Source organism: Aotus nancymaae, unplaced genomic scaffold (genome assembly GCF_030222135.1).
Source record: "Aotus nancymaae isolate 86718 unplaced genomic scaffold, 86718_ANA_hifiasm-v0.15.2.pri h1tg000029l, whole genome shotgun sequence".
In the NCBI taxonomy this organism is placed as follows: Eukaryota; Metazoa; Chordata; class Mammalia; order Primates; family Aotidae; genus Aotus; species Aotus nancymaae.
This window is the reverse complement of record NW_026988442.1, coordinates 17,907,246-18,024,973: the sequence shown is the minus strand read 5'-3', so window position 1 is coordinate 18,024,973 and position 117,728 is coordinate 17,907,246. Positions and strand designations below refer to the sequence as shown.

The 117,728-nt window shown below is 49.1% G+C and overlaps 1 protein-coding gene across 2 annotated transcripts; it reads left to right on the top strand.

Annotated features, from left to right (window-relative positions):
- The first annotated feature begins 25,361 nt into the window (after window positions 1-25,361).
- Window positions 25,362-80,575, top strand: KIAA1755 (KIAA1755 ortholog). 2 transcript variants are annotated; one of them, XM_064382427.1, is made up of 14 exons: window positions 25,362-25,520; window positions 37,402-37,599; window positions 41,762-43,109; window positions 44,005-44,202; window positions 53,058-53,181; window positions 56,413-56,506; window positions 57,412-57,498; window positions 58,858-58,974; window positions 61,158-61,256; window positions 62,503-62,651; window positions 65,677-65,815; window positions 67,092-67,214; window positions 68,284-68,505; window positions 74,054-80,575. In XM_064382427.1, exons 1-14 carry the CDS (start codon window positions 25,518-25,520, stop codon window positions 74,150-74,152), a joined length of 3,000 nt encoding a protein of 999 aa, XP_064238497.1. In that variant the 5' UTR covers window positions 25,362-25,517; the 3' UTR covers window positions 74,153-80,575. The 2 variants fall into 2 exon arrangements, with proteins under 2 accessions (XP_064238497.1, XP_012310458.2); XM_012455035.3 differs by lacking the exon at window positions 74,054-80,575 and adding an exon at window positions 72,619-73,674.
- The last annotated feature ends 37,153 nt before the right edge of the window (window positions 80,576-117,728 follow it).

The window sequence follows — 117,728 nt, the reverse complement described above, 5'->3', positions numbered from 1 at the left end:
GCTTCCCTCCAGCCACCACACTGGACTCCCTGCTCAGCCAAAGCTCCCCAAAGCTTCACGTGTCTCCCGGTGACTCTCCACGCCTCTATCGACCTCTTCTGCTCCCACCCACTTTCTACTCACAGGCCACCCTTACGCGTGTCCATCCGGGACCTTCCCCTGGGCTGCTTTCTTCCTCTCCAGCTCCCTGGCCTCCTGAGGTGTTATAGACCCCTTTGCTTATCATCTCCCTTACATCACTCGATGTAAGGCCAATGTTACGAGTCAAATTGTGTCCCCCCTCTGAAAATTCCTATGTTGGATTCCCGACCCCCTCAATACCACAGAATGTGACCTTATTTGAAGAAATGGTCTTTACAAAGGTACCCATATTAAAATGAGGTCATTACGGTAGGCCCTAATTCAGCAGACTGGCGTCCTTGGAAAAAGGGGAAATTTGGCTACTCGTACATATGGCAAGGATGCCACATGAACATGAAGACACATGAACAAGAAGCCAGGCTGCAACAGAGCCTCCCCTTCCAGCCCTCAAAGGAACCAACCCAGTTGACACCTTGATCTCAAACTTCTGGCCCCCAGAATGGCGAGACAATACATTTCTCTTGCTGACGTGACTCCATCTGTGGCATTTTGTCATGGCCGCCCTAGGAAATGAACCCAGCCCGTGAGGGCGGTGAAGCTCTGCTCCCTTCATCATTTCCAGTGCCAGGAACAAAGCTGGGTGCGCAGCAGAAGCTTCACAAATATTTGTGGTTTGGAAACATTAAAAAACTTCTTTTCAAACTCAGTGGACACTCCTTTTGATTATCTGATAATCATTTTAAAAATATATATTTATTAGAGGAGAAGAAAAATGTGAGATTCAAAAGGTAGACAGTAAAAAGTACATCCTTCCAGAGATGGTCTATGAAAGTATAAGCAATAGATTTTGTATTAGTCCATTCTTGCACTGCTATAAAGGAATACCTGAGACTGCGTAATTTATTAAGAAAAGAGATTTGGCCCACGATTCCGCAGGGTGTACAGGAAGCAGGATGCTAGCATCTGCCTGGCTTCTGGGGAGGCCTCAGGAAACTTACAATCATGGCAGAAGATGAAGGGGAAGCCAGCACTTTGCATGGCCAGAGCAAGAGGAAGAGAGAGTGGGGAGGTGCCGCACATGTGAACAACCAGGTCTTGTGAGTATCGTACCAAGAAGGGATGGTGCTAAATCATTTATGAAGACTCTGCCCCCATGATCCAATCATCTCCCCAGACCCCACCTCCACCCCTGGGGATTACAATTTGACATGAGATTTGCTGGGAACACACATCCAAACCATATCAGCTATCATGTGTTATATAGATGGGGGGCCTTTCAAAACCTTCCGTAAATCATTGTGAATGAAATACTGCTGGGCACTTCATGTTCATACTTTTCTTGTCTTGGGGATGCCAGCCTCAGATGGCCCACAGGAATTCCTGCCTCTGTGAATATCCCCTCCCACACTGGATAGGGCTGACCGCGGTAGGACATCGTGGAAGTAATAACAGTGTGTGACTTCTGAGGTTAGCTCATGAGACACGGTGGCCCATGGTGCTTCTTCTGGGATCACTCACTCTGGGGGAGGCCAGTCGCCATGCTGTGAGGACACTCGGGCAGCCCTGTGGAGAGGTCTACAGGATGAGGAACTGAGGCCTCCTGCCAGCACCAGCACCAGCTCTTCAGCCGTGTGAGTGAGCCACCTTGGAAGAAGATCTGTCAGCCCTGGTTGAGCCTTCTTCACATGACTGCAGCCCTGGCCAGCAGCATTTTAACTGCAACCTCATGAGAGGCTGGGGGCCAGAGCCACCCAGCTAAGCCACTCCTGAATTCCAGGACCACAGAAACTGTTCATTGCCACTTTAAGCTACTTGCCTTCAGAGTCATTTTGTACCTAGCAATAGGAAGCAAATATAACCTTTCTTTTAATTTAATTTTATTTTTTGAGACAGTGTCTTGTTCTGTCACCCAGGCTGGAGTGCAGTGGTATGATCCTGGTGCCCTGCAGCCTCGACCTCCCAGGCTCAGGTGATCTTCCCACCTCAGCCTCCCCAGTAGCTGGGACTACAGGCATGCACCACCACGCCTGGTTAATTTTTGTATTTTTTGTAGAGATAGGGTTTTGTCATGTTGTGCAGGCTGGTCTTGAATGCCTGGGCTCAAGTGATCTGCCTGCCTTGGCCTCCCAAAGTGTTGGGATTACAGGTATGAGCCACTGCACCTGGCCTTTTAAAATTTTTACTTTCAGAGATGGGAGTCTCATTCTGTCACTCAGGCTGGAGTGCAGTGGTGCGATCACAGCTTCCTGTAACATCAAACCCCTGGGCTTAAGCGATCCTCCCACCTCAGCCTCCCTAGTAGCTGGGACTGCAGACACATGCCAACCTTGCAGATAGATCCACATCAGTCTGTTGAGAGCAGTGTCATTCTGTTTACTGCCTGCCAACATTCCAGAAACATATTTCCATCCTTGATTTAGTAAGTCTCGAGACAACCTTAACATCGCCTGTCTCTCCCACTGAAGCATCCTTTGGCACTCTCCCCTCATTCTCCTTGGGGCCTAGACAACTCCTTGGTTTCCTTGTGACTTTGGTTCCACCCTTTAAACCCTGGGGGTTTCCCGGGTTCTGGGGTTCTGTCCTGGGCCCCCTTATCTCCCAGTTCAATAGTCACTGATGAGTGAGTCTCATGACATCTGATGGTTTTGTAAGGGGCCTTACCCTTCTCTTGGCACTCACTTCGTCCTGTCACCCCGTAAAGAGGGTGCCTGCTTCTCCTTTGCCTTCTGCCATGATTGTAAGTTTCCTGAGTCCTCCCCAGCAATGTGAAACTGAGTTAATTAAACTTCTTTCTTGTATAAATTACCAGTCTCAGGTTTTGTTTTTTTTTAGATGGAGTCTTGCTCTGTCACCCAGGATGGAGTGCAGTGGCATGATCTCAGCTTACTGCAACCTCTGTCTCCTGGGTTCAAGTGATTCTTCTGCTGCAGCTTCCCAAGTAGCTGGGATTACAGGCTTGTGACATGACACCTGGATAATTTTTGTATTTTTAGTAGAGACAGGGTTTCACCACGTTGGCCAGGCTGGTCTCGATCTCCTGACCTCAGGTGATCTGCCCGCCTTGGCCTCCCAAAGTGCTGGGATTACAGGCGTGAGTCACTGGGCCCAGCTGGGGATTTCTTTACGGCAGTGTGAGGATAGACTAACACAAAGCCCCAACACTGCCTTCTTATACTTTACAAAAAGAAGAAAAAAGAGAATTCTTAGCATGTCACATAAGGTCCTCCTTTGAACCCGCCAACCTGTCTCCAGACTCACCTTGCTCAGGCCTCAGCACCTTCATGCTCACTGCTCCCTCCTCCTTGAACGTGCTTTACCCAGATGCTTCGCCACTCACTGCCTTGCCTCCTTCAGGTCTCCACTAAGGCTGTCTTCTCCAAGAGGCCGTCCCTGGCTACCTGTCATGAAATACGAGCCCCTTACTCTGCGTTATTTCCCCCTCAGCACTTACCTCCTCATGAATGTTATGCCTTGGTTTGCTTAGTGGTTTAGTTTTCTTCTCCTCTTTCCCCTAGAATGGAAGAGCCATGAGGGCAGAGGCTTTGTGTGCATTTGCTCATGGTGCCTAAACCCAGTGCCTGAATAGGGTCCTGCATACAGTAAGCATTCAGCAGGTGCAATAACCTTCTTGTCTCTACCCACTGCATAAATCTGGGCTCCTGCAACACTGAACTGCTCTTTGCTGCCCATCCACGCCACTCTTACTCACCTCCAAGCCTCTGCTCATGCTGATCCTCCTGCCTGGAGGGTCCTTCCTCCTTTGTTTTTCAAATTTTCATTTAATTAAAAAAATTATTTGTATATATTTTTTCAAGAGATGTGTCTCACTCTGTTGCCCAGGCTGAGGTGCAGTGGCACAATCATAGCTCACTGCGGCCTCAACCACCTGGAGTCAAGCCATCCTCCCGCCTCAGCCTCCCAAGTAGCTAGGTGTGCACCATCATGCCAGCTAATTTTTTTATTTTCTGTAGAGATGAGGTCTTGCTCATCTGGTCTCAAACAAATGAAATTCAACCAACTCCTTGCTCAGACTGGTTTCAAACTTCTGGCTTCTCAAACAACCTTCAGCCTCATCCTCCCAAAGTACTGAGATTATAGGCATAAGCCACAGTGCCTGGCCATTGGCATAGATATATTCTATGGCTCCTTGAGGATTCTGCTTGAGTTATCACCTCCCCCAGGCATCCCTCCCTGACCACTGCCCCTCTGCCTGGTCAAGTACCCTTCCTGGGCTCCTGTGGCATTTCAGATGTCTCAGTTGCAGTACTCATCATTGTGCTTTTGAAGGATCTGTTTGTTGTTTACATGCTTGCTTACTGTGAGCATCTTGTGCGCAAACTCCTGCTTTGGTAAACCCTTGGCAAAGGGCCTGAAGTACTCAATGCTGAGTGAATGCTTTTATGAATGAATGAATAAATGAATGAAGGAGTGTCTGAATAAAATGAATGAATGAGCTGTGCACCGTGGCTTATGCCTGTAGTCTCAGCATTTTGGGAGGCCGAGGTGGGCAGATCACCAGGTCATGAGTTTGAGACCAGCCTGGCCAACATGGTGAAACCCTATCTCTATTAAAAATACAAAAATCAGCCGGGTATGGTGGCGGGCGCCTGTAATCCCAGCTGCTGGAGAGGCTGAGGCGGGAGAATTGCTTGAGCCCGGGAGGTGGAGGTTACAGTGAGCTAATGTCGCGCCATTGCACTCCAGCCTGGGAGACAGAGCAAGACTGTCTCAAAAATAAATAAATAAAAATAAAATAAAATGAATGAATGAATGAATGAATGGAGTTAGCTTGGGTCCAACCATAGGTCTCACTGAATGACCCTGAGCAGTCCCTGTCTCTCTCTGGGCCCCAGCTTTTCTCAATCTGTATAGTCAAGCTGGGTCTAACTAACCAGCTGTGTTTATTAAAACTGCAATTCTGGTCCTAAGCCCTGGGGTTCTAATCCTATTGAGGGAGGCAGATGTCTGCCTGGATTACACCCCCATGGGTCATTCTGATGTGCCAACAGCTGGATTCATGGCTTCTAAGGCCCCTTCCCACTCTGTGGTCCTGAGACTCTGGTTTATAAGAAACCAGGTGAAAGCAGCACGTGTGGGCTCCTGGAGGACAGTCTCGGAGGACTCGCTGGGATGTGGGAACGCAGGCAGGAGGAAAAGTGACCGCCTCCTGCTTACCCCTCCCCTATCAGGCTTCAGACTGAAAGGGGGAAGAAAAACAAGCACAGCTTCACGGGACAGTTTAGCCCTTTCACCATGAGCTAAGTTCCCAGCCACCTGCTGGGTGAGGCCAGAGTGTGATCCCCTCCCCGGAGCCACCACCATAGCATCTGCCCAATTTTTTGTCCTTGGGTGGCCCCTGAGTTCTGAAGTGGGGCCACAGAGGGAAAAGGGCCATCCCCACGGAAAAGGAGCGAGGGGAAGCGAGAGTGTTGGGGAGGGAGACATCTCAGTTCTGAGAATCCAGGGAGGGCAGGAAGCTGAGCTAAGCTGTGGCTGTTTGATGTGTGTGTGTGGCTTGGGGAGCCTCTCTACTTTTTTTTTTTTTTGCAACTGTACCACTCTAAGGGGCTGTGGGCAAATTGCACAAGCCTTCAGGGTCCCCCTTACCTTCTCAGTGAAATAGGCATGGCAACTCTGATGATGCTGTGAAGAGGCCAGTCAGGTGTTTGCCACTCCCAGCATGCTGTGTGGCCTTGGAGAAGACAGTTACCCTCTCTGGACATCTTTGCACAGCAGGCGGGGGCAGAACAGAAATGTCTAAGGCAGCCTGTATCTCAAGCGCCCCATCCTTACACAGCATATCAAGAGTACACAGTATTAACACGATTTCTTACTGTTGACGTTGGCCTTGATCGCCTGGCTGAGGTCGCGTTTGTCAGGTTTCTCCACGGTAATGTTGCTCTTTCTCCTCTTTCCCATACTGTACGCTTTGGAAGGAAGTCACCATGTGCAGTCCACACTTTACGACTGGAAGTTATTTATTTATGCTCTATCTCCTTGGGGGTGAAGTATCTGCATAAACTATTTGGAATTCTTCTGCATGGGAAATTTGCCTAATGTCTCCCACTTACAGTCATGTGCTGCATAATAACTCTTCGGTCAACAATGATGGTGGTCCTGTAAGATTATAATGGAGCTGAGAAATTCCCATTGCCTAGACCTTCCAGTAGGACAAGACGTAGAAGTGAAAGACAGTGATACTGATGATCCTGATTCAGTGTAGGCCTAGGCTAATATGTATGTTTGCATTTTTTTTTTTTTTTTTTTTTTTTTGCGGGGAGGTGGACAGAGTCTTGCTCTTGTCGCCCAGGCTGGAGTGTAGTGTCAATCTTGGCTCACTGCAACCTCCGCCTCCCAGGTTCAAGCGATTCTCCTGCCTCAGTCTCCCAAGTAGCTGTGATTACAGGTGTGCATCATCATGCCTGGCTAAATTTTGTATTTTTAGTAGAGACGGGGTTTCATCATGTTGGCCAGGCTGGTCTCAAACTCCTGACCTCAGGTGATCCACCTGCCTCAGCCTCCCAAAGTGCTGGGATTACAGGCATGAGCCACTGCTCCTGACCAGTGTTTGCATTTTAGTTATTGTTACTTTTTGTTTTATTTTTTAGCAACAAGATTCATTCTGTGGCCCAGGCTGGAGGGCAGTGGAGGAATCCTAGCTCACTGCAGTCTTGACTTCCTGGGTTGAAGCCATCCTCCTTATCAGCCTCCCAAGTAGCTGAGACTACAGGCATGCATCACCATGCCCAGCTAATTTTTTTTAATAGAGTCTTTCTATGTTGCCCAGGCTGGTCTTGAACTCCTGACCTCAAATTATCTTCCTGCCTCTGCCTCCCAAAGTGCTGGGATTACAGGCACAAGCCACTGTGTCTGGCCTTGCATTTTAGTTTTTAATAAAAAAAAGTTTAAAAATTAAGACAAATTTAAAAGTAGAAAAAAGCTAATGGAATAAAGATATAAAGAAAGAAAAGTTTGTTACAGTTGTTTAATATGTTTGTGTTTTAAGCTGTTATCACAAAAGAGTCAAAAGTTTTAAAAATTAAAAAGTTTAGAAAGTAAAAAAATTACAGCTCAGGTTAATTTATTATTGAAGAAAGAAAAATATTTTGACAAATTCAATGTAGTCTAAGTGTACAATGTTTATAGTGTCTACAGTAGGGTACAGTCATGTCCTAGCTTCGCAATCACTCACGACTCACTCAGTGATTCACCCAAAGCAACTTCCCGTCTTGCAAGCTCCATTCCTGGTAAGTGTATTTTTATGAGTCCTTTTCTATGTTCAGATACATAAATACTTACCATTATGTTACAATTACATTATGTTACAGTGTGTATTCAGTACAGTAACACACTGTGCAGGATTGCAGCCTAGGAGCAGTAGGCTGTGCCATATAGCCTAGATGTGTAGCTGGATATTCCACCTAGGTTTGTGTAAGGAGACCAGTGTTGACACAATGACAAAACTGCCTAATAGTGCATTTATCGGAACAGATCCCTGTAACAGCGCATTTCTCGGAAGAGATCCCTGTAACTGTGCATTTCTCGGAACAGATCCCTGTAACAGTGCATTTATCGGAACAGATCCCTGTAACAGTGCATTTCTCGGAACAGATCCCTGTAACAGTGCATTTCTCGGAACAGACCCCTGTAACAGTGCATTTATCGGAACAGATCCCTGTAACAGTGCATTTCTCGGAACAGACCCCTGTAACAGTGCATTTCTCGGAACAGATCCCTGTAACAGTGCATTTCTCGGAACAGACCCCTGTAACAGTGCATTTATCGGAACAGATCCCTGTAACAGTGCATTTATCCGAGCAGATCCCTGTAACAGTGCATTTCTCGGAACAGACCCCTGTAACAGTGCATTTCTCGGAACAGATCCCTGTAACAGTGCATTTATCGGAGCAGACCCCTGTAACAGTGCATTTATCAGAACAGACCCCTGTAACAGTGCATTTATCCGAGCAGATCCCTGTAACAGTGCATTTATCGGAGCAGACCCCTGTAACAGTGCATTTATCGGAACAGATCCCTGTAACAGTGCATTTCTCGGAACAGACCCCTGTAACAGTGCATTTATCGGAACAGACCCCTGTAACAGTGCATTTATCCGAGCAGATCCCTGTAACAGTGCATTTCTCGGAACAGACCCCTGTAACAGTGCATTTCTCGGAACAGACCCCTGTAACAGTGCATTTCTCGGAACAGACCCCTGTAACAGTGCATTTATCGGAACAGATCCCTGTAACAGTGCATTTCTCGGAACAGACCCCTGTAACAGTGCATTTATCGGAACAGATCCCTGTAACAGTGCATTTATCCGAGCAGATCCCTGTAACAGTGCATTTCTCGGAACAGACCCCTGTAACAGTGCATTTCTCGGAACAGATCCCTGTAACAGTGCATTTATCGGAGCAGACCCCTGTAACAGTGCATTTATCAGAACAGACCCCTGTAACAGTGCATTTATCCGAGCAGATCCCTGTAACAGTGCATTTATCGGAGCAGACCCCTGTAACAGTGCATTTATCGGAACAGACCCCTGTAACAGTGCATTTATCCGAGCAGATCCCTGTAACAGTGCAATTATCGGAGCAGACCCCTGTAACAGTGCATTTCTCAGAACAGATCCCTGTAACAGTGCATTTCTCGGAACAGACCCCTGTAACAGTGCATTTATCAGAACAGACCCCTGTAACAGTGCATTTATCGGAACAGATCCCTGTAACAGTGCATTTATCCGAGCAGATCCCTGTAACAGTGCATTTCTCGGAACAGACCCCTGTAACAGTGCATTTCTCGGAACAGACCCCTGTAACAGTGCATTTATCGGAGCAGACCCCTGTAACAGTGCATTTCTCGGAACAGACCCCTGTAACAGTGCATTTATCGGAACAGATCCCTGTAACAGTGCATTTATCCGAGCAGATCCCTGTAACAGTGCATTTCTCGGAACAGACCCCTGTAACAGTGCATTTCTCGGAACAGACCCCTGTAACAGTGCATTTATCGGAGCAGACCCCTGTAACAGTGCATTTCTCGGAACAGACCCCTGTAACAGTGCATTTCTCGGAACAGACCCCTGTAACAGTGCATTTATCGGAACAGACCCCTGTAACAGTGCATTTATCGGAACAGACCCCTGTAACAGTGCATTTATCGGAACAGATCCCTGTAACAGTGCATTTATCCGAGCAGATCCCTGTAACAGTGCATTTCTCGGAACAGACCCCTGTAACAGTGCATTTATCGGAACAGACCCCTGTAACAGTGCATTTATCGGAACAGACCCCTGTAACAGTGCATTTATCGGAACAGACCCCTGTAACAGTGCATTTATCGGAACAGACCCCTGTAACAGTGCATTTATCCGAGCAGATCCCTGTAACAGTGCATTTCTCGGAACAGACCCCTGTAACAGTGCATTTCTCGGAACAGACCACTGTAACAGTGCATTTATCAGAGCAGACCCCTGTAACAGTGCATTTCTCGGAACAGACCCCTGTAACAGTGCATTTATCGGAACAGATCCCTGTAACAGTGCATTTATCCGAGCAGATCCCTGTAACAGTGCATTTCTCGGAACAGACCCCTGTAACAGTGCATTTCTCGGAACAGACCACTGTAACAGTGCATTTATCGGAGCAGACCCCTGTAACAGTGCACTTCTCGGAACAGATCCCTGTAACAGTGCATTTATCGAAACAGACCCCTGTAACAGTGCATTTATCGGAACAGACCCCTGTAACAGTGCATTTATCCGAGCAGATCCCTGTAACAGTGCATTTATCGGAGCAGACCCCTGTAACAGTGCATTTATCGAAACAGACCCCTGTAACAGTGCATTTATCCGAGCAGATCCCTGTAACAGTGCATTTATCGGAACAGACCCCTGTAACAGTGCATTTATCGGAACAGATCCCTGTAACAGTGCATTTATCCGAGCAGATCCCTGTAACAGTGCATTTATCGGAACAGACCCCTGTAACAGTGCATTTCTCGGAACAGATCCCTGTAACAGTGCATTTATCGGAACAGATCCCTGTAACAGTGCATTTCTCGGAACAGACCACTGTAACAGTGCATTTATCGGAACAGACCCCTGTAACAGTGCATTTATCGGAACAGATCCCTGTAACAGTGCATTTCTCGGAACAGACCACTGTAACAGTGCTTTTATCGGAACAGATCCCTGTAGCAGTGCATTTATCCGAGCAGATCCCTGTAACAGTGCATTTATCAGAGCAGACCCCTGTAACAGTGCATTTATCGGAACAGACCACTGTAACAGTGCATTTATCCGAGCAGACCCCTGTAACAGTGCATTTATCCAAGCAGATCCCTGTAACAGTGCATTTATCGGAGCAGACCCCTGTAACAGTGCATTTATCGGAACAGATCCCTATAACAGTGCATTTATCCGAGCAGACCCCTGTCATTAAGTGACATGTGACTATTTATGTGCTCATTTGTCTATATCAGTGTGTGCTTTATCTTCTTGTTCAAGTTGTTCCATCCAGCTTTGGTTATTGGAAGTTCTTTCAGTTGTTTTCTGTGTCCCTTTTACATCCTTCCATCTTGTGGGTTTCTTTTTTTTTTTTTTTTTTTTTAAGGCACTTTCTTACCTTCTATCATTGTACGGTGCTGCAGGCTCATCTTGTACATTGTATATTTTCTACCCCAGTCCTTGCTTGCATCAGCCCTCTCTCTCTCTCTCTCTCTCTCTCTCTCTCTCTCTCTCTCTCTCGACAGAATCTTGCTCTGTTGTCCAGGCTGGAGTGCAGTGGTGTGATATCAGCTCACTTGTCAAGTCATCCTCCCACCTCATCCTCCTGAGTAGCTGGGACTACAGGCACATGCCACCATGCCCAGCTAATTTTTGTATTTTTTGTAGAGACAGGGTTTCACCATGTTGGCCCAGCTGGCCTGAACTCCTGGGCTCAAGCAATCTGCCTCCCTCAGACTCCCAAAGGGCTGTGATTACAGGCGTGAGCCACCATGTCCAGCCTGAATCAGCCATTTCTCCAGGGATCCCTGTTTTCTTTTACTGGAGAATGGAATTAGACACCAAAATCTGGATGTTAAATGTGCTTGTTGCTGCTGCAATGCTGGTGCTTCTAAGTGCTCTCAGCTGGTAGAACAAGGATATGTATGAACTTCTGTATATACACATACCTATAAACATTTCTGTATGCAGCTATCTATCAACTTATCTGTCTGCATCTGAATCTTTGTGAAGCTGCTGTCTCCAACTCAAATCCATTGTCACATGGATCATTCTAGTCCCTTGCTTGTTTGTAGTCTCTCACCTCAACAGTAAGAAACCTCATCGTTGCCTGGACTTTGGCTAGTGGGAGCCCCTTTAAGTTGGCTTCTTTAGACTTGGCCTCATCATTGAGTGTTTCCTTGCATTTTGACAAGAGATGCTTCAGGTTCACCTTGCACTTTCCCTGCCCAATCCTGGAATCAGCCATTTCTCTAAGGGCACTAGTTTTGTTTAGTGGGGAATGGCATTTAGGAGCCAAGATCTGGGCACTGAGTGTGCTAATTGCTATGGATATGTTGCTGTTCCCTGGTCTGCTCACATCAATGTCTCCGATTAACATTCATAGCCATAGCCACAGCCACAAATCCTTCCTCTACTCCGTATTTTTGACTTCCTTTTCCCATAGTGAGAACCCTGAGTCCCAAAACATCAGCACATTTACTCATTTCTTCTATCATAAAACACAGAGATAGTAGTTGTAGGATTGTAACACTAAATACCTAGACTCCTGTGGTTAAACTTACTTAATTTATTTTTCTTTGTGTGGCTATATTATTATTTGACATCCAGCTAAGCTCATCTCTTTTTTCTTTGTTTACAAGTTTCGAGTTTACATTCTTACCTTTTTATTTAATTTTATTTTTGAGAATGTAAAATATCTGCATGGTTAAAAAGTCAAAAACCCTCTAAAAATATATTCAGAGAAATCTCACTCCCACCTCTTTCTTCTCCATTGGAGATTCCCACTAAGTCCTTATGAGTAACCATATGCAGTAAATTTCTGATATATCCTTCCTGAATTTCTTTTGCATAATTATTTAAATATGTATGTAAATAGATAGATGTTTTCTTTTTAATTTTCTTAAAAGTTTGCATAGTATAGCTAGTTCTTTATTTTGCTTTTATCTTATTTTGTTGTTTAGCAATATATGCTGGAAATCTCTCCACGTAGGTTTATGGAGATCTTCCCTCTTGCTTTCATGGCTGCATTAACATTCTCTGGCGTGGTACCATAGTTAATTCATCCAGTTCTCTACAGATGGGTGTTTGGGCATTTTCAACATTTTGTATTATAAATAATTCCTCAATAAATAACTTTGCATACACGTTTTTCATATTTGTAGAATTACATCTTTAGGATAAATCCTAGAAGTAAATATCCTGGGTCAAAGGGTAAATGCATATGCTGTTTTGTTCGATACTACAAATTCCTTCCTAGAAGGTTTCTTACCAACTGGCTTTACCGCCAATTTATAAGAATTGCTATTTGCTCAAAGCCTCACTAACATGCATTGTCAAGCTTTTGAAATTTTACCAATGTAATAGATAAAAAATGGCATTTCAGTGCAGTTTTGATTTACTTAAAAAATCCTCATATGTGCCGGGTCCATTGTACATATGTTTCCCCAGGACATGTGCCGGGTCATTTCAAACAACCCCAGTACACTGGATCTTAGGACTGACCTAATCCTATGGATGTTTGGTGGCTGTGGCTCTCCACCATGCCTTTGGGGCCAGCAGGGTCTCCACAGAGCATCCCAGCTTCTCAATACTCTCCTCTGGTTCCTGAAGGCTACTGACCCTGCCTTGAACCCCCAACAGCTGAGAAACTGCTTCCTCCACACAAAGAAGACTCTGAGTGAGAAGGATGACTTGGCTTCTGAAAAATGCTGAAGTCTTGACCTCCTCCGCAATTCTGAGGGCCAGCTGGGGCCGAGGAATGATGGAGCCAGGACCTCAGGGTAGGAAGGACTAGGGTGGACTGGTGCTCAAGGAAGCTGGATTGGGAGACACAGGACAGCCTGTCTCCTCAGGATGAGTGGTCCAGCCTCTGTTGACCTCTTGGCTTCAAGACTCACCAACTCTCTCCTCTTCTGGCTGCCTAAGTAACCTGCCTAAAGCTTAGAGATGACCAGGGATTACAAACTTCTTCTGGCTCTCCAGGCTCTGACCCTCACTTTCCCAATGGGACTTCCTCAATTACCTAATTCACTCTATATAATTCCATCCAGGCATCCAGCCATCCACTCATATTAGTTTTCTATTGCTGCATAACAACAAATTAAATCACAACTCAGCATCTGAGACAACAATAAACATTTATTGTTTCACACGGTTTCTGTGGATCAGGTGTTTGAAAGCAGCCTCACTGGGTAAGGCAAGAAGCCTCAGTTCCTTGCCACCTGGGTGTTTCCACAGGGCTGTTTGAGTATCCTAACAACATGGCAGCTGGCTGTCCCCATAGCAAGCGATCCAAGAAACAGCCAGGCAGAAGCCACAGTGTCTTTTGCGACCTGGTCCCTGAAATCACAAGCTATTATTTCTGCATTCAGTTCTTTACAGGACGTCTCTAAGTTCAGCCCACACTGAAGGGGACTCCAGAGTGTTAAGAAATTGGGGACATATTTTAAGATAATCACACCATCCATCCACTTAGTCAACAAGGATTTATTGAGGTGTGCCTGGCCCTGTGAATAGCTCATAGTCCAGAACGCTGAACAGTGTGACGCCTAGATAGGGTGCAAACTCAAATGTCCCCGGGGCCCAGGAAGTAGCATGAATGAGCAGAATGAGCCAGGTGGGGACTCTGGTGAACTGGATAGCACACGCCTGGATAAAGGCAGAGGCTGCTGCCCAGTTCTAGGAGTTTCTGTGAAGCCTCCCAGTTTTTAGATGTTGACAATGAATTCCATTTTTGTGGTTTTTTTTAACCTCTTTGCCTGATTTGGCCTATCCACTGGCAGTTTGCAAGCTCTGATGCAGCCACACCAAATTTCTCAATGTTCCCCCAAACATTCATTCATTCGACAAACATTTACATGCACTGGGCCCCTTTCACACATTACAGAAATAACTTGCAATCACCTCCTGCACACATAGTTTCTGTGTCTTGGAATGCCTTTTTCTTTTTCTCCCCATGATGAACTTCTATTCCTCCTTTGAAACCCAGGTGTAAATGCCCCTTCCTCTGGGAAACCTCCTCTGACCCAATCTCTAGGGGTGTTATTGGTTCTCTCCTCTAGGTTCCTAGCATATTTGTGTCCACAGTTCCATCAATGCACCCCCGCCTCACTCACCATAAGGTGATCTCCTGGGGGGTGAGGAAAAAGACAGGTGCCACTGAGCAGGGTGGAGAAGACTGTCTCAGGCCACCTGGCAGGGCTTCCCAGAGGAGGTGGTCCTGGAAGGAGGAGCAGGACTTGCAGAAAAGGGGTCCCTGGTGGGGGAAAGAGGATGAGCAAAACCAGAGGCAGGAAATCGTGGGTGGGGCCTGAAGCCAGGAGGGTCCCAGCTCCTTCCTCCTTAGAGTTCACCCAGCCAACAAGGTTCTTGGCTTCCTCCCCAGATGATGAGGGGGGAGGCCTGCAGGCCCAGAGGAGCCCAAAGTAATCAGGGAAGGGAGACTGCTGTAACAAGAAACCCAAGTCCTGAATGAGTCATCGATGGAGTCTGTCCCACAATAACAAGAAAGGGCTGGACTGGGAGGAAAGAGAAACTCCAGAGGTGCAGGACTCTCCAGAGGCTCAGGGATGTGCTGGGGAGAGGGGGCCAACAGCCCTCAGTGCCCCCTGCCTTGGGGTCTCCAGCCCCAAGCCCCACTAGAGCCCTGGCTTTTGGTTTCCACTGCCCTGGGAGCCCAACTCTTCTCCAGCCCCCCATTTCAACCCCCCTGCTGGTGGGTCTCTCTGCAGCTCCTGCCCCCTCCCACTGTCTCCTCCACGCAGCTACTGCAGAAAACTTTTGAAGGGAAAAGAAAAATCCCTAATCTGATCATGTTACTCCCTCCTTAATTCCTTCCTGTGGGTTTTCATGGCTCTAAGAAGAAAATTCAAACTCTCAGGTCTACAGAGCCTTGCCCACTCCTCCCAACTCCTCTTGTGTCCCTGTCCCCATCATTCTGCCTCTTTTGTGCCTCCAACCTGTTCTCCTGCTATGTTCTCCTGCTACAGGGCTATTGCATGTGCTGTACACTCTGACTGTAATGCTTTTCCCTGACTTCTTATGTTTTCTCTTTGAATATCAACTTAAGCCCTCTGGACCTCCATTGGATTCCACTGATTTGTGCTCTTTTTCTCCCCTTTAAGACCTTATCACCATTTGTATGAGGCATTCATTATTAAAATCTGACTCTTTTGTAGACTGTGAGCTTCATGAAGGCAGGGGCTGTCTGTCACGTTCACCCGGATATGCCTGGTATCCAGCACACTGTCTCTGGCACAGAGTGGACACTCAATAAATGCATCTCAGGACCTCCATCCCTAGTGAGATGTGACAAAGGCTTGGGTTGTTGCCTCACAGCAGGCAGGGGAAAGAGGCAAAGCAGAGGTTATGGGTTCCATTGTACAGGTTGGAAAACTGAGGTTCTGAGAATTCAGGCAAACACCCAAGAATCCTCAGGGAGTTAGTGGGCAGAGAGGGACCTGAACTCAAGGTCTCTACTGATATATCACAGGCTCCTCCATTAGGAGGACGTTTTAGGAGCAGATGAAGTATAACAGATTGTTCTCCTGATTCAGCAGAAAGTTCCATAATGGGTTAGTGATGTTTGTCATGGGTATGGGAGGGGTGAGTATATGCACTCATGCCAAGTATTTAGCATCTTCATAGTAGGAGTAAATAAATATTTATTAAATGATTGAATGAATGCATTCTGAATCCCATGACATCCAGCTTAAATTAGGCAACTCCCTTCCCCCAAGTGACAGTGTGACATTGTGAGTCACTCCTTCCTAGGTGATGCTCCCTGGCATTAATTAGGACAGTTGAACAAGGTAAGTTTTCAGTCTTTTTTAGGAGCTCTAAGAAGTTTTATTCCCATAGATTATTTCCATTTCATCCCTCCCACCTAGATTGTGGGCATCCTAGGAAAGGGTGAGACACTGTCTGAGGTCGCTATGTACCCACAGGTCCCTCCCCAAAGCCCATCCTAGGACCTGATCAGGAAAAATTTACACATCAGATTTTCCCTTGTGGAAAGAGGAGGTCCTTGAGAGAAGAAACTCTCTCTTTTTTTTTTTTTTTTTTTTTGGTCTTTTTCCTTTGCAGTGTTTCTGAAGTGGGTAATGATCACCAAAGCTTCTGTTTTTACCTTGTGTTCCCATTCCCCTCCTTCTGTTTGAAGAGCTTCTCCCTCCATGCAGCCCTGGTGGAGCTATCGTCATGTGCTTCTATCCAGGGATGGACATAGAATCTATTCCAGCCAATTGAATATCTTTATTACCTTGGTCACAGTGATTGGTTCAAGAATGGACATGTGACCCAAGCAAGGCCAATCAGGGTCTTCCCTGGGATTACTATTTTGATGATGTATTTGTACTAGGATTGCCAACTTGAGAACTTATAGGCCTGGAAGCCAACTTCTCTAGTCATAGGGAAGAAGCCATTAGAATGATGACAGAGCTCTGGCACCACTTCTTTGTTATAAGGCACTTAAAGTCCCTTTTGACTTTGAGATTCAGTTGAGTTTCTGTCACTTGCAATCAAGAGTCCTCAGCCAGGCAGGGAGGCTCACACCTGTCATCCCAGCACTTTGGGACACTGAGGCGGGTGGATCACCTGAGATCAGGAGTTTGAGACCAGCCTGGCCAACATGGTGAAACATTGTCTCTACTAAATATACAAAAATTAGCTGGGAGTGGTGTTGGGCTCCTGTAATCCCAGCTACTCGGAAGGCTAAGGCAGAAGAATCACTTAAACCTGGGAGGCGGAGGTTGCAGTGAGCCGAGATTGCACCATTGCACTCCAGCCTGGGCAACAAGAGCAAAAACTGCATTTCAAAAAAAAAAAGAATCCTTAATGGGAAATGCCAATTTCATGCTGAGGGAGGTACCCTTCAGCCTCCCTGTCCTGGGTCACTCTTTGCCCCTAGCACTCACAATAATCTCCATGCCACCCCTATTCTCTCCATTAAAGAAGACAAGGATCATTCCTTTCCAGCTCAGTCTTCTGCAGTTCAGTGCTGATGTCACCTGTGTCCTCTGAGAAACAGATGCCAAAGACAGAGTTAAGAATGCCAAGGGATGCATGGGGGTAATGCTTGCAAAGGATTATGAGGAGAAGGAGCAGCAGAAAAAAGGGGAGCCTTTGGACATTGATGCAGGTCTGACATCTATGAAAGCAGAGGGGGAAGAAAGAAGGATTGGGTAGAAAGAGCTTCAAACTGTGGTGTAGCTCTTAGAAGGTCTTGGCCAGCCCAACAGGGGACTCTGGCACAAAGATTATTCATAGAGAAATCCTACATTCGGCAGAAATAATGAACCCTCATTCACAGTTGCTTAGCTGCAGGCTGCCCAGGAAGCAGGCAGCCTCAGCTCAAAAGCTGAAGCAGATTCTGAAGGCATCTGCAGCTCACAGACTTTCTCTTGAAGGGAGATATGAGTGGCACAGTCCATGGTTGATATGCTCCCTTAGTGCCTACACATTATCATAAAGGCCTGTGGCAAAATGCAAACCCAAGCCTTCTGCCTCTGGACCCCATTGCCTTACACATTGTGAACTTCAGATGGTGAATAAGCATCGGCTTCATGTCAACATGTATTGATTGGTAGCAGCTGCCTGCACTTTCTGTTGAGGAGGACTCTGGGATGGTTTCTAGGTTCAGCAGAAAGTTCCATGATGGATTAGTGATGTCTGTCATGGGTACGGGAGGAATGAATATCTGCACACATGCCAAGTACTTAGCATCCTCATAGTAGGAGCAAATAAATATTTATGAAATAATTGAATGAATGCATTCTGAATTCCGTGACATTTTGCTTAAATTAGGCAACTCCCTTCCCCCAAGTAAGCCTGTCCCCTGGTGAGGTTTCCTGGCACTTGGCCCTGGGAATCTCAAAATCACTGGCAGAGCTTCGCTGAGAACCTGTTATATGCCAGGCACTGTGTTAAAACCTTTCAATGCATTATTTCACTGGATTCTTACAAGAGCCTCACAAAGAGAGATTATAACCTCCACTTTATGCTGAGGAAACTGTGGCCCTATGTGGACAGCTGTGCAGCAAACCAGTAGCCGAACCCATTTCCACACCCCTTCCCCCATTCTCTCACTCCACCATATATGTAAGACCAGTGATGGATTTTGTTATTTCTCAAAACGTAGTGTAGAATTGGAGCACGATTCAGTTATTCATTTGCCAGAGGGAGAGAGGGAGGTAGTGAATACTTCAAGTCCTTGGAAGATCCACTGGAAAGTCCCTGAGAGACGATCCAAGTCCAGTTCAACAGTTAAGCCTGTGAATTTGGAGGGTAAATTCACAACCACTGGCCCCTAACATAACACTATTTTATTTTAATTTTTGTGGGTACATAGTAGGTATATATATTTATGAGGCACATCAGATGTTTTGAGACAGGCATGCAATCTATAATAATCACATCATGGAGAATGAGGTATCCATCCCCTCAAGCATTTATCCTTTGTGTTATAAACAATTCAATTATACTGTTAGTAATTTTTAAATGCACAATTAAATTATTATTGACTATAGTTACCCTGTTGTGCTACCAAATACTAGGTCTTATTTATTCTTTCTAACTATTTGTTTTTGTACCTATTAACCAACCCCACCCATCCCCACCCCCCACCACTACCCTTCCCAGCCTTTGGCAACCATCCTTCTACTCTCTGTCTCCATTAGCTCAATTGTTTTGATTTTTAGATCCCACAAATAAGTGAGAGCATGTGATGTTTGTCTTTCTGTGTCTGGCTTATTTCCTTTTGCATTCTGACCTCCAGTTCCATCCATGTTGTTGCAAATAACAACATCTCATGCTTTTTTATGACTGAGCAGTTCCCCATTGCGTATGAGTACTACATTTTTTTTAATCCACTTATCTGTTGATGGACACTTAGGCTGCTTCCAAACTTTGGCTATTGCAAACAGTGCTGCAACAAACATGGGAGTGCAGATGATTTCCTCCATGTACTGATTTCTTTTCTTTTGGGAATAGACCTAGTAGTGGGATTGCTGGGTCATATGGTAAATCTATATTTAGTTTTTGAGGAACCTCCCAACTGTTCTCCATAGCGGTTGTACTAATTTACATTCCCACCAACAGTGTAAGAGGATTCCTTTTTCTCCACATAGTCACTGGCATTTGTTATTGCCTGTCTTTTGGATAAAACTATGCTCACCTCATTGTAGTTTTGATTCACATTTCTCTGATGATTGATGATGTTGAGCACCTTTTCATATACCTGTTTGCCATTTGTATGCTGTCTTCTTTTGAGAAATGTCTAGTCAAATCTTTTTGCATGTTTTAAAACCAAATTATTAGATTTTTCCTATATAGTTGTCTTAACTTCTTATATATTCTGGTTATTAATCCCTTGTCAGATGGATAGTTTGCAAAAATTTTCTCCCATTCTGTGGGTTGTCTTTTCACTTTATTATTGTTTCCTTTGCAGCACAGGAGCTTTTTAACTTGATGTGATCCCATTTGTCCATCTTTATTTTGGTTGCCTGTGCTTGTCAGGTATTACTCAAGAAATTTTTGCCCAGCTTAAAGTCCTGGAGAGTTTCTCCAATGTTTTGTGGTTTCATAGTTTAAAGTCTTAGATTCAAGTCTTTAATTCATTTTGATTTGATTTTTGTATATGGCAAGAGATAGGAGTCAGGTTTCATTCTTCTGCAAATGGATATCCAGTTTTTTCAGCACCATTTTTTGAATCATCTTTTCCTCTGTGTATGTTCTTGGCACCTTTGTCAAAAATGAGTTTATTGTAGGTGTGCAGATGTGTTTCTGGGTTCTCTATTCTGTTCCATTGTTCTATGTATTTGTTTTCATGTCAGTACCATGCTGTTTTGGTTACTATAGCTCTGTAGTATAATTTGAAGTCAGGTAATGTGATTACTTCATTTTTTAAATTGTTTGTTTGTTTAGGATAGTTTTGACTATTCTGGGTCTTTTGTGGTTCCACGTAAATTTTAGAATTGTTTTTTCTATTTCTGTGAAGAATGCCAATGATATTTTGATGGGAATTGATTTCACTGAATCTGTATATTGCTTTGGGAGTGTCTTTCCATTTTTTTGGTGTCCTTTTCAATTTCTTTCATTAGTGTTTTATAGTTTTCATGATAGAGATCTTTTATGTCTTTGGTTAAATTAATTCCTAGGTGTTTAATCTTATTTATGGCTATTTTAAGCGGTATTACTTTTAAAATTTCTTTTTCAGATTGTTCACTTTTGGCATATAGAAATGCTACCAATTTTCATATGTTGATTTTGTATCCTGCAATCTTATTGAATTTGTTTATCAGTTCTAATAGTTTCATGGTGTAGTCTTTAGGTTTTCCCAAATACAAGATGATATCATCTTCAAACAAGGATAATTTGACTTCTTCCTTTCCAGTTTGGATGCTCTTTATTTATTTCTGTAGTCTGATTGCTCTAGCTAGGACTTTCAGTACTAACAGTGGCAAAAGTGGGCATCCTTGTTGTGTTCCAGATCCTACAGGAAAGACTTTCAGTTTTTCCCCATTCCATATGATACTAGCTGTGGGTCTGTCGTATATAGCTTTTGTTATGTTAAGGTATGTTGCTTCTATATCTGTTTTTTTTGAGGTTTTTAATCCTGAGTAGAAGTTGACTTTTATCAAATGCATTTTCACATCAATTGAAATGATCACATGGTTTTTGTCCTTCATTCTGTTGTTGTGATGTATGTGATGTGATGTATCACATCAACAGAATGGATTGATTTGCATGTGTTGAACCATCCTTGCATCCCAAAGATAAATCCCACTTAGTCATGATGAATGATCTTTTTAATGTATTGTTGAATTCAGTTTGCTGGCATTGTGTTGAGGATTTTTGCATCAATATTCATCAGAAATATTGGCCTGTAGTTTTCTTTTTTTGATGTGTCTTTGTCTGGTTTTGATATTGGAGTAATACTGGCTTCATAGAATGAGTTTGGAAGCATTCCCTCCCCTCTATTTTTTGGAATAACAGCACTGTTTTATATGACGCATGTTAATTCTATGTAGCAGACACAGGGCAAAGCACTTTACATTCATTAATTTATTTAATCTCCACAACAGTTGCATGAGGAAGTATGATTCTCTCTCTTTGACAAAGGATGAATCTGAAGCTCAGAAAAGTAAACCTCCTGAGGTCATATGTAGTATGATTACAAACCACAGAGGTGTGTGTGTGTGTGTGTGTGTGCGCGTGCGCACATTGTCAGTTGCATGTGGAATTGCTGTACCATGTCAGTAGAGAGGAGTTTTGGAAGAACATTGCTGTGAACAAGGATATAAAGTATGTTGAGAGACCCAAGAGGTAAACTGTAATTGTACCTTTGTGGTGGTGGTGGTTGTTGTTTTGAGATAGAGTCTGACTCTGTCACCCAGGCTGGAGTGTAGTGGCATTATCGCGACTCACTGCAACCTCCACCTCCCAGGTTCCAGTGATTCTTCTGCCTCAACCTCCTCAGTAGCTGGAATTACAGGCGTGTGCCACCATGCCTGGTTGATTTTTTGTATTTTTAGTAGAGACGAGGTTTTGCCATGTTGCCCAGGCTGGTCTCAAACTCCTGAGCTCAGGCAATCTGCCTGCCTCGGCCTCCCAAAGTGCTAGGATTACAGGGGTGAGCCACTGTGCCCAGCCTGTAACTGCACTGGTTTATGGACAATTTCATATTCATTCTTTCTCCTTCTTATGCAGTTTAATCTCCTTTTGGGTGACCAACTATTCCTCATATGTGTAGGTGCAGTCTTGGTGAGGCCCCAGGCACATGACCCAATTAGAATCTCTCTATGAAGCCTTTATTTTGCTTTTTTTTTTTTTTTTTTTTTTAGGTGGAGTTTCACTCTTGTTGCCCAGGCTGGAGTGCAATGGCGTGATCTTGGCTCACCGCAACCTCCACCTCCCAGGTTCAAGCAATTCTCCTGCCTCAGCCTCCCAAGTAGCTGAGACTACAGGTGCGCACCACCATGCCCAGCTAATTTTTGCATTTTCAGTAGAGACGGGATTTCACCATGTTGATGGGGATGGTCTCAATCTCCTGACCTCATGATCTGCCTGCCTCGGCCTCCCAAAGTGCTGGGATTACAGGCGTGAGCTACCGTACCCGGCCGCTTGTTTGTTTTTTTAGAGATGGGGTCTCACTCTGTCTCCCAGGCTGGAATACAATGATGCAATCATAGCTCCCTGCAGCCTTGAACTTCTAGGCTCAAGCGATCCTCCCACCTTGGCCTCCTAAGTAGCTGGGATAACAGGAGCATGCCACCACATGGTGGCCACCTTTTAGGGTTCTGAGTCCAGCAAAGAGTGACAGAAGGGCAGAGAGAATGGTTGGGATTTATTCAGGTAGTGTAGCAAAGTGGTTAATAACATAACTTATGGAATTGGATAGCTGTGTTCAATTCTGACATTGGGCAGGTTACATACCCTCTCTGTGCCTCAGTTTTATCTGTAAAGTGAGGGCAATAATATAGTCTACTTCATAACTGTTACTACTTAGAAAAGTACCTGACATGAATATAGTTCTACTTTGTTGTGTTTGTTTGTCTTAACGTTATTCCATGTGTTCAAACGTTTCCAACTCTTTCCTGATAATGAGACCCCTGGAGCATCCTACTTATTCCTGTGCTTTCCAGAGGATAGGCCCCCAGCCGCCTCATTGATTCCGTGACTGTCAATCCATTCTTTTCTGCTTAATTAACTCAGAACCTGTTTCTGTTGCCTGCAACCCCAGAACACTGGCTGTCATGCCAATTCCGTCTCATGGGAACCTGGGACTCTAAAACCTTCAAGCTGTGATCCCCCAGCTCTCAGTGGAATTCTGTACTGGACATCAAGTCTGTTCAATCCTAAATTCACACCTGGATTCGTGATGCTAAAACCATCCAGACCGTCTCCTGCAGAGAGAGTTTACTCGCTTGCTGGGCTGTGTAGCATAATGGCACTATCGCGGGGGATTATTAGTTCCTAATTAGTGATGAGCAAGTGAAGGTCGGGGATATGAAGGAACTAATCAAAAGCTGGGATAGGATGGCCCCTAGTTCAGGTTTCCTCTGCTCAAAGACTGGTTACGCTACGTGGGGCAGGAGGTGGGCTCTGGATAAGGCTTAGGTTCTGAACTCAAACCCTTACAGTTACGTCTTTCTCAGTCCTTTACTTACTCCCCAGTTCCTGTAAGCTTAATATTGCCTCAGAGCCTTTGCACATGCTGTTCTCTCTGCTTAGAACTTGGTTTCCCGTCTCCGCTCTTATAATTCCTCTCCTTTCAGCCCTAGGCTTTTGCCTCCTTCCTAGACCACGTGCTAGAAGTTGATCCTTCTACAGTTCCCAGTGTCAGCATTCGTTTGTTTCCTTCTTAGCAGTTACTGTAGTCATTATTTTTCCTGTTTATCTGCTCCTTTCCTGTCTCCCCCACTAGACTGTACATTACTTGAGGGCAGGGACTCTCAGATAATGTACAGTCTAGTGGCAGAGACAGGCTGACTCAGTGCACAGTGTTTGATAAATAAATGGACAAATTCCTGAGTCATCTAACCAGAAATAATTTTAATCACTGTTTTAAGTCTGGGCTGCTATAACAACATACCTTAGACTGAGGGGCTTATAAACAAAAGAAATTCTCTTCTCACAGTTCTGGAGGCTGGGAAACCCTAGGTCAAGGCACAGGCAAGTTTGGCGTTTAAGAGCCTTCTTTCTGGACCTTATGTTTCTGAGCCTGTCTGGCTCATAGACAGCCCCTTCTCACTGCGTCCTCACATGGTGGAGGGGCAAGGCAGCTAGCTTTCTGGGGCCTCTTTTACAAAGGTACTAGGCCGGGCACAGTGGCTCACGCCTGTTATCCCAGCACTTTGGGAGGCTGAGGTGGGCAGATCACCTGAGGTCAGGAGTTCAAGACCAGCCTGGCCAACATGACAAAACCCCGTCTCTACTAAAAATACAAAAATTAGGTCCGCGGTGGTGGGCACTTGCAATCCCAGCTGCTCAGGAGGCTGAGGCAGTAGAATTGCTTGAACCCAGGAGGTGGAGGTTGCAGTGAGCTGAGATTGTGCCACTGCATTCCAGCCTGGCGACAGAGTGAGACTCCACCTCAAATATATATGTGTGTGTGTATATATGTATGCATATATGTGTGTATATGTGTGCGTATATATGCCTATATATATTAGTGCCTATATACATAGAGAGAGGCACTAATGCCATTCGTGTGGGCTCTGTTCTCCCAAAGACCCCACCTCCTAACACCATCATACTGAGGATTAGGTTTCGACATTAGAATTTGGGAGGGGACACACACATACAGACCCTAGCAGTCATCTAGTTTCTTAGTCTCACTCCAAAGCTGAGGCTCAGTAGGAAATACCGACTTGGCCAAGGTCATTATTGGAGTCAAGAACAGAACTCGCACACAGCCATCATCACCTCAAAGCCTTGAATTAGGCGTCAGTAATGTGGGCATAATGTGGGAGAATTCAAGGGCGCCAGGACAGATGCTTACTCCTCATCACCAACTCTAAGCAGCAGGCACTATCATCATCATCATCATCATCATCATCATCCCACCTCATTTTACAGTTGAAGAAACCGAAGCTTAAGAGAGTCTGCGACTTGCTGGGAAGTGGAGGAGGAGGAGACTCGAACTCAGGCCTGCCAGTGAGTTCCGCGGGCGCTTAACCCGGCTGCTGCGGCTCGAGGTCTCGCTCCTCCCGTCTGTACAATGGGGCCGTCCGGGCCGGGCGCGCAGTGGGAAGAGCGAAGAGCCGGGAGGAAAACTCGGCGCGGGGCAGGCCCGGGTTCCTCGGGTTCCAGCTGGCGGCCGAGGGGGTGGGCGGAGGGAAGTGGGGTGGTGGGAGCGGCGGGGCGGTGGGGGCGGGGCGCGGGCACAAAGGGGCTGCTGTCCCGCCGCGCCCCGCCCCGCCCCTGCGACCGCCCCGCCTGGCGGCCCGAGCCGCGCCGCCCGCTGCTGTCTTCTGTGTCCCGCCGTCTCCAGCCTCAGCCCCTCTCTGCCTCCGTCTGTCTCTCTGCCTGTCTCCCCGGACCGCTCCTCCGAGATGACGCCGGGCTCGGTGCCCCGGGCCTGCCCTCTCCGCTGGCTCCAGAGCTAGGTGGGGCCGGGGACTGCTCCAGACAGACGGACCCGCGGACCCACAGACCTCGCGCCCGGGAGAGGAGCCGCGCCGCCTGCCGCTTGCAGCCAGTCACCATGGTAACGCGCCAGGGCCTGGACCACCTTGCTCTGCCCCCTTTCAGCGGGCACAGCCCTCCACATTCCCTACAGAACAGCCCGGGTGGCCCGGCCTTTTACGCTGAGACGGCCCTCAGCGCCTCGGCAGGGCTATGCTTACCTGCCTGCATCCCCGCAGGGATGGGGGGTCAGGGGCGGGAGCCCATCTCTGGCCGCGTCCTCTCCGGGCTTCTCCGTGTGTGTACGGATGGAGTAAGATTGGACTTGGAAACTTTAATATTCCCCGACCTTTAGACCTGAGCCTAATCTCAGCCCTCAGGCTTGGACGAGACTTGGGGTGGTTTTGCATGTTAGTTTTGGAAATGACTGTGATATGCATATTGTCCTGGCAGGGAGTTTGGATCAGGGAGGGTGGCGGTGGGGGTTAAAGTCCCCTCCCAGGCCAGCCCCGCAGTGCAGGGCGAGGAGGGTTAAGGGTCCAGAGTGAAAAGGAGAGAACTGTTTACCAAAACTTGGGATGCTTTTGCTGTTTTAGACTCCGCTATGGAAGTCAGATACACACTTTGTCTGAGTACAGAGTGCGTCCATGGAAACTGGCTGGGGAGGTAGCCTGGGGAGAGGGAAGAGAGGGGTAGTACCCCATACCCGGACTTTTGGGGCTGGAAACTTGAAAAAAGTTGGGACATTCTGGGAGAATTTGTGTGTGTGTGTGTGTGTGTGTGTGTGTGTGTGTGTGTGTGTGTGTTGGCAGTGGGAGTGGGTTTGTGCCAGTCTCTGAGAACTGGGAATGAAAGAAAAGTCTGTTTTCAGGGGATCTTTGCCCAGCTCCAGACAGATACAAGAGCCCCAGGCAGATTCACAGGAGCTGTAAGGATTTGGAAAAAAGCTGTGAAGACAGGCCAAAGCTTCAACCCTGTGACTGTGGCCAACCATGTTGAATTGTGTGGGTTTTCACTCACACAGATGCATGTCCACAAACAGAAGAATTTCATATAGAGGTGTTCACACACACACGCACGCACACACACGCACACACAGAGCACACCTGAATGTTCCCACTGACTCAGACGGCTGAACACACGTTCACACCCTCTCATACACCCATGCCTTGTCCACCTGCTCCCCCATACTGGTAAAATGTGGGCATACACTGGCATACACACCACAGACATACTGCAAAACCAGGCACTTACATTCACGCACCGGCAGGACAGGGCTCTTGGAGCTGTGTGAAAATACTCTCGTAAGCCAATGGTTATACCCCCTCCCTACAGGCAAGGCCCTGTGCTAGGTGATTTCCATGCAGGAGTCAGTGTGACTCATACCAACTCGAAGATTAGACCTGCTGCTATCTCCAACAAGATGGGGACCTCAGGCTCTGGGAACTTAAGTAGCTGTCCAAGGTCACCCCACCAGAAAGTGCAAGTTAGGAGAGTCTGGATTCTGAGCCTTCACTCAGCGGTCACAGTTACCCCAGGCCACAGCCTGCACCTGGTGTTTGCCAAACCTCTCCTGATTTCACACGTAACCTAGTTATTAGTTTTAGAATCCAGAAACCCCTCACTGAACCCCAGATCCTCAGATCAAGGTCAGGCACTGGTCTGCCCCCCTTCGTCAAAGGGTGAGCAACTCTTTCCAGATTGGGAACACCGGGCAGATTTTCCTCCTTTGCCTGTCTTTAAATAGTAAGAGTCTACCTCCCTCGCCTTACTTCTGTGCTCCAGCCACTCCAGCCTCGATTCAGAGCCTCTTATGGTTCATGATCCCTGCTGCCCCAGGGCCTTTGCACATTGCTGTTCCTGCTTGGAGGACTACCTTCACCTAATGAATTCTTATTCACCCAGTATATCTCTACCCACATGTCACCTCTTCAGGAAAGCCTTCCCTGATTTCCCTGACTCTCACTCTACCATGTGATGTATCTTTCCTTTATGATAATCCATCATAGCTGTAATTTTTGTGGGACATTTGATTAATGGCTGTCTAGTATTTTGGGGCACCCCCATGTCAGAGAATGTCATGGCAAAAGGGGCTCAGGGTTGATCCTGTCCCACGTTGCCCAAATTTTAGTATGACTGAAACAACTTTTACACATCCACTTACTGGATAAAATATATAAGAAAATAATAAAATTTACCACTTTTTATTTGCTCAATATTTTTCTTTAACTCAACTTACTTTGTACACTGAAAAATATATTTAAATGGAAAATTTTGTATCACGACCATGAAAAAAATCAGTATCTATTGTCGTAAATAGAAACTATAAAATATGTACTCAATGAGCCTGGGCACGGTGGCTCATGCCTGTAATCTCAGCACTTTGGGAGGCTGAGGCAGGTGGATCACAAGGTCAGGAGACTGAGACCATCCTGGCTAACATGGTGAAACGCTGTCTCTACTAAAAAAATACAAAAAATTAGCCAGGCGTAGTGGCAGGTGCCTGTAATTCCAGCTACTTGGGAGGCTGAGGCAGGAAAATCTCTTGAACCCCAGAGCCAGAGGTTGCGGTGAGCCGAGATCGAGCCACTGCCCTCCAGCCTGGGTGGCAAAAAAAGAAGTACTCAATGAAGGCAAATCTGCGTTAGTAAATTCCGGCTGGATGAGATTGGTGGTGAACAATTTCAAGCCTGAGGACTGTTTTCTTTTTGTTAAAAGGAGTGATGAGTGTCTGAGAGGTGCTCGAGATGAAAGTGACCCCAGACTGAGGTGCTGTCCTTGGTGTCATCGGGAGATGTGAAGAGAACTGGAGTAACTTTCTTGCTTTGATTTCACTCTATCTATGTCCTCCCAAAACTGTTGTGTGGGCCACCTGTGAGAAAAACTGGTCAAGTTCAGGGTTGTTTTGTTTTGTTTTTAGGGTGGAGTCTCACTCTGTCGCCCAGGCTGGAGTGCAGTGGGACGATCTCAGCTCACTGCAACTTCCGCCTCCCAGGTTTAAGCAATTCTCATGCCTCAGCCTCCCGAGTAGCTGGGACTACAGGTGCGTGATGCTACGCCCAGCTAATTTTTGTACTTTTTAGTAGAGATGGGGTTTCAGCATGTTGGCCAGGCTGGTCTCAAACTCCTGACCTCAAGTGATCCTCCCACCACAACCTCCCAAAGTGCTGGGATTACAGACATAAGCCACCACACCCAGCCAAGTTCAATTCATTTAATTCATTCAACATTGCCCGAGTACCTGCTGCATGGCAGTCCTCCACCCTAGTTCCCTACTGTGGGCCAGGCCCTGTATAAAGACCTGGTTCCTGCCTTGGGGGCTGGCAGTCCATGGAGAAGGCAGGTTCATCCGCAGAGAATTCTAGGCTGTGTCTGATGGGTGGTGGGAGTCCATCCCTCTGCCTGGAAGCGCATGTGTCCTGAAGAGCAAAGAGAAGAGTCCAGGGAGGGGTGCAGTGGAAGGAGAAACATGGACATGTGTGTCCAGGTGGTACTTCCTGAAGTGGGCATCCATCAAGGGGTCCAGGAGGGGAGATTTTAGATGGCACTCAGATGAACATTTTTTAGTTTGCAGATTTTCATCTTAATGACTACTGGGAAGTGATTTAAACAGCACAAACACATAATAATAAATACAAATACTCTGTTTTGAGACAGGGTCTCGCTTCATCACCTGGGCTGGATGGAGTACAGTGGTATGATCATAGCTCGCTGTAGCCTCTATCTCCCAGGCTCAAGCAATCCTCCCACCTCAGCCTCCCAAGCAGCTAGGACTACAGGTGTGTGCCACCATACTCAGCTAATTTTTTATTTTTTGTAGAGATAGGGCCTCACTGTGTTGCCTAGGCTGGTCTTGAACTCCTGGGCTCAAGCAATTCTCCTGCCTCGGCCTCCCCAAAGTGCTGGGATTACAGGCATGAGTCACCACACCCAGCCAAAAAATAAATTTAAGTTGAAAAAGAATTGACAAAAAGTCAAACGTTAAGTAAATAATAATAAAAAAGATTAAGCCAGTAACAAATTAGAATATGTGAGCATGGCAAGAGAACCTCACGAATGAGGCCCATGATGATTGGAAACCCCTGGGCTAGAGCATAAAGCATACTTAGAAGGAGCAGGGAAGGTAAGCTGGGAGCTGACTGACAGGCCACAGCACCAGACCAGTGAGCTGCTAAGGCAATAGGGAGCCACCCAAGGTTGTGGAGCAGTGGAGGGTCACAATTGGATCTGTGTGTTAGGAAGCCCACTATGATGGTTAAGAGGAGCCTGGCGTAGCGGCAGGGAGCCCAGGGCAAGAGACAGGACAGCTGGTGATTATGTGCTCACGGTCACACCCCAGCTCTGCCATTTGCTAGCAGTAGAGCCTCGAACTCAGTTTCTTAACTTGTAAAATGGGAATAAAAATACCCAGCTTATGGAATGATTGGGATGAGAAAATAGTTAATGGAAAACGCTTAGCATGGGGCTAACGCACAAGACAGTAGGAAGCAGCTCTGGATACACTTGTGATCGTGATGTGATTTGGGTGGCCGATGGTGAGCCCAGGGCAGAGGAGAAGGGGAGAGGGAGAGAAAGGAACAAATACGAAACTGAGGCTCAGCAAGGGGAAGGGGTCGAACTCACGCAGATGAAACAGACAGAGCTGGTCTTGAACGTGGGTCTTCTGACACCCACTCGCTTCTCGGTTCACTGCAACAGGGCTGTTTTTCCAGTTTCTGAAAGTTTTTTTTTTATACGGAGCCAATTCTCACTCATACCTCCACCCACACAAAAATAAAAATAAAAAGGATTTAAAGCAGAAGTTTTAGTTGGAAGTGAGCAAGAACTTCCTGGCAGCCAGAGCCACAGAGTGCTGGTTCTAGAACCTCCAGCCTGGAGAAGTTCAGGAGGAGTGTCCCAGGTAGTTGAGACTGGAAGTCACAACCTGACACCCTCTGGGTCATATCTGGCTCACAGATGTGTTTGGCTTGGCCAACTTTTTCAAAATTGGGAGGTTTTACTGAAAAATCAGTAGATCTGGCGGTGCTGGGCTGAAGAAACACTCGGCTGATGCTGATGAGAAGGGGTGTGTGCCCCAAGCCCCTCTATTCCCTATTGCTTCTCTTGTGCTGAGGCTGACTATCTCCAAAGGGTGGAAGCGAGTGCTTTCTCACATTCAGTTAGCGTCTGTCTTCATGTCACCTGTCAGGCCCCTGGAAACATTTATTTATATTTGTGGCTGTTGGTTTAGACTCTCCCTAAGCCTGAGGCAGGAAGATGGATGAGACAGATTTTTTTTTTTTTTTTTTTGAGACAGATCTCACTCTGTTGCCCAGGAGGGAGGGCAGTGATCCGATCTCTGTTCACTGCAGTCTCTGCCTCCCGGTGTCAAGTGAATCTCCTGCTTCGGCGTTCTGAATAGCTGTGATTACAGGCGCCTGCCACCACACCCGGCTAATTTTTGTATTTTTAGTAGAGACAGGGTTTCACTATGTTGGCCAGGCTGGTCTCGAACTCCTGACCTGGGGCGATCCACCTACCTTAGCCTCTCAAAGTGCTGGGATTACATGAGTGAGCCACCACACCCAGCCGAGACAGATTGTTTTATACCTTCTCACCAACCGAAGACTAACTGATCCCACTTAGAAACCACATCCCAGCTCTAAACCTTCCGAACTAGATTATACTTTCTCTGTTTTGGAGCTGGGGACTCGCTCTACCCAGGCTGGAGTGCAGTAGTGTGATCATAGTTTACTGTAGTCTCTACCTCCTGGGCTCAAGTGATCCTTCTGTCTCAGCACCTCAAGTAACTGGGACTACCATGAGCTATCTACCATGCCTGGCTAAGTTTTTCTATTTTTATAGAGACAGGCTGTCACTATGTTGGCCAGGCTGGTCTCCAATTTCTGGCCTCAAAGGATCCTCCTGCCTCAGCCTCCCAAAGCACTGGGATTATAGGCATGAGTCACTGCACCCAGCCCCTGATTATACTTCGAATTCTAGAATGTCCCTACTGGAAGGGCCCTTGGAGCTTGATATACCCAGTGCCTCCCTTTTACGATGGGGAAACTGAGGCCAGGGTCACCCAGCGAGTCGGGCAGAATCTCACCTTCCCAAGGCATTTTCTTTCCAGGAACAGGGCAGAGATTGAAGGTAGCCATAGGATTCTGTCCATTTTGGCTCTTCTCAGGCCTCTCTTCCCAAGTGAGGAGGTGGCATATGCTAAGTGCTACTAGAATCTTTCCCTGTGGCAGTAAATGGATAAATCTGGACCTTTAAGAAAAGCTCAGTCCACATCTCAGAAGCTCCAGCTAACATCTGGTGAGACCATTTACAAAGGGAACCAGCCTTAAAAACACACACACTCACACTTTTATTTTTTTCCCTCCTGATTATAAAAGCTACACAAACTGGTTACAGAATGTTTGGAAAATTCAGCAAACTCTGAAGGAAATTAAAAGGCTGCCCCACGAGGCCCCTCCCCCACACAGCCCTCAGGGGTATCTGCAGTTCACACTTTACTTAATGTCTACTTGGGCTTTTTTCTAGGCTTACGTGGTTTTACTCATACTATGGATCATTCTGTATGACGCTGTTTTCTTTAAAAAAAATTCCCATAGTCAGGGGTGGGAGACTTGGCTGGCAAGGGGCCCCTTTCTGGAGTGGTAGACATCTTTTGTCTCTTGATCTGGGTTCGTGGTTACAGGAGCTCATACATGGGTAAAAAGGCATCATCCTGTGCCCCTTATATTTTTTTATTTTGCTTGATAAAAGTGATACTTAAGATTATAATAATAGTAGCTCATTGCAAAGGCATTGAAATAGAAGTATACACACGCCCCTACTCCCCTGCCTAGGTATAACCGCTGCCAACAGATGGTTTTCTAAGTCCCTCCGAACCTACAGGGTTCCCCAGGCCAGTCTGGAAGGCCGTGAGCATGGTACAGGGGCCAGGAGCTCGGGCCTCGTTCTGCGTGTCCCCTTGGAAGGCTCCTTCTCTGGCCTTGGGCTGCAGGAGAGGGGGCTGTGGCTCATCTTCTTCCTTTTCAGCCTCACACCCGCTGGCTCCTGCTTGGGAACAGTTAAAGGACCAGCCGGGCTGCAGACTGCGCTCACTGGGAAGGAATGGAAACACGTCTATTATGTTTCACGGAAATCACATTGAGCAGCCCACGTCTGGTGTTTGGGTTCCTGTGGTCCCAGGCTGGGCTGCCAGGTGGATTGAGAATAAGAATGGCTAGCGTTCCTTCCTGCAGCCGCCTGGGACGCCCCTTCCCGGTGTGCTTCCCCCAATACTTGGACGGCTTATGAGCTCCTGGGGTTCAGGCCTGTGGTGGGTAACGTGCTGGTGAAGAGCTCGGAGCCCTGTTAACTTGGAACATTCTTCCTTTTTACTGGCTGCTCCTTAAACGGTAACAGTGTGTGGCAAACCAAGCCAATTTGTGAAAGCCAAGGGCATCCCAGTCTGTGAGCCTTGCTCTGTGAGAGGTAAACAGTATCTTCAGGCTGCACTAGAAACTGGGAAGGACAGGTAGCTGGGATCGTCAGTCCCCACAGCTGGTGGTCCCCAGGCAGCGGGGGCGGTAGGAGACAGGGGCAGCTCTGGGCAGACTTGGCAGGCCCCAATCTGGGTTGGATCCCGGCTCTGTCTTTCTCTTCTCTGTGGTCTTGGGCAAGATCAGCCTCGGTTTCTTGACTTGCAAAATAGGTCCTTCCTACTTGGCTCCTGGCGTCGTTGTGTGGGCTAAGCAAGAGAATGCAAGGGGACCAGGGCACGGTAGCCGCCTGGAGATGGTTGTTATTACTGGGGTGACAGCAGTGGACACAGGGAGGGGCCAGGGGATGGGGGATGCTTCACACAGGGGTTGGGACCTGGCTTGGGCTGACAGGATGAGTAACAGTGACGGCAGCGGTGATGGCTTTGACTTTCCAACCAAGACCCTCTCTGTCCATTAGCTCCTGTGTCTCTAGAACAATCGTCTGAGAGAGGTAGGATAGGAATCAGAATCCCACATATGTGCAGAAGGGGAAACTGAGGCACAACAGGGAAATAGAGTTTACCTCACTCCCTAGGTTAGGATGCAGACCGCAGTTACGACATAGATACCTGGCAACCGGCCTCTTTCTAAGGGAGAAGACCCCCTTAGCCTCCAAGAGGTGACCAGATGTCCCTAGAGTTTAATACTCTTTCTGGATTATGAAGCTCTGTCTGGATTATGGAGCTCAACGAGTTAAGTCTCTTAATCTGGGCGAGTGGTTTCAGGGGCTCCTATATAAGTTTAAAAGGCATCAACCTGTGCCCTTTTTATTTGTTTGTTTTACTTGACAAAAATGATACTTAAGATTATAATGGGCCCAGCGCGATGGCTCATGCCTGTAATACCAGCACTTCGGGAGACCGAGGTGGGCATATCACCTGAGGTCAGGCGTTCAAGACCAGCTTGGCCAACATGGTGAAACCCTGTCTCTACTAAAACCACAAAAATTAGCCAGGCGTGGTGGCACATACCTGTAATCCCAGCTTCTCGGGAGGCTGAGGCAGGAGAATTGCTTGAACCCGGGAGGCAGAGGTTGCAGTGAACCAAGATTGTACCATGGCACTCCAGCCTGGGCAACGTGGGGTGGGAAATGTCAGGGTTTGACCATGATTGGTGGGGGTTGGGGGATTAGAAGAGGACACCAGGCCAGAAGAGACTTCCCCTGTTCTGTCAAGTTGAAGGCCTCTCCCCCACCTCAGTGTAAAACCTCCTGGGTACGTGTCATTTCAGCACCAATGCCTGTGGGTCCACATCCTCTCTGAGCTCACTGCCACAGCAGTGCCCAGACCCTGTAGCCCACACAGTACTGGGCGCAGGGGGCCACCATCCTGCCGTTGGAATCTTGCTGGCATTGAGAAATGTCACCCTCCTCCTCCTCAGAGTTTCTATTGTATTTCTCTATCCTCAGGGTCCTCATTTACTAAAATGATTTTTCCCTCCTAAGTCAGCTCCCTTTACATGGGGTCCTTATTTATTCTCATCTCCCTTTATGCCCCTGGGAAACAGGTGGACCTGGAGCTTGCAACCAGGCTGGGGCGACCAGAATGCTGGGTCATCCGTGAGGCTCATGACCAGTGGGTCCTAAGACCATACCTGAGTAGAAACCTGTGGCCTAGTCCAACTTGTCTATTTGACAGAAAAGTTGTGGTTCTGGCCAGGCGTGGTGGCTCACGCCTATAATCCCAGCCCTTTGGGAAGGCAAGGTGGGTAGATAGCTTGAGCTCAGGAGTTCGAGACCAGCCTCGGCAACATGGTGAAACCCCATCTCTACCAAAAATACAAAAATTAGCCAGGCATGGTGGCGGGTGCCTGTGGTTCACAGCTACTCGGGACGCTGAGGTGGAAGGACTGCTGGAACCCAGGAAGTCGAGGCTGCAGTGAGCCGAGATAGCACCACTGCACTCCAGCCTGGATGACAGAGACTCTCATGTCAATTTTTTAAAAAAGAAAAGAAAAAATGTGGTTCAGAGAGGGACATGTTCCTTCTTCCATAACATTGACAAAGCACCTGTTTGTGCCGGATCCTGTGCAGACACTGAGGCCCCAGAGAGGAAACGGAGCCAGTGCTCGCTGTGCGCGCCTCCTGGTGCCACTGCAGCAAATACTCACGCGCTTTCTACGCAAGTGTAGTATCTTGCAGGTAATGGAAGGTCAGAGGCCTGACATGCATCTCACTGGGCCGAAAACAAAGTCTTGGCAGGGCTGTTTCTCCTCTGGAGGCTCTAGGGGAGAAATTTGCTTGCCTTCTCCAGCTTCTCGGAGACGCCCGCATTCCTTGGCTCCCCCTCCATCTTCCGAGCCAGCGACATCACATCTCTCCGATCCTGCTTCTGTCATCATATTTCCGCTTATTTATTATTTTATTTTATTTTATTTATTATTGCTCTGTCACCCAAGCTGGAGTGCAGTGGCGCCATCTCAGCTCATTGAAATCTCCGTCTCCCAGGTTCAAGCAATTCTCATGCCTCAACCTTCAGAGTACCTGGAACTACAGACACGCATCACCACACCCGGCTGCTTTTTGTATTTTTAGCAAAGATGGGTTTTTGCCATGTTGGCCAGGCTGGCCTCGAACTCCTGACCTCAAGGGATCCACCCACCTTGGCCTCCCAAAGTGCTGGGATACAGGCATGAGCCACAACACCCAGCCTATTTATTATTTTTTAATGTAATAAGAGGTGGAGCTCACTATGTTGGCCAGGCTGGTCTCGAACTCCTAGCCTCAGGCAATCCTCCCACCTCAGCTTCCCAAAGTGCGGGGATTACAGGTGTGAGCCACCGCACCCAGCTCAGTCACATTTCCTCTGACTCTTCCCTCTTCTGCATCCTCTTCCACCTGGCAATTACACTGGGCCCATTTGTCTAATCCAGGATGGTCTCCTTCTTTTAAAGTCAGCTGATTGGCAAACTTAATTCCATCGGTAAGGTAACCTGTTCACAGGTTCCAGAGATTAGGTGTAATGGGCAGAATGATCACTGAAGGTCATTCTACCCATTACACCTGCCTGTAGAGGGCACTGCTGTAATATGGACACTATAGGATCCCAGAAAAGGGGACACCTGATTTCACTGAGGCAGTGAGGGGTGCTCAAGAAATCTCCTGGAGGAGGTGAGGGCTGACTTGAGTCTTGAATGAGGAGTTGGCCTGCTGAGGAGAGGTGGGAGTGAAGGGCTTTGCAGCAGGAAGGCACCACATGTGTGGAGGCCTGGAGGTGAGCGGGCAAAGGCATGTGCCACTGTGGCCGAAGCACGGAGAGGGCTGGCGAGGCTGGCGAGGCTGGCGGGGAGGTGGGCACGGAGGGCAGCTCCCCGATCTCGGGGGAGCTGGATGCCTGGAGGCTGATGCTTCCTGAAGACAGTGGGAGCCTTTAAAGGGTTTGGAGCAGAGACTGATGAGGTCAGGTTTGCATTTGAGAAAGGTCACTCTGGGGTCCTGGTGGAAAATGGCTGTGGTGAGGAAGACCAGAATTTGGCAGCCAAGGACGATTCAGGAGATCCTGGATCCTGGGCCCAGTGTTTCGTCTCCCGGACTCTGACTTCCAGGGGGATGTGTTGAACTGCCCTCTGGATTCCTCCCTGAAAGAGGCAGTGAAGCCTGGATCAGGGCAGGAGCAGGGGACGGAGTGGAGCACATGCCTGGTGAGCTGTTGGTGGAGAGGAGGTGGAGTGGGGGACACGCCGAGGGCTGTTTGTTTGTGGGTCGGGAGGCAGGAGGAGAAGCAGTGCTGTGAGCAGAGTTCTGGCCTGGGAGCCTGACTGGTGGTGGGGTCACCGCTGAAGCGGGACTGGGGAGGAGCAGGTTTGGGAAGTTGCCAGGTTGGGTCTGATATGTTGGTGATTGTACCACATCTAGGTGGTACATGGGAGGCAGCCGGCTCCGCGGTCTGCGGCCGTGGACTTGTATCAGTTATTGCTGTGTGACAAATGACCCCAAAGCTCAGCGGCAAAACAGCAATCATTTATTCTCACTCTCCCATCTGCACGTGGACTGGGGCTGTCTGATCTGGGCTGGGCTTCCCTCGTGACTCAGCTTCAAGCTGCAGGTCCGCAGGCCAGCCAGGCGGTCAGATTGAGACAATGTCAAAATCCTCTCTCTCTTTGCCCCTGACCTGAATGCACCCCGCCCCCAATTCTTCCATGTCTCCTTGGATCGGCACATGTCATTTGAGCAAAGACCTGCAAGAGGTACAGGAATGTGTCTGTCTTGACACATTCTAGGCAGAGGGAACAGCCAGTGCAAAGACCCTGAGGTGAGATTGTGGCTAGTGTGTTTGCGAAACAGGAAAGGCCAGTGTGGCTGGCGGTGGTGAGTGAGGGGGCTGGGGGAGGAGAGGAGGTCCAAGAGTCAGCAGAAGCCTTAGGCATAGGGGGCCTGGAAGGACACATGAAGTGTCCTGTGCCCTTATTATCGTTGTGATGACCACCCCCTCCTCCTGTCCCCTACAGGACCCTCCATCCCTGGACACAGCCATCCAGCATGCCCTGGCGGGCCTCTATCCTCCTTTTGAGGCCACAGCGCCCACCGTCCTGGGTCAGGTGTTTCGTCTCCTGGACTCCGACTTCCAGGGGGATGGGCTGAGCTTCCTTCTGGATTTCCTGATTCCTGCCAAGCGCCTGTGTGAGCAAGTGCGAGAAGCAGCTTGTGTAAGTTGAGAGGGAGACGAGGCCGGGGGACAAGCTGTCCCCGAAAGTCACAGGGCTGGAGGCGGGTAGGGAAGGAGGTGGGCTGGCATGTATCTTGTTTCATGGGAAGAACGGAGGGTGTGTAGTGGTTTTCCAAGTACCATTGCTTGCCCAAGGGGAGATGTGAGCCCCCCAGATGGCGGGGGCTTTACCCTGTGATATCTATGAGTCCATTACATTGTAGTGTCACCAGCAGAGAAGAAGGCCCGAATAAAGGTATTCTTGGGGGCTCCCTGGCCCTGGGGAGTTTGCCCTGCCCCTGACATTGTGGGCACTGCCAGGTGCCTTGGGTGAAGTGGGGAAGCTTCAGTGGAAACAGCAGAGAAGGTCCTAGAGCTCCCTGGAGCTCCTGAGTCGTCAGGACTCTCACTTTCTTCCCTAGTGACCCCTTCAAACTCAGATCTCAGGGAGGCCTCTGCCAAGGCAGAGTGGAGGGAAAATTGTTTCAAGCAGACTCATTGGCTGCAAATGAGAGTCCTCACTCAGACCAGGATATCGTGGATCAGGCCTCAGGCCCCAGCTGATCCACCGATCAAACCCGTTGGAGACCCTTTCTGTCCCAAGTCTCTGCTTCTCGCTGCTTGTTGGCATCATCCTTTCAGGCTAAGTGTTCCCACAAGGCTGGAGCCCAGGGAAGCTCTAGGATTTATCTTGTACCCTAGAGAGGAAAATAAACTCTTTCCCATCCGCTGCACATAGAAAAAAATCTCAAGAAAGGGTCCTGATTGGCCAGGCTTGGGTCATATGTCCACTCCTGAACCAATCACTGTGGCAAGAGAAGTGGGGTGCCAAGATTGACCAAGCTTGAGCCACGTGTCTACCTCTACGGTCAGAGGGAGGAGCTGTTTTAAGAAAAGGATGACAGAAGACTGAGGAGACCAAGCCCTCCAATGCCCGCTGCGGGAACTTGCCATTCCCTCCTCGGCTTTCCCGACTGTTCCCTGCTCTGTTGTTATTAACGCCCACCCTCTTGGTACCCCAGCCTCAAGAACCACAAAGAGGTCCCATCAGCCTGTCCTGAGTTGCTCACTTCCTGTCAGGGACACAGCTCATCAGAAGCAACAAGGAAGGGAGGGACTGTGTGCATCATTTCAGTGGTGGAAATAAACTGAATGTGGCAGCTACAAGTCCAGGGTTAGGAACCAGAAGGAAAGTGAGATAATCTATTTTACATGCTTAGCACAGAGCCTGGCTCATAGAATTACTTCAATACACAGGAACTGGTATTGAAGAAGAAGGGGGCTTCTCATGGAAACGTTTGCAGCCACTTCCACATGACACTGTTTCATGTAGATTCTCCCCCATCCTTATTTCTTCTCCCTGAAATAATTTTCTTTTCCTTTTGGAGACGGAGTTTTGCTCTTGTTGCCCAGGCTGGAGTGCAATGGTGTGATCTTGGCTCACTGCAACCTCCGCCTCCTGGGTTCAAGCGATTCTCCTGCCTCGGCCTCCCGAGTAGCTGGGATTACAGGCATGCACCACCATGTCTGGCTAATTTTGTATTTTTAGTAGAGACGGGGTTTCTTCATGTTGGTCAGTTAAGCTGGTCTCAAACTCCCGACCTCAGGTGATCTGCCCACCTCAGCCTCCCAAAGTGCTGGGATTATTGCCCACTTCCCTTATTTGGCCACTTAAACTTTGTTTGCACTGGCCCCTTCCTCAAGGTCACAACCTTTCACGTCATTATTGTTCCTTGTAGGTGGGTTTAATCCAATTGTAACGACAGGCAAATATGTGTCACCTTGGAGCAGGGGAAGTCATGTGGAATTAACAGTATGGCTTCTGGGGTCAGATGCCCCAAGTTCAAATCCAAGCTCATCACTGTAAACCTGGGAGATCCACGTCACCTCTCTGAGTTTCAGTTTCCTTAAGTGTCAAGCAGAAATGTTAACAACACAGCACCTAACACATGGAGTTGACACACTGTGGCTTAGGGCAGACTCTGGCATGCAGCAAGTGCCCAGTAGCTACTGGCTATCGCCATCCCACTTCCTTGTTTCTCCATCTGAAACAGGAGCATGACAGCCTCAAAGTCTGCCCCTCCAGCCGCCATCATCCAGAGGCAGCCACCTTCACATAAAGTCTGGTGGGGCTTGGGAACAAATACAGCTGACTTCAAATGTGAAGGCCTGATCCAAGTCCCTGCTGCTTATCAGCTGTGTGGCTATGAGCCAAATATTTCACCATGCTGAGCCTCAGTCGCATCATCTGTAAAATAAGAATAATAATGCCTGAACTGCCTACACCACTGAGTTACTGTGAAAGTCAAATGAAATGATCAAAGCCATCATCACTATGGTGCTTTGTTGTTTGCAAAAAATGTCTGGGCTGAATTTTTCTCCTTCAATGAGAAGGTGAGAAAGAAGGCATGCTACAAACCCAAGAGGGCTAAGTGAAAAGGGTGGAGAAACCTACAGACTCATGAAGGCTTATGGCTATTAAGCTTCTCTGAGTCAGCCCAATCTACAATATAACTGGTATAAATGGGTTTATCAACGTGAGATATAACTCTGGTCAGATCTCACTATTTCCCCAATCAATAATTCCAGGAAACACCTGCTTAATTAGCAGAAGTTCAGTGTCACTCTCTGCACATCTCCCACACACTCATCCAAATTATGTAAGATTGGCTGGGACTTAATCAATCCACGGAACTCAGACTTTTCCAAAAGCTGATTAAAGAAAGACCTGTTGTCAGCCCAGTGAAGCGGATGTTTCCATTGTTGCCACATGGTGTCACTGTTGAACACTGGTCCTGTGCAGCCCAGTAGAGAGGCTCAACTGAGAGAGATCACTTGGGTCACAGCCTGTTGCAGAATGACCAGCTGTGCCCACCTATATAGGGAATTGCTAGCAACTCCTGTTAAAAATATTTTTTTTTTGGCTGGGTGTGGTGGCTCATGCCAGTAATCCCAGCACTTTGGGAGGCTGAGGTGGGTGGATCACCTGAAGTCGGGAATTTGAGACCAGCCTAACTGACCAACATGAAGAAATCCCATCTTTACTAAAAATACCAAATTAGCCGGACATGGTGCTGCATGCCTGTAATCCCAGCTACTCAGGAGGCTGAGGCAGGAGAATCGCTTGAACCTTTCAGTGAGCCGAGATCACGCCATTGCACTCTGGCCTGGGCAACAAGAGCAAAACTCCATCTCCAAAAGGAAAAAAAGATTTTTTTAAGTTTTGCTTCACCTTCATGTTGTTATCCATTAATGAGAAATAAGTACACAAACAATAAATAAACAAATAAATAATAAACATTCAGGCCCAGAATAACCTTTGGGTCAGGAAAAAGTAGATGGTCATCTAGTAAGTTAGTGGCAGGATCAGATTCCCTGACTTCTCATTCAATACTGTTTCTACTTCACCCTCAGTACACTATCTGAATTACATAAGATATTCAACACTTTATTATAAAATAGGCATTGTGTTAGATGATTTTGGCTAACTGTAGGCTTGTGTAAGCATTCTGTGCACATTTAAGATAGGCTAGTCTAAATAAGCTATGATGTTCTGTAGATTAGGTACCTTAAATGCATTTTTGACCTATGATATCTTCAACTTATGATGGATTTACCAGGATGTAACTCCATCATAAATCAAGGCCCAGCTGTATAATCTCACTTAATCCTCATACCAACCCAGTACTACTGACATGTATTATTATCCTATTTGCAGGTAGGGAAATTGGGGTTCAAAGAAGTTAAGCAATTTGCACAAATTAGCGATGTAGCCCTTTGTCTAAACCGTGTCTCCCTGGCTTTAAAACCGTGGGCTAAAGCTTGAGCTGGGTTAGGGAATGTTCAGATACATGGGGAGAGGAAGGGAGCATGAACCAAGCAAGGGGACCACTTGGGAAAGCCAATTGCTAACTAGTGCATGGTACTCTGAGCTTTCTCACTTGCGTCGGTAGGCTAGCAAATATTTCCAAGGTCAGGGCCAGGATTAGGGTGGGGCAGGAGAGGCAACCTTTGCACAACCTTGACAGTGACTGCCTCTTAAATGCTGCCTCATCCTAGTCCCTGATCTGTTCCAGATTCCACATGGGAGAGGGAAAGGAGCAGATCCAAGGGTGGAGCCTTTCAGGGCCAGGTTCTCTGATGCCATCCTCTTCTTTCCACAGGCCCCCTACTCACACTGCCTCTTCTTACACGAGGGCTGGCCGCTCTGTTTGAGGGATGAAGTGGTGGTCCACTTGGCACCCCTCAACCCTCTCTTATTGCGCCAGGGTGACTTCTACCTCCAAGTGGAGCCCCAGGAGGAGCAGTCCGTCTGCATCATGATCAAATGCCTCTCCCTAGACCTCCGCGCGGTGGACAAGAAGCCTGTTCCTGAGCCAGCCTACCCTATACTTTTCACCCAAGAATGGCTGGAGGCCATCAACAGCGACTTTGAGGGAAATCCTCTACACAACTGCTTGGTAGCATCAGAAAATGGGATTGCACCTGTGCCTTGGACCAAAATAACCAGCCCAGAGTTTGTGGATGACAGACCCCAAGTAGTGAATGCCCTCTGCCCAGCCTGGGGGCCCCTTCCATTAGAGACACTGGATTTGAGCAGCCCTCATGAGCTGCACCAGGCCAGCTCCCTAGACAACCAGGTGTTTCTTGCCCAGAGTTTGGCCAAGGGTAAGGGCAGGATATGTGGAAGCAAGTATCCAGGACTCATCAAGGTGGAGCAAGCCAGGCCTGGGGAGGTGGCCTTCAGGATGGATGAGGTGGTCACCCAGAACTTAGAGGGAGACTATGTGGCTCTCCTAGGCTTTTCCCAAGAAAGCAGAGGAGAGTCTCCCAGTAGGGAGGTGGGCACATCCAGTGGGTGTGCTTCTGAGGCACTAGAGGAGATATCTGGAACTAAGGAAACTTCTTTATCTCAAAAGATACTGCCTGTCTCAGAGGCCAATGAAGGACCTTTCTTGGGAAAACGGGTTTGCGCAAAGCCAGAAAACTCAGAGGAGGAGCCCTGCATTTTGGGCTTGAAGAGAAAGGTCAATCATAAAGTACCCACCCACGACTCAGAAGGGCTGCCCCAAGGGTCCTACATGAATGTCCTTGAGGACCCACTGGACTTTGCCTCTGGCCTTCGGGCAGGTGTCTCACAAGAGCCAGATGCCTCCAAGATGCAGGGACCTCCAGGAAACCCAGAGAGTATGGTGCAGCTCAGGCCCGGACCAAGACAAGCTTCCTCTCCCCGCTTGTCCCCAGCTTCTCCTGCAGCTCCAGCCTCTGAAACAATGATGGAGGTGAAGACCAAACAGAGAAATGGGAGACTTCCAAAGCCCATGCCCTGTCCTAGCAGAAACACTTCCTCCCCTGAATCCCCCATGCCTGGGCTCAAATTCTCCTTCTTGAAAGGGCAGAGGCAACCCTCTGTGACCCCAGAGAAAGCCTCACTCCAGCATGATGGGCCCTGGAAAGTTCTGTGTTCCTTCTACTCCCCTAAACCCAACCGAGCCAAATCTTTGGGGAAAGGTAAGATGTCCACATGCTCAGCTATACAAAGGGGTTATTGTCTGGTTGAGATCACATTTCAGGTGGTTCTGGTTGTAAGTGACAGAGACCACCTGGGCTGTCTCAGCTTCAGGGGTTTAGTATACAGTGTGGCATGTTCATGGGCTTGAGGTCTCATATGTCTGGAATTGAGCAAGGTACTGTGACTGTGTTACAACTGCCTGAGTTCACACCCCACCTTTGCCACACACTGGCTATGTGACGTTGGCCAAGTACTGAACTTCCCTGAGTCCAGGTCTCCCTATCTCTGCAATGGGAATGTCACCTATTTCGCAGTGTTATTTTGAGGGTTCAAAGGGACACCAGAAGCCAGGTGTGGTGGCTTATTCTGTAATCCCAGCACTTTGGGTGGCTGAGGCGGGAGAATTTGAGTGGCTTGGGGCCAGGAATTTGAGACCAGCCTGGGCAACATAGGAACATTTAATCTCTACTATGAGAAAGAAGGAAAAGAAAGAAGGAAGGAAGGAAGGAAGAAAGGAAGGAATGGGGGAGGAGGGAAGGGAGAAGAGGGGAGAAAAAAAAAAGAAAAAGCTGGGTGTGGTGGTGCATGCCTGTAGTCCCAGTACTCGGGAGGCTGAGGTGGGAGGATCTTTTGAGTCCAGGAGTTCAAAGCTGCAGTGAGCTCTGTTCATGCCACTGCATTCCCGCCTGGGCAACAGAGTGAGACCCTGTCTCTAAAGAAAAAAAAGCGAGGTGTGGGGCGGTGTAGCACTGGAAGTGGGGGCTTGGTGCAATGCGTGGCCCGTGGGAGAGATCACTAGTTGTAAGCGTCTGTAAGCCGGAAGAAGAGGAGACATTTCCCCTTAGAAGCCGGTCTCCTGCTTGACATCGTTTCCTTGTCGTTGCTCTTTCCCAGCTGGAACAACTCAGACCAAAGCATCTGGTCCAGCCACTGCCTCCCGCCCACTGACTGAGGAAAAGGCTGCCTTCCCAGAAGCTCCTGCAGGTTCCCCGGAAAGAGGCCCCACCCCGGAGGAGGAGCCCCCAGGGCCTGAGCCCAGGATTGGGGCTCTGGGTGTCAAGGTTTTCCGCTCCAGGATAGCATGCCTGCCAGGTTCCAGGGGATTAAAGCAGAAGGTGGTGGGGAGGGAGCTGGGGCCGCAGAGCATCCTCAGGTGCTGGTGGGTGGAGGGAGGCAGGGAACGCTCTGGAGGCCCAGGTTCTAGCCAAGCCTCCCTGGGCCTCAGTTTCCTCATCTTTCCCATGGGACAGCTGGAATAGATGAAAGCAATTTGTTGGTATCCATCCACCCATCTATCTATCTGTCCATCCGTCTACTCGTCCATCCATCGCTGAGGCAGCCAAAGTGGATATTGGGGTCCCCAGAAGCAGAGCCTGAGACAGAGGTTTTTGGAAAAGTGACTTATTGGAGGGGGCTCTAAGGAGAAGGAGAGAGGGTCAGGGTTGGGAAGGAGCCAAGCAAGGCTGTGGGCTGACCCGCGGGAGAGCGCCGGGGCATGACCCGCCCCACAGAGTTGCCTCCAGCTTAAGGCGTAGGGGACTGGCCTTTTGTAAGCCTTGTCTGTCAGTCACTAACTGTGGGCTGATCCCAGGTCTGTCTGTCATTAATGAACTGCAGGAACTGCGAGCTGACCCTGGAATGGGTGGGGCAGGGGGAGCCAGTGGTCCAGTTCAGCCCAGGGCGCTTCTTCAGAGAGGGGGCATCTGTGAGCCATTGACGGCTGATGCCTCCAGACTCTGGGATGGGTTCTCTGCCTGCTGGGGGATCTGGGTTTGGGGTGCTAGCAGCACCCAATACAGAAGGTCTTACCACTCCTGTCTAATATTTCCTCATTGTTGTAACAGATATTTACTGGGTCCCGGGCTTAGCACTGGGGATTCATAAGGGAACGAGTCTGATGTGTTTTCTGCTCTCAGGAAACCTATACTCTAGTGCTAGGGAAAAGTCAACAGATTATCACAACAGATTATTGCAACCCAGTGTAAACAAAGTGTGTCCGTGGGGAAGGACTGGAGTCTGTGGGAGCGCAGATGAGTCCTCTGGCCCAGGCTTGTGGTAGGAGAGGTCAAGGTAGACTTCCTGGAGGAAGTAACAGAAAGTCCAGTCCTATGGTATGAATAGGAATTATCCAGGCAAAGGGCTGGGAACAGTGTTCCAGATGGAGGGAACAGCATATGCAAAGATCTGGAGGCAAGAGAACCACAGTGCTTTCAGGAGACTGACTGCCCTGAAATACATTTTATTTCACAGACTTCTACCTCTCTGCAGGACCTTGGGCATTGCCCTGTCTTTTTGCAGCTCCTGGGGGACCTTATCTATCCTTTTCCTGGTCATCTTTGCTGAAGCTCCTACTGTTTGTCCCCACACTAATTGTACACAAAGGATCTCACAATCCTCTTAAGGCCGCCATGGGCCAAGGGCTTAGATTTTGTCCATGGAAGGCTCTGCTGTGGGAGGAAGGAGACCTTCATTTTAGTTCTAACTCTCTCATCACTTCCCTGTGTGCCCTTGGATAAGTCACTTGCCCTCTCTGGACCTCCTCAAGAGGAGGAGGACAGACAGATAGGACCTGGTTAACTGTGACTCTTTCCGCAGTTACCCTTGTAATTCTCGGGGGTTGCAACATGCTCTGTTAGCTCCCACATGCCTGATGCGCAGTACATGTTAGTGCATGTGCAGAAATCATTTGCTGCTGAACAGGCAATGTCCGCACGCATGCTCCTTCTGCTCTGTTTTTGGTCCTCTTCTCTAATGATCTCATCCTCATTTGCCACATTACTCCTCCCATGACATCCTCCATAACCCACTGCTCCCTGCCTGGTTTTCACGTTAAGGCTCCCACTCCTTCATTACACTACTTCTCTTTCCAGCTCACCCAGTGCCCCAAGTTTAATCATCTTCAGGACTCCCAAGACTTTGAACCTATTGGCTCAACCACTTTTCACTCCCTTTCCCCATCATCATGTCTCCCACCCTCCACCACATCCCTTCCCCATCATCATGTCTCCCACCCCCCATCACATCCCTTCCCCATCATCATGTCTCCCACCCTCTATCACATCCCTTCCCCATCATCATGTCTCCCACCCTCCATCACATCCCTTCCCCATCATCATGTCTCCCACCCTCCATCACATCGCTTCCCCATCATCATGTCTCCCACCCTCCATCACATCCCTTCCCCATCATCATGTCTCCCACCCTCCATCACATCCCTTCCCCATCATCATGTCTCCCACCCTCCATCATATCCCTTCCTCATCATCATGTCTCCCACCCTCCACCACATCCCTTCCTCATCATGATGTCTCCCACCACCCATCCCCCACCACATCCCTTCCTCATCATGATGTCTCCCACCACCCATCATATCCCTTCCCCATCATCATGTCTCCCACCCCCCATCACATCCCTTCCCCATCATGTCTCCCCCATCACATCCCTTCCCATCATCATGTCTCCCCACTCTCCATCACATCCCTTCCCCATCATGTCTTCCCCCATCACATCCCTTCCTCATCATCATGTCTCCCACCCTCCATCACATCCCTTCCTCATCATCATGTCTCTCACCCCCCATCACATCCCTTCCCCATCATCATGTCTCCCACCCTCCACCACATCCCTTCCCATCATCGTCTCCCCTCATCACATCCCTTCCCCATCATCATGTCTCCCACCCTCCATCACATCCCTTCCTCATCATCATGTCTCTCACCCCCCATCACATCCCTTCCCATCATCATGTCTCTCACCCTCCATCACATCCCTTCCTCATCATCACGTCTCCCCACTCTCCATCACATTCCTTCCCCATCATGTCTCCCCCATCACATCCCTTCCAATCATCATGTCTCCCCACTCTCCATCACATCCCTTCCCCATCATGTCTCCCCCATCACATCCCTTCCCCATCATGTCTCCCCCATCACATCCCTTCCAATCATCATGTCTCCCCACTCTCCATCACATCCCTTCCCCATCATGTCTCCCCCATCACATCCCTTCCCCATCATGTCTCCCCCATCACATCCCTTCCCATCATCATGTCTCCCCACTCTCCATCACATCCCTTCCCCATCATGTCTCCCCCATCACATCCCTTCCGCATCATCATGTCTGCCCCCCATCATATTCCTTCCCATCATGTCTGCACCCGTCACATCCCTTCCCCATCATCATGTTTCCCCACCCTCCACCACATCCCTTCCCCATCATGTCTCCTCCACCCTCTGTCACATCCTCACATCCCTTCTTTGTAGCTTAGAGTCCAGAGTCACCATTGTAATCACTTCCTTTCAAACACTCTCACTCACTTGCTTTTCTCTTCGATCTTCACGCTTACCTGGAGAAATCCCAACTTCCATGAGATCCAACTCTCCACGCATACCCTCAAGCTGAACAAAACTGGAAAAGTTCACACAATTGTGCAAGCTAATTGTGTTCGATTCCTGACCATTGACCTCCAGGGGGTCTTTGGCTCTGGGCCATTCCCATCAGCATGAGAACATGCTGTAATATTGCCCAGTTTGAAATGAGCCATTCTAAGCCCCCATGTTACCAACCTCACCCTTTTACATCACAGAGGAGTTGTCTGTGTTCCCTGTCTCCACACCTTCTCTCTTCCACTCACTCTAATCAGAATCCCTTCCCCACTGTACCACTGAGACAGGTCTTGTCAAGGTCATCAGTGGCTTCCATGTTTCTAGCCCCAGGGGTCAATTCTCAGTCCCCATCACCCTTGACCCTTTCTCAGCATTTAGCATGGATGGCCACTTCCTCCTCTTGAAAGTCTTTCTTCATTTGCCATTGGATCTTCAGTCCCCCGGTCTCCTCCCACCTCGCTGGCTACACTTTTGCAGCCTCCTTTCCTGTCTTCTTATCTCCACAACCTGTAAATCCTGGAGGACCCCCAAAGCCCAGTCCTTGGTCCCCTTCTCCTCTCCATCTACACTCACTTCCTAAGCGATCTTGTTCAGGAGGTGGAATATTTGCTGTAAATGCTCTCTGCATGCTGACAACCCCCACACTGATTTTTCCAGCCTGGGCCCTGGCCATGAACTCCAGACTTACCCATCCAGCTGTTTACTACTTGGTGTCTCTGCGTGGAGGTCTCACAGGCGTCTCTCACTAGCATGTCCAAATATGAACTCCTGATTTCACATCCCCACACCTCACTCTTCCCAACCTTCCCGCCTTTCCACATGCCAGTCAAAGATGACGACTTCATCCTCAATTTGTTAACTGTCAACTGTATTCAGAATCTGTTGGCTTCACCCCACCCAAGTCCAAACCAATGTGGTCTCTTGCCTGCTGCAGTGGTCTCCTTGCGGGCGTCTCTGCATCCACCCCGGCCTCTGCTGGAGTTTCCTTGTAGCGCAAACAGTCCCCAGAGTCTGTGCTCCAAGATCAAGATCTGCCCCAGGCCAGCCCTGTTCTCCGTAAAATTCCCATAAAGATCTGTTCTCAGGAAAGAAACTGATCAACACGCAGGTGTGAATGTCTGCTCCCATGCTAGGGATGGGGTTTGTTTAACAGGCACTGTATTTGTTTCCCATTGTGGCCATAACAAGTTTATTGCATACTTAATGACATGAGACAACACAAATGTATTCTCTGATAGCTCTGTACCTTAGAAGCCCAACATGGATCTCGCTGGGCTGAATTCAGGTGTCTGCAGGGCTGGCTGAATTATTTGCCTTTTCCAGCTTCTGGAGACTACTGCTCTCCTTGGCTTGTGGCCCCTTCCTTCAGCCTCAAAGCCAGCAACGTTGCCTCTCCCTCACCCTCCATTTATCTTGGCACTTTGTTCCTACCAAAGCCAGGAAAAGTTCTCCGCTTTTAAGGATTCCTATGATTAGATTGAATGATCCAGGCTAATCTCGCCACATCAAGGTCCTGCCCTTCGTCACATCTGCAATGCCCCTTTTGCCATGTCAGGTAACATTGTCAAGGTTCTGGGCATTAGGGGCCACAGGCACGAAGCCTTAGGAGAAAGCTTCTCTGTCTTTTCACTGGAAAATCTCTAATGCGGAAGAGAATGAACAGAGCCCATGGGATTGAGGCCTCACCCTGAGCGCTCAGTTGCTCCATAGAGATCTTTGAAATCCTTTTTGTCTTTAAAATTTCTATACATTTTAAATATCCATAACTAGAATACATTCACATTTGTTTCAATATGAAAAATGCTTTTAATTGCTTTCAAATTCAATTATTTACCATTCCTTCCTCCCTCCCCAAACGCGGAGTGACTCATGCTGCTGGCAGGTGCAACACATTTTTCAGCAGCTTTGGTTAACCCTGACTTACCCACCACCCAACCTCCCACCCTTATGTTCACCTGAGGCTCATAATATCTGTGAACCGCACAGCTTCAAGCCAAGATTCTGAGATGCTAATGATGGTATTTCAGCGCCAGCCATTAGGCGAGGGATAATGTTTGGGGCAAAGGGGTCCCCTTGGCCCAGCTGAAGACAAATCAGGTGGACAACTGCCCCTTGCTGTAATAACACCACAGCTGGCACTGGGTGTGTGCAGGGCCCTGTTCCAGGCAGCGTGGGGAACCAGGCATGTGAACTAATCACATGGCCATTGTGTCCCGGTGTGGAATGTCCTGAGTGTGTGAACCCTTTGCTGCTCACAGTGTGGTCTGGCAACCGCCTACATCAGCCTGACTTTGGAGCCAGGAAGAGGAAGGATCTCAGGCCTGCTGAACCAGCATTTGCATTCCAGCAAGATCCCTAGGCCCATCAAGTTTGAGAGGTGTTGGTCCAACCCTCCGTTCCTTCATGCATCCATCAGACATTGATTATCCAGCCTTGCACTGAGCGTGGGGATGCAGCAATGAGTTTGAGCCAGTGCACACCCGTAAGGGGCTCTCAGACTTGCAGGATCTCACAGAGGCCTACATTTGCTTTGGGAACCTGGGGTTGGGAAGGGCTTCTAAAGAGGGAAGGCAGTAAGGAGGTCTTCATGGAGGAAGTGGCATCTTGGCTGGTCTTTGAAAGATGAGGGGATTTCACCAGATGGAGATAGGACAGAAGGGCATACCTAGCAAAAGGAATAGGGTGAACAAAGCTGTGTGGTGTCATCTGTCATTGGTGGAAGGGGAGATGTAGTGTATTAGTTTCCCAGGACTGCCAGAACATGGGTGGCTTAAGCAACAGAGATTCGTTTTCTCATAGACCTGGAGGCTGGAAGTCCAAGGTGTTGGTAGGGTTGGTTCCTTCTGTCTTCTCTCCTCGGCTTGCAAATGCCCGTCTTCTCCCTGTGTCTTCATGGGGTCTTCCCTCTGTGTCCAAATGTCTTCTTCTAAGGACACTGGTCATATTCTAGTAGGGCCCCCAGTAACCTCATTTTAACTGAATTACCTCTTTAAACACCCTATTTCCACATGCTGACATACTGGGGGTTAAGACTTCCACATATAAATTTGGAGGGGGACGGGACACAGCTCCGCCCCAACACCTAGTTTATGAAATGAGGGTGGAAGAGTGTGTAGAGCCCGGGACACTTCAGTGCCAGGTCCAGAAGCTTGCAGTTTCTCCTGAAGGCCATAAGGAGCCATAGAAGGTTATAGAGCAAGGCAGTGTAGCACCATCAGAACTACAGCTGAGCTCCAGGCCTCAGGTTTACAGCAGACAAAGGGTCACCATCACTCCTGATTCAAGGGGTGAATCAGACATGGTCTCTACCCTTGTGGAGAGTTTGGGGACCTGGGCCCATGGGGGACTGGGAAGCTGCTTCCCCACCCCAGTTTCCTCATCGGCAAAGTGGGCCCAGGTCCATGATGTAGCATTTCCTCACCCCAGGGACCCAATAGCTGCGATAGGATTGTGGAGGGACCCTCGCCATCTCCACCTTCACAAGTTGTGCAATTTTGTCATGGTTTAATGATTTCACCTTTTTTTTGTCTTTGTTTTTAGACAGTCTTGCTCTGTCGCCCAAGCTGGGCTGTAGTGGCACAATCTTGGCTCATTGCAACCTCTGCCTCCCAGGTTCAAGCAATCCTCCTGCCTCAGCCCCGCTAGTAGCTGGGATTACAAGCGTGCGCCACCAGGCCCAGCTAATTTTTGTATTTTTAGTAGAGACGAGGTTTCACCATCTTGGCCAGGCTGGTCTTGAACTCCCGACCTCAGGTGATCCACTGGCCTCAGCCTCCCAAACTGCTGAGATTACAGGCATGAGCCACCACACCCGGCCTCTTTTTGACTTTTATATTATGAAAAAGTTCAACCTATAGAAAAGTAGACAGAATAGTATCATGAATACCCATGTACCCATTGCCCAGATTTAATAAATCTTCACATTTTGTCATGCTTCATCTATTTTTTCTAAAGTATTTATAAAAATATTACAAATCTTCATATTCTATCCCCTAAACACTTCACATGTTCCCTAATAATCACAATACTATTAGTACACTTGATAAAAAAAAAATTTTTTTTTTTTAGAGACAAGCTCTCACTCTGTCACCCAGGCTGGAGTGCAGTGGCACAATTATGGCTCTTGCAGCCTGAACCTCCGCGGCTCAAGCCATTATCTCACCTCAGCCTCCTGAGCAGCTGGGACTACAGGCACACACCACCACTCCTGGCTAATAATTGTTTTATTTTTAGTAAAGACAAGGTCTTGCTATGTTGCCCAGGCTGGTCTCGAACTCCTGAGCTCAAGCCATCCTCCTACCTTGTTCTCCAAAAGTGCTGGGATTACAGGCATGAGCCACTGCCCCCGGCCCCTAACAAAATTAAATAGAATGTCCTCAGACTAATCAATTTCCAGTTTCTATTCAAGTCTCCCCCTCATCCCCAACAAAATGTCTTTTGAAATTTGTCAATGGGATTGGGAAAACGATCAAATCCATAATATTAACAGGATATAACATTGACATATATATATATATTTATATACCCAAAAATATATATTTTTAAAATTTTAAATATTATGTCAGATTCTAAGACATATGTGAAAGAATGTTCCAGGTGGTTGGACCCCTGTGAGGCACACTTGTGAAGGTGGTCAGGTTTGTGCAAGGCCTCGTGAGCTGTGAAGGGTTTTGCACACTGTAGAGGGTGGTACCCACGTGGAGCAGCTGGTGGCCATTGCAGGGCAGCCCGGAGTGAGGTGACTGAAGTGCAGGGCTCTGAGTCCAGGCTGCGGCACAGGCGTGGTTTCCCGAAGCCTGGGCCTCTTCCCCCTCTGCTGTCCTTCCCCTGCCCTTCCCTGCGCCCCTCCCCCCCCCGCCTGCCCTGTGAGGATGGACTGTGCTGGCTCCTGGAGCCTCAGCCTCATGACCCCTATGGGGAGAGTGAGGCACAGGCCCAGATTCCTGGAACAGGAAATAGCCTGTCGGGAACACAGGGTTGAAAGTCTGCAAGAAGAAATAGTGAGCTGGTGGCCACGGGACACTCACCACCCCGTGGACTGGAGACGAGAACAGAGACAGTGATCACTGTAACAACCAGTGATTGAGCAGCTCAGTCTGGGATCCCACCGACTTGAGCTCTTGCTGTGTGTGAAGTGCTGCTCAGGCGCTGTCTGATTCCATCCTCGAAATAACCTAATAAGCTCAGCATATTACTCCCCCCACTTAACAGATCGTCATCTGTTAAGCTCAGAGGTGCACCCACTTGCCCACAGACACACGGTGAGTCAGTGCAGAGTGGAGACCTGACCCCTTTCTGTGTGACCCCAGAGCTCGTGCCAGGAGCTTTGCCTGCCCGAGAGAGTACTCTGCACAGAAGACATTCCGGGAAGACTTCTCAGGAAGCGGCGTTTGAGCTAGGTCTCGAAGGATGCGTAGAAGTTCAGAGTTCACAGAAGGGAAAGGAGAAAGGGCGTTCCGGACAAAGGAACCATTACGGGCAAAGGTCTGAAGGCCACAGGAGAGGTTCCCTAGAGGGCCCCACCAACGTTCTCACTGCTCACGTGCACTCTGTCTCCTCCAGGTGGCCGGGACAGGGCCGGGCGGCCCCTGCTTTTGGTGTCAACTACAGAGGGAGCCTGGGATGCGCCATGGTGCACAGCTTCAGAGGTCACCAAGCTACTCTCCTACCTGTGCGCCATCCCCAGGTAAGGGTCTGGGCCACCCCGACGGCTCCATCCCCACCTCAGCCCTCTGGGCCCAGAGCCCTGGATTAGGCACTGAGTGAGTGGAGAGGCACCATGTCCTTCCATCCAGTCTCTGTTCACAGAGCCCATCCCCAGACAGACGCTGGGGAAAGCAAGACAGGCTCGGTCCCTGCCATCGGGTGGTTGCCAGGCTGGTGGGAGAGGCGGACAGGGTGCAAGAAACAAGCCATGGCCAAGAAACTTTCAGGAGTGTCAGTGTGATGAAGAGAAGAGGGATGTCTGTAGATCAGTGGTTTTCAACTTTTTTTTTTTTTTTTGATACAGAGTTTCGCTCTTGTTGCGCAGGCTGGAGTGCAATGGTACAATCTCAGCTCACTGCAACCTCTGCCTCCTGAGTTCAAGCGATTCTTCTGCCTCAGCCTCCCAAATAACTGGGATTATAGGCATGCGCCACCACGCCTAGCTAATTTTTTCAGTAGAGACGAGGTTTTTCCATGTTGGTCAGGCTGGTCTCGAACTCCTGACCTCAGGTGATCTGCCCACCTCGACCTCCCAAAGTGCTGGGATTACAGGCATAAGCCACCACGCCCAGCAGGTTTTCAAATTTGAGGATGCATTAGAATCACCCAGTGGACTGTTAAAACAGATTGCAGGGGCCCATCCCCCAGATTTTCTGATTCAGTAGATGAGGGGTGGGTAGGGCCTGAAAATCTGCATTTCTAACAAATTTCCTGGGGATACTGTTGTCACCAGGATAACAGTGCTGGGCCTGGGACCACACTTTTGAGAACCACTGTTGTAGAGTGAGAATAATAGGGGATGTTAATTTCAATTGGGAAATCAGGGAAGGCTTCCCAGAGGAAGTGATAATTGAGCTGTCAACTGAATTACAAATATTTGAATTAAAGGAAAGGGTGAATGAGTAAATGAATAAATGAGAGAGTGAAAGAATGAGTGGGTAAGTAAGTGAGTGAATGATGAGTGGACTCAGGCTGATTTTTCACGCTCCTCCTAACACACCTCCCCCCACCACCATTCAGACGTAATGGATTGGCTGGGGAAGAAGCACCCTCTTTTCTTCTGGGACTCAGCCTCCAGCCAGGGCAGTCTTAGAGTGGTTGCTGCTCAGGACTAACTAATAATCCCCAAAGGTCTCAACCTAAAGGTCTGCTTCTGAGGGTAAGTGGTGGAAGGTGATGGAACCCTCTGGAACCTTCTTCATGCATCCCATCCCACTGGAGCCATCACTGCCACCTGCTGGCCAGTGACATTTTTTTTTTCTTGTCCAAGGTGGAATGGCTTTTCTGGACTGAGTGGGAGATGGGACCCCCTTTTCTGTGCTATAAAGTGACTAGCAGCCAGGTGCAGTGGCTCACGCCTGTAATCCCAGCACTTTGGGAGGCCAAAGCAGGTGGATCACAAGGTCAGAGTTCAAGACCAGCCTGGCTGAAACCCCGTCTCTACTAAAAATACAAAAATTAGTTGGGCGTGGTGGTGCGTGTCTGTGATCCCAGCTAATCAGGAGGCTGAGGCAGGAGAACTGCATGAACCTAGGAGGCGAAGGTTGAAGTGAGCTGAGATCACGTCACTGCACTCCAGTCTGGGTGACAGAGCGAGACTCTGTCTCAAACAAAAAAAGTGACTAGTATGGTAAACAGAGCTCTGGGATCTCACCGACTTGCTATGCAACCATGGGGAAATAATGTCCCCACCCTAAGGCTCGCCTGAATAAAGGGCATGACCAAGAGGGCTCTAAGGACCAAACTGGGCACAAGTGGCAGGGATGCGGGGGTGTGGGGGTGTAAACTGTGGCGTGCAGTTTATACTGGGTGCTTGTGTGCTGAGCTGGTTTTCTCCACTTGTGCTCTGAATGCACATTGGCTGGGCCCCTGCTCTGGGCCTGGCTTCATGCCACATGGTGCTAGGGACAGAGGCTCCTCACATAGGGCCCTGACTTCTAAGGGCCTCCAGGTTGGTGGCAGTGACAGGTCTGGAAACAAATCACTGTCCAGCATGGGCATCGCCAGAGGGAGGCGAGGACATAAAGTCAGAGAGTTAAAATCACCTCCCAGAGTCCCCTCTCACTGTCTGCCACTAGGCCTTTCTGTGCCTCCATTTCCCCTTCTAGGATAATCATAGCTGATATTCATATCCCATTTACGCTGTGCAGACACTGAGTGCTTTACACTAATGAATTCATCAGTCCTCACCACAGCCCATAAGGCTGGTACTATCATGATTAAATTGACTCAGGGAGATGAAACAGCTTGCCCAGCCCACAAGGTACTAATGGCAGCACCACAGCTCCATCCTCCCACTGGGCCACCTCGGGTGTTATCTGTGCACTGACTGGGTTATAAGGCTTGAAGGCAGTTGGGGGCTATTTTTCAATCCTGCCTGATCATCAGACTGGCCAAGGGTGCTTGGAACCACACAGATTCCCTGGCCTACCCTGTACCCGCTGTCCAGATGGCTACAGGGGTGGGGATGGGGGAGCAGTGGGGTGAGGAATCTGTATTTTAACAAGTCTTGACAATTGGGCGAGTTTGAAAATCCTAAGATAGTCACTGAAAAGTGGCCCACTGTAAGCTCATTGCAATGTGACTGAACCTGTAAGGGTGTTTTGGCTGCAATCAACAGATACTCCCGTCAAAATGTTTTGTATATTAAGGAAATGTATTATTCTATGTCTCTGCCTCATAACTCTTTGTAGAACTTTAAGGAGAGAATGTCTTTCCCAGAAGCCTCTTTCCCCAGAAAACTTCCCCTCACATCTCATTGGCCAGAAATGTCACATGACCCTCCCCCATCTAAACCAATCACTGGCCAGAGGAATTGGGTCACTACTGTTGCCTCAACCAATCAGAAGCCAGGCCCTGGGGGAACATGGCTTTTTGAAGGGAGTTGGATTCATGAACAAAATAAGGATTCTGCCTACACAAAAAGAGTGTGTGAGTCCCAAGTGACTCGCCCATTATACCTGGGTTAGTTGCTAGAATTAGGAATAGCAGGGCTATAAACCAGGGCTGCCTGAGGTATTGCAGGAGCACCAAAGAGAAGGCAAAGGGCTTTGCCTGGAGAAGAACCATGGAGGGCTTCCTGGAAGGGGCATTGGAACTTGGTCTTGTAGAATGAAGAGTTTACCAATAAATCAAGGCTTCTAGCAGCCAGATTCTCTCACCTTCCACTAGGCCATCCAGCAAGACTGCCAATTCTGTTTACCACCCACAGGCCTGAAGATAAAGCCAAGGGGCTGGTGGTCCTGATTGATGCCAGGAAACAGCCCCCACAGCCTGGTCTGGTCAGTGCCCTGCAGGCTACCCAGGTGAGTGGGAGGTGGACAGCCTTAGCCTAGTAAGTCCTGGGATCCACCAGGGGCCTCCTGACATTCACAGAGCCCGGGGGTGCTTAGGGCTGGGACCAGGACTCTCAGGCAGGGACTTTCACCACAGCCAACAGAAAACTCAGCCCTGACAAGCTTGGAGCTCATTGGTTCATGTCACTGGATGGTCCAGGAGCCAAGTCCAGCTTCAAGTATGGCTTGATCCAGTAGCTCAGATATTGTTACTAGAACCTGGTTCCTCTCTCTCCATTTCTGGCCCCATTCTCTTGGGAGAATGCCATTCTCACATAGCCACCCCACGCCCCTTGGTGGCAGAATGGCTCCCAGCAGCTCTGACTTCACCTGGTCTCTCCTTTAAATCCATTAGGAAAGAGTAAGAGATTATTTTCCCAGAGATGTCAGCAAAAGTGTCTTTGTGTCTCAGTTACAGTTGGTTCAGGAGTCCCTGCACACCCAACCCTGTAGCCTGGGGGTGAATGTAACACACTGACTGGCTCAGACTTCGATCACATAAACCTCATGAGCTGAGAAGGGAGGAGAGAAGAGGTTCCTCTCCAGCCGTTATGGGCAGCAGAGTCAGTAGAGGTTCTGCATCTGTTTACCTTATGGTCGGACCTCCTTCGATTTGTAGATGGACAAACAGATGCCTGGAGGGGCGGGTCATCTAGAAAGGTTTGCAACACAGCTTGAACCTTTTGCTGTCATGACATCCATCCAACGATTCCTGACCCAAACATAACATACAAAGATCCCAGCCATGGGGGGACCCCACTCTGTCCTTATGGCCCATCTGCCTGCATCTTACAGGGGATGGAGGAGGAAATCAAAGTGTGTGAGGCTCCCTGAAGGTTTGGGAGAAGCAACTCTGCAGTGGTTCTCTTTAACAGGCTCAGGTCCCAGCCTCCATCCGAGCTATTCTCTTCCTGGGGGAGAAGGAGGCGGCTCTCCAGCTGCAGACATTACTTGACATCCAGGTGAGGGGGACGCAGGGTGGGTGGTTGAGGAGGGGAGTTGCTGGGCTCGAGCTGAGCTGGGGTTAAGGAGAGGAAGAGCTGCAGAATTCATGAGATAGAAGAGGCCTTGAAATAATCTAGTGTCGGGCAGTTAATATGAGGGGTGAGCGCTACCACTCCCCAGTATTGCTCCGTAGCAGGCATTGTCAAATCAGTCACAGAATGACCTCTATCTGGCAATCCTAGCAACTCCTGGTGGGTGCCACCACATGATCGAGAGTTGCACATGGCATGAAACCTATTTGAAAAGCTTCATCTGGTGCATCCCTCCTCCCTTTCTTTTCAGAGGGGGAAACTGAAGCCTACGGCCACATAGCAAGCTAGATGCAGAGCTGGAGTCTCCTGACTCCGGTGCCTTTTACACACTGTGGTCAGACCTGCTCTTCCTGTATTTCTCACCCTAATTAATACAGATGTGGAACTGAAGTGGGACTTTGCAGGAACGAGCCTGCAGCTCCCTTTAATTAGTGCCACACATCACAGTAATGAGTATGGGCAGTCAGTCCTCCGTCCCACTTCGGGATGTGATTTTAAGTCTCCTTCCTCCTGGTTGGTGAAGAGGCACATTGTAGGCTGGAGATGTGCTTTTCCAACTTCAAAGTGCTTACTGATCTCTTGGGGAAGTATGTCACTGTGCAGGTTTTGATTGAGTAGTTCTGGATGGGCCCTGGGATTCTGAATTTCCAGCATGTCCTAGGACCGCACTTTGAGTAGCAGGAATATCAGGTGGGTCCAAAAAACCCACAGAATCCACCAAATCCCACGCCTAGGTATCTGGAGCTATTCCCAGCATAAACCCAAATTTCCCTGCCTGGGAGAAGCAGTCACCTAGTTCTTCTTCCATGTCTTAGGGGACATTGTTGGGATTTAGTGACTTTTCTCACCAGCCCCAAGAAGGAAGCAGCTCTTGGTGGCTCATCAGCGAACTGCGCAAAGATTACAAAGAAGTTTCATCGTAAGGGCCAACTTCAATCAGTTTGTGTGATTGCCCGGACAGTTGTGCTGGGAAAGAGCTGAGCTCAGAGGAAACAAGTGCTGTGATTGATTAATGATGTCTGCCTTGGGCACAGGCCCTAGGAGAGAGCAGTATGAGTGCTGTTTATTTGCCATTCCTTAACCCGGGTCTGGTTCTGAATTTTGATTTGTTAGAGTTTCCAGAGAAGATTGGTTGCCCACAAAGCAGCTTTTAAAGCTGGAGTCAACCTTACTTGTGGGAGATGAACTGGTGCTGGGGCGGGGATCTGGGCAGGACCTTCTAAAATGACTGTCCTCACACTGAGTCCCTGGTTCTCCTGGTTCTCCTGATTCTTTGGTCTGCAGGTGGAGGTGGTGACCTCATTGAAGGCCCTCAGCCACCACGTGGACCCCAGCCAGCTGCCCGAAGCCCTGGGAGGCCCTTTCCCCTACTGCCACGGCGAGTGGGTGCAGTTCTTCCAGGTGTTTGCCATCATGGCCTTTAGGCCCGGCCCCTCTCCTTCCCTTCCTCTCTTCAGTCTTCTGCCCCATGGATCCATCAACCCTACTACGCTAAAAAATAGTCACTCAACAAATGTTTACAATGGAGGGACAGAGTAGAATGATTAAGAGCTCAGGCTCTGAGGCCGGGCTGCCTGCGTTGCAATCCCAGCTGTGCTGTGTGATCGTGGATAAGTTACTTACCTTCTCTGCACCTTCATTTCCTCATCAGTTAAATAGGGGGTAATAATAGTACCTCCTTATGGGGTTTTTATGAGGATTAATTTAGTTAATATGGGTAAAGAGCTTAGAAGAGTGTCTGGCACATGAGAGGTATATCTATATTAACTGAAAATAAATATAGAGGGCCTGGTACTGTGGCTCACATCTGTAATCCCAGCACTTTGGGAGACAGAGGCGGATGGATCACATGAGGTCAGGAGTTTGAGACCAGCCTGGCCAACATGATAAAACCATATATCTACTAAAAATACTAAAAAGAAAAAATTTAGCCAGGTGTGGTGGTACATGCCTGTAGTCCCAGCTACTCAGGAGGCTGAGGGATGAGAATCGCTTGAACGTGGGAGGTGGAGATTGCAGTGAGCCATGATCTCACCACTGCACTCAAGCCTGGGCCACAGAGCAAGACTTCATCTCACAAAAAAACAAAAAGTAGGCTCAAACCACACCGAAACCCATGCCCATTAATGCCCACCCAGGGCTCTCTGTAAACCAGGGTTCCTCAGCCTTAACCTGTTCACATTTGGGGCTGAGCAATTCTGTTTTGTTGAGACCGGCCTGGCCAACATGGCAAAACCCCATATCTAAAAATATAAACGGTGCGGCATGCTTGGCCCCATCCCCTGCTCTACCCATTCTTTGCACCCCACAAATTATGACAATCAAAAACTGTCCCCTGACATTGCCGAATGTCCTCGGGGGCAAAGCCACCCTGTGTTGAGAACCACTGGTGTATACTAACAGCCTAACACGGTGGCTTATTTCCTTTTTGCCTGGGTATCTTTTTAAAACTGTGTTTTTGAATAGGCAATAAGTGCCTTCAAATTTCAAATGGTACAAAAAGATACATACTGGACAATCTCCTTTTCTGCTTGTCCCCCAGCCTCCTAGCTTCCCCTTCCAGAAGCCTCCAATGAATCCACTGGTTTTTTGACTGTACTGTAGCTTTAAACCCTTTCCTTGAAATGAAATCTTACCTCTAGACCCACTATATAAAACTGAGAATGGTAATAAACGCAGTGTGGGCTGGGCTCTGTTCTAAGTGCCTGGCATATATTACTGGGTTTAATCCTCACACAACCGTATAAGGCAGAAACTACTGTGATCTCCACTTTAGAGGAGGAAGCAGAGACACAGAGGGGTTAAGTAACTTGCCCAAGGTCTCACAGCTTGTAAGTGAAGGAGCTGGGCTGAATTGGGACTCAGCTGAGAATGCTCCCCTGACTCTGCCCCCTTCCTTCCCTTACCCCATGGTATCCCCACCGGCCTGGGAGTTGCTCAGGCCTGTCTGCGTTCTTCTCCCTCACTCATACTCAATACCAGTGCGTCTCAAAGTGTGGTCCCCCAGGCCATCAGCATCAGCAAGACCTGGAAACATGTTAGAAATGCACATTCTACCATGCACTGCCCTGCCCCGCGCCCGCCAACCCAGAGGAGAAGCAGAAACTCAGAGGGAGGGCCCAAAAGTCTGTTTGTTTGTTTGTTTTGAGATAGACTCTTGCTCTTTCGCCCAGGCTGTAGGGCAGTGGCTCGATCTCCGCTCACTGCAACCTCCACCTCCCGGGTTCAAGCAATTCTCCTGCCTCAGCCTCCCGAGTACCTGAGACTACAGGCACACGCCACCACGCCTGGATAATTTTTTGTATTTTAATAGAGACGGGGTTTCACTGTGTTGCCCAGACTGGTTGAGAACTCCTGAGCTCAGGTGATCCACCTGCCTTGGCCTCACAAATTGCTGGGATTACCAGCATGAGCCGCCGCACCTGGCCCAGAAGTCTGTGTTTTAACCAGCTCTCCAGATGCTTCTGATACACCTAAAGTTTGAGACCACTGCCTCCCACCTCCCCTGTGCACTCCTGGGGTGGAAGAGCCATCCTCCGGCCCACCCTGGGCTGACACCCCCACTCTGGTCCTCTATCCTGCAGAAACTGGACCCCTTCCTTGCCGAGCTCCACCAGGCCTCTTCCCTGCTACAAGCTTCCATCGAGGAATTTGAGAAGGCTGACCCCCCTGGGGGGATGCAGGTGAGCCCGGAGCACAGTGGGTGGGAAGGAAACCACACCCCAGACTCCATGGACCAAGGGCTTCAAGAAGGGGACAGCCGGGGGACAAGGGGGAGCCTGGTATTGTCCCTGTTTTTCATCATTCACTTGACTGATATTTGGAGGGCACCCACTTTGTGCCCTACCACGGAGATCAGCCTGGGGCAAACTGACTTGTCTCTGCCCTCTCGGGGTTCCTGGTGCAGTGGCAGAGGTGGTAGTTTAAAAAGCAAACAAGGCCGGGCTTGGTGGCTCACGCCTGTAATCCCAGCACTTTGGGAGGCCGAGGTGGGCAGATCACCTAAGGTCAGGAGTTCTAGACTAGCCTGACCAATATGACAAATATGGTGAAATCTTGAATCTACTAAAAATACAAAAATTAGCCAGGCGTGGTGGTGGGTGTCTATAGTCCCAGCTACTTGGGAGGCTGAGACAGGAGAATTGCTTGGACCCGGAAGGCGGAGGTTGCAGTGAGCCGGGATTGTGACACTGCTACTCCAGCCTGGGTGACAGAGCGAGACTCTGTCTCAAAAAAAAAAAAAAGCAAATAAATGGTTATGTCATTCCAAATTGTGTCAAGTCCTATGGAAGTAAGATTGGGAATAATGGGGAAGGAGGAGGCCTCTCTGAAGAGCTGGCATCTAAGTTGAGGCTTGAAGTTTGAGAAGGAGCCTGCCTTTGCGGGGGCCTGTGCTCCCAGCAGGGAGAAAACACACGCAAAGGCCCTGGGGTGGGATTATACCTGGGTGTTCAGGAGTAGCAAGGAGCCCAGTGTGGAGCAGAATGAGTGGAGAGAAGCATGGGGGGAGCTTCTAGATGCAGCAGAGGCTGGATCGAGGAAGAGTTAGGTTGGGATTCGATTCTAAGCCTGCAGGGAAGCCACTGAAAATTTTTAAACCAGGAGTCACCAGATTTTCACTTTGAGACCTGTTCAACTGCCATGCGGAGAACAGACTGTGGGAGGAGTCGGAGGGCAGCAGGAAGATGAGCGGAGACTGGAATGGGCGTCCCAGCAAGAGATGCTTGCTGGAGGGTGGACCAGTGAGGTTGCCATGGTGATGAGAGGGGGCGTGGCTAGAGGGGATGTTTTTGAGATAGAAACGACAGACTTTCTGGAGGACCTTGAATGCCAAACTGGGAGTTGGACTCGGTCTGGGTGTGGGGAGCCTTGGAAGGTTGCAGAGGGAGAGTGGGGATGGGGTCTCAGGGCACCTCCCTACACTGGCAGGAGGCCACCAGGTGCCTGAGCAAGTCCAAGGAGCTGATGGAGGCTGTGCTGAGGGACCCGGGTCTACTGGGCCTCCAGCGGGAAGGTGGAGCCACCCTGGCCAGGCTGCAGCGTGATGCCAGCAGGCTGGACTTCAGCCCTGATGTGAGGTACAGACATCCAGGTCTTTCCTCTTCCACCCCATCCTGTTTCTGGCCCAGGAGCTTGGAGCTGGGACCACCCCACCTAGGGGACACATAGCTGAGCCCTGAGGGCACCCAGTTTTGCAGTAGCTGCAGGGCTTGTATCCCAGGCTGAGGCCTGGTCAGAGGAACCCACCCTGAGCCCCGGCAATTTCCTTGTCCCTTCTCTGCTTCCCCTCCTTCAGCCCCAACCATCTTGAGCCTGGGATGGGCATTGGTGGATGTCACCTACCCATTTCTGGTCACCCTTTTGGACTAAGCACTTTCTCTGACCCGGACACCAGGCTGAGGCCCTGCAAGGACCTGTCTCGTTAATTTCTGGCAAGAACTCTGTGAGGTCCACGCTGTCCAATGGCTGATGGGTAACTGAGACTCAGCCAAGGGAAATAGCAGCTAGGCAGCGGCTGGTCAGGGATTTGAGCCAGGTCATCTGGGCATTTAACCCCTACCTGGCCCTGCCTTCCCCGGTAGGGTGCTCAAACACACCTGTGAGAACCTCATGGTATCTCAGGGGTCTCAGAACCAGAATAAATTACAGACATTCCTAGAAAGTCCCAGCTTTCTTCAATTTTGGGGATAGGGAAAAGTCAGTCATTAAATTGGTCAGCAATTGCAAATATTTTCTCCCTCTTAGAACACAGCTACTTATATTCAAAGTCAAGGGCAAAGTTTGCCCTTGAGGCGGAGTCTTGCTCTGTTGCCCAGACTGGAGTGCAGTGGCACAATCTCAGCTCACTGCAACCTCCGCCTCCCAGGTCAAGCGATTCTCCTGTCTTAGCCTCTCTAGTAGCTGGGATTACAGGTGCCTGCCACCACAGCCAGCTAATTTTTGTATTTTTTGTAGAGACAAGGTTTCACCACATTGGCCAGGCTGGCCTCAAACTCCTGACCTCAGGTGATCCACCCATCTTGGCCTCCCAAAGTGCTGGGATTACAGGCATGAGCTATTGCACCCGGCCGCATGAGCTTTTAAGAACATTTTGTTTACAGAACCAAGACCTAAATAGCACTTTGTATGTGTCCAGCATTTTTCTCAGGGGTTTACAAATACCAACTCGTTTAATTCACTCCTGAAGTAGATGCAAGTATTATCCTTATTTTGCAGTGGAGGAACCTGAGGCTCAGAGAGGGTAAGTGACTAGTCCAGGGTCACACAGCTGGGATGTGGTGGGGCCCGGACTTGAATCCAGGTGGTCTGGTCCCAGAATCTTGAACACACCCCCAAGTGCTGCACTAGACTTGAGAGCAGGCTCACACAGATGGACACACAGGCAGCAGTGGGTGTGGGGTCATCTCCCTGCCCCTTGATGCCTGGTGGGGGCTCGCACTGTCTTTCTCAGCCTGTTTCATCTTCACCTGCCCGGCCCAGGCCCTTCCTGTCCACCCGACGCCCCGCAGACCCGCAGCTGCCAGCAACTCCACCAGGGGGCACTGTGGTCCCACACGTGCTGCTCTGGGTGTTTCTGCGGCAGGTCCCTGCAGCCCCAGGCAGTCCTTGTCCCTCCGTCCCTCCCTCTCCAGGCGTGCAGAGATTTTTCTATCCCGTTCATGCACCCTGGGCCACAGCTCTTCCCTGGAAGGGTGGCGACCTGTGGGGAGCTGCAGTCAGATGGGGAGGCGAAGGCAGAGCGAGGCACCCTCCGGGAAGGCAAGCTTTTTCTTCCATCTTCTCTCTTCCGTTTTCCCTCTGAAGGCAGAGCCTTTAGAGCAGAGGCGGGCAGGGCAGGGTTTGAGATTCCTCCCTTCACACAAGTATCCCCATGCCTGAAATCCCATCCACACTTCTTCCTTAGTATCTTGTGGCTCTGAGCATTTTTTAAAAATAGGTGCACAAACAGCCCTGGGTGGGGTTCCAACTCAGACTGCCATCTGCAAGTTGGTTCCCCTCCCTTGACCTCAGTTTTCCCATCTGTGAAATGGAGGCAGGGCCAGCGGGTGTGTTGCAGCTACTTCCAACCATGGCAATAGAAATAGCACTGACTTGACAAACGTCGTGCGCTGGGCGCTGTGTTCAGTGTTGTGCACGCATGAGTGTTGGTTCTCTGCCCTGGCTGCCCTGGAACCGCCTGAGGTCTATCAGTGTCTCTGCCAGACGCAGTGGTTCACGCCTGTAATCCTATAGCACTTTGGGAGGCCGAGGCAGGTGGATCACTTGAGGTCAGGAGTTCAAGACCAGCCTGGCCAACATGGTGAAACCCCATCTCCACTAAAAGTACAAAAATTATCCAGGTGTGGTGGCATGTGCCTGTAATCCCAGCTACCCGGGAAGCTGAGGCAGGAGAATTGCTAGAACCCACAAGGCGGAGGCTGCAGTGAGCAGAGATTGCGCCACTGCACTGCAACCTGGGCAACAGAGTGAGACTCTGTCAAAGAAAGAGAGAGTGAGAGAGAGAGAGAGAGAAAGAAGAAAAAGAAAGAAAAAGAAAGGAAGGAAGGAAGGAAAAAGAAAAGAAAGAAAAAGAAAAGAAAGCATCAGTGTCTTGGCTCAACTCAGAGCCCGACTTCACTGGCCTATGGCATTGAGATGTGTTAAACCTTCCAGGGCAGGTTCTAATGTACAGCTACGGTTGAGAGCCAGGTCATTAAATCATTCAGTCCTTACAACCATACTATGAAGTGGGTTCTGTGATTATCTCCACCTCACAAAAGATAAAACAGAGACACAGAAAGGTTGAGAAATTTGTGCAGAGCCTCCTACTAGAAGGTAGCAGATCTGGGCTTTGAACCCAGATCTGTCTGGCCAGCTTCACAGCCTCCTACGGAAGGGAGAGGGTCATTTCACTTCCTACTGTGTCCTCTTGTCCTCCTAGTCCCATGGAAGGCTGAGGCTGAGGCCCAGAGAGGTGCAGGGACCTGCCCACGGTCACACAGCAAGTTAGCTGGAAACCCAGGCTGGGGCCACAGAGATGGAGGGGCAGGCCTGTGTGGGGTGGGAGTACAGCGGGGTGAAGAGGGCAGCACGGGCCTTTTCTCACCTCCGCCCGCCTCCCAGGAGCCATCTGGCCGCAGCCACTGCCCTATACAGCCTTGTGGACGAGCAGCTTCATGTTCTGGTCACTGCATCCAACAGCCTCCTGGGGAAGCTGGAGCTCCGCATCCGCCTGGGCCGCCTGGAAGCTACCATTCACCAGGTGAAAGGGGAGGCTGGCTTAGGGCATGGGGGTTCTGCCTGGCCGCATTCCACAGGAGAGCCCCGACTCCAGGCCCAGCCCTAGCCAGATGCTTTGCTCTGGAGAAAGGACACCAGGCTGGCAGTCCTTCAAGAGCCAGGCAGGCATCCTTGGGGCATGACACATGACATGGTGCTCAATAAGTGCTCAGTGGGTGAAGACCCAACTGCAAGAGCTGCACTTATTGAGCGCCAACTCCCTGCCAAGCCCTGGGCCAGAGCCGTTGTGAACATCGTTGCTTTCCAACTTCATCTCTTACCGGTGATGTGGGGAAGGTGCTAGGATTTCACCCACTGCACAGATGAGGAAACTGAGGCTGGGATACATTGTGTCACCTGCCTGTGGTTGCATATCTGGGGTCTGATTCTGGAACCCACACCTGGCATGGCTTCACCTGACTGCCGGTGCCAAGAACCAATACATTCCTTTCTGCTGGGAGCCGTGGGGCAGGCATGTCCCTGTATCAGACAGCCCTGGCCCATTCCTGGCCCAGCACTTGCTCGTGGTGTGGCCCTGGACAAGATATTTTGCTCTTCAGTGCCTCAGTGTCTTCATGTGTTGAATGGGGATAGTATTAGGACCTGCTACATTGGGTCTGTGAAGATCATGAGTGAATGGGCTCTTTAATACCCCAGGATAAGAACAGAACTTCCACACAGGGCGTCGAGAGCCGTTTTATACTCTCTGTCTCTCGTTGAGTCTTCATGTCTACCCCATTTTACCACTGAGTAAACTGAGGCCCCGAAAGGGGGAGTGGCTTGCCAGGTTCACACGGTGAGTTCCAGCGGTCCCATAAACTTCCCTCTGCAGCCTGCAGCTTTTTCTCCCACACTGTTTGCAGGTGCGCATGCGCACACACACGAACAGGGACTCCTCACCCCTGAGGCCACCTCTTTTAAGATTAGGCATCACTGATTGGTTAGAGTAGCCTGAAATTCACCACCCTGTGACTTCATTCAGATAACAGTGTGCACTGAGGGGCCACTATATGCAGGGCGTTGGCCAGGCCAGATACCCTCTCGGGTCCCACTTTGAAGAACATGACCACGCATTCCCCTCCCCAGGTCATTTCTTCCCATGCCCAGAATCGGGAGGGTTTCAGTCCAAGCCAGTGGTCACAGGCCTAGCCACTGAATGTGTGAGGACAGAAGACCTCAGCCTCCCAGGAAGTCGTGGAGCTGGACAAGGGAGGTCTCCTAGCAGCTCCTCATGTCCAGATCTGCCTCTCCTGCCCCAGGTCAGCGACTGGATGGAGCAGGAAGGAAGCAGGTGCCTGCAAACGCTGACCCCCAAGGATGGAAGTTTGAAGACAGTGGAGAAAGCCCAAGCAGAGTTTGAGAACTTCTTCCTCCAGGCTGCAGTGCGTGCCAGACAATGGTGGAGCGGGACTGGAGCAGATGGAGAGGGCATTAGAGGGGGTGGCACTTCCAGGGCCAAGCTCTGGAGGTGGGAAGAGCAGGAAAAGTTGCAGAGACAGTGAAAGAACCAGCTCATATTGCAGAGTTCAGCCGAGACGTTATCTCTTCTAGGATCCTTACCAGATGGCCAAGCCGGACAATATTCCCCGTCCCACAAAGGGTTTCTTAAAATGCAGTTTCCAAGGCCTTACCCTAAACCTAATAACTCAGCCTCACAGAGCCAGGAGTGGCGGGGAGGGAAGCTGCATCAACATGATGTGATGTGACAAGCTCTGGGCCACAGTGATTCAGCCCGTATCAGTGCTCAGGAATTCCCAGGCCAGTGGGGAGCAGGGGCGGGGGTGGGGACAAACAGGGAAACGCGCACAGAAAGGGCAAATGTGAAAGGGAGAACGCAGGGACTCAGAGCAGGAGCCTTTGGGGTCAGAGAAGTTTTCCAGAGGGACATCTAAGCAGAGCCTGGCTAGGCAAAGTGAACTGCCACGGCGAGGGCCTGGAGACTTCCAGACACATGATAACTGCTTTTTTTTGAGATGGAGTCTCACTCTGTCGCCAAGGCTGGAGTGCAGTGGTGCAATCTCTGCTCACTGCAACCTCTGCCTCGCGGGTTCAAGCAATTCTCCTGCCTCAGCCTCCCGAGTAGCTGGATTATAGGCACCTGCCACCACATCCAGCTAACTTTTATATTTTTAGTAGAGATGGAGTTTCACCACGTTGGTTAGCTGGTCTCAAACTCCTGACCTTGTGATCCACCAGCCTTGGCCTCCCAAAGTGCTGGGATTACAGGTGTGAGCCACCATGCCCGGCTGATAACTGCTCTTGTTAAATCCTCACCAGGAGCTAAGCCCCGTGAGGCGGGTGCTATTAGGGTCCCCATTTTACAGATCAGGAAACTGAAGCTCAGAAAGTCTCCTGGCTCAGCCGCAGGGCAGCTGGAGGTTGCCGACCTCTGAGGGAGGCCCCAGCCAAGGCTGAAGCTGAGTACATGCCCCCCCCCCACTCCCCTCTCAGGCCCAGTACCGCCGAGGCCTGGAGCTGTCCAAGCAGGCGGCTCAGCTGGGAGCTACAGCTGGAGGAGCCGGGGAGGCAGGAGGAGCAGAGCTCCCAGAGCTGGCAGCCTTTGCCTCCACCCAGCGGGCCTTCCAGGCTAAGCTGACCCACTTCTACATGGCAGCTGAGCGGCAACGCACGGACCTTGAGACGCTGCTCCACCTGCACCGCTTCTACAAGAGGGTGAGCCCCATGGCCCCCCTGCACAGACACCCCGATCCCCTGGCTGGGGCTGTGGTGAGGACAGGGACACCTAGACGCAGCCCCCCACCCACCTGCACAGACACTCCCCACCACCACTGATCCCCTGGCTGGGGTATGGTGGGGACAGGGATACCTATCACAGCCCCCCACCCACCTGCATAGACACTCCCCCATCCCTTGGATACCTAGACATAGCCCCCCGCCCACCTGCACTAACACCCCCCACCACCACTGATCCCCTGGCTGGGGGCATGGCGGGGACAGGGATACCTAGACACAGCCCCCCGCCCACCTGCACAGACACCCCAATCCCCTGTCTGGGGCATGGCGGGGACAGGGATACCTAGACACAGCCCCCCACCCCCCTGCACAGACACCCCGATCCCCTGGCTGGGGTATGGTGGGGACAGGGATACCTATCACAGCCCCCCACCCACCTGCATAGACACTCACCCATCCCTTGGATACCTAGACATAGCCCCCCACCCACCTGCACAAACACCCACCACCACCACTGATCCCCTGGCTGGGGTATGGCAGGGACAGGGATACCTAGACACAGTCTGAAGCTCTTCATGATTCATTCCCAAGTCTCGTGACAGAAAAAAATCACTGGGAAGGGGAAGAGGTGAGATTTGAACATAGGTGTGTCCATAGTGCCTGTGACATGCCTTATATGCTTCCCCAAAGAGATAGGAAATGATGGCAGATTCCCTTCTTCAAGCAGGCTTGCTGATGATGGGTTGTGGTGGGGGCAGCGCACATCTGTGAGCGTGTACATCACGCCAGACCCTCCTGTGAGCACCTCGCACACCTGACCTGACTTCATTCTCATCATACCTCTTTGATGGCAGGCACCAATATTGTTCCCATTTTACAGATGAGAAAACTGCCCATAGAGGGCAGTGGTGAAGCAGGATTTGATTTAGGAGCTGCCACCTATCCTAAATTCATGTAGCCAAATCTCTGTTTTTATTTTTTTGATGGGAAAACTGAGGTCTATGGGGACAAAGGAGCAGCCTGGGAGAGTGTGGTCCGACGGGGACCCCCATGGCTGGCCCAGGCCCGGTGCCCTTTGCTGCCCCTGGCACTTGCCACCAAGGACAGAGTATGAGAAAGACCTGACCCCAGCCTCCCAGCTGTCAGGCCAGCCTGGCATGCAGGCCACAGCGATCACAGGCTGCTTCCGAGAGCAGCAGGAGGGAGCCCGGTCACCTCACGCCTGGGGCACTGGAGGACAGGGTGCTCTCTGTCTTCCTGGGACAGCAAGCAAGGGAGTAGATGTCGGTGGTGGCAGCAAAGGGCTCCCCCAGTTCCAGCTGTGTACAGTTAAGAGCACAACACAGGCAGATTCCGAGCCTTGGAGTCCGGGGCTGCATGTCCTTGCTGAGCTCTGTGACCTCAGGCGCAGCGTTCCCCGCTCTAGGCCCCAGCTCCTTGCTGAGACCGTAGTTAATGGCCATGTAGTTCCTATGAGGAGCCAGGCCTCGTTCTGGTCATTTCACATATCGTTTTATTGTCACCCCATCCTATGAGGCAGGTACTACTATTATGCCCATTTCCACATAAGGAAACAGAGAGGTCAGATAACTCACACAGGGTCACACAGCTATCTGAGTGAGCAGAGATGCAAACCCAGACCATCTGGCTCTACTGCCAGCCTTGCCGGGGTAAGAGATTTCAGTGGAAGTAACCCTTGGCACAGGGCTTTGTTCAAATTCAGAATTATTATTAACATCAATATTATCCGCCTGTAATCCCAGCACTTTGGGAGGCCGAGGTGGGTGGATCATGAGGTCAAGAGATCGAGACCATCCTGGTCAACATGGTGAAACCCTGTCTCTACTAAAAAATATAAAAAATTAGCTGGGCATGGTGGTGCGTGCTTGTAATCCCAGCTACTCAGGAGGCTGAGGCAGGAGAATTGCCTGAACCCAGGAGGCAGAGATTGCGGTGAGCCGAGATCGCGCCATTGCACTCCAGCCTGGGTAACAAGAGCGAAACTCCATCTCAAAAAAAAAAAAAAGACAATATTATCATTAGGAAGAGGAATGCCTCCAGGGTTCGGACATCTGGAAGCTTCTTTGCCTTGCCCACTGATTTCAGCCAATTTCAGCCCCAGTGGCCTTCCTGGATCAACCAAACATGCTCCAGCTCTGAGGCCTTTGCACGTGCTATTCCCTCAGCCCGGAAAGCTCTTCCCCTTGACCGGCTGGTTTCTTGTCTTTCTTCCGCTCTCAGCTCACATATCCCCACTTGCAGACGCCCTTCCTGACCGCCCACTCCCTGTTCTCTCTCGTCACCCTGTTTCATCACTTCTTGGTGCTCACTTTGATCTGAAGCTGTCCTGGTGCTCGTCACGCACCTGTCTCTTGCACGGTGCCTGTGAGGCGAGCTCCCGAGGCAGAGACTGGGTCCGAGTTGGCCCCGGCTCTATCAGCTGTGCCTGGTGCACGCTTGGCCCACAGGGGCTCAGGGAAGCTCTGCAGGGAGTCAGGAGAGTTGGAAGTCTGGGGATGGCCTGTGCAGAGGTGGTGTCTGTGCCAGGCCCAGAGTCATACAGGGGAGGTGGAACCTCGGCTTTGAGTCCAGCTCTCGCGGTTTCATCTGGGCTGGCCCTGTTTCCTCTCTGGCCCTGAATTTCAATCTGTTCCAGAAGGGGTTGGGCAAGATCAATTTCTGAGGTGCTGTCCATCACCGTCCAGCTTAGCCTGGAAGGTCAAGTCCTGGACAGACAGACAATGGGACAGCCCAGCACCAGCCTCCGCCCCTGGTGGGCACGCGTGAGCCGCAGCATGGGTCCTAAATAATAATAATACAGTGGTGCCACTAACGGAGATTTATGGAGCTCTTTCCCGGCCATGAGCTCCGTGTGCTTGCACGAATATGAAGCCATTTATCTAAAGACAAGTTCCCTTAATCCGTGGAAAGATGGTCTCTTCGGAGAAAATGGGTTCTCCAATCCCTACAGCCTAACAGCTCGCTGTCGGGTTCTAAATTAATGGAGAGAAAGATTATGTTTTTCACGAGCTGCTGTGAAAGTGTTGGCTTCTTTGCAGTCTGCAGACATTTTGTTGGGGGAAGCGGGGACAGACAGAATTACAAAATGGGGCAGAGGCTCGGCTGCAGTGAGGGGACCTGCGGGCCTGGCATAGCTCACAGTCTCACGGTGTGACGGCGAGGGCACACCCCTGCCTGTGCCCACGGAGGCTCTTGGAGGACAGATCTGAGATGGAATCCCAGCTCCTCCCTGACTTGCTGTGTGACCTAGGGCAAGTGAGTTCACGTCTCTGAGCCTCAGTTTTCTTCTCTGTGAAGCGGGCTGATAGTACAGTTCAGTGCGATCCTACATGAGACACACAGAACCTGGCAAACAGGTGGTGCTCAATAAACATTAGCCAGACTCCTCCCTCACAAAACTCGCAGGGGTTAATACAACCACAGATAGGAATTTCACCTCTCGAAAGGCTTTTCATGATCATCTAGTGCAACTCCCATTTTACAGAAGAAGAAACTGAGCCCCAGAGAGAGCGAAGTCCCTGCTGGCCCATAGGTCTATTAGAAGGTGTCTGATGGGTCGGTCGCAGTGGCTCAAGCCTGTAATCCCCGCACTTTGGGAGGCTGAGGCAGGCAGATCACCTGAGGTCAGGAGTTCGAGACCAGCCTCACCAACAAGGTGAAACCCCATCTCTATTAAAAATACAAAAATTAGCCAGGCGTGGTGGCACACACCTGTAGTCCCAGCTACTCAGGAGGCTGAGGCAGGAGAATGACTTGAACCTGGGAGGTGGAGGTTGCAGTGAGCTGAGATTGCACCACTGCACTTCAGCCTGGGTGATGGCGTGAGACTCCATCTCAAAAGAAAACCAAAAAACAAAAAAGAAGGTTATCTGATGATCCTAAGGGTGCTTGGGGGCTGTTTCCAGATGGCAGGTGTGTGCACTCCAGGAAAGAGGGAAACCAGGGTCATCGTGGTCAGTGAAGATCATGGCCAAGCTGAGTGGGACCCTGACATTGGGCACTTATTAATTCAGTCCCCCACGGTCCCAGTCCCAGCCTGAGCCCCCACCTCCCTCTCTTCTTGTCCCCCAGATGACCTGGTTCCACATGGACTGTCAGGACCTGATGACCCAGCTCAGGCTGGACAAGGCCCCAAGGGTCAGTCCCGGGGACCAGCGCCGCCTCCACCGCTACCTGCAGCGACTGGCGTCTGAGTTCCCTGCTGAGAAGCTGGCGGCGGTGGGGTTGCAGGTGGCCTCCCTGAGCCGGGTGGGCCTGGGCCAGGAGCTGTGGGAGGAGGCCCAGCTAAGGCATGAGGAGATCCGGATGCTCCTGGAGAAGGCACTGGCCCACTGCTCATGCCCAGAGGCTCCCACTGCTCGCTCGGCGCACCCAGAACGAAGAGGGGCACCAGCCAAGGGCCAGGGTCTGAGTGGAGAGGTCACCTCCAAGGGGAGGTGGGACCTTCCCCCACTAGACTCACTAGGCATGGACCGTTTGCCGAAGTCCCATTGGCCTCCTGGGGCCCCCAGAGGGGAACAGAACAGAACTTTCCAGGTAGACTCTCCGCCCCAGGAAGCTGGCCAGGCTGCAGAGGCTGAAGACAGCAAAGGCACACATGAGCTCCCTGACCCTGCCCGCGAGCCTTTGCTTGCCACCACCTTCTGGCAGCAGCCCCCCAGGCAGAGCCAGCTCCCTCACCCCACTGAGGGCAGCTTCTCCTCAGAAGGGACAGACTCACAGACATCCCTTGAGGACTCACCCCAGACAAGTCCCCCTGCCTCCTTCTAGCTGAGACCCTCCCCTTCAGTGGCACCAGCCTCCAGGGGCGCTGGGATGGGGCCCAGCTGGAGGGGTAGCCGGGAGCTGTGGTTAGTCCCATTGAGATGTGGCCATGGAGCTCCAATTTTACCCTATTCTGCCTCTGCTAGGAGGATGAGAACTGTTGACCTGCCCCTGGCTCCAGAAAACTCCCGGAAGACCCGATCCTTGCCCATGCAGAATAGCAAGAGTGGGCATCAGAACTGGGGCGCAATAAAGTGTGTGATTGGCTCCATCCCTCCAGGCTCTCATTGCCACGGAAAGACCTGTGGGCACAGACCCCTCTGGAGTCTCCCTCAAAGGCAGGCAGACACCCACCTGCAACTCAGAGACATACACAGGTCTCCCCAAGGGCACGAGGGCCAGCGTTGCCCTCATACAGAATCCTTGGGGAGACTCAGGAGTGGTTCCTTGTCTTAGGGTTCCATGAAAATGGACCCTGAGACAAGGATTTAGGATCAGTATGTTCGGTGCTGATCCAGAAACCACTGCTGGGGGTGTAGGAGGTGAGTCTGCGAAGGGAGTAAAGAATGAAGCTATGTTGTCAAGTAAATTTTTTCTTTTTTAATCACTTTTAAAAATTCATTTTATTTTATTTTCAGAGGTGAGGCCTCACTACACTGCCCAGGCTGGTCTCAAACTCCTAGACTCAAGCGGTCCTCCTGCCTTGGCCCGCCAAAGTGCTGAAATTGCTTTTTTTTTTCAGAGTACAGGGTCTCACTCTGGTGTCCAGGCTGAAGTGCAGAGGTACAATCACGGCCTCAACTTCCTGGGTTCAACCAATCCTCCCGCCTCAGCCTCCTGAGTAGGTGGGACTACAGGCACGCACCACCATGCTCAGCTATTATTTATTTTTTGTAGAGATGGGGTCTTGCTATGTTGCCTAGGCAGGCTGGTCTCAAACTCAAGCGACCCTCTGGATTCAGCCTCCCACAGTGCTGCGATTACAGGTATGAGCCGCTGTGCCCCACCCTCAAAGAAATGTTCATGTTGGCAACTGGAGCTGGATCTTGCTGGCCATCTCTGAAAGACAGCATGGAGTCCTGGCACACCCCGAGGGGTGAGGCACCCAAGGCATTTATCTGCCAGCCCTCAGGAGCTGGCACTTGTAGACGGCAGGCACAGCTAGCTCCACTGGCCTTGGCAAAGAGAGTCGCCTCGTGGAGCTGGGGGCCAGCTCCTGTGCTCAGAAGGGCAGGGCCTGTCTTCTGTGCTCCCTGTCTCAGGAGGCTCCTTCAGCAGGCATGGGCCTTCATTCCCAAGTTCAAGGAACCCCATGGAATCCTGTCCTTGTCCTCCAGAGAGAATCCCCTGTCTCTCTCACCTCTCCACCAAGCCTCCCTGGACTCAGTGTCTTCTGTCCCCCTCCCTGTCCAATGTCCACCTAAAGAGGCACAGCCTCTGTGGCCCAGTGCCATTGGGGTTCTGGGGCTGGCTAGGTCCCAGTGGTTGGAGACCGTGAGAAGGGGCCTATCTGTTGGATCTTAGATGGAGCATCCAGAAGCCCCAAGCTTCACACTGCCCGGAGTGGCCCCTGCCAGCGTCTCTCTGGAGTGTCATTAAGCTGAAAGTGTTTGTCCCATCTCTGCAGCAGGCTGCATTACTGAAGTGGTCTCTTGGTCGCCTAGCCCGGAATTTTCCTGGCTCCAGGAAGAGGCTGGGGGCACATGTCCCCTGCAATGAGGCTGTGAAGGGCAGAGAGGCAGGCCTGGGGCAGGCATAGGAGGACAAATAGGGCTTCTCAGGAGTTGTCCCAGCCAAGAGTGTCACACTCAGTACCTAAAATGGCTTCAGGAATCTTCCAAGACTCAAAATTTCCGCAGGTGTGGTCTAGGGCCTGCCTGGGGCCAGGAGCAGAGCCCATCAAAAGGCCGCTTCCTAGGGAACCCTATCCCAGACATTACAGCAAACTCTTGGGGCTGGCAGGTGGCTGGAATCTGCATTTGTAGCCAAGTGCTCCTCCTTTGTGACTCAGCGGGGTGGGGGTGCACTTGGGGAACACCCAGGGCTGGGGCCTGAGCCGCCCCCACCCACAGCCAGGTGTGATTCTTGCATTCCACTCCCTGCCTTCCATCCAGACAGGCTTAAGGATGCATGAGGCATTGGATCAGTCCATCTCCATCCATGCCTGTCGCCTCAGAGAGGGCTGAAGGTGCTTAAAAATGCTGTTGCCATAGCAACAGCATCCAGCCAGTGGGGACCACAGGCAGGGAGCCAGGGAACCTGGGGTGCCAGGATGGAAACTGACTTATGAGAGACCACAGCTACTGCTGGAAGGAAGGGGGGCAAAGGGAGCATGGGTTATCTAAGAATCCTTGGCGGCAGGAGTGCCCAAGGTTACCTGGTGCATCCCTCTGTCTGCAGAAAGAACTGTACCCCAACAATCTCTCCCCTCACAGCGTCCCCTGAGGGAGAAGGGAATGTAGAAACGAAATATCATGAGTAACAATATATAAAAATAACGCCTAATAACAGCTAACATTTCTTTTGCATTTTCTTTGTGCCTAACTTTGAGCTAACTCCTTTAAAAGCTTTACAGTACCATGAGGACTGATTCCACCCTATTTTACTGAGGAGGAAACTGAAACTCAGAGAGGTTTGGAGGTACCTTGCCCAGTGCCACAGTGAGGAGCAGAGCTGGACTTGACCTGGGCCTAGTTTATTGGCTTTGCCCAAACCTGCCCACAGTAGGGGCATGGCATGGCCTCCCCCAGAGACTCCCTATGAGTGATGACATAGCTTTGAATCAGCAAAGCCTCAGCCTCTGAGAGGCTGCGCTGAAGAGGCAGTAGCCAGTGCCTCTCCTTGGGATTTCTCAACAAAGTTTGAGGTCTGCTCTGATGGAAGAAGATGGGCTTTCAAGGAACCCCAAGTCATCCAGTGATGTGCCTGTGAACATCCCACTGTAACGGGAAGACTGCCAGGCAAGGGGAAGAAGGAGGGTCATAGCCTGGAAGTCTGGCATCTCAGGTGCCACTCTGCCCTGCTGCTGATGGCCTGGTCACCCCTGGCAGGTTGCTTCCTCTCTCTGGTGCTCAGTTTACCCCAACTTTCCAATGGAGGGATTGGATGGATGAGGCTCTTTCTCATCTTGGAGAGCCCTGCTTTTGAATCCAGGCTTAACAGCCTAGTGCCTCTGAGTAGATGGGTGCCCCTCAGTTTTCCCATCTGTCCTTGTCAAGCCTGCTGGGTCAGGAAAATAAGATCTCTGGATCCTTGTGTTCCGCACCAAGCCTTCTTCCTTTCCAGAGAAGTAGCCATCTTGTGAAGGAACAAAGCTTTGAAAAGACTTTTCACTGCTGGGCAGTATGTGGGGCAGAGATAGGACGGAGCCCAGATAGAAGTCTAGGCACTTCACAGTTCACAAAGCACTTTTTTGTCCATCTATTTCCCAGCTGATGTTTACTACAACCCTTTGGGTCACAGAAGTCATACTGAGATGTCCCCATTTTACAGATGGGAAGAGTATAGCCTGGAGAGGGGCAATGAGTTGCCCAAGGTCACACAGCCAGGAAAGGGGCCGAGAAGGGGAAGGTGCAGGGCGTGGACCTGGTTCTGAATCAATGCCAACCCCAGGATTGCGGATGAGCCTGTGTTATGTCAGCCACTCTAAGGTAGGCCCCTCACACCCCTGTGCACTCTTGTTACCCACTCTAGACCCAGACAGGGTGGCTGGCTGGGGTCAGAATATAGTCTGACCTCATAAAGCAGAGATGTTCTGCTCTCCAGGGGCTGTGAATTGGCTTCTAGCCCAGGACAAATTTGCCTGGTCCCAAACTCCAGCTGAAAATAGCTCTCTGAGGCCAGAGCCAGAGAGCCCCCTGCAGGGTAAGTGCTCTGGATAGGCAGCAGGACTCTGGGGCCCCATTCCCCTCTGTCTGGGGCATGCTGGGGAACTCTGGGTAACCATGCACTTCCTTAGGACCTCCTTTCCCCATCTGTGAAATGGAGGCATTCGGTCAGACCAGGGAAGGAAAATTGGTGTTGTTTTGTACGTGGAACCTCTGACCTGCCCTCCCAATCCTGCTTCCCTCTCTGTGCACTGACCATCCGTCCAGGCACCCAGGCTGGAAACTTGCGAGTTGTCCTCGAACCTCCCCTTAACCTGTAAATCCACTCTCCTGATCTCTCTGTTATCTTCTACTTCTCTCTCCCTCCAACCTCCTCACCATCATCCCAGTCTCCAGTCTCTAGCCCCAGACAACCATAACAAGGTCCTCAATGGTCTTCCTGCAGTTGCTTGGATCCCCTTCATCTGTTATCCACCCAGAAACTAGAGGAGTCTTTCAAAATGTAAAATAATGACCGCCCTGCTTAACCTTGAACAATAGCACCCCACAGCTCTCCAGATAAAAACCCAACCTTCCCGTGATCTACAAACCCTGTGTCGTCAGCCTCTGCCCTCCACTTCAGCTTCATCTCAATCTCCATGTCTTCTGAGTTCCAGAAGCACTAACTTGCTTTCAGTTCCTCAGCCATTACAAGTTCTTTCTGAGGTCAAGTTTCCCAGAAGTGGACCCAGTGGTGAGGATTCAGGTACAGGTGATTCATTGAAGAGGTGATCACAAAAGAAACCAGGAAGGAAAGCAGAATAGGGAAGTGAGGGAAGCCAAGGTGCAATTTCAGACCAAGTTCCAGCCTCTGCCTGACTGCCTGGGGGAACTCTGGAGGATATTTTACACCTCCAGGGCGCTTCAGGCTTTCTGTAGAATCGTGTGGCACAAAGCAGGGTCCGGTAGCTCCAGGGCAGACCTTGGAAGAGAGTTGCAAGCATGGGTCCATAAAAGATAATATTCTGTATCAATAATATGTAAAAAGCTCTCACAACTAAATAATAACACTAGTAATAATAAATTTTAAAATGAACAAAGGATCTGAATAGGCTTTTCTCCAAAGAAGATGTACAGATGGTCAGTAAGCACATGACAAGATGTTCAGCATGACTGGCCATCAGGGAAATGCAAATCAAAACCACAAGGAGACACTGTTTCACATCCACAAATATGGCTATGATGAAAAGACATATAACAAGTGTTGAAGATGTGGAGGAATCAGAACCCTCATACACTGCTGGTGGCAATGTAAAATGGTGCAACTATTTTGGCAAGCAATTTGCCAGTTCCTCAAACTGTTAGACATCAAGTTATCATATGACCAAATAATTCCATTCCTAGGTATATACTCAAGAGAAATGAAAACATATCCACACACAAATTTATACATGAATGCTTATTGAGAATTATTCCTGAAAGTCAAAAGGTAGAAGCAACCCAAATGTTGCTCAGCTATTAATCGTTTTTAAAATATGGTATATACACATAATGGAATATTATTTAGCCATTAAAAAGGAATGAAGTTACTTCCCCACTTATTCTATGAAGCCACTTTTATCCTGATATCAAAGCCAAATACAGACATCACAAAGAAAATTACTAACCTTATAAATATACCTTATGAATATAAATGCAAAAATCCTCAACAAAATGCTAGCATACCAAACATGACAGCATCTTAAAAGGATTATACAGCATGACCAAGTAGGGTTTATTCTAGAAGTGCAAAGATAGCTAAACATAAAAGAAAATTAATCAATGTAATATGCTAAAATAATTGAATGAAGGAAAATAAACCACATGACCATCGCAATTAATGCAGAAAAGGCATTTAACAAAATCCAATACCTTTTCATGATAAAAGAAACACTCAGAAAAATAGGAATAAAAGTGTACTTACTCAACATGATAAAAGGCATTTATGAAAAACCCACAACCAACATCAAACTCAATGGTGAAAGACTAAAAGCTTTATCTCTGAAGTTAGGAGCAAGACAAGAATGCCCACTTGCAGCACTGCTATTCAGCATTTCACTGTAAGTTCTAGACAGCACAATTAGACAAGAAAAAGAGGGAAAAATGTATCCAAATGGAAAAGCAGAAGTAAAACTATTTATATATTTAAAAGATCAGATCTCATCATTTTATATCTCAAAAATCCTAAAGAATCCACATGAAAGCTACTACAGCTAATAAATTCAGCAAAATTGCAGGTTACAAGATCAACACACAAAAATCAGCTGTATTTTTATATACCAGCAACAAACAATTCAAAAGGGAAATTAAAAAAGCAATTTCATTTACAACAGCACTAAAAGAATAAAATACACAGCGATAAATTTAACCAAGGAGTTGAAAGATTTACACACTGAAACCTACAAAACATTACTGAAAGAAATTAAAGAAGACTTAAATAAATGGAAAGACACACCATATTCATGGATAGGATTGTTAAGATGTCAATACCACCAAAGCAACATATGGGTTCAATGTAATCCTATCAAAACTCCAACTGTTTTTTTGTCCAGAAATAACAAGCCAATTCTCAAATTTAAAACAGATTGCAATAGGGCCCAAATGGCTTGGAAAAGAAGGCCAAAGCTGGAAGACTCAGAGTTTTCCATTTCAAAACTTATTGCAAAGGTATAGGAATCAAAACAGTGTGATACTACCAGAAAGATAAATGTATGGACAAAGGAATAGAATTTTGAAACCCAAAATAATCCCGTACATCTATGGCCAATTGATTTTTGACAAGGGTCCCAACTCCATTCAATGAAGAAAGAATAGTCTCTTCAACAAATTACGCTGAGACAACCGGATTTCCAAATGTAAAAGAATAAAGTTGGTCCCCTGCTTCACACCATATATAAAAATTAACTAAAAATAGATCAACAACCTAAATATAAGAGCTAAAACAATAAAACTCATAGAGAAAAACATGGGGGTAAATCTTAATGAGTTTGAATTTGCCAATAGATACTTAGATATGACACCAAAAGTACAATCGATGTAAGTAAAAATGGATAAACTAGACTTCATCAAAATTAGAATGTTTAGCACATCAAAGGAAATTATCAAGAAAGTGAAAAGAGGGCTGGGTGCGGTGGCTCACACCTGTAATCCCAGCACTTTGGGAGGCCGAGGCGGGTGGATCACGAGGTCAAGAGATAGAGACCATCCTGGTCAACGTGGTGAAACCCCGTCTCTACTAAAAATACAAAAAATTAGCTAGGCGAGGTGGCTCAAGCCTGTAATCACAGAACTTTGGGAGGCCGAGGCAGGTGGATCACAAGGTCAGGAGTTCAAGACCAGCCTGGCCAACATGGTGAAATCCTGTCTCTACTAAAAATTTAAAGAAAAAAAAAAATTAGCTGGGTGTAGTGGCAGGTGCCTGTAATCCCAGCTGCTTAGGAGGCTGAGGCAGGAGAATCACTTGAACCTGGGAGGCAGAGATTGCAGTGAGCTGAGATTGCGCCACTGCACTCTAGCCCAGGTGACAGAGCGAGACTCCATCTCAAAAAAAAAAAAGATAAATGTTTTACCAGAATAAAAAAAGTGTTTAAAGGAAAGAAGTGCTGATACATATAATAATATGGATGACTTTATAAACATTATGCTAAATGAAAAGACTATGTAGTTATATAAGACTACATATTGTATGTCTCCATTTATAGAAATGTCCAGAATAGGTAAATCTATATAGAGAGAATGTAGATTAGTGGTGGCTTAGGGCTGGGGATAGGGAAGGTGGGAGGATATGGCAGTGATCCCTCGAGGGTACAGGATTTCTTTTTGAGATTATAAAAATGTTCCATAATTGGCTGTGGTGATGGTTACACACATCTGTGAATATACTAAAAACCATTGAATTGTACACTTTAAATGGGTGAATTGCATGGTAGGTGGGCTATATCTCAATATAAGCTGTTTAAAACACACGCACATGCACACGCACACACACACATGCATGCACACACACGCCAGAGGAGGGAAGCACGGCAACAAGAAGTGATCATAGGGTATCTGGGTGTAGCATTGACGGTGTCTGCCACAAGTTCTTTCTCATCTCAAGGCCTCAACCTTTTCAACTAGCTAAGCCCTCCTTATCCTTCAGATACTAGCAAGAGGTTCAAAGTTTCCTGACCACTCTGAAGTGGTCAAAATCCTCTTTTGTTAAAAACCGGGTATTTCTCCTTCACAGCGTGCCGTTTTGCAATATTTTATTTAATGCTTATATCTCCTACTAAAACGTGAGTTTCATGAGAGCATAAATGGAGTCTACCTGTTCAGTGTATGCTTGGCACAGGGAAGAAATTTAACAAAATTTGTCAGATGAATGAATGAATGGATGAATGCCAAATCTTTTCGATTAGTAGGGGCTGCCTACAGCACCTGGTTGGCTCAGTAAGAAAGAATTCTATAGTTGATTAATGATGTCTGCCATGGGTGCCAACAGGGATATAAGCAGTAGATGTGCCCCAAATTTGCTGTCCTTGAACTAGATAGAGCCATGCCTCAGGCTCCCCCATCAGAGGGCATTCAGGTCTGCCTAGAAACAGTCTCACCTCTCCCCCAGCTCCCAGGAGAGGAGTGCAGTTGTCATCCCAGCTGGCCTTGCTAATCAATCACACAGCCACGCAGTGCTCATTAGGATTTGTCACTGAGCCACATCCAGGTGTGCCAGGCAAGAACAGGCAGGCTCATTTGCATCTCATCTGCGTAAAATTTGCATACACCCCCGTAGCCCCCATCTCCCTGCAATTTTCAAGTTAAAATGTCATTACCGCTCCTGTGAAGCCTGTTATTTCTTGATTTCATTCTCCCTGTTCCTCCCCCCCGACTCCTGCCTACGCCTTAGACACTGAAGCCTGGGCTGGGAAAAGGAAGCAGGGGTTTGAGTTCGGGTTCTGCTGCTGATTCACCAGACTGCCCTCTCTGGGCCACGTGTGTAGCTCCAGGCACAGGGACAGGGATGTGGCTGAGGGAGTCGCCCTTCAAGCAGCCACAGGAGGGCTAATAGGAACTAGCCACTCAGTGTTCTCCACACTAAGCACCCGATTCCCCACCACAAAGCCTTTGCCCATGCTGTGTGCCCTCCTCCTGGAAAAGCCTTCTCCCTTTTCTACATGTCAAATATTACCTGTCCACAGTGAACGTCCAACAACCTCCAGCCATCAGTTCTGTTTCTGCCGTGCCACCAGCCCCTGGTCGTAGGCTGATTGGTCGAGGCAGCAGAAACATGACTCAAACTAACTAATAAGATGCTTTTTTGTTTTTTTTCCGGGATTTGGCTTTGGGAATCAGTTGCTAGGTGGGTCTGGAGGTAGCTTGTGTGGAGGGCCGGTGTGTCCAGGTATGTCGGCAGAAAACAGAAAGGTAGTCTGCACTGAGGAAGAACTAAAGCGCACAGGCCCAGAGCCAGACGGAGGAGGCCCAGAGCCGGACGGAGGAGGCCCAGAGCCGGACGGAGGAGGCCCAGAGCCGGACGGAAGAGGCCCAGAGCCAGACGGAAGAGGCCCCGAGGCAGCAACAACCCTGGCTCTGGGCTCAGACCCTTCCGTCCAACCTCAGGTCAGGCTGCCCTGCTCTCTAGAGTTCCCCTGGTCACCACCCTGCCCCTAAGCCTCCTCTTCCATCCTCCATTCATGCTTAAACAAGCTCTAGGGCTTCTATTCCTTGCCTGGGTGAAATAATAAGCAGATTTAATGTGAATTCAATGAACTCTTCGGGGGAAAGAATTTGATATTTGACATCTCAAAGAGACCATTGAAGATGTCATGAAGATAAAAAGATGAACTTCAGTGAACTTTTATTTTGTAGTTATACTGAGAAAAGGGAGCAGGATAAGCTCTTTAAAAACAGGTGTTTCTTATGACCTTAATCTTGACATGACTATGACCCTGCCCAGGGGCCTCCTCCAGGAAGACCACCCTGATGCCCCTACCCAAGCCTCTCCTACATCTCTGAACCCCACAACCCTTGGTGTGTCCTTCAGGCCCAGCGCTCACTCACTTCACCTGGGCTTCATTCTCCCAACACTGTGAGTAACCCCAGGGCAGGACCACATCTGAGAGCTGGAGGTCTGCCTTTTTCAGCATAATTAATAATGTTAAACTAACACAAAAGAATACTGACCTCTTATTTACTGAGCATATATGCTGTGCCAGCATTGTGGGTCATTTACCTACGTTTTCTCATTTTATCCCCCCAACAGTTCTGTGGGGGTCAGATGGTTCTATAGATCAGGAAACTCAGGGTCAGAGGGATTAGGAGGGTCTGAGCTCATGCAGCCCTTAAGTGGTAGAACCAGGATGCAGACTCAGCAGTCTCGTTTCAAAGTATGTCCTACATACAGACTTGAACCCCCCTAGGGGTGCCCCATGACTTGAGGAATTCTCAGAAATATACCTGCCCCCAGAATGTGGCTGATGCCTGAGCGACTGACAGTGGTGCATCCAGTACTTGGAGGTAGGCAATGACTGGCCGGCAGAGTGACCAGACATCCTCGCTTGTCCTGGCCAGTCCTGGTTAATGCCAACAACCCCCACATCATTGTTAACAGCTCTCCAAAGTGTTCTGGTTTGGCCAATAAATTACTTGGTCACCCCACCCATCTGGTGTGTTTTGTTAAAAACAATTTCTCCCAGGGCATAGGGGAGGGGAAGGGTAGATCTGGTGTCCTCCACACCACTGAACAACAAGGCTGGGGCTAAGAAGTCCCAGGCCAGCGCAGCGTCAGGGCCAGTGAGATGTGGGGATGAGTCACGGCACTGTCTGATGGGCTGAGATCCCCCTCTGTAAGGGAGCCGATCACTGGTCCCTGCCCCTCCATGGTTTCCACACATCTAGCTCACCCTGGGGAAGGAGCTGGAGTCCAGCTGCAGCTTCTGCTCCTTGCCTCAACCCCTCTGGAAAGGGTGGCCTGGTTTCCTCTCTGGGCCTCAGTTTGCCTGTCTGCAAAATGGGGACAATTGACCGGGCGCAGTGGGCATGCCTGTAATCCCAGCACTTTGGGAGGCCAAGGTGGGTGGGTCACTTGAGGCCAGGAGTTCGAGACCAGCTGGCCAACATGGCAAAACCACATCTCTACTAAAAATACAAAAATTAGCCAGGCATGGTGGCACATGCTTGTAGTCCTAGCTACTCGTGAGGCTGATGCATGAGAATCGCTTGCACCTGGGAGGCGGAGGTTTCAGTGAGCTGAGATTGCACTACTGCACTCCAGCCTGGGTGACAGAGTGAGACTCTGTTTCCCCACCTACCCCAAAAAATTGGGACAATTATCCTGGCTGCAGCTGCTAGGATGGCTGGGGTTGGGACGTCTGTGGGGCCCACCTGCTTCCACACTTGCCAGGAACTCCTGACAACATAGCCGGATTCAGCCAGGGCCCCTGGGAGTTCTGATTGCCAATGGCCTGGGTCAGGAAGCCTTGAAAGGCTTGAACAGGGCTGGGATTATGCCAGCATGCCAGCACTCTCAGGGAGGGCCGCTTCCCACCCACAAAACATGCCCTTGAGCGCAACTGCCGGGCTTGGGGTCTTATCCCAAGTCCACCATTCATTCTCTAAGTCACATATCCCCCTCTGGAAATGGGGGTGACAGAGGAGTCCTACCCTCTAGCACTGTTTTGGGGTTGTGTGAGGTGAAGCCCTGGCATATGAGTGCCCTGAGTGGGAGGTGGCTTGATTACCAATAATTAGACCCATTTTTTTTTTGAGACTTAGTCTTGCTCTGTTGCCTAGGCTGGAGTGCAGTGCAGTGGCACAATCTCAGTTCACTGCAACCTCCACCTCCTGAGTTCAAGTGATTCTTCTGTCTCAGACTCCTGAGTAGCTGGGATTACAGGCATGCACAACCACTCCCAACTAAATTTTTTTTTTTTTTTTTTTTTTTAGTGGAGATGGGGTTTCGCCATGTTGACCAGGCTGGTCTTGAACTCCTGACCTCAGGTGATCCGTCCGCCTTAGCCTCCCAAAGTGCTGGGATTACAGGCAAGAGTCACTGTGCCCAGCCTCTACCCATTTACATACAAGGGATTCTGTAACCCCCAGAGGCCTCTGCTGGACTGCCTCAGTGGAAGAGGCAGGGCCCTGGGTTCGAGTCCCAGCTCAGCTTATTGTGAGACCCTTGGGGTCTTATCCCAAGTCCACCACTGAGATCGCACCACTGCACCACAATAAGCTCTGGCTTATTGTGAGACCCCAGCAAACCCCTCTTTGTCTCTGAGTCCTGAGGTCCTCCTCCAACTCACTCTCATTGCTGGGGAGAGGATCAGATGGTGGAGGAGGCGGAAGTCAAGAATGAGCCAGATGTTAACATTGTTAAGTGACTGGGGGCTGCTCAGGCTCTCACATCTCCCCGCAGAGCCTCACCAATGCTGACCTCAGCGATTCCTTCCACTTTGCAATCATCTGCGGCAGCCCTGTGACCCTGCTGTGCCCCAGCCTCTGGCAGGGGCCCCATTCCACCCAGCTGCTCCCTGAAGGCCTCTGCTCTGGGGGTCCATGCCAGGACCCCAGCTCCACCCTCCAGCCCTCCACACGCAATCACATCCTCTGGCTCAGGAGGCATTTCCCAGCTGGTTTTGTCTCAATATTTCCCCATCTGCTTGGCAGACTCTCCCACAAACGCTGGGGTCACCAGGGCTGATGTGTGCGTGGGAGCTGTTTGCTTTTGTTTCCTTCATTGTTTGTAAGAAAAAGGGCTTAATGGCCGGACATTGTGGCTCACGCCTGTAATCCCAGCTCTTTGGGAGGCTGAGCTGGGCAGATAATGAGGTCAGGAGATTGAGACCAGCCTGGCCAACATGGTGAAACGCCATCTCTACTAAAAATACAAAAATTGGCTGGGCTTGGTGGCACACCCCTGTAATCCTAGCTGCTCAGGAGGCTGGGGCAGGGGAATTACTTGAACCCAGGAGGTGGAGATTGCAGTGAGCAGAGATTGTACCACAGCACTCTAGCCTGGCGACAGTCTCCATCCAAAAAAAAAAAAAAAAAAAAAAAAGCCTTAACTCTTGACTGTGAATACAGTCCTGCTGCAGGAATGGCTCAGGGTTACTTTGGAAGGAGACTCAGGATTGAGCATGGGCTGGTTTTGACTAGAAAAGTCTTGAATAAGTCTGGAGGGAGGGGTCTGACTAGCTTGGGCTCCCAGTAATAGGGCTGATGTGGCCTTGAATCAGTGAAGCAAGGTTCTAGGCCCAGACCCACTGGGGGCCTCACACCATGAGTGTGGGTAGATTGTATTGGCCATAGTTGGCCACAACATCAGCCGTCCCATATGGTTTCCTCACACTGTGACCTTGACTCTCCTCCTGTTGACCTGTGGGCATCTACGTTCCCCTTTGTGATTGCCTTGACAATAGAGTATGACAGAAGTGACAACATGTGGCTTCCATGGCTAGGTCGTAAAAATGCATTTCCACCTAACTCTCTTGGAGCCCAGCCGCCATGCTGTGGGGAAGCCCAAACAGTCCACGCAGAGACCCCTCAGAGGGGCCACGTGGGGGTGCTCTGGCAACAGCCCAGCTGAACTCCCAGCTGACGCCCAGTATCCATTGCCAGACCTGCAAGTGCAGATGCTTCCAGATGATTCCGGCCTCCAGCCATTGAGTCACCCTTCAGGTGTTCCCAGCTGACATCACGTATCAGGACAATCTGTTTCTCCTTGTGCTATGCCTGCTTTCCTGACCCACAGGACCCTGCGTGTTTTACACCACGAAGTTGTGATGCAGTGATAGTAGCCAAACAGTGTCTCTCCAGGGCCTGCCCCACCCAAAGTCCAGAGCAGCTTCTCCCTTCCCATGGGCTGCTTCACCCCGCTGTCATCACTGGACCTCACGCAGATCATTCCTTCATTGTCCAGGTGAAGAAACAGAGTCAGAGGGAGCAGAGACTTTAGCCTAGAGTCCCACAGCTTTCCGTGGTTAACTGCTTTGCACAGGGGAAGCTCTGATTCAATCAGATCCCTTAGAGCAATCAGCAAACTCCAGCCTGTGGATTGGCCCGGGACTTGTTTTTGTAAATAAAGTTTTATTGCAACACAGCCATGCCTATTCATTGATAGATTATCTATCAATGAATTTTAAACTGCAAAGACACAGTTGGCCCACAAAGCCTACCATCTGGCCCTTTACCGAAAAGGTTTGCAGGTAATTCCTGCCTTAAAGACTTAAGGAAGCTGCAGTCCCTTCTAGAAGCTCAAACCTCTCCAAGGGGCAAGTTGAAATTTTTTAGCAAAGAGCTCTAAGGAGATCTGGATTCTAATCTCCACTCCTCTCCAAGCCTCAGTTTTCTCTTACGAAACAGGGTGGTAACTGTTCCTGCTTCTGACAGACAACTGGTTGGTTGAGAGGAAATTAGGGTAAAGCCCCTCTGAGCCCAAGTCCCAGCACGCAGCAGGCCCTCTTGCGAGCCCCTGCCCATCCCCTTTCCTTCCACCAAGAGAAGTTTCTGGCATTGAGGGAGGGCAAGTATGGAGCTGGAGCCCCCAGGGAAATTAGCTCCTCGCCCTGGTGGCTTCACCTCATTTAGGATGTTAATTAAATAGATTTGCATAATGTGCTCACGGAGGTGTTATTTTACTTGTACATTTAAATCATTTAATCATCTGTGTTTTCCTGTCTCTTAATCATGATGATGCCAAGATGGAGAGGGTGGTGGAAGAAAGAAAGGAAATTATGAGTCTCCAGGTCTCTCTGTGTCTCCTTTCTCTCTGTCCGTCTCCCTCTTTCTCTCTCTCTCTGTGTCTCTCACACGCACACACACATATGCAAACACACTGACAAAATGCGCTCAGGTTTTGTAACTCCGATGTCCAATGCATCCAAGATCTCCATCACTGGACTCCAGCCACACAAGCCTTCTTGCCATTCCTCGCACATCAAGTGCATTCCTGCCCCGGGATCTTTGCACTTACTCTTCCCTTGGCATACCCATTCCCCAGATGTCCGCATAGTTTCCTCTCTCACTTCCATTAGGGTTTACCTTGAGAGAAGACTTCCTTGACCTCACTGTCTTATTTAGCAGTTCTAGTCCTCTGTATTTTCCCGCGAAGCACTTTTCCCCGCCCGCAATATTATGTATCCGTATGTTGGTTTGTCTGTTTAAGGACTCCCTTAGCAGAATGTAAGCTCCACAAGGGCAGGTCTTGAATTTTGGGGTTTTGTTCTTTTGCTGGTTTTTGGTTTATTGCTGTCTCCCCTAGTATTTAGAACATTGCCTGGCACATAGCAGGTACTCAGTAAACATTTGTTGAATGCATGAACACGCATGGAAGGCTTGCAGGCCCCCAAAGGATAAGCTGTGACACTGTGAGGCTGCAGGCTGCCCAGGGACGCACACCAAGGCGCTGCCAGCTCTGAGTCTAGCAGCGAGTCTTGCTATCACGCAGGCTGGGCTTTCTCCAGATATGGAGCAGTTTCTGGAATAGCTCTGAAAGCACTGACACCATGTCAGCTTCCCCTGAGGGCTGACATTTCTCAAGCAGCCTTCTGGGGAACTGGGCAGTTGTTTCGCAACCCAGGCATCATACGTGGGGACCCTAGGGACCAGGCTGATTAGCCCCAGAGCTCACAGCCTGACCACAGAGGGCACAGGAAGGAAGGCACTGGGATCACAGGGCCAGAGGACACTGAGAGTTCTGAGACTGAGAGTTCAGAGCTGGAAGCCCAAGCTTCTTCTTCACCCTTGCATAGATGAGGAAACTGAGGCTTGGTGAAGGGAATCGGCTTGTACGAGTCTCCTGAACAGGACTGGCCTCCCCCGAGGAGCTCCTGGGACTGAGGCAGACCCTTGTCAGGGAAGCCCTGGGCAGCTGGCTGTTCCCACTGTCTGTGTTATGTCTCTTCCTGCACCAGATCTCAGCTCAGATGTCACTTCCTCAGGGAAGCTCTCCTTGATGCCCTCCATGTACATCAAGTTTTTCTGTTCTCAGAGAACCTCCCTGTTGACCTGCAGAGCTCACATCTCTTTGTAGTGGTGGCCTGATGTCTGTTTCCCAGCCAGCCCCTGAGCTCCATAAGGGGAAAGACCAAGCCAGGGTGTTCTGTTCACCGCCCTGTTCCTCAGCCTAGCTCGCAGGGGGTGCATAGTGGGGTCTTGAGGACTCTTTGTTGAATGAATGTGCACGGCGTGTGCAAAGGTGTGGAGGCGGAACAGTGCAGAAGCATTTTGCAGACCACGAGGTGACCACAGACACTGGCCAGGTCTTGGGATGGCTGCTCAGCTCCTCTTGGCACCTTAGGTCCTAAGGATCCCTTTCTGTCCTCCAGCACACCAGCTCCCGATACGCACTCACCCCCAGCGGGCCGCACCTGTGTCTCTGTCATGGCTGCCCCAGCTGCCAGAAGTCCCTCATTCCCTTGGGAGTGCAGCCACCACCCACCACCAGCCAGGACAGGGGCAATAGAGACTCCAGCTCTCTTCTGCCTCTGCCCTGCATGAGGACTCACCTTGCTGGCACTCCTGTACCTGGCCTCCTTCCCTTCCCTAACCACCATCCCGCTTGGCTCTGGTGTTTCCTGGGGTCACTCCCTAGTTAGCCACTTTCACACGAATCCTGTGTCAGGGCCTGCTTCGGGGTCCCACCTGCAATGGAGCCTCCCAGTGAGGACTCCTTTCACACCTGGCTGAAGCTCGAGTCAGATACCCCTGGATCAAATCCCAACTTTACTTCTGAGCAACTGTAGGATCCTGAGTGAAACTTCATCAGCCTCCGTGGCCTCCACAGCAAACGATGTGGCAAGAATTAGAACCAGTATGTGTGAGAAATCTGATCCAGGCCAGGCCCATGGTGGGGGCTCAGCCAGGGATAAGTGGTCATCGCCGTCATCACCACGTTCTAACTCTAAGCATCTAGGATTCCACCACCTGTTGAGCTCAAATGGGAAGTGCAGGTTCAGAAAAGAAACCACCCTGGCCCTGAGTCATGGACATGCCAGGAACTTGGAGGTCTTATTCTGGAAAGTTCCAAAGAATCTGCCTGGCCTCCAGCTTCCCGGTCTCTGTTGCGTGTTCTTGGCCCAGCTCCCCAGCATCTCCATAGCCTCCTCCTGACACTTGTCAGAGCAGAAACCTAAACTTCGGGGCTTGGGGTAATCTCAGAAGATCCACGTGGGTTGGCCCTTGCTTCGTCCCTTCCCAAGCCTCCTTCAGGATAACTGGCTTCCCAGCATTTCCTTAAAGAATCTTTACTGTGTTGCTCTACCAGGCCTTGGCACCTGCTGTTCCCACTTGCCTACCTGGCTAACTCCTACATATTGTTTAAAGGATAGCTCCAACATCACCTCCTCCTGGAAGCCTTCCCTGATTTTCTAGGTTCGGTTTGGTGCCGTCTTTTGGCACCTGCATCTCCTGTTCTTGACCCAACAACATGGAGCTGGCTACATTTGTGCATATTAATAATTGCCTCTTGTCTTGTGTGTTTCCAGGAGAATTGAGACTGTTTGTGAAAAGCTGAATCCCAATCATCCAGCATGAGGCCTGGAATACATTAGGTGAGCAAACAAATGTTTGATGAATAGATGGATGGATAGATGGACGGATGGATGGATGGATGGATGGACGGATGGATGGATGGAGACACCAAGCCACCTCCAGATCTTCCATCTAAGTGTGTTGCTCCATGTCAGGGAGTGATGAGTATGACTGCTTATTGTGGGTTTGATTGTTTGTGTTTTTATTTTTCGCTTTGTTTTTGGTTCTGCCCTTTTCTAAGGAAATGGTTTTAGTCCTGAGGGGCTCTGTCCTAACCCTCTTGTTACCAGGAAAGTGTGGATCCTGGCACCACAGGAGCATCCGGCTGACACATGCGGGTGTTCCCAGCACACCCTGGCTTCTCCCAAGCCTCCCCTCTCCTTCTCTTTGAGGCCCTGCAGTGCAGTGGAGGGCAAGACTTGAGAGTGAGTCAGATCTGAGTTCTAGCCCCAGGCCCACCACTTTCCCAGCAGACTAATCTTAGTAAGCCACTTCCCTGCTGGGTGCCTCAGTTTCCCCAGTTGTTAAATGGACAGCTTAGATGTCCTTACAGGCATTCTGGGGCTCCTCTCCCTGTTTCTTGCCTTTGCAGAAAATGAAGGGTCAAAATATGTGCTCAGGGAGAGAACAGGGGTCTCTTTTCAGAAGAAAAGGCTGGAGCTCAGGGCAGGGCTGGGGGCCTCAGGCTCTGGGGCGTGAATGTCCTAACAAGCCTAGCCTTGGCCCTGGTTATGGTGGCTTTGCCACTGAGGCCTCCAGCGGAGCTGGGCAGGCTGAGCTGGCAGAGGGAGGAGGCTTGTTTTCAGGGCCTGGCCTTCCCTGGGGGTGTCTCCTCCTGGGCCTGCAGGGCTTGGCCCAGCCCCTGGCAGAGCCAAGCTCAGCTAGGGGTGGGCGGTACTGAGGGCGAGCCCGGCTTGGCCTGTCTCCCTTTCTGACCCAGCCCCACTTTAGCTTTCCCTGCTTTTTAGCCTGGAGGTATCTTCCCTGGAGGCTACCCCACAAGGCCTGGCTCTCTTGGACCAGGGACAGGCAGTGGTTAGAGCTGAGGGGGCTGCCTGGAGCAGTGACCATAGAAATTGATCAGGGCAAGATTTCTGGACACCAGAGGATGGTGCTTACGGGCCTCATGGCTGCTTCTTAAAATCCCAGCTCTGCCTTTTGACCTTTCTGGGACTTAGTTTACTCATCTGTAAAATGGGCTAATAATAGTGTCATTGCCTCAAGGTTGCTAAGAGGATTGGTGAGTGATTGATCACTTGTAACAGTATTTGACACACAGTTAATGCTCTATAAAGTTTATACTTGGGTCCATGGACCCATAGAGGCCAGAAGTCTAGACTTTTCTGTGAAGGTTGAATTCATGGGGGCCTGGGTAAAGCCAAGCAGGTGGCAGCAGTACAGAAGAGAGACTGTCCAGGCAGGAAGGACAGAGAAGAGAGGGGGCTTCTTGGCAAAGTGGAACATGGGGTGGGGTGGAGGGAATGTGTCTTTGACTAAGAAGCGGGGTGCTGACCGGGCGCGGTAGCTCACGCCTGTAATCCCAGCACTTTGGGAGGCCAAGGCGGGTGGATCACGAGGTCAAGAGATCGAGACCATCCTGGTCAACATGGTGAAACCCCGTCTCTACTAAAGATACAAAAAATTAGCTGGGCATGGTGGCACGTGCCTGTAATCCCAGCTACTCAGGAGGCTGAGGCAGGAGAATTGCCTGAACCCAGGAGGCGGAGGTTGCGGTGAGCCGAGATCGCGCCATTGCACTCCAGCCTGGGTAACAAGAGCGAAACTCCGTCTCAAAAAAAAAAAAAAGAAGCGGGGTGCTTTAAATTCAGAGACCCCGGGAGTCTGTACATCCAGTGAGAAGGCGGGGTGAGGGTGATCTCCTGAACCGAGCTCAGGAGAGGCTGGGTCCCAGCCCCAGTTCAGACCTGCATTGCTGTGTGACATAGGAAAGCCACCGCCCATTTCTAAGCCTTGAGTTTCCTCTCCTTCTTGGAGACCAGGACCCAGAACCATCTGGTCTCCAAGAGTTGCTTCCAGAACAATCAGTGATTCTGGCTGAACCCAGAAGACCAGCTCAGGAGCCCAATTGAGTCAATGGCCAGAAGACGTGGTCCTGAGCTGCGCTCTGATGATCACTTCCCTTGTGCCCATTTTACAGATGAGGACATAGGCTCAAAGACTGACTCACTCATAATTCCCCACCTGTTAGTGGCAGAGATGGGTTCTAGAACTCTTCTGTGTGCATCATAATCTACTTACAGGAAATACACATATCTGTACATCTGTCACTGCATTGCACAGAAACACCTTGGGTAGATTTTTACACATTGCAGGGTGGGGCATGTTTAGGATGATCTGATTTTTTCTTTTTTTTTCTTTTTTTGAGACAGAGTTTAGCTCTTGTTGCCCAGGCTGGAGTGCAATGGCACAATCTCAGCTCACTGCAACCTCTGCCTCCCAAGTTCAAGCAATTCTCCTGCCTCAGCCTCCGAAGTAGCTGGGATTACAGGAGCCTGCCACCACACCCTGCTAATTTTTTGTGTTTAGTAGAGATGGGGTTTCACCATGTTGGTCAGGCTGGTCTCAAACTCCTGACCTCAGGTGATCCACCCACCTTGACCTTCCAAAGTGCTGGGATTACAGGCGTGAGCCACCATGCCCAACCCTGATTTTTTTCTTTTCTTTTCTTTTTTTTAAGAGATGAGATCTTGCTCTGTGGCCCGGGCTAGAGTTCAGTGGTGCAATCATAGCTCACTGCAGCCTCAAACTCCTGGGCTAAAGAGATGGGATGTTCTGGTTTTAAATACAGGCTGCCTCGAGTATTCAGAATTTGCTTTTGGGATTTCCAGGTTGACCCAGAGTGTCTCAGAGAAAAATCAACTACCCATAGAGTAGAGCTGGAACTGAGGCACCAGGGGAGACATGGGAGATGAGGTGAGTGTATTAAGAAGCTGAGCAGACAGAGAAAACAGGGACCAGGGGGTGGGCGCTCAAGCGCTGACATTCATGTCTGATCAAGCTGCTGTTTCTTAGAAAGCCGAGTCCATGCTGTTGAAGTCACGTGCTCCTCCAGAGGTAGCCGAGCTTATTTATTTAATGATGACAGACCTGACATTCTCACTTGGATGTTTGAGGCAACTCAAACTTCACATGTCTTGAACTAAACTTCTGCTTTCACCCCACTAAACCAGCACCTCCTCCCGCCTTCCCATCCTGGGCAATGACAACTCCCTCCTACTGAGGTCAGAACCCTTGGAATCATCCTTGACACCCCTCTCACTCACACTCAATCTGTTAGTAAGTTCTGTTGGCTCTACTTTCAAGATGTATCCGGAATGTGATCCTTTCTCACCAGCTCCCTACCTCCACCATCGTCTCTCACCTGGATTATTTCAATAGTCTCCTTACTGGTCCAGCAGCTCCAAGCTTCCCTGTAATGGGATCTGTCCCTCACATAGCATCCAGAACATCCTGTTAAAACCTAAGGCAGATGGCTTCTCTCCTCTGTTCAAACTCCTCCAGTGGCTCCCATCTCTCTCAGAGCAAAGGTCAATGTCTTTGGAATGTTCTAGAAGGCCTAAACAGTCTAGTCCTCTTTGCTGGCTCCTTACAATACCTCTGGGCAGTAAGCAAGGGAGGAGGGATTGCTCCCACTTTACAGGTAGGAGAATTGAGGCCCAGAGGATAGAGATTATGTTCTTAGGTTTGAAGCACAGACCATCTGGGGGCTCTGTCCACCACTCTGTCCCAGAAGCCAGAGTGGGCAGCTGCTGAAGCCTCTAATCGGATGGGTCTGCTCAACCCACCCTCTCCGCAGAGCACTGGCTTCCTGCCCATTCTCCAGAGTCAGACCCAATGCCAAAATAGGCTAATGGACACTGCGTGCTTGGCTGGGGCAAGCCCTCGGATTCCACCCCTTTTTAGGCCAGATCAGGCATGGTCCACTCTGGGCTGCTGAGTAGCCATCGGAGGAATTTAAATCCCCCAAGCCCTGGAATGGGTCAGTCTTAGGCAGTTTGCTTTGCCCCTGCTCTGACGCAGACTTGCCAAGTGAGCCTGGGGCAAGTCGCTTCCCTCTTCTGAGTTGTACTCTCTCCACCTGCATGGAGTTCTAACACGTAAGCGTTGGAAGAACAAGTTGATGGAATCTGGGCTATATCCCTATGAGGTTGACAAATAACCTGAAGCCAGAAGATATCAACGATCAGCTTGCTATTGCCCTTAAAAAAGGTCCACAGTGGAATGTCACAGGGCTCTGTCCCCAGCCCTATCCTGTTCAACAGGTCTGTAGATCATTTTAAGGTGGAAAGACGGCCCAGTACAGCATAGCTAAGAGGGGCAATAAGGCATTGGATATCAGAACCAGCATGTCCAAAGACCCTGACCAGCAGGACCAATGGGCTGAATATCAGAAAATAGAATATAATAAGAGTGGCTGGGCACGGTGGCTTGTGCCTGTAATCCTAGCAATTTGGGAAGCTGAGGTGGGAGGATCACTTAAGGCCAGAAGCTTAAGACTACCCTGGACAACATAGAAAAACCCTGTCTCTACAAAGAACACACCAAAACATTTAGCTGGGCGTGGTGGCAAGCACCTGTAGTCCCAGCTACTCAGGAAGCTGAGGTGGAAGGATGGCTTGACCCCCAGTGATCGAGGCTGCAGTGAGCTGTGAATGTGCCACTGCACTCCAACCTGGGTGACAAAGCAAGATTCTGTCTCTAAAATATATAAAAATGGTATAATAAGAGTGACTGTCAATCCTTGAAATTGGACTCAAATGCCAACAACTAAGTGTGGAGTGAAGACACTGAGATTGAGATGGAGTGGATTTAAATCAATAGTTCTCTAGGGGACATTTTACACGTCCATGGGGCCGTTTTTGCATGGGGGCTCAGTGACATTTATAGGGCGATATTCGGGAGTGCTGGGTACCCTGCAGTGCATAGGACAGTAACAGAAATTTGCCTCGCATTCTTCATAGCTTTCAAATGTCCACCGGATGCAAACCTATGACAACTACAAATAGGCCAGGCCTTAGTACATCGCAGCACTGAAAGGTTTCCACAAGAAGTTAGGTGACAAACTCAGTAACTTAGAAAAAGGTTGTTATTGACAAGCACACATAAATGGAAGGACAAGGACACATAAAAGGTGAGTCAGTTATTGAATACCATTCTCATTCCTCGCAGCCTGTCTAGTCAACGTGGTAGACCATCGCCAACCACATATCTAAAGGAAAAGCGTTCCAGGGCATGAGTGCAGTTACAGCAAAAACAGCGACACCCACCGCACATACTTATAATGGAGGAGACATGTGACTCTTTTTTACAGTCTTAGAGCCAAGTATTAGCAAATTGGTAGAGATGCAGAAATTCTCACTGAATCTCACAAAATGACGATAAGGATGATCATTTTGAGTCTCTGCCGGGAAAAGGATACATTGAGATGGTTTATTTGGGGGTCACCAGCTGTTTTCCAATCTTGCTCAGAAACTGCTTCCGTAGGTGCCCCACATGGCTCCTCCATAGCGTTTTGGATTAAAGGTCCTTTTGTGATCTGTTTGCTTATTGCCTCTGCCTCATGAGGGATCGGAAGGCAGAATGCACGCCTCAATTCTTGGAGAGATTTTCAAGAAAGATGCGTTTTCTGGGTGACCACACAGCTACCCTGGCCTGTGTCCTAACATGGGAATTTTTTTTTTTTTTTTTTTTTTTTTTGAGACAGAGTTTCACTCCTGTGGCCCAGGCTGGAGTGCAGTGGCATGATCTTGGCTCACCACAACCCCCGCCTCCCAGGTTCAAGGGATTCTCCTGCTTCAGCCTCCCAAGTAGCTGGGATTACAGGCATATGATACCACACCCAGCTAATTTTGTATTTTTAGTAGAGACGGGGTTTCTCCATGTTGGTCAGGCTGGTCTTGAACTCCCGACCTCAGGTGATCTGCCCGCCTCGGCCTCTCAAAGTGTTGGGATTACAGGTGTGAGCCACTGCGCCCAGCCGGGAATTCTTTATCACTGCACTCAGAGGTTCACCTCCCTTATTCCCGCCACTGACAGGCTGCAGTGCGTCCTGGGGTACTCTCCTTACTCCAATTAAAGTCTTTCTTTCTGTTATCACATACAAATAAGTCAAGTCTGTTATGTCTTGCCCTAACAGCAGGTTTTATTTTAATCTTCACCCTCACCTCCTGCCCTTTCATTTTTCTGAACTTCTTTTGTGTCATGGCATCTGGTCTGTTTACGTCTCTGGAATCCAGACTTACTAATTATGAGCATACGGGGTTTTGGCATCTTCATTATGCCAGAGAACATATTGAAACACACATTATTTTATCACAAATTACTCTCCTTTATGTCTCCTTTATAGTGCAGACATTGTACTGATGTGTGTGTATTATCATCCATAAATTTCATTCCAGAACATGTAAATGAAAGAAAACCAAAAATATTTGATAGAGAAAGGGGGCTTGGGCAATCACACTTGTGGGTTTAAACCCAGCTAGAATGTGTTCACGTGTTCATCAAAAGGTATGTGGCCAGGCTCAGGGGCTCACATCTATAATCCCAACGCTTTGGGAGGCTGAGGCAGGTAGACTGCTTGAGCCCAAGAGTTTGAGACAGCCTGGGCAACATGGCGAAACCTGGTCTCTACCAAAAAAGTACAAAAATTAGCCAAATATAGTGGTATGCACCTGTAGTCCCAGCTACCTGGGAGGCTGAGGTGGGAGGACTGCTGGAGCCCAGAAAAGTAGAGGCTGCAGTAAGCTCCGATGGCGCCACTCCCCTGTAGCCTGGGTGACAGAGTGAGACCCTGAGGAAAAAAATAGATATGTGTGAGAATGTTGACGGCAGCACCATTTGTAATCGTTCCAAACTGGAGACAACGCACTATCTCAAAGCTGAATGGATACCTAAACTGAGGTGAGCCACACAATGGAACACTCACAGCAGGAAGAATCAGCCACTCACAACTCCACGCAACAGCACAGCTGGCCCTCACACAAGCACGCAGTTGAGTGGGAGAAGCCAGCCGCAAAAGAGTGCATGCTGAGTGACGCCACTTACGGAAAGTTCTAAAATCAGCACAACTCACCTGTGCTGTTAGAAGGCCGGAGAGTGATTATGGAGGTGGATGGAAGCACAAGGGAAACTTCTGGGGTGACGGTCATCGTCCTGTTTCCTGATCCTATGCGTTGAGGTTGTGAAATGTATCAAGTTGTACAGTGAGGTGCACTCTTCTGTATATAGGCTTGTATTAGGGTTCTCCAGAGAAACAGAAAACAGACCCAATAGGGGTGTGTTGGCGGGGAGAGAGAGACAGAGAAAAGAGAAGAGAAGGAGAAAAGAGAGAAGAGAGGAGAGGAGGGGAGGGGAGGGGAGAGGAGGGGAGTGATTTATTTATTTATGAGACGGAGTCTTGCTATGTCACCCAGGCTGGAGTCAGTAGCACAATCTCGGCTCACTGCAACCTCTACCTCCCAGGTTCAAGTGATTCTCCTGCCTCAGCCTCCCAAGTAGCTGGGACTACAGGCACCTGCCACCCACACCTGGCTAATTTTTGTATTTTTAGTAGAGACGGGGGTCTCACCATATTGGCTAGGCTGGTCTTGAACTCCTGACCTCATGATTCACCCACGTCGGCCTCCCAAAGTGCTGAGATTACAGGCGTGAGCCACTGCACCCAGCCGAAATTTCTTCTATTTTAAGGAATTGGCTTACACGACTGTGAAGGCTGGCAAGTCCCAAATCTACAGGGTAGGTGGGCAGGCTGGGTGGGCAGGCTGGAGACCCAAAAAAGAGCTGCCATTGCAGTTCAAATCTGAAGGCCATCAGCAGGCAGAATTCAGTCCTTTGCCATGAAGGCCTTCAATGGATTGACCGAGGCCCATCCACGTTGCAGACATGACGGCTTCACTGTGTCTGCTGCTTTACTTTCGTGATCTGCTTAAAGTCTGCTGATTTAAATACTCATTTCATCTTTAAAAATATCATGGCCTAGCCAAATTGATATATAAAATCAACTGTCACAATGCTATACCTCAATTAAAAAGTTATTAAAGTGGAGGGATGCTTTGGACTGAGGGTTGAGAAGCACTAATTTAGTTGAAAGCTTGAAAGCTCATAAAGTGACCCTTTTTTTTTTTTTTTTTTTTGAGATGGAGTCTCGTTCTGTCTCCCAGTCGGGAGTGCAGTGGTGCAATCATGGCTCACTGCAACCTCTGCCTCCTGGGTTTAAGCGATTCTGCTACCTCAGCCTCCAGAGTGGCTAGGATTACAGATACACACTACCACACCCAGCTAATTTTTATATTTTTAGTAGAGATGGGGTTTTGCCATGTTGGCCAGGCTGGTCTCCAACTCCTGATCTCAGGTGATCCACCTGCCTCAGCCTCCCAAAGGATTACAGGTGTGAGCCACCATGCCCAGCCAGGGACCCACATTTTAATTATAATCCCCAAAGGGCCAGTTCTACATTCAGTTGCACAAGCAGGACTATTTTAACTAGATCAAGGAGGAGGATGTGCATTCCCCCTTTCCTCCTCCCTCCATCCCCCTACCTCCTCCTCTCCCTTTCTGCTGATTATTCATCACCTGGAGAATTTTAGTCGTTTCTGAAGGCTATGCCTTCACAGTGACCCAGCTTGTCATTGGAATTACGTGGCCAAGGGAGTAGCCAAGAAAGAATGATTGGTATCTCAAAGAAGCACGATTCACACAACAAAACTAAAGCCTTCAAACAAAAAAACAGGTGCCTTTAATCTGATAAAGGGCACCTGTGAAAAACCTACAGCTAACATCATACTTACCAGAAAAAGACTAGATATTTCCCTCCCAAAGATCAGAACAAGACAGCAGTGCCCATTCTTGCCACTTCTATTCAACATTGTACTGTAGGTTCTAACCAGAGCGATGAGTTCAGAATATGAAATAAAAGGCATCCAGATGGGAAGGAAGTAAAACTGTATTTGCAGATGATACAATCTTTTATATGCCAGAAAATGGTAAGGAATCAACTAGAAAATTACTAAAACTAATAAGTTCAGCAAGGTTGTAGAACCTATATGTAGAATCGATAGACAAGAAGACATTGTATTTCTATCCACTGGCAATAAACAAGCTAAAATCAAATTAAGAAAACAATTTGATTTACAATAGCATCAACAAGAATCAGTTCTTAAGTATAAATTTTAACAAAAGGTATACAAGACTTGTATACATAAAACTACCAAATACTGTTGAAAGAAATGAAAGCTCTAAATACATGGAAACACACTCCATGTTCATGGATCAAAGGACTTAATATAGTTAAGATGGTAATACTCTCCGAATTCATCTAAAGATTCAATGAAATCTCTGTCAAAATTCCAGCTGACTTTTTATTTGAAGAAATTGACAAGATGATCCTAAAATTCATATGGAATTGCAAGAGACCCCAAATAAACTTACTACAATGCTCAGGTAATCAGACAGTTTGGTGCCAACCTAAGGATAGACATATAGATTAAGGGAATAAAACTGAGCATCCAGAGATAAACCCTTATGCTTATGGCCAACTGACTTTCATCAAGGGTGCCAAGACCATTCATTCAACAGGGGGAAAAACAGTCTTTCAACAAATGATGCTGGGACAACTAGATACCCACATCCACACCATACACAGAAATCAACTCAAAATGGATCGTAGACCTAAATGTAAGTTAAAAATCTAAAACTCTTAGAAAAAAACCACAGGAGTAAATTCTCGTGACCTTGGGTTAATTGAAGTCTTCTTAGATATAACACGAAAGGCACAAATGCCTAAAGAAAAAAGACTGAACTTCATCACAATTAAAAAGTTTTCTGCTGCAAACAATATTACCAATAAAGTGGAGAGACAAACCACATAATTTTTAAAGGAAAATCACATATCTTATTAAGGGATTTACATCCAGAGCATATAGGGAAGTTTTGCAACTCATATAAATAATAAAACGTCAGGGCCAGGCACAGTGGCTTACACCTGTAATCCCAGCACTTTGGAACGCCACGGCAGGCAAATCACTTGAGGTCGGGGGTTGGATACCAACCTGGCCAACATGGTGAAACCCCATCTCTACCAAAAATACAAAAATTAGCTGGACGTGGTGGCTGGCGCCTGTAAGTCCCAGCTACTAGGGAGGCTGAGGCACGAGAATCGCTTGAACCTGGGAGGTGGAAGTTGCAGTGAGCCGAGTACATGCCACCACTAGCCTGGACAACAGAGTGAGACTCAGTCTCAAAATAAATAAATAAATGATAAAAAGTCAAATAACTCAACCTAAAAATGGGCAAAGGATTTGAAGAGACATTTCTCCAGAGAAGATACGCAAATGGGCAGTAAGCACCTGAAAAGAAGTTCAGCATCTTCAGTCTTTAGGGAAATGTCTATCAAAAACGTGATGTACGACTTCGTAACCACTAGACTGGCTCTATCAAAAATGAGAGACAATATTAAGTGTTGGCAAGGATATGGAAAAATTGGAAATTCATTGCTAGTGGGAATGGGAAATCAGGCAACAACTTTGGAAGACAGTTTGGTAGTCCCTGAAAAAGTTAAACGTTGAGTCACCATGTGATCCAGCAGTTCACTTCTAGGTGTGTATCCGAGAAACTTTTTTTCTCTGCTAAAAATTCTTTTATTAGCGAAGAAGAGGAAGATGAGTACCAGGAGATAATCAGCAATCACTCCCACCACCACCCTTTCTTTTTCTTTTCTTTCTTTTTTTATTTTTATTTTTCATTGAGATGGAGTCTCACTCTGTCGCCCAGGCTGGAGTACAGTGGCGCGACCTCGGCTCACTGCATCCTCCGCCTCCCGGGTTCAAGCGGTTCTCATGCCTCAGCCTCCCGAGTAGCTGGGACTACAGGCGTGTGCCACAACTCCCAGCTAATTTTTTTGTATTTTTAGTAGAGACAGGCTTTGCCATGTTGGCCAGGCTGGTCTTGAACTCTTGACCTAAGGCGATCTGCTTGCCTCGGCCTCCCAAAGTGCTGGGATTATAGGCGTGAGCCACCGTGCCTGGCCTCATTTTCAAACAGAAGCAGTCCAATCTGGCAAAAATATCAATCCTTGGATTTGGAGACAAAACTCAAAACAGGCTTCTCTGACTTTGCCAGACATCTTCCATCCACATGTGAACAGAGCCAGCGATTGTAATAAATCAGCACTGGGGGAGGAAGCTCCAAGCTTGATGACACTGTGTCAGAATGTCTGTCTGAGCAAATTCCTGACTTTTCACCTGAGCGAGCTCTTGGAGGACTAAATTGTTCTGCTGGCCAAAGGCAGGCAGCAGTATCAAAACTCCATGTACACGCTCCAGTTGACCATGAAGCATTCTCAGCACAACAACATAGAAAAACTTCAAAGGAAGGATCCTTCCTCTAAATTCCACCAATTACATCACTTGGGCCTGAAACCGTCTCATTAGACTACTTGTTGAGCCTCATCATTCTAGATTTGTTTGGCGCTGTCTTTGCATGCAAATCTTGTTTTCCAGAAGAAATGCAGGCACGATCCAATTGCAATGTTACCATCACCCGTTTTGAATGTTACAATTAGCCTCCATTCCCCTGCCTTCTCCTTCCCAAGTACCACTAGAGCCTGCTCGGCCCCCGACCAAGCCCCTGACGTTCACTGACACAAGCCTCCCTAAGAGAAATTAAAATATACATCCACACAAAAACATGTACATAAATGTTCACAGTATTATTATTCACAAGAGTTTAAAAGTCAAAACAAGCCAGGCTCAGTAGCTCATGACTGTAATCCTAACACTTTAGGGGGCTGAGGCAGGAGGATCGCTTGAGCCCAGGAATTTGAGATCAGGTTAGGCAACATAGCGAGACCTCGTCTCTACAATAAAATAAAATAAGATAAAATCAGCCAAGTGTGGTAGCATGCATCTGTAGTCCCAGCTACTCAGGAGGCTAAGGTGGAAGGATCGCTTTTGCCCAGGAGGTTGAAACTGCAGTGAGCCGTGATTGTGCCACTATACTCCAGCCTGGGCTACAGAACAAAACCCTGTCTCTAAAAATAAAATAAAAGTGAAGACCACCCAAATGTCCATCAGCTGATGAATGGATGGATAAAATGTGGTATATTCATATAATGGAACATTATCCAGCAATAAAAAGAAATACAATTCTGATATGTGACATGACCTGGATGAACCTTGAAAACATTATGCCAAGTGAGAAGCCAGCCACAAAAGATGACACGTTGTCTAATTTGATTTATATGAAATGTCCGGAGTAAGTAAATCTATAAAGATAGGAAAAAGGCTCACGGTTGGATGGGACTGGGGAGAGGGGTAAGGGGTGGTTCCTCATGGGTATGAAATTTCTTTGTGTGGTGTAGAAAATCTTATAAAATTAGATGATGATGATAGATCTACAAATTTGTGAATACACTCAAACCCATCAAATTACACACTTTAAATATGGTATGTTCATTACGCCTCAGTAAAACTATTTAAGTAAACCAAAAAAAGTGAATCCTTGACTTACACGTTCCAGGGTTAGAGGTTTAGTCTAAGGAAATAGTTGCCAACAGACTCAAAGATGTAGCTTATATCACCCAGAGTTCAGCTGCAGGACACAGAAACCACATTCACTACTTTAAACAGAAGGAGATTTAATGCAAGAAGTTGTGTTCTTGCAAAATCATGGAAAGTTCTGAAGCAAGGGACCTGGGCTTCCAGGGATGATTCTTAGGACGACACCACTAAACTGGCCTGGCCAGGAAAGCTGCTGCCTCTGCCACCAACCAGAAGCTTGGAAACTATTGTCTTCAGGAATTTGTCACCTTAGTGGTGATGGCTAATGCCCCATCACCACTTCTCAACGCCCAAGAGTTAGTGACCAGGCACTGTAGACACAGCTGTGGGAGGTCTCAGTGCCTTCACAACCAGCAATAGCAGGAAGATGACCTCTCTCTCACTTTTGCTTTCAAAATCACACAAGTGCATTTAATGGGAACTACTTAATTGGTCTCTAAACCCTAGCCGCAAGGGAGTTGGGAAATGCAATCTCCACTCTTCCAGCCCCTGCAGTTGAGGAGGGAATGTAAGAGGAGGTTGAAATAGATATGGAATAAGCCAATCCACCTTATGAGCCCAAGGCTAGAGGGATGGCATTGTTTGCAGTAGTGAAAAAGTAGGAAGCAGCCTACATGTGCAACAAAAGCAAGCTTGATAAATGAGGCTTCATCCATGTGATGAAATCCTAGATAACCAATACACGTGTTGTAGAAATACATGTGATTCGAAAATGTTAGGCACACGCTGAGAAAAGCCAAGGGGCAAAAGAGTGCTTAGAGGCAACTTTCATGACAGTAGGAATCGCATCCTCTCGTCCACTGCCTGCCATGTGCTTGGCACAGGGTGAACGTTCAACAGATATTTCCTGGATGATTGAGTGATTACATTTTTAGAAATGACATACGTAATTACATGAGTTTATACGTGCACGTACACTTAAATATGATATAGCAACACTGAACGAGATAAGACGAAATGTTAACATTTGTTCTCTTTGTTGGTGTTGGTGATATTTGGACTGACTTGAACTTCATCTTTTGGCTGTTCTGTATTTTATCAATTCTAAACAGTGAGCATGTATTACTATTAATTAGGGGAAAACCACAGATGTTCTGTTAAAGCCACAGAAAGAAAACATGCCTGCCTCACGTCTTCATCTCCCCCAGGGCCTGGCACAGAGCTGGGTCCAGAGTGGGGACCAAGCCACGCCTGGTGACCAAGTTGACCTCCGTTTGCTGCCTGAGAGATTTCACGGTCTTTCTTCAGGAGCACATGGGTAGAAGTAGGTTTCTAAGATAATCTAGACTCTAACATAGTAGTGCTTCTCCCCATCTAAAACCAGCCAAGTACCAAAGCCATGTGACCTTTCCCAAGAGCCAGCCTTGAGTGCTTGCTGAGGCTGTGCCAGAGTGACTTCATGCTCAAGGATCTTCAAGAGCTAGATCAACAACTCAGCCCTGCCCCTCCCATGCACCCATCAGGCCCTGGGGCCATTGCTGCTTTGATCTACCAAGCCAGGCCTGACATCACTGTTGCCAGCTGGGCTCAGTCAGACAGAGGCTTTTTAGGGATCGAGGGAAGGGTTGGTCTGTCCTCTGGGGCTGCCCGTTGCTATCATGAGATGTCTCTCAGTGGGTCATTTGTATGTACTGCTTTCGCTTACACAGCTGTTAAGGTGTCTTAGGTCACACGAAGAGGGGAGTAGGGACAGAATGAGAAAAATGAGAGTCCCAGTTGGCTCTGTGCCATCTAGAACCACACAGGCTAGTGAGGCAAATTATGACCCTTGGTCTCCACAACCAGCTTCTGCCTCGCACTTTCTGCCAGTGGACAGGGCACTGATAACGGCAGGCCCTCGTCTTCCTCAGGGCCTTTGGGAGAATTGGAGGAGATCGCCAAGTGCTTGATAGTCAGCGCCAGCCATCACTCCGTTTATCACACCCACTAGCCAGATGGGGAAACCGAAGCTGCAGGGAAGAAGGACACAGCGTGTAACAAGAGAGTTTCCATATCAACCATGATATTCAGAGACTGTAGGGCAGGCCTGAAGGGGAGGAGCAGAGAAAGGGATGTCACAGAGGACTGGGAACTGGTCCCACTGGGAACAGCTCACCTCACAGGATCTGCAAACATACCCCCAGCCTCAGGCTCAGCCCTTCCTACAGGAACCAGGGTGGGGGCAAATGCTTCTGCCCCTGATGAACAGTGGGGGCCATTTTCCTTTCTGGCCACAATTTGCTCTTCTTTTAAAAAGGGCCCAGGGATGATGATAGTCACGAAATTGAAGATCTAAAATTCTGGCCAGGCACGGTGGCTCACGCCTGTAATCCCAGCACTTTGGGAGGTCAAGGTGGGTGGATCACATGAAATCAGGAGTTCAAGACCAGTCTGGCAAATATGGTGAAACCCCATCTCTACTAAAAATATTAAAAAATTAGCCAGGCATGGTGCCGCATACCTATAGTCCCAGCTATTCAGGAAGCTGAAGCAGGAGAATCGTTCAAACCCAGAAGATGGAGGTTGCAGTGAGCCGAGATTGCACCATTGCACTCCAGGCCAGGCAACAGAGCAAGACTCCATCTCAAGAAAAAAAAAAAAAGATCTAAAATTCCATAGTGAATAATTCCACCACTATCTTCCCAGACTGCAGCCTTGACTGTGCCACTTCCCTGCTTTAAACTTTCCCATGGCTCTCTGTGGCCTAAACTGAGCCTGGTCTACAAAGACCTTTGTGTCCGAGCCCCACTAACCTCTCTAGCCTTGACATTCCTTCCAAGTACCCCAAAACCCTGGCCATACTGTTTGACTCCTTCTTCCTGTGAATTCTCCACACTCTTCCTCACTTCTGTAACTTTACCCCTGTGTGCACAGACAAGCCTCTTTGCATGTCTGTTAGTCCTTATGTCGCTGTAAAGGAATGTCTGAAGCTGGGTAATTTATAAAGAAAAGAGGTTTAATTGGCTCAGGGTTCTGCAGGCCATACAAGCATGGTGCCGACATCTGCTTGGCTTCTAGGGAGGCCTCAGGGAGCTTTTACTCATGGTAGAAGGTGAAGGCGAAGTGGGAGGAAGTATATCACATAGTGGGAGCAGGTGCAAGAGAGAGGGGGAAGATGCCACACACTTTTAAGCAGCCAGATCTTGTTAGAACTCACTATCACAAGGACAGTGCCAAGGGTGTGATGCTAAATCATTCATAGGAAATCCACTTTGTTTGTTTCTTTTCTATTTTTTTTTTAACTTTAAGTTCTGGGATGCATGTGCTGAATGTGCAGGTTTGTTACATAGGTATACATGTGCCATGGTGGTTTCCTGCACCCATCAACCCGTCATCTAGGTTTTAAGCCCCGCATGCATTAGGTATTTGTCCTAATGCTCTCCTTCCCTTTGCCCCCAACCTCCCAACAGGCTCAAGGCTTGATATTACCCTTCCTGTGTCCATGTGCTCAACTCCCACTTATGAGTGAGAACATGCGGTATTTGGTTTTCTGTTCCTGTGTTAGTTTTCTGAGGATGATTGTTTCCAGTTTCATCCATGTCCCTGCAAAGGACATGAACTCATTCTTTTTTATGGCTGTAGAGAAATCCATTTCCATGATCCCATCACCTCCCACCAGACCCCACCTCCAGCACTGGGGATTACAATTCAACATGAGATTGAGAAGGGACAAATCCAAAATCTATCAGTGTGAAATGCTCCTCTTTGCCTTATCTGCCTAACTCATATTCATACTGCAAAACCCACATTGTGTCACCTTCTCCATGGAGATTGCCCTGATCTGCCACACAGAGAGAATCCCTTTTTTATCTGGGGTTCTCTCAGGTCCCAAGCCTTCTTCCACCACAACCCTGAACACAGGTTATGAAAATTACTTGTTGTTCTTGTTTTTTTTTGTTTGTTTGTTTCTTTGTTTTGAGACAGGGTCTCACTCTGTTGCCCAGACTGGTGTGCAATGGCACGATCATGGCTCACTGCAGTCTCAGCTTCCTGGGCTCAAGCGATCCTCCTGCCTCAGCCTCCCTCAAGTAACTAGGACTACAGGCACATGCCACCATGCCTGGCTAATATTTTATATTTTAATTTTTGTAAAGACGAAGTCTCACTATGTTGCCCAAGCTGGATTTGAACTCCTGGGCTCAAGCAATCCTCCCGCCTTGGCCTCCCAAAGTGTTGGGATTACAGGCATTAGCCATCATGCCAGGCCAGGAATTACTATTTGCATAGTGAGCACCTTGTAATCTGTTTCGTCCATGGAGCTGAGAGCTCCTTGCCTGCAGAAACTGTCTCATTCACAATTAAGTGTACAGTAGGTACTCAATAAATGTTCAATAAATTATTAAATAAGTAAATTAATCTCTCAAAACCCCACAGCTCTGTCTCTATTTATGGGTCTTTGGACAATAGGAGTTCTTTCTGGCCTCAGTGTTCCCAGCTCTACAATGGCAGGGTTCAATCAGACAGCTTTTAAGGGCATGACCTCTTTCTCCCCACAAGCTACAATGAGTCAGGGACCCCAGTGATGCTATCAGCTTGCTTAGAGCCAATTTGGCTAATGAGGAAATTGAGACATAGTTAAGCAACCTCCAGGTCACACAGCATCTAATCTGTGTGGGCCAAATCTCTGACCCTGCATCATCAAGGTCCCTCCACACTCTCCACAGCCTGCCATGTGGATGCAGCACGGAATTCTCAGGCACCACACTATGCCCAGGCCACCAAGTCAAAGAAGAGCATGCCAGGCCAAAGGAACGACCAGTGCAAAAGTTCTAAACAGAGGACGCGCCTGGCAAGCTGAAGGATGGCAGGGAGGCCAGTGTGCCAGGGTGAGTGAGCAGGGAGTGGTCAGAGAGAAAGGTCAGGAACAAGGGGATCAGAGGGTGGAGGTCTTGGGGACTTGATGAAAACTTTGCCTTTAATCAGAGTGAAGCAGGGAGTCATTGCAGGCTCTTGAGCAGAGGAGTGGCAGGAACTGACTTAAGTTCTGTTCTGTTCTGTTCTGTTTCGTTTTGTTTTGAGATGCAGTCTCACTCTGCCACCCAGGCTGAAGTGTAATGGCGCAATCTTGGCTCACTGCAAACTCTGCCTCCCAGGTGCAAGTGATTCTCTTGCCTCAGCCTCCTGAGTAGCTGGGATTACAGGCACCCACCACCATGCCCAGCTAATTTTTGTATTTGTAGTAGAGACGGAGTTTCACCATGTTGATCAGGCTGGTCTCGAACTCCTGACCTCTTGATCCACTCGCCTCAGCCTCCCAAAGTGCTGAGACTACAGGCATGAACCACTGTGCCCGACCCTGACTTAAGTTTTAAAGAGATCCTTCTGGCTGCTGTGTGGAATACAGATTGGAAGTGGGGAGCAAGGGGAAAAACAGGGAGACCTAGTCCATGTGAAAGAAACTGGTAGCTTGGACCAGAATGATGGTAGCAAAGGCAGAGGTCATAAGAAGCGGCCCAATTCTAGAAATATTGTAAAGGCAGGGAAACCAGGATTTGGGGTGTGAGAGAGAAGAGTCAAGGCTGACCCTGGGGACTGAGCATAGGGAATGATGGTGTCTGCATCCACTGAGATGGGGATACAGCGGGGGAGTGAATATGGGGTGAGGCAGATCAGGAATTTTGAGGAGGCGATTGGAAACCTGGATCTGGGATTTAAGAGTGAGGACAGGGCTAAAGATGCAAATGGGTGCCTTCAGCACATAAATGGCATTTAAAGTCAGGGCTGGTTAGTAAATGGAAGGTGATGTAAATTTCAGGGCCCCTGCACATATAAGCCCTTGGCAAATGATAGCCGAGCAGCCATTGACGTGGCAGCTGTCGTTGAGACGTGATCCTGGGGTTAAGCAGTGAAGGATAAAAAAGCACATGAAACAGCCTGCACAGAGTGGGTGTGATCCGGGTCCTCCCACCTGGACAGCGGTACCACCCGCCTCCTCCTGCCGCTCCTCTCATCTGTACTCCCTCCCTAGCTAATGCTGGTATTTTGCAACAAGCACAGGTTTGGGACCTGGGCAGATCTGGTACTGGGCAAGTGCCTCACTTTCCCCATCTATAGTCTGTTCCAGGGCATGGGACCAGGACCCACAGGGAAGGAATCAGACCCAATGGGAATCCACCCCGACAGACCACAGGGTCACCCCAGCTCCAGAAGTTCCTCCAGTGACCATAGGCATGCCCTTTGCTCTCTGAGCCCTACTCTTTATATCTGGAAATTGGGTGATGGAGCCATTCACCATCTAGACATAGAACTACCTGGGAAAAGGATTAACTTACTGTCCTCGTGAGGCCAGATGGGGCCAAGAACAACCAACCAACCAAAAGGCAATCATAGCTGTGCGTGGCGGCTCACGCCTGGAACCCTAGCATGTTGGGAGGCCAAGGTGGGCGGATCGCCTGACATCAGGAGTTCTAGACCATCCTGGCCAACATGGTGAAACCCTGTCTCCACAAAAAATACAAAAATTAGCCGGGCATGGTGGCTCATGCCTGTAATCTCAGCGACTCAGAGATTGAGGCAGGAGAATTGCTTGAATCCAAGAGGTGGAGGTTGCAGTGAGCTGAGATCGTGCCACTGCACTCCAGCCTGGGCGACAGAGCAAAAGACTCTGTCTCAAAAAAAAAAAAAAAAAAAAAAGGCAATCACATGCATAAAGCTTCTTCAAACAGAGCCTGGCACACAGGTGGTAAACAGTGACCATCCTCGCTCACCTACCTGAGAGCTGACTTGCAGGGGGCAGATGGAATCGAGGTCCTCAAAGCCCTTGGAAGTAATTATAAGAGTAATAAAAACAACTGATATCTGTGCAGCTTTTCCCTGCGCCAAATGCTAAACCATGCGATAGCTCATTTATCCTTAACTATTCTGTGAGCTTGGTCCTGTCCTTACCCCCATTATCGGGGTGTGGAAACTGAGGTCAGAGCCATGAAGAAATTTGCAGTGGGTTGTACAGCTAGGAGCTGTTGGGCCTTGAATCCCTCAGTCGCTCTGCATCTGAGCTTCCTGATGGGCCTGGTACTGTCCTGTGAGCACTGGGAAGGGAGGTGACCTGGGAAGCAGGTGAGTCTGGCTCATGGGTGAGCCTGTCATTCCCCTCCGCCTGCCTCTCTGTGCCCACAGCTGCCTGCCGCTTAGGAAACCACAGGGTTAATCCAAGAGCTTCCAGGACCGTGCACAGGGTGATTTATTTTATTTTAAAAAGCTTAAAAAAGAAACCACCCTGTCAGGTCTTGTTTAGAAACCTGGACATTCTGAAAATATTGGTGAAGAGAGGGGGCTGCATCCCTTAGAAAATTCTTAGCAAAAGGGATAATATTAATCCAAGGTGACAGGGGTTTTTTCTTCTTCTTTCTTTCTTTCTTTCTTTTTTTTTTTAAGACCAGAAAGGCAGGAAGTGCAAATTGCTCTTCTAGGGATCAACCAGCCCCGGGTGCAAGCTCAGGAGGCCGCCTGTGGGGACTGATGTGGGGGTAAGTGCGGGGCTCCCCTTCCCCAACCAGCTCTATTTCCCTGGGATTCTTTATCCGAAAGAAGGCTGTGATGACCACTTTCACAGTCACCGCTGTGAACATCATGGATGCTAGGGGCATCAGAAATTCATTATTTGGTCCAAACGTGTCATTTTACAAATGGGAAACTTAGGCCCAGAGAAAGGGAGTGAGGCGTTTACTCCATCACCCATCAGTCAATAAACACTTGTTAGAACCTTCCTTGTGAAGGGTCCCCTCCCACCAAGGTGACTAGGAAATTAGAACGCAGGGCTATGGCTTCCTTTGTGACTTTGATTTAGATTCGAGTCCCTGATATGTGGTCTGGGCAGGTTATTTAGGCTCTCCAAGCCTCTGTTTCCTTGGTAAAATGAAGTCAATGATCTGTAAATCCCACAGAGTCACTGGGAGAATTAGACGAGGGAGGTGTCACTGTCCCATTCAGCTGCTGGGTTGCATGAATGAAAAGAGACTCAAGGCAGCTTAACCACGTCCAAAAAATTAACTGGAAGGATGTGGGGATGGCTCACAGGTATTTGCCCAAGAGAAGTGAAGACGTCTGTCCACACAAGGAGCTGTAACTGTAAGTGTATGGCAGCTCAATTCATAATCGCCCAGAACAACCCCAAGGTCCTTCAACTGGTTACCGTACAAATAAATTGCAGTATACTCATGCAACAGAATAGTACTCAGTAATAAAAAGGAATGAACTGCTAGTACCTGCAACAACAGGGATGAATCAGACGCGTTACGGAAAGTGAAGGACGCCAGACACAAGGCTGTAGGCTGTGTGATTCCATTCCAGTGACATCTGGAAAGACAAAACCATAGACGGAGTAACCAGTTCAATAGTTGCCAGGGGCGGAGGGCAGGGGGAGAGCGTTGCCTGCAAAAGGGCATGAGGGGAATTCGGAGGCTGACGGAAATGTTCTGTATCATGATTGTGGTGTAGTAACATGACTACATGTGTTTGTTGACTCACCGAACTGTATTGCGTGGTATGAGTGAATTGCACTGTATGCATACAACACGGGTGAATTCTATTGTATGTAAACTGTAACTCCATAAATATGACTTTAAAAAATGAAATAAACAGCTTAAAAAAGCCCCAACTTTAGAAGAGATGAGAGCTGACGTAGTTCTAGACGTGAACCAGAAAATTTCAACCATTATTTAGAACTTGTGTCAAAGTCCCAGAAGAGAGTCTGATTGGCTGAGTTTCGGCCCCAGATCCCTGCTTAACTGGAGTTGGGTGGGGCCACTTGATTGACAGTTTGACAGTATCATCAAGCCTATGGAACAGAGCTGTCAGCCAGAGGCAAAAGAAAGGAGTTGCTGTGCCTACAAAGAGGACATCACCAACTAGAGATGCCCATACGTGCGTGTGAGGTTTACTATTCTGGAGACTGAGCCCTGCCCTGCCAGGACTGAGGCCAAATCTCCGGTCTCCTGTGATGCTGGCTCGACGTGACTGCAGCCCCTTTGCAGATGCAAAGATCAGGATTTAAACTAACTGGGTCAAGCTGAATGTTCCTTCAGACCTACAAGCATTCAGTTCATGCAGACATCACTCAAGCGGCTCATCAAACAGGCAGGAGAAACAAGTGGTCAGTTTAGCCAAACGTATTCAGTTGAGTCAAACGAGCTCCACCACTGCCCCCAAAGGGTCATTTATTTCCATGAATGAAAGTGTGTTTGACTCTTATTGACTGAACGGGGTGTGCCAGGCAGACACAGCCAATGACTCAGCCTCGAGGGAGGGATGTAGGGGAATGCGGTAGTATCCGGGAGCCTCATCCCTCGGTGTCTCCAGCAGCCCCACATGGCCATGGGAGCTTGGCCAGGCACCCACGATGCAGGCTGAATTCCCCTTGCGTGATATTCTAGCCAGCACATCTGGGCACCCCTGTTTCACCCTTTCTGAGCTGTGTGATCTTGGGCAACACACTGCAACTCTCTGAACCTTTATTGGCACAAATTAGAAGATTTTTCAAGCACTTTCCAGGGTGGTGCTGCAGGAGCACTCTAAGACATAAACAGTTTGTGAGGTAAACAGAAACTCGGTGTACAGGCCTCAGAATTACGGTTTTTAGATGTGATTCAATTCTCATCTTGAATTTCTTCTTTATTCATTTGCTTGTTTATGGGTTTGGTTCTGTAAGACTGTGCCAATATTAACAAGAGTATTTTAGGTGTTGATTGTGGATTTGGAGGGGGGCGTATTCACTTTGCCTTTTATCTCCGACTATACTTTTTTCTATCTACTTTACCAGAATTTCTTTATTTTGGAGTATTTCCTTTTCAGTAAAAGCTCAATTCTAAATGTAACACAGGTTATTCTTTCCTTTGTAAAATTAATCTGTAATTATCTAAGTGATACATAACATGATTTCTTCATGGAAAAATTTTCTCACCATTAAAGGTGAGAAATTAAAGGTGAGAATTAAATATCACCGTCTGTCCCCCAGTTATGGCCCCCAATATCCCCTCCCACCACTGCCAGCAATTTGGAGCGGATTTTTCCAAACCTTCTTCTGTATGTTTGCATTTGGATACTGTACGTATCTTTACTTTTCTGTTCTCATAGAAATTGGACAGTCTTGTGGAATCGCACCTCATGCAATGTCCTGCAATGCGCTTTCTTCACTCTGCGTTATGACTTGGAATTCTTTTCATGTCCACACACAGAAGACTGTCTCTCCTCTTTTTCAACTGCTGAGTAATACTCCCAGGCACGGCTTCTTTATCCATCCCCTGGGCACTTAGGTTGCGATGGGTTTTTGCCACAACAGACAGTGTTGTAAAGACCCCTCCCATACACAGCTCCCTGGGCACATACATGAGCCATTTCTCTTAGGGTTTTTTAAATTTGAGAATGAGACAATATTTGCAAAGACTTTCAGAGCTTTATTGCTGGCTTTTTTATTTTAAATTATTCAAACATTGTTGAAAACCATGTTATTGAGATATATTTCACATACCAAAAAAGTCATGCATTTAAGTGTGCAATTCAATACCTTTTAGTGTATTTACAGATTTGTGCAAACATCACCACCATCCAATTTTAGAATGTTCTTTCTTTCCTTCCTTCCTTCCTCCCTTCCTTCCTTCCTTCCTTTCTTTTTTTTGAGATGGAGTCTCTCACTGTCACCCAAGCTGGAGTGCAGTGGCGCCATCTCAGCTCACTGCAACCTCTGCCTCCCGGGTTTAAGCAATTCAACTGCCTCAACCTGCCAAGTAGCTGGGATTACAGGCATGCGCCACCACGCTCAGCTAATTTTTGTACTTTTAGTAGAGACGGGGTTTCACCATGTTGGGCAGAATGGTCTTGATCTCCTGACCTTGTGATCCGCCCGCCTCGGCCTCCCAAAGTGCTGGGATTACAGGTGAGAGCCACCGCGCCTGCCCTCCTTCCTTCTATAGTGTTTGGAAGTCCCACCCTGACTCTGCCCTGACTTGCTGTGGCCCTGGGGAAGGTTGTTGCCCCCTCTGAAGCCCAGCAGTGGGTATTCCTACTCTGCTACCCACACATCCCAGGTCTGTCTTTTTTTCTTCCTCCCAGTGGCTATCCAGGGATTGCAGAAGATATGATTGGAAGATAAGTCAGGCCCAGATCTCCCATCTCTGGTGCAGACAACAAGGGCTGAGAGAGGCCGCAGCACCTCACCCTGGCTCCTGATCCTACCAGGGGCAACTGGCATCACAAATCCCATCAAACAGAGCTCCCAGGCTAACCCCAAGAACCTGGCTTGGGCTTGAACAAGTTCTCTCTCTCCTCCTTAGAACCCCTGGTGCAGGTCGTGAATTCATTCAACAAACCTTTATTGAGCAGCTACTAAGAGCCAGGTGAGTAGAGGGAGACAAAGATACACAAACAACAGAACTTACACAAGGTAGGCTGTAACTATGTCCTGTGGCTGTGGGGCCAAGGAAGCAAGAAGGAAGTCTCTGGGTGGGTTTCAGGAGGATGGGGCTTAAAGCCTGGGTTAAACTTTGATAGGTGAAGGGGAAGGCCATCCTGGGTAGAGGGCACAGCTGGAGCAAAGGCCTGGAGGCGGGTGTTTGCAGGGTGTATTTGAGGGCAAGTACCGTGTCTGGTGAGGCTGGAAGGGATGAATGTGGAAGATGTGATTGAAGGGTAAGCTGGGTCCGCCCTGCAGGACCTTCAGTGCCTCGTGAGGTCTGGGATGTGATTCTCGCTTTTACAGAAAGAGAAACTGGCACTTCAGAGAGGAATAAAAGTGCCTGCCTGCTGTCCATCAAGCTCAAGGGACTGGGACCCTATGCCGGCTGCAGGGCTAGTGGAAGAGGGATGGACTGCACTTGGAGGGGGATACATTGTGGGGTCAGAGCTGAGTACAAGATGACCAGGTCAGTTTCTCCATCTGCAAAGTGGACACACTGGAAAAATCCTCCCTCCCCATGCAGATGCCCTGCTCTCTGTCCCCCACAGCCTGGGACACCCAGATCCCGCCCTAGACAGGCCACTTTCTCTAAGAGCTTGAAAGGTCACGCCTGCCCCCTGACATTTTCCCTAAGTCCCATCCTAACACCCCTACTCCACCCCATCCCACCTCTGGGGAGTCTGCCCCACCCTCCTCATGCCAGACGCTGCTCATCCCGTTAGTCAGTAGCTGGTAGAAAAGTCTTCAGATGCCCCGGCAGACTCCTGCCCACCCTGCCCTCCATCCCTCTCCCCTCAGCTGTCCAGGTCTGTCTCTGGCCTGGGGGCACCTTGTCCCTAAGGAGTGGCTGAGCTGAGCCACGGCCTGGGAGCCTGGGCATGCTGTGTGACCTTAGGCAGTTTCTCCAACCTTTCTGAACTTTAATCTTTTTTCTGTATTTCCTTCCTTCCTTCTATTCTTCTTCCAATTGTCGGTAACTCATCCCTCCCTCTCAGGCCATAAACATGTATTAAGCGTCCAGTGCATGCCATGCACCATGCTTTAGGAGCAGAGGTGCAGTCCTCCGAGGCCTCACTTGCCGAAAGCTCTAGGACTGGACATGGCCCTTGCCCCTGAGCACTGCCCTGGAGGGCGTGGTGTGACAGGACTGACCTCTGAACCTCAGGGGAGCAGACACAGGCCCTGCTTTCCCACTTCCTGACTGTGTGGGCTTGGGTGACACATTTCACCATTCTGAGACCTGGGTTCCTCATTTAACAAATGATAAGAATCATATTGTGAGGTTTAAGTGGAATGTCTGGCTGGTAATGGGTTATTCCAGAGTTTCTAAATATTCACCTTTGTCTCCACCTTGAGTCCTGAGAATCCTTGTGGAAGGGGCTGAATCTGACGCTGGGATTCTAGGCGTCAGTGACTATGGGAACAAGACTTGTTTGGGAGACAGAGTCTTTCTGAGCAACACCCACCAAATATTCTACAATGACTGCAACCTGCTTCACCCGCACATGGGAACCTCCCTTTTTTTGGAGAGAGTCCTGACTCTTGATGACATCATCATAAAGCTTAGGTGACATTTATTGAGTACTTGCTATGTGATCAGTACTGTAGAAACATGATCTCTAATCTCCAGTGACAGGGACTCTTACTATACCCATTTTATAGAGAAGAAAACTGGGGCTCAGAGAGGCCTAGTAACTCACCCAGGGTCACACAGCCAAGATGACCTCAGAGCCCTCCTGTTCAGGTGTCTGCTCATTGCACAGCACTTCCCCCGGATGGGTGACAAAGGACCCTGACTGTGGATCTTGAGCCCATGATCAGCCTCTCTGGGACTCGGTGGAGTTTTGAATCCTTTAAGACAGGGCACGGTTTCCCAGTCCCTTTGAACAGATGGGAAAACTGAAGCCCAGAGCGGGGCAAGGGTGCCTGGTCACTGGGACTGGAATCTAAGTCTCTGGGCCCAGCCTGGGGTCTGGCCTCTGTCTGCCACCTTCCCAGAAGCCAGTCCTGACTCCAGCTGGCCCCATCCTGGGGTTGCTCAAGGCCATGCGTCACTCAGGTGGCCATAGTTCTGTGGAATGTGGGAGAGGAAGTGGAGGCAGCTGGCTGGGTTGGGGACAGGCCTGGAATTCTGTGCTAAGCTCCAGGAGTATAACCTAATGGGATCCTTCTCACAGCCAGCATCCACTGAGAGCCGACTGTTTGCTGGCTGCTGTGTAGAAACTCTCCATAGATTAGCTCACTCAGTCCTCATGACACTCTGTGCAGTAGGTACCATTACTGTCCCCATTTTACAAATGAGGAAACTGAGGCACAGAGGTTGAGTGACTTGCTGTGTAGTGGACATGGCTACACAGTGAGGATGCCAAAATGTAAACCCAGGGAGGCATGACACACCCACTCTGTATGATGAAGTCAGTCCAGGCCTGCGGGAAGAGGGAATAGAGACATTCAGAGTGGGGCTGCTGCTGCTGATGGAATTGACTATTTTTCAAATCAGACATTTCTAGGAGCTGGTGGTGAGCCAGGCACCATGCTGGACACCGTGGTCAAGAAGAGTTTAAAAATCTTGGGTGGGCTGGGCACCGTGTTTCATGACCCAGCACTTTGGGAGGCCAACGCATGCTGATCACTCTAGCTCAGGAGTTCAGCCTGGGCAACATAGTGAGACCCCTATCTCTACAAAAATCAGAAGTTAATAACCAGGCATGGTGGTGCACTTCTGTAGTCCTGGCGCCTCAGGGGAGCTGAAGTGGAAGGATCGCTTGAGCCTGAGGGATAGAGGTGCAGTGAGCCAGGATCGCGCCACTGTTTTCCAACCTGGGTGACAGAGTGAGACCCTGTCTCAAAGAAATAAAAATAAAATGCTTAAGTGGCTCCCTGTCCTCTAGGGAGCTCCCAGGCTGAGGGTGTTTAAAAGAAAAAGTACCTGGTGGAAAAGGCCAAACCCATCCTTTCATTTGGAACAGGGCTGTGGAAACACAGCCTTCCTTCCACGGACCTGACTGTCCCTGCACCTCCTGTCTCTCCTTGAGGTCCCAAAATAGCTAGGTTCTGGGACACTGGCTATTTCGGTGCCAAGCCTCAGGGACCCCAGTTACTGCATGCTCACCATGTACAAGA

Coding starts and splice junctions, on each gene's coding strand:
- KIAA1755 (XM_012455035.3), top strand. Junction 37,600..41,761: donor AAGTGCGAGAAGCAGCTTGT/GTAAGTTGAGAG, acceptor TTCTTTCCACAG/GCCCCCTACTCACACTGCCT. Junction 57,499..58,857: donor AGACATTACTTGACATCCAG/GTGAGGGGGACG, acceptor TTTGGTCTGCAG/GTGGAGGTGGTGACCTCATT.